We start from the raw sequence: 103,311 nt of genomic DNA on the forward strand, positions 1-103,311 counted from the left end.
GCACCTAGATGTTCTTTCTCTCTCCTCCTTCCTAAATTTTTAAAAATTTTGTTAAAGTACTCATTGCAAAGGTCTTATATCTATAGAGACTAAGTCATATGATAATTTATCATCTGAGATTTTATTTTTCATTTATTATATTCACCTTCCTGAAATATGGCAGTTTTTAAAAATTTTATAAAAAGATTTTAAAATTGATTTTTAGAGAGGAAGGGTAAGGTGGAAACAGAGAGAGAAAAACATTGGCTTGAGAGGAAACATCAGGGGAAAATCAATTGGCTGCCTCCTACACACCCCGTACCGGGGACCCAGCCGGAAACCCTGGGCATGTGCCCTGATTGGGAATTGAATGACAACCTTTCAGTGCATGGGAAGGTGTCCAACCAACGTAGCCATACTGGCCAGGGCTGGCAGCTTTTTGAACAATCTGATTTAACTGGACTAACTGTAGTTAAAACATAAGGGTCATTGATGCTAAAGGTGTAAAGATCTAAATAAGCTGGAAAGTAGATTTTGTAGAATGGGTTCTAATTCATATAAATCAAATATACACACTTTGGGTGTCTGCTAATAACTAATCCTAATTAAATGTGATAAAATTTTTCTTTGACTAAGAGTGTTTAATGCTTGAGGTCCTTGATTTGGTACTGTAAGGAAAACATATTTTACCCACTTGATGAAGATAGATTCTAGGACTTGAACCAACGAAAAACCAAGCTATACAATTAAAAGTCTTATTAGCAGTTTATTAATCAACTTACTTGTGGATATAAACTAGTTTTTTTTTAGGCTTCTTTTGAGACCTATTCATAATATCTATACTAAGAATTACTTTCTTGATTTATATATCTAGTTTCACATCGAAAAGGAAAATAAGGGCCTCTTGCCTTCATGCGTTTCATTGGGACCTTTCAAATAACAGATTTACAATTTGCCATGTATAATCTTAATGAGCTTCATTAAAATATTTTTGCAACTTGATTTCTACAAATAACTTACAGGTAGTGTCCTATTGAGCATAGTCAATACAGTACCTTGGATCGTGATTGCCTATGAGTCTTCCTGTATTCATTGATTTTGATAAGGTTGTACATTTGGCTGCTGCCATAAATTATGGTTAATGTACTTCAGCAAATTCAAGATTAGCTACCTTTCAATTTTTAAGTGAGGTACTTAGTGTTACAGAAATAGCTATTCCCATTGCAATCAATACTACTTGACTTCTATGACCGTGACTTAAATGAGAACCAATTCAATGACTTAAGCGATATCACTTATTTAAATGTTTAATGGATTTCTTTTTTCTTTGTATTTCATGTCAAAAATATTTAATTAAATTTAATAATCTTCCATCTCTAGCCACAAGGTGCTCTCTTAATATTAATATTGACCCTGTGTTTTAGAGTAGGGAAATCAGGAACCTAGGAAAGGAAAAAAATACTGATCTTTAATGCACGTTTATGCTTTATGTAGTAATTTGTTGGGATTTAGCTTTCTCTGTCAGGTCTGAAATGGCACATCATCTGTAATTGGTGACAAAGTTGTAACTGCACTCATTAAGTCACAGGTGGGTGCTGTAGCTTAGAGGCCATTATTAATGGTGAAAGAAGTGGTTTCACTCCAATTATAATCCCTTTGGTGGTTAAATAAGGCATGTACACAATTTTGAGAGTTAACCTTTTTTTTTTTTTTAATTGTCCTTGACCGGAATCAACCCAGGACCCTTCAGTCCGCAGGCCCACGCTCTATCCACTGAGCCAAACCGGGTAGAGCGAGAGTTAACTTTGATGTAAATAAAGCGCCCAGAAGGAAGTCAGAATAAAATGGTTTCCTTCCGATTATGTAACTCCTTTGGTGGTTAAATAAAAGCATGTACAACTTGTTGCAGATTAAGCTCAATATAAATAAAAAGCGTCCAGAAGGAAGTCTACCCGCTGCTGGGAGAGGGTAAATTTTCCTCACGCACTCTTCTCCAGTACCTGAGAAGTTCCCTCTTAAATACCAAACTCGATGTAGAAAAATGCACTTCAATTTCTTTTAGAAGGTCATTGGAAGGTGTGAATGGGAGGGCGTATTGAGACTGTGCTGTCTCAGGTGCACGTTCATGTTCTTTCGGGGCGGCATTGCAGACCCACCTGGTGCAGGTGAAAGTCCGCACGCAGCGGCTCCGGCTCCGTGGGACTCCCAGGCAGCGGTCGGGGTCCCGCAGGGTCCAGTACAGGTGTTGCCGCGCAGGCGCCCTGCTGCGCGGGCTACGGTCCACCTCCCCCGATGCTAGGGAGCCTGCGGGCCGCAGCCTGCAACAAGGCGGTAGATACACCTCCTTTGCCTCTAGCCGAGATCGCAGCATCATTTCCCCCGACCGAGCTCACAAACTTGTCCACATGCAAAAATAACGTGAATACCCTATCTAGAGTCTATTTTTCATCGCCGTCGTCGCCATTTCCTGAAATTGGCAGTCCTATCCATTGCCCTTGTCGCCACAAAAAGCTACTGCAGATCCCGCTGGCCCAGCAGCGTCAGCGGCGCCTGCGCCTCTTCTGCTCACCCTTTGATTCCTCCTCCCAGGGACGGCTTAGGGGAAGCAGTGACAGCCGGGTGGGGTGGGGAGGCGGACGAGTGCGCCGGGAGGAGTTCCGGACCGCACCTCCCCACCTCCACCCCCCACTTGGTACGCTCCCACTGCCTCGCCCCGCCGCTGACACTGAGCTGAAAGAGAGGCGGGCCGCGGGGAGGGGCCGGCGGAAAGGGCGGGGCGGTCACGCCGCCTGTCCCGTGCCCGCGGAGTCACGTGCCCGCGCCGCAGCCAATCGCCGGGCGGAGCTGCCCTGAGAGCGAGGAGGCTGTGGTGAGAGACAGACCGAGACCGGAGATGTTTTTAAGCCCGGCGCTGGCGGCGTTAGTGGCGGTTGCAGCGGCGACGAAGACAACGACAGCGACGGCGACACCTAGGCACTCGCTCAGGGGCTAAAGCCGCCTGTGTCGACGGTGCCTGGGGTCCGTGAGTGTGAGGGGGGCGTGGCGACAGGCGAGGAGGAAGGAGGGGCGCGGTTTCGACCCCGTCCCCGGCGCCCGGGAGGAGACCCGTCAGTTCAGCGCTGCTCCCGTCCCCCTCCCCGGAGCAAGGTAGGGGACGTGCCATGCCCACCTCGTTGCTTTCCGCGCCGCCGGGCTGGCCCGGGGAGCCGCCGGGCTGGCGGTGACAGGCCGTTAGTGGCCGGGCGCGGGGCCGCCCCGCCCGCCGCCGCCCCTCCAGCCGTGTCGGGGAGCCGCGGCGCAGCTGGCAGCTGCCGGCCGGGCGAGGGGCGCCACGCGGGGCGGGGGCCTGGGCGGGGTGCCCCCCGCTACCACTCCCCGTTCCCGGGGCTGGGCTGCCGCTGCCGCCACTCGGAACATGGCGGGGTCGGGAGGAGCGTGTGCGTGCGAGTGCGCGCGACCGAGAGGGCGCCGCCGGCTTGCCGCGGCCGGACCTGCGGGGCGGGGCGGGGGCGCGCCCAGCCCGCGGCCCTCCCGCTGCCCGCTGGAGCCCGCCGCGGCCCCTCCGGGGGCAGCTTCGGGGGTGCCGGGGGTCGGAGGAGAGGGCGGTGAGAGAAGAATTGCCACTTGAACGGCCTCCGGGGAGGGAGAGCGGCCGCGCTGCAGTCCTGTCTGAAATGCCAGTGTAATCCGTGCCGCATCGGGCAGTCGGTTCTCTTCATCGCTTCGTGAGTGTCCCTTCGAAGGATGTTCTTAGACCTTCAGGGCGCGTCAGGTTCTCAGATCTTATTTTGGGGTGTAATGTGGTGTGACGTATCCTGGAAGATCTCAAAGCGTTGAATAAACGGTTGTACAAAGAGGTTACCGAAGCCCAGCTGACAGCTGTTTTAATAATAACAGGAACAGATTAGGATGGGAAGTTAGCACTGTTGCACCAGTTGAAATCGTAGGACACATTTTAAGCAGGGTAGTCATCGAGGCTGTCATGTCCACTGCACACCCGCGGCCAAAGGCGAACGTGGGTGACATGGGTTGCAGATCCAGGGGTCTGGAACGTTTTGGAATTACTCTCTGTAATCCTGAAGTTGAAATGAATCGGTGTTTTCAATCACGTTTCCTTTTTTATTTTAAAAACGGTTTATGTAAATTAATAAAGACTAATAAAGTAGCTATTTTTAATGGACTATTAAAAACATATGTTAAAGTAGGCTGTTAAAAATCTTGGGCACTGATCTGTTTCAGTTTCTTCAATCATACAAAGGCCTTCCTGGAGATTAGCTCAGAACTGGCAGAACATATGTTCTATTGGTGCCAAGTGGCTTAAAAACAAATGAGATAGTGTCGGACTGTATAAGATCAAGTCGCTATATTAACTAATCATGTTGGGAAAAGTCTTTAATTTGGGCTAAACACAAAAACATTTAGTGACTCGAAATGTTTCCCCAGGAGATTATAGACATAGGAGAAGTGTTTTACTGCTTAAAGATCTTCTATATTTGACACAAGCACTAACTAAATATCTAAAGATCTGCATATGGTTTGACTAAGGTTAAGTTTAACTAGTCAGAGTATGTGTTCTTTTTAGGAACAGGCACAGTGTTAAAATGAAGTAAAATCCAAGTTAAGTGGTTTTCATGGAAGGAAAAGTAAAACAAACAAACAAAAAACCAGGATGCCCTTAATATCTTAATTTCTATAGTTTCCATGGTTGTTGTTAGAATGGTTTATGAGCAAGTGGAGCTGGGAAAGTGGGAATCTCTAGTGTGTACTCCAAGAAGAATAATTGAGGAGAGTAGAGAGAACAAAAATATTCAGATAAGGAAATAACTTAGGTGGATATATGTTGTGCGATCTCTGCTTTTCGTTCTTTAATATCAAGAAGGGAGGGCTCTCTCTCCTCCCCCCCCTCCCCTCCTTTTATGTTACTTTTTTTTTTTAATATTACTTTTTTTTCTATAGAATTGTTTGAAAATGTGACATTCTTCTGAGGTAGATTGGAGAAATGGCAGTCAGTAGGGATATTTGGAAAACATTAGAAAAGAGGCTTTTCTAAATAATAATAATAAATTTAAATTTCTTAGTTGACAAGCAGTTACATTTTCTTTAAACTGTTCTTATGTTTTAAGAACATCATTTCAGTCTAAAAAGAGAATGATTAGTGAGATGACTTTTCTTTTTTTTGTTGTTGTTTTGTTAATCCTCACTCGAGGATATTTTTTCCATTGATTTTTTTAAAGAGAGTGGAAGAGAGAGGGAAAGACAGAGAAACATCGATGTGAGAGAAACACATCTACTGTAGGCCCTGGGGAGGAGCCTACAACCAAGGTACATGCCTTTGATCAGAATCGAACCTGGGACCCTTTGGTCCTCAGGCAGATGCTCTACCCATTGAGCCAAGCCAGCTAGGGCTAGACTGTTTTCTTTATATAAACTTGGTGATACTGAAGCAACATCTATCAGATAGGCATGAAGAATTTATACAGTAATTGTAATAGGTTGCCTAAGAGCTAGTGACACTACTTTCTGACTTGAAACTTGTTAAAACTAATATCAACATGTATTTGTAAAATACCTTACTGTGTAAAGAGTACTATCTTGGAGATTTATCCTTAAAACTGGAAGAGACCTCAAATTTTCTAATCTGTTTTCCACATTTTACAGATAAGAAAATAAAGGCCTAGAAAGTTGAAATGACTTAACATCAGTACAACTAGTTAAAACAGTCTGGTTTGGGGCTAGAGCTTTCTTTCTGTGAAGATGCTAATTTGCCTCTTTCTTTAAGAAGTAGCTTTATGGAGTAGTGAAAAGAACATCTTATGTCTATACATATAAAAGCCTAAGCCAGTGGTCGGCAAACTCATTAGTCAACAGAGCCAAATATCAACAGTACAACGATTGAAATTTCTTTTGAGAGCCAAATTTTTTAAACTTAAACTTCTTCTAATGCTACTTCTTCAAAATAGACTCGCCCAGGCCATGGTATTTTGTGGAAGAGCCACACTCAAGGGGCCAAAGAGTCGCATGTGGCTGGCGAGCACAGTTTGCCGACCACAGGCCTAAGTGATCGGTAGACCGGCCAGTAGCTATGACGTGCACTGACCACCAGGGGGCAGACACCCAACACAGGAGCTGCCGAGCTGCAGTCACTTGGCAGCTGCGGTTCTCAGTTGACGCACCCAGAACCAGAGAGGAGGGAGACAGATTCCAGGGTGCGTCACCTGAGAACCACCCTCTTGCAATCCAGGACCCCTCGGGATGTCGGGAGAGCTGGTTTCAGCCCTATCATCACAGGCCAGGCTGAGGGACCCCGATGGTGCATGAATTCGTGCACCGGGCCTCTAGTTGAAATATAAGTGAGCAGGCCTGAGTTTAAATTCTTGATTTGTCACTTCCTAACTGTGGTTTTTGACAAATCACATTAACTTTCAGAACCTTGCCTTCTTAATCTATAAAAAAGAATTTTTCTACATAATTTACAGAGCTGCTGGAAGGAACAAATGTGATTACATATGGAAAGCTCATTGTATATTATAAACTTTTTATATATAAGAATTGGTGATACTATTTTTAAAACAAATACAGATCTTACTATGTAAGAAGGTGTCAAGATCCCTTGGTTTTTGCTTAGCCTTAGCTTTGTTTTCAGCACCTGCTGTTTTATAGATTATAACTCCCTGCAGATACTTTTTCTGATCCCCACTTAGTTCTAATCTTAGTAAAGCCACTTATGGAACATTTAAAAAATTTTAGTTGACTTCCTCTGGAGAGAATATAAAATTTCTTCATATAGCATTTGAAAACATTCTCCTATACACTCATGCATGCATAATCAGTTTAACAGTGGTTTTTTAAAAAAGTAATAGTGAAAGTATCTTAGTTGCAATGCTGTCTGTTACTAGTTTCCAGATATAGCAATAACAGGAGATAATTTTCCTTTGTAAACTTAGCTTTGAATAGTTCATGTTAAGGTTATCTTGTAGAACTAAAATACATCAAAATGTTAAGACAGAGGTTTTGTTTACTGGCTTATGCTGTTACGTTTAAAGACCTTTTTTTCTAGTGCTTTAAATTGATAATAGAAACAAATATAGCTTATTTTAGTATTGCACAGATTATTTGTAAATTTGAAGTTAAAGTTTACAATAAACAGTTGTTGAGTATCTATATATATAAAAGCCTAATTGACAGTTTGACTGGTAGCTATGATGCACACTGACCACCAGGGGGCAGATGCTCAACGCACAGGCATGGAAACATGGAACAGACTGATTAATTTCAGGTCCCTCGGCCTTGCCTGTAGAGATCGGGCTGAAACCAGCAATCCGACATTCTCTGAGGAGTCCCGGATTGCAAGAGAGCGCAGGCCAGGCCGAGGGACCACACCAGTGCATGAATCCATGCACCGGGCCTCTAGTTTAGAATATCTGTGTTCAAAGTTTTAAGTGAAACATTCAGACAATTTTTATAACAACCTTGTAAAACAGAAACTATTATTCTAATATATAGCTGAGGAAAATGAGGCTTTGAACATTTATGTGAGGTGTAGATATTCACAGGCCTAAAAAAGTGACATTTCTGTTCTCCCCATCTTAATCACTTCTCTGTGTTCTGCCACTAAGAGTCTTAGCTGATTTTGAGAAAGAGGCATTTTCTTAAATTTCAGACTTCATGAAAAATGTTTAGGGATCAGCTATTCTACCTTCTACTTTTGGGTCAAAAAATAAAATAGAAAAGAAAAATAAATACCTTATTAGAATCATGGAAGATTGGACAGCAAGCCTATGAGATCCTGATATAGTTGTTGGTTGATGTTTTTTTAACTATATATTTTTATTGATTTCAGAGAGGACAGGAGAAGGAGAGAGCGATAGAAACATCAATGATGAGAGAGAATCATTGACCGGCTGCCTCTTGCATACTCCCCCCACTGGAGATCGAGCCCACAACCCAGGCATGTGCCCTTGACCGGAATCGAACCCGGGACCCTTCAGTCCTCAGGCTGATATTCTATCCACTGAGCCAAACTGGCTAGGGCAGTTGTTGGTTCTTTTTATATGAGTTGGCAGAAGCAAATTATTCTCAATAGCTACAGAAGGACTACAGTTAACATTTCAAGAGGCTATTCTAATAAACATCACCTTGATATTGATATCATTGTCCTAAAGAAACATTTTAATCAAAGTGACTAAAGAAAACGATAACTCACTAAACTCCTAAATTGTATTGGGGCCATAATTGGGGAAAATATCACAAGTATTAGTGATAAATACCTTATTTTTAAGCTACCTTATTGCTTGAAAGAGTGGTGAAAGTTCTATAGCGTTTCAAATTTCAGATTGTTCTTCCTCATACATAGGAGTTTTGTTGACATTCTGACTTTTTAAAATATTTTATTTTTATTGATTTCAGAGAGGAATGGAGAGGGAGAGGGAAATAGAAATATCAATAATGAGAGAGAATCATTGATCGGCTGCCTCCTGCAAGCCTCACACTGGGGATCCCGGGCATGTGCCCTGACCAGGAATCGAATCGTGACTTCCTAGTTCATAGGTTGATGCCCAACCACTGAGCCACGGTTGCACCTCCAAGTCCATCACACTGTAAAAGGTCAATGTATATTTATTGATTGACTAAGGATGTCAGGAGAATGGTCTGACTGGCGTTAAGAGGATGAACTGGGAGTAAGGGAGAAAAGATGGGTAGCAGATGAAAAAGGCAATGATTACTAGAATAAGGGGCTTAATAGAAATGAATTTCCAAAATGGGGAATGATGTAATACCATTTTTAAAAAGAAAATAATTCTAGAAGTATGGAATTCAGTTAGAAGGCCAGGCGATTATTGAAAAGGTTTTTAGGCTTTAAGGTATTAGGTTCCCATGCTAAGTACAAGCAGAAGACACTGCTTGTATGGAATTTAAAATTTAGCAGAAAAAGATAATTATTTAAAACAAGGATCCATAATTAGGGAGAGGTTCTATAAACATTGTCAAGTTATATTGCAAATTCTTTACTAAATATGTGTTCAAGAGAAAGGACCTAATGGCTTTCAGGCTCTGAAACAGGTCTGTTCATAAAAGATTAAGAATCACTAACTTGGAAATTTAAGTTCAATTTTTTTTGGTTGTCCATGGTTTATTGATAATATTACAGCATAGCAAAAGATTCAAATGGCTCCACGTGGTGTTTTGAAATTCATCTCAGCTGTAAGGCTGAGTGACCTGCAAGTGGACAGACTGCCAAAGTCCAAGAGCTTCAGCATTTCCTTAGTGTCAGAATCAACTTCAATGATCTCTTGATCCAAAGCTGAGACCTCAGGCACATAGTTGTCTCTCCTCTCCCTCTCCTCCTCCTGCAGCTTGATGGAGATGCCTCTCACAGGCCCCCATAGCCTGAGATCTTGTTTTGGAGCTTCTTGCTGGGGATAATGGTGATCTCCTCGAACATGCGCTTGTTGGTGTGAAAGCCGTTGCCCAGGAGCGTGTAGTACTTCTCGATGATGACCAGGGCACCTTCCTCACAGCCTTGGTGCGAATGCAGCCCATATTGGCGAATCCCTGGTGAAAGAGCCTAAGTTCAGTTTTTTGATGTAGAACTATACCATTCTTAAATAGTCCTAAACTTATGTTTTAGGCATTATTTTTACAGTATATTTCCTTTAATAAAGTTTTTTAATATTGGTACCATCAGTGGGGCTTGTCTGTTTTTTCCTCCAATTCATAACATTTGTGTGATTATATATTAGGACATGTTTTATTTTAAAAGTAAAACCAAATAATGCACGCATTCTTTCCCAGTAGGGTTGGAGTTTTCACAGTACCACCTTTTTCTTGTTACTTTCTTAACCGCTATTAGAATACAGTGAATTTACTCTGCACTGGTCCCTCATTACCATATTTTCTTTATTCTCAGCATACTTTGGCAGGGAAACAGTTTATAATTCTAAACTGGTCTGGTCAGAAGAGCTACCGATAATACATACTGCTACCCTCAGCCAGTTTAGAGCATGTTTTCTTTTAAATTCCTTCAAATATGCAGTTATCGTGAATTCGTGTGTGTACTATAGTAGATAGGTTTATGTTGGAAAGTGAGCAGGATACAGAAAAAGTGAAATAGCAGGTCAGGGCTTAAACAGTTCAATCCTGGTGTGAAGTCTTATGGAAGCTTTAATTTTGTCTATAATTTAAGCAGTGTTGTTTATAACCTACACTATTGTTGGGTTTGGGTGGGATAGTATGGTATGCAGATTATAAATAACTTAATACTGATATTAGCATTGCTCTGTCATATAGGGGACTGATTTCAGCTACCTATAACTGCGAAAAGAGTTTGGGCATCGATAAAGCTGATTTTCAGGATCACAGACTTATATTTCAAAAGCAGTGATAATGCTTGGCCAGTATGGCTGAGTGGTTGAGCACACACCCAATTATGTAAGCAATTAAAAGTCCTTTCCTTTCATTTAAGCCTAAAGTATGTGCCGATCATTTTTTTTTTTAAACAAAAACAGTGAAAGTGAGTTAGGGCATTATTTGGGATTAAATTTTGAGTAGTACTTAGAATGGCACCTGAGGTATATGTTGCAAAGATCGGCTGCTTTGTCTTTTGAGGGCAGGAGAGGGGGCAAACTTACAATATCAAAAGCTTTATTTTGAAATATTTCAGATAATTTAAAAGGCACAGAAAATAGCAAAATGAGCACCTGGGTGCCTATCACCAGTTAAGAATTAAACATTATAAATTCAATTGAAGGCCTCTATATACCTTTGGTCCAGTTCCTAACTCCCTCAGGGGAATTCCTATCTCCCTCTCTTTGCATAAACTTTTTTCCAACAGTGACTTTTCCCTTTCTCTGTAGAACTGTGTATATTTTTCTTTCTTCAAATTTCACCTCAATGACCTTTTCATTTTAACTCTATATTTTATATAGCAGTAAGAGTGGTCTGACTAGGGGAGTTAAAAATAAGTTGTATACATGAAGTAGAAATCTGCCTTAAAATCTAGGCAAAGGAAAGTTAGACTTCAGTGCTGCATAGTGCAGAACAGAATTGATAAAGTAGATGTGAAAGTAACCTAATGAAATAATTATTTTAGGATTATTAGTCTGCTAGTAGCAGCATGTGGAACAGTGGGTCTGAAAGGAAGTAGAGAATTGCTAACTCATTTTGACTGACCTTTTCTCCTAATTACTCTGTTAGTGAGATTTTATTTGGCCTCCAAACACTTTACCATTTTGAAAGGAGAAAGGAGCTGGTGGCAAAGTGCTGAATTACTGGTGTTTCTAATTTTCAGGGTTGGGGAGATTATTCCTGTCCTCTTTTAGAATCTGTTGACAGCAAAGTGGAAATTGAATGGCTCTTAGACTTTTTTCAGCTCTAAATGCCAGAGATACAAGTAAAACTGCCTAACCATTTCTCTGAGTTGTTGCAGCCCTCTACTGGTCTGTCGAAGTTGCACAGTGTAGAACCCAATAGAGCTAGAAGGAGGTCAGTAAACTCAGCAACTTTTTTAGAACTTTAGACAACATTTATGTCAACTGTCCCAATTGGAAATGAGTATTTTATATATTCACCTTAATTCTGGAAGTAAATATCGATACAGATATAGATATTAAATACCCAGGACAAATAGATAATTATAAATACAACTGCCTGTATTACTTTCTTTTTAAAACTCTAAATTGTTAGAGTATTGTTAGAATGAGGTCCTTTGTGGTCCAGTGTTTGACAGTATAAAAAAATATTTTTCCCACTAATCTTTTTTGTTACCATTATCTAATGAAGTAGTGAGAATTAATTTATTAATTTATTTGTTACTTTTTAGTCCTCACCTGAGGATATTTTTCCCATTGACTTTTAGAGAGAGTGGAGGGGGAAGAAAGAGAGGAAAAAACACAAATGGAGAGACACATCGATTGGTTTCCTCCTGTACATGCCCCAACCAGGGATGGAATCTGCAACCTAAGTATGTGCCCTGACTGGGAATCCACCCCACAACCTTTTTGGTGCAGGGTATGACTCTCCAACCAACCAAGCCCACCCAGCCAGGGCGAGAATTTTATTTTAAAATAATTTGAGCCCTGGCCAATTTTACTCAGTTGTTCATCGGACTGAAGGGTCACAGGTTCGATTTCCAGTCAAGGGCACATACCTCGATTGCAGGTTCAATCCCCGGCCCTCGGTTAGGGCGCCAGCGGAAGGCAACCAATTGATGTGTCTATCTCACGTTGATCTTTCTCTTCCCACTCTCCCTTCCACTCTCTCTAAAAATAAATGGAAAAAATATCCTCACTCCTCAGGTAAGAATTTAAAAAAATTTTATGAGGTATTGTTTAGTTATTACTATTGGAAGATAAATTACTATTTGTTATAAATTAAATATAACAAATAAATGCAAATTCTTTTAAATTATTTTCAAAGCATTTTTACTTCTTGTTGCTGGAGTCAGAAATGTGGGAGTTATTCTAGCCTACTTGCTTATTTACTGTTTCTTTCTAACACACAATATAGTCATTGTACTTTAAGTGGTCTCCTTCTCTCATCTAATTCCTCTTTAGTCTACCTTCAAAGTTTCAGCAAGAGCATATTTCTTCTCAAAATGTTACTACTTTTTTGAAAGCCTTAATTTGCTGCTTTTTCAAAAAATGTTTGTGTTTTAGAGAGAAAGGAAGAGAGAGGGATAGAGAAGGAGAGAAACATTAATGAGAGAAACATCATCAACTGGCTGCCTTCTGCACACCCACTACTGGGGATCAAGCCCACAACCCTGGCATGTGTCCTGACCTGGAATTGAACTGGCAACTTCTTGGTTCATGGGTTGACACTCAGTCACTGAGCCACATTGGCCAGGCTTAATTTGCTTTTTGTCATAATGTTGAAACAATACAAGATGCTTCATGATGTGACCCTTTGCTACTTTTTTTAGCCTCATTTTCTACTGCACTGTTTTTCAGTTTTCACTATCCCTGGCCTGCTTTCTTGTGGGTTGTGTGTGTTCACACCTGTGCTTCTCTTTCCTCTACAGCCCCGTCTATGTCTGTTCCATCTGTGTCTATCTCCTCATAGTCATCATTAAGACTCTATTTCAGTATTAACCTCTTCTCTAAATTCCCCACCTATACCCTATATACAGCACCCAAGTTGGGTGATCCCTTTGTGCTAGTACTATCATTTCTGCAGCATTTATTATTTCATGTGGTAATTAACTTATCTTTTGTTCCTTAAAAACTGTAAATTTCCTTTAGGCTAGAATTGTGACTTATTCATCTTTAGTTCTATTGCTTGGCATATAGATGTTTAGTAAATGTTAAATGATTGAATAATTACATGAAGAAATGGGTATGATAGCTAAAGGAAATAACCATAATTGAATAATTTTAACACTAATTCGTTTTTTGCTTATTTCATAATATATATTTAAGAAAAAGAGGAGGGGATAACGAATTGTAGAATTTTAGGACTGGAATGGACCTCATTTTAAAATGTAGAAACTGAAACCTAAAGCGTTTACTAGAAAAAGTTAGAAGAACCCAGGTGTTCTAGTACATTTTTATATTGCTCAATTCCTCCTAATATATTTTGCCTTAGACTTGGCTAAGATTAGTTGGTATTGGTTGTTTATATTTCAAGCATTTGGGCTATCTAAATATTACTCTTTTATTTTTTTTTATTTTTTTTTAATATAAATATATATATATATTTTTAATATTTTATTGATTTTTTTACAGAGAGGAAGGGAGAGGGATAGAGTTAGAAACATCGATCAGCTGCCTCCTGCACACCCCGTACTGGGGTTGTGCCCGCAACCAAGCTACATGCCCTTGACCGGAATCGAACCTGGGACCCTTCAGTCCAAAGGCTGACGCTCTATCCACTGAGCCAAACCGGTCAGGGCAATATTACTCTTTTATATCATAGGTTTACCTTTGTGGAATTTTGAAGGTGATATACTCATTTAGCCAAACCAAGTTGACCATTTATAATGTATTTACTTTGTATAGTAAGTCTTGAATTATCTGCCATGCTCAGATTCCTAAAAGATATAATATTTAGCAGCACCAACCCAAAGTGCAGCCTATCTTGACTGGATTGAGCTTCTATCCTAAATATTTGTGTCCTTTATATTCTGGTGGCTGGGTTAAAAAACATAAAACACCTTTTTCTCTCTTTTGCTCTACCTTTGTCTGAAGCAGTCTCTCACTTGCCATCTTATTATTATTCTTTCCCCTTGTGTTCTACCCAGAGAATTGTAGTCATCCAGAGGAAATCAAGTGTAAGTCAACCTATTATGTATATATTTTTAATTTTTATTTGAAGATTATACCATACATGTTCATTATAAAAGCTAATATAGAACTGTATAAAATAAACATTCGTTAAGGACTTGTAAGGACATTGTTGAGAACAGTTTATTTTAAAGGATGTGGATGTTTTGTCTTCATCTTTGGCATGCTGTTGGTTAAATTTGTGATTTTATTATACTAATTTCTTGGTCTGAAATTACAACCATCATATTCTTATGGGAAAATGGTATGGAATAGCTGCCAGAAAACATTGTGGTGAAAATCAACCTGGGAAGATGTGATAAAGAAAGCACTCTTCCTTTTCAAGGTCTAAATTCTCCCTTGCATGGTTTAAGTAGTTACTGGAATGGGGAAGGGATGGGGAGGGAGAGAGAGGGAAATCTAGTAATATTCCAGAAGCACACCATTTATTTTGAGGCCTTTTCCATTATTTTTTTTAAAACCACTTTTTAAAGTATGATGACGGAATTAAGCTCTTTGGTGTTTGTTTAATAGGAGATACTTAGTTTTTATTTTGGTTTATTCTTTATTCTAAACATTTATTCTTTTCTGTCTGGGGGAGATAATAATTATTTAATAATTTAAGCTATCATTTTTGCATTCATAGAAATATAGAATTTGGAGTGAAATTTTTCTAAACCTCTTATTCTGGAATTAGAATTTTGGAAGGATAGAAGATCTTCAGTGTCATCTAACGTAACTTTACCTTTAAGAAGAAACAGAATCTATAATACTATCAATGATAAAAATATATTTAAAAAAAGAAGAAACAGGAATATTGAGTATTGATGAAAGTCAACTAGAAAGCCAGTGGTAGATCTCAGAATAGAATAGTGGACTTCAAGTTCCCTGCTCAAATCACAGAGAAAGCAATGGTCACTTTCCTAACTGAATGACTGTTAAGGATCATTGAATTCTGTTGCTGTGATTTGATCCTTTACCAGTTGCCTTTATTCTCAATAATTTTGGAGGAAGCATTTTTACCCCCACAGCAACTTCAGCTCAGTGAAAGCTGGAATAGCAAAAATGTTAGGAATTTCCATTCCATCCTTATGGTTCTGCCTTTACTTTCTTTAAGTAAGAATGTAAAATTGATAAATTTATAGAGCAGCATTTGAATATTTTTATGTACACCAAGTACTGTGCTAAGACATCATTTTAGTTCTCATAGCCTTAACAGTTGAGCTTTATCATTTCATGACAGATGAAGAAATTAAATAGCTTGGACTTTGTTTTCAGTTGTATTTAATCTAAGTGCATGTTTTGAGGATTTCAGGACAAGGAGGCGGACTGAGTGAGCTCCTTTTTTCGAATATATGGAAATGCTAGATAAAAATAAAACATTTAAAAAATACACAGCTGAGCTTCAAAGCAAGAAATATGAATCTGCAGGTGCCTAAATAGGAAAGAGGAATTCAAAGTCATAATAGAAAACAGATATTTAAGCCCTGTCCTAAAAGGAAAATAGACAGATAACTTCTTAGTGGTGTGAGTTTTAATGCAGTACTGGAATCTACAGGCCCAGGAATGGCAGGGAGCTGAGCCCAGATCAGGAAGAATCTGAATTATTCATGAATGGGGCTTTTAAAAAAAGTTAATCTTCCAACCTGGGTTTATATTTCCTGATAAAATTTCTTCCAATTATTTTATTTTTAACCTTTGAGTACTCTTTTACAAAGTATATTGCTAAATCTTATTTTTATACAGCCTTACAGACTTATATTTTTATTAACGACCTTAATCCATTTTCATTTATTGTAATAACATATATTGAAAATTATTTATATTTTATTTACTATACTTCTACTTATTTCCCACAATTAGTTTCTCAATCTCAAATATATGTGTGTGTATGCATATATACAGAATGTCTCAAAAAATGTATACACAGAATGTCTATAGTTTCTATAGCATTTTTACAACGAAATGTATTTTAATGAATACCACCTTTATAATTATTCAGAGTGTGCATACATTTTTTGGGACACCCAGCATGTATATGTGTGTGTGTGTGTGTGTGTGTGTGTGTGTGTGTGTGTGTGTGTGTATGTGTGTGTATTACTCCAAGGAAGACAAGTACTTTAATCCCTTTCTCACTCATCTCTAGTCTCTTCCACTCTACCCTTTACCCCCAAGTTTCCCAACAGGCATGTTAATGTTTTGTAGAATTTTAGTTCTGGATTGTTAGGGGTGTTTTCCTCGATAATTTCCAGTAAGTCCAGCCTATATTCTTTTTCATGAAATAGCATTGACAGCTTTGCTGTTCTGTTTCTGACCTTTTCCGAAGTAAGCAGGTAAGGTTTGTGGAACAGTGTTTATAAAGTCTACAGTAGTATGTAGCAATGGGCTAAGCCTTCACATTCATTATCCAATCATTTACCAAGAGCACCTTTCAGTCCTACAGGCTCCAGTCATATACCTGTACAAGTGTACCATTATTTATCATATATACCATATTTTTACTGTACCTTTTCTAAGTTTATCAAATAAAGTTACCTACAGTATTCAGTACAGTAATGTGCTATATAGGTTCATAGCCTAGGAGCAATAGGCTGCCATACCATATAGCCTAGATGTGTAGTACGCTATACAATTTAGGTTTGTGTAAGTGCACTGTATGATCTTTTTTCTTTTTCATGGCAAGAATTTCAAATTTTATTGTATTTTTTACATGACCATTAAATATTGCTAGGCTCTCTATGTCCAGAGTTTTGGATGGCAGCCCCTGTAAGGGTCAGGTTATACAGTAAGGAATTCACATTTAGGGGCTGCCCAAGGAAACCAGAGACTGATAATCTAGTTGCAATTATTGGACTGAACCCGAGGTCCTTGGTTGCTGTCAGCAGTTGGTCCTTGACCAGCCTGTACCAGGAGAAATAGCAAGACCGGTTAAATCTCTGGCTCCTGACAATCGGTGGTGGATCATAGGCAGGAAACCTGGCTGGTGGCTGCAGCTCATGTTCACAATCTAGGGAGAAACTGTATTGCAAAAGTCTAGAGGCAGAATGGTTATTTCACGTCATACATCCTTTCTCCACACTGCCTCCTGGACGCTTTCCTCAAACAGGGCACTCTATACTCTTGACACAATGTCAAAATTGCAATTAGGTTAGAAAATAAATAAGAGACATATAAATCAGAAAAGAGGAAGTTATATTGTTTGCAGATGACATGACCTTATATATAAAAAAATTCTGAAGACCACAAAAACAAACAAAAAACTGTTTAGAACTAATAAATGAATTCAGTAGTTGCCACATACAAATTCAGCATACAAAAAGGAGTTGCATTTCTTTCTTTTTAAAAAATCCTCACCCAAGGATATGTTTATTGATTTTAGGGGTTGGGGGAGAGATATCTATCTGAGATAGAAACATCAATCAGTTGCCTCCCTCCCATATGCACCCTGACTGGGGATCGAACCCGCAACCTTTTGGACAACGTTCCAACCAACTGAGCCACTTGGCCAGGGCGCCGTTGTATTTCTGTACACTAACAACTATCTGATAAAGAAATTAAGAAAAATTTCATTTAAAATAGCATCAAAAAGAAATACTTAAGAAATAAATTTAACCAAGGAAGTGAAAAATCTTTACACTGAAAAGTATAATACATTGATGACAGAAGTTGAAGATACAAATAAGTGGAGAGATATTCTGTGTTCGTGGATAGGGAATAATCAGTAATATAAAAATGCCCATACTACCCTAAGTGATCTACAGATTCAGTGCAATCTCTTATCAATATTATAATGGCATTTTTCACAGAATTAGAAAAGCCAATCCTAAAATTCACGTTGAACCACAAAGATCTTGAATAGTTAAAGCAACCTTGAGAAAAAGGGAACAAAGCTGGAGGCATCACACTTCCAGATAAAATATTAGAAAGCTGTGGTAATCAAATCAGTATGGTACCGACATAAAAACAGACACAATGATCAGTAGAGCAGAATAGAGAGCTCAGAAATGAACCCATGCATATGTGGTCAACAACCCTCTGACAAGAATGCCAAAAACACAAAATGGGTCAAGAATAGTCTTTTCTGTATATGGTATTGAGAAAACTGCATATGCTTGTGCAAAAGAATGAAATTGGACCCTTATACAAAAATTAACTCGAAATGGATTAAAGGCTTCAATGTAAAACCTGAAACCATAAAATTCCTTCATGAAAACATAGGGAAAAAGCTTATTGACATTGGTCTTAGGAGTGATTTCATGGATATACACCAAAAGCAAAAATAAGTGGGACTACACCAAATTAAACATCTTCTGTGCAGCAAAGGAAGCATGAAATGAAAAGGCAACCTATAGGGAAAAGTATCTGACAATGGGCTAACATCCAAAATAATTAAGGAAATTATACAACTCAATAGTAAAAAAATAACCTGATTTTAAAAATGCGCAAAGAACCTGAGCAGATATTTTCCAGAGAAGATATGCAAATTGCCAAGTATATGAAAGGTACTCAACATCACTAATCATCAGGGAAATTAAAATCAAAACCACAAGAAAATATCACTTCTCACCTGTTAGGGTGGCTAGTATACAAAAGCCAAAAGATAGCAAGTGTTGGTGAGGATGTGGCAAACAAAAATGGTTCCATGTACACTATTGGTGGGAATGTAAATTGGTGTAGCCAATATGGAAAACAGTGTAGAGGTTCCTCAAAAAATTAAAAATAGAACTTCAGTATGACCTAGCAAGCCCACTTGTAGTTGTCTGTTGATGGATGAGTAGATAAAGAAAATGTTATATATAGATACACTAGGTGCCCAGTGCACGAAATTCATGCACTGGGGGGGGGGGTGGGTCCCTCAGCCCAGCCTGCCCCTCTCACAGACTGGGACCCCTCAGGGGATGTCCTACTGACAACTTAGGCCCGCTCCCCGTAGTGAGCTGGCCTAAGCCGCAGTCTGGCCTACTTCTGCGGGAGGCAACCAGGCTGATCAGGGGAAGGTGCCAGCCCCATCACCCCCCTGCTGCAGCCACTGCCAGCCACCACAGCCGCCAAGGTGTTTTCATCAACACAGACTCCAGTCCCTTCACCGTGAATAAATGACAACTTTCTTTAGGCATTTTCAAGATGTGTCTTTCATAGGTTATGACATTACTTTTTTTTTTTTTTTATCCTCACCTGAGTATATGTTTCCATTGATTTTTAGAGAGTGTGGAAGAGAGGGAGAGACAGAGAAACATCAGTGTGAGTGAGACACTTTGATTGGTTGCCTCCTGCATGAGCCCTGACCTGGGCCCCAGCCAGGGAGGAGCCTGTAGCCTAGGTACATGCCCTTGATTAGAATAGAACCCGGACCCTGCGGTCGGCAGGCCAAGGCTCTATCCACTGAGCCAAACCGGCTAGGGCAGGATATGAGATTTCTTAGCCCCTCCAGCAGCAGTCCTTCGTTTTTTTCTCCAGGAGTGTGGTGGAAAAACCCTAGATCACCTCCTTGGGTTCTTATTACCCAAGTTACCAAGAATACTGCAAGTGGTAGCATACAGGGAGCTTAGCCAATGAGCAGTCAGAAAAGGTGTTTACGCTTGAACTGGTTTGGCTCAGTGGGTAGAGCATTGGCCTGCAGACTGAAGGGTCCCAGGTTTGATTCCTGTTAAGGGCATGTACCTTGGTTGGGGGCACATCCCCAGTGGGAAGTGTACAGGAGGCAGCTGATCGATGTTTCTCTCTCATCGATGTTTCTGACAGTCTATCCCTCTCCCCTCTTCTCTGTAAAAAATCAATAAAATATATTTTTTTTTAAAAGAAAAGAAAAGGTGCTTCCTCTGCAGCCCATGCGCAGAGGATCCCCTGCATTGTGTCCACTGGGCTAGGGGCAGTACCCCTGCCGCCGATGGCATGCCACCAAGCCTGGCGGCCCCGGGTTCGCTGTGTCCGCCAGGCTGGGAGCATTGGCGCAGGTGCACACACAAGCGGCCGTAGGGTGGGAACTTGCACGTGGCGCCCCCGGCCGCTTGTCCCGGAACCCAGCCGACTTGGCGCCCCTGGCCACTTGTCCCCGTACCCAGCCCGCTTGGTGCCCCGGGCCGCTTGGCACCGGCGCCCGTAGGCCATTCCTGGCCGGGGGCGTTCTGGTACTCCAGCCGCTTAGGGCCTACGCGTGGGCCTACAGGCTCGGAGCAGTCTGGGTACCGAGGATGTTCCCGGGACCCAGGCTGCTCGGCGCCTGCATATGCAAATTAACCCGCCATCTTTGTCGGTTAATTTGCATACTCATTCCTGACTGGCTGGTGGGCGTCACGGAGGTACAGTCAATTTGCATCTTTCTCTTTTTATTAGTGTAGATATACATATATATGTGTGTGTGTGTCCTATCTAATAAAGAAGGAATATACTAGTTGACCCTCACACTGTTGCAAAGATGGCGGCACCCACAGCTAATAAGGAGGGAATGTGCTAATTGACTGTCACGCCCTCAAAGAGGGTGTGCCCACAGCCACAAGATGGCAGCGCCCAGTCCCCTCAGCCCTGCTGGGGCAGCAGGTGTGTGGCACGCCTGTCTTCAGAGTCCCTCAGCGCCCCCTCCACCCACCGTCGGCCCGAGGCGCAGGCAAGCCTCATATGGCGGCTGCCCAGCCACCTAGGGCCGCCCGAGGCTCAGGTAACCAGGGCTGGCCGAGGCTTGCACTGCCGGCAGTGGAAGCAGCAGAGGTGTGATAGGGCATCACCTTCCCCTGATCGCCGGGTCGCCTCCCACACCTGAGGGCTCCCGGACTGTGAGAGGGGGCAGGCTGGGCTAAGGGAAACCCCCTCCAGTGCATGAATTTTCATGCACCAAGGCCTCTAGTGTATATATATATATATATATATATATATATATATATATATATATGTATATATATGTATATGTATATGTATGTGTATATGTATATGTATATGTATATACATACACAAATTTATTATTCAGCCATTAAATTAAAAGGAAATCCTGCCATTTGTGACAACATGGATGAACCTGGAGGATATTTATGCTAAATAATCCAGACACAGAAAAACAAATACTATAGATCTCACTTATATGTGGAATCTAAAAACATTGAACTCACAAAAGCAGAGAGTAGAATGGTCGTTGCCTGGGACTGGGGATGTGGGAAATGGGGAGATGTTGGTCAAAGGTACAAACTTTCAGTTATAAGGTGAATAAGTTTTGGAAACCTAATGTACAGTATGGTGACTATAGTTAATACTGTATTGTATACTTGATATTTGTTAAGAGAGTAGATCTTATGTGTTCTCACCACACACAGAAAATTCTAACTGTGAGGTGATGGATGTGTTAATTAGCTTGATTGTGGTAATCATTTCGCAGTGTATATGCATATCAAATCATCACATTGTACACCTTCAACATATACAATTTTTGTTTGTCAATAATACCTCAATAAAGTTGGGGGTGGGGTGAGAAAAGATATCCTTGCCTCATTGTTGATCTCAATAGAGAAACAAGGTATTCAAGTTCTGTTCTATTATTAACTAGAGGCCCAGCACACGAAATTCCTGCACGGGTAGGGTCCCTAGGCCTGGCCTGCAATCAGGGCCGATCTTCCCCAGCTGCCGGCAGCTGGCCCTGCCCCTTGCTGCCACCACCGCCCGCCCTCTGTGTGTGGGGCGACCAGCAGGGTGATCGGGGCCCCGCTCGCTTGCACTGGCCTTGGCCTGGTGCCGCCCGTGTCCACTGCCACCCACCCCTGGTTCCCCGTTCCTCATCGGGCAATCACAGCCTGCCAGCCGGAGGGGAAGGACCAAGAGATTGGCTGTTCCTGCCCACTCGCTTGCCCCGCCCCCTGCTGCTGGTCACCTTCTGTGTGTGGGGTGACTGGTGGGGCAATTGGGGCCCTGCTTGCTCACACCCGCCTTGGCCTGATGCCGCCCGCATCCACCGCCACTCACCCCTGGTTCCCCATTCCCCATCGGGCGATCAGGGCCTGCGGGCTGGGGGCAGCTCCTGCGTTGAGCATTTGCCCCCTGGTGGTCAGTGCTCATCATAGCGACCGGCCTTTCCGCTGTCCAGTCGATTTGCATATTACACTTGTATATATAGACTAGAGGCCCGGTGCACAAAAATTCATGCACTGGGAAGCGGGGGGTCCCTCAGCCCAGCCTGCGCCCTCTCGCAGTCCGGGCATCCTCAGAGATTGTCCTACTGATGGATAAGCCACAGTCTGGCCTCCTTCTACAGGAGGTGACTGGGCTGGCTGATCAGGGGATGGTGCTGCCCCCATCACCCCACTGCCGCCGCCGCCCAACCTCCCTCTGCAGGAGGTGACTGGATATGCAATCAGGGGACAGCGCCGCCCCCATCACCCTACCGTTGTCACCCGGCCTCCCTCTGTGGGAGGCAACCGGATGGGCCGATAAGGGGACGATGCTGGCCCTCCCCATCTCCCCTCTGCCACCGCTGGTTGCCGCCCCCCCCATCACCGTTCCCTCCCTCTGCCCGCTGGCATGCGCCTTGGCTGGCCTGGCACTGCCTGCTCACCGGCCCCACCCCCTGCTGACGGGTCGTTCCACTGTTCGGTTGATTTGCATATTATGCTTTTATTATATAGGATGTTCTTAGAGTTGTTTGTCATTAGTAGGTATTAAATCTTATCAAATGCTTTTTCTGTATCTTTTTAAGATGATCATTTGTTCTTTTGTTTGTTTTTAGTCTGTTAATTTGATGAATTACTTAGATTGATTTTCAAACATTAACCTTGAGTTCCTGGGATAAGTCCCAGTTTGTTATGATGTATTATCCTTTTTATGTGTAGTTAAATTTTATTTGGTAATATTTTGTGGAGGATTTTTTTGTGTATGATCATGAGGTAGATTAGTTTGTAGTTTTTTAATAAAAGACTTATTCTGGTTTTGGTATCAGGATATTGATGGCCTCATAAAATATTTCTGCCTCTTTTCTATAAGTGTTTATGTAGAATTGGCATTATTTCTTCCTTACATGTAGAATTCACCATTGAAGTCATTTGGCCCTGGAGTTTTTTGTTTTTAAATATGAAATCAAAATCTTTTTGAGCTATTGAGATTGTGTGTGTGTATTTTTAGTAAGATTTTGATAGTGTGTGCCTTTCAAGGAATTTTATTTAGTTTGTTGGATTTATTAGCATCAACTTGTTCATAATATTCTCTTGTTATCCTTTATGTGTTTATAGGCTCTGTAATGATATTTTCTCTTTCATTATTGAGTTTGGTTATGTAGGTCTTCTCTCTTTTGTTTCTAACTAGTAGCCCAGTGCATGAATTTGTGCACATTGAAAGGAAATTAATTAGAAGAAATATTTTAATATCGCTATTCGCCCTTTCTCTATAATAGAAGTGTCAACCAAATTCACAATCGACAATGACAGACGGAAACACACGCCTGCGATTGGCGCCAGTGAGAGGTTTATATGTGTCGTGCATGCACGAGTCAACTTAGCCTTTTATAGATATAGAACAAACTTGCTTAATTAGACCTCTTTCTGATTTAGCTAAACTTTTTCCAGCCCAGTGAAGCACCCCAACTTCTCTTTCAGATAATTGTCAGTAACACAGCAGTAAATATCAACATGAAGCAGATTATTATTGTAGATCACGCAGGGAGAACAAAGGGTAAAATATTTAACTGCAGCAGTGTTTGACTATATTCTGCACAGTGAGAAAACCTGAAGTCATTTTCAAGGTCCACCATTTTTTCTTTTCAGTCGGGTCAAGTTTCTAAGCTTTCTAAATCTACATTTTCCAGCTAATGAAAAGAAAATAGGATTCCACCTACCTACCTACTCCAGGACTTCTGTGAGGATCAAATGAGATGAGGCACGGAAAATGCTTTACAGACATTTGGTTACAGTGTAAAGTGTTTGTACCTGGGTATAAAGCAAGCCTTGTTCCTGGGCTGAAGAAACTTCAAGGAGGCTAGTTGTTGCTAGGGAGAGGAAGCCAGGTGTTGCTACTTGACGTCATTCCCCAGATGGAGGGAAGGACACTTAGCCTTTTATATAGGTAGACAAGAGGCTCAGTGCACGAAATTCGTGCACTGTGGGGGTGGGGTGCTCTCAGCCCATCCTGCATCCTTTCGCAGTCCGGGAGCCCTTGGGGGATGTCCAACTGACGGCCTAGGCCTGCTCCCAGCCGTCAGTCGGACATCCTTAGCACTGCCATGGAGGCAGGAGAGGCTCCCGCCACCACCACTGCACTCACCAGCCTTGAGCCCGGCTTCTGACTGAGCAGCACTCGCCCTGTGGGAGCGCACTCACCACCAGGGAGCAGCTCCTGCATTGAGCGGGATTGGGCTGAAACTGGCTCTCCAACATCCCCTGAGGGGTCCCAGGTTGCGAGAGGGCACAGGCCAGGCAAAGGGACCCCACCGGTGCACTATCAGGGCCAGGAAGGGACACGGGAAGGCGTGTCCAGCCCATCACGCTCAGTCCCAATCAGCTGGACCCCAGCAGCAAGCTAACCTACCGGTCAGAGCGTCTACCCCCTGTGGTCAGTGCACGTCATTGCAACTGGTCAACCAGTCGACTGTCTGCCCCCTGATGATCAGTGCACATCATAGCGAGTGGTTGAGCAGCCTGAGCATATCATTAGCATATTACACTTTGATTGGTTGAACCAATGACTGGACACTTAGCATATTAGGCTTTTATTATATAGGATAGGTATGGCTAATGATATGTAAACTTAATTGATCTTTTAAGAACCAGTTTTCAGTTTCATTGATTTTTCATTATTTTTTAATTTGGCTATATCCCTGTTACCTTTCTATAATTGGTTCTGCTTTAACTTTTTATTGTGTGAGAACAAACTCTGTATGATTTTAATTTTAATTATTTTAAATTTATTGCATTTACTTAAGACCCATGATGCTCTATCTTATATATTCTGTGTGCCCTTGAGAAAAAAAAAGCATTCAACTGTTCTTGGACAGATTTTTCTATAAATGACAATTTGAATCAATGGCATTTTTTTTCCAGTTTTTTAATATCCTTGTTGATTTTCTGTTTCACTGAGAGAGTAGTTGAAGCCTCCAGCTGTAATTATGAATTTGTCTGTTTCTCCTGTCAGTTTTGCCATTTTTTGCTTCCTGTATTTTGAAGCTCTGTTGCTAGTTGCGTACACAGTGAACTGGCTCTTTTATCAGTGTGTAATATGTAATGTCCTCTTTGCTCTGAGATCTTATGTGTATAACAAAAAATATCAATAATTATAAGAACCGCTAGCAGGGTCGCCTAAGACCATCGGAAAACACAGATATTTACATTACGATTCATAACTAGCAAAATTACAGTTATGAAGTAGCAACAAAAATAATTTTATGGTTGGAGGTCACCACAACATGAGGAACTGTATGAAAGGGTCACGGCGCCGAAACCGGTTTGGCTCAGTGGATAGAGCGTCGGCCTTGCAGACTCAAGGGTCCCAGGTTCGATTCCGGTCAAGGGCATGTACCTTGGTTGCGGGCACATCCCCAGTAGGGAGTGTGCAAGAGGCAGCTGATCGATGTTTTTCTCTCATCGATGTTTCTAACTCTCTATCCCTCTCTCTTCCTCTCTGTAAAAAATCAATAAAATATATTTTTTAAAAAATAAAAAATAAAGGGTCGCGGCATTAGAAGGGTTGAGAACCACTGTCATACAGCAACCTCATGGCTTTCCCCCTTGGAACTTTTCTAAATCGCTCAAGCTTGGACATAAACATAAGCTTATTAAAGGGTCCTTGCCCTGTTAAGCCAGCTTGCAGAGTTGAAGGCTGAAAAAATTTGAAAGAAAATGATACATGTAGTGATAATTACAGTGCAGTATGATAAGGATTAAATCAGTGAATAGGTCGATAAAGTGACTAAATGCCTGATGATGTCTGGAAGTTAGGTGAAGGAAAATAAACTACTCCAGGATTTTAAGTAAGAAGGGTTAGCCCTGGCCAGTGTTGCTCAGTTGGTTGGGCATTGTCCCATGCATGGAAAGGTCGCATCGGTCAGGGCACATGACAGGTTGCAGGTTTGAGGGGGGGGGGGGGGCGCAACGATCAATGTATCTCTCTCACATTGATGTTTCTCTCTCTCTCTCTCTCTCTCTCCCTCTCTCCCCCCTCCCTTCCTGTCTCTCTAAAATCAATAAAAACATTTATTTTTAAAAAGAAGGGTTTAATTAATTTTATTTAATTTAAAATAGAGTTAAGTGTTGTAAAATTACCAATAAAACCTATAAGGTTCTTAGTTGGACCTTCAGAAATAACTGCCAGACCAATACAGAACTGCCAGAGAATATATTAGGAGTTCCTACTTCTGGAGCCATGCTCGAATGACAAAACCTTTGTCACTGCTTCCACTCAGTTGCTTCTGTTACCCAGAATATTGGAGATGTAATATTAGTCTAGAGAAGGTGGGAAGAATTATAAAAGTAGTTCCCTTTTTTTCTCTTCAGTGACAAGTCGAGTGGACTTGAACAAGAAAGCTTTAGAGTCACAGTTTGTTTGATGAAAACTTATTTTAGGTTATGATAGCCTCTCTGAGGAAATAAATTATCTTATGAAGACATAGAGAAAACCAAATTGCACTAAACTGCATAAACCTTAAATAGGTTTTATTGCGGAGGTATACACATAATCCTTATGTATCCATTCTTTACAGATCCAGAATGAGAAGACTGATAGAAGAAGAAGCTAGCTGAAGAGCTATAAAATGCCCAAATCTGGGTTCACAAAACCAGTTCAGAGTGAAAATTCTGACAGTGACAGCAATATGGTAGAAAAACCATATGGAAGAAAGGTATGATATACTAAAGATTTGTTTACTCTTGGAACTGGGGAAAAGAGTTGTGCAACCATCATCACAATCTAGTTTAGACCATTTCCATCATTGCTAAAAGATCCTCACATCCATTTACAATCAGTCTATTCCTACCCCAACCCTCAGATAAACCCTAAATCTGCTTTCAAAATCAGGAATTGTAAGTTTTCAAATTACTTTTCAAAAATTGTTTTGGCTATTCAAGGTCCTTTGCATTTTCATAGGATTATCTTGTCAGTTTCTTTTAGAAAAAAAGCCTGCTGGTGTTTTAATAAGGATATTATTGAATCTGTAGATTACTTGAATGGTATTATCATATTAACAATATGTCTTCCTATCCATCCACATAGAATATCTCTCCATTTATTTAGATCTTCAGCTTCTCGATGGTTTGTCGTTTTCAGTGTACAAATCATGTGCTTCAGTTGTTCAGTTATTTATTCTTTTGGATACTACTGTAGATAATTTCATTTTGGATTTTTCATGGCTAGGATATCCTCCTATCTAATAAAAGAGTAATATGCAGATTGACCATCATTCCAACACACAAGATGGCCGCCCCCATGTGGTCAAAGATGGCTGCCCCCATGTGGACACAAGATGGCCACCACAAGATGGCCGGCAGGGGATGGCAGTTGTAGGCGATCAGGCCAGCAGGGGAGGGCAGCTAAGGGCGATCAGGCCGACAGGGAAGGGAAGTTAGGACGACCAGGCCAGAAAAGGAGGGAAGTTAGAGGTGACCGGGCCAGCTGGGGAGGGCAGTTGGGGGCGACCGGGCCTGCTGGGGAGGGCAGTTGGGGGCGACCAGGCCTGCAGGGGAGGGCAGTTAGGGGTGACCAGGCCGGCAGGGGAGCAGTTAGGCGTCGATCAGGCTGGCAGGGGAGTGGTTAGGGGGTGATCAGGCTGGCAGGCAGAAGCGGTTAGGGGCAATCAAGCAGGCAGGCAGGCGAGCAGTTGGGAGCCAGCAGTCCTGGATTGTGAGAGGGATGTTCGACTGCCCGTTTAGGCCCAATCCCATCAGGCAGTCGAACATCCCTCGAGGGGTCCCAGATTGGAGAGGGTGCAGGCTGGGATGAGGGACACACACACACACACACACCCCATGCACGGATTTCGTGCACCAGGCCTCTAGTAGAAATATAATTGTTTTTTATATAGTGATCTATATCAACAGTGACTTTATTGAACTCATTTTTTTGGTTCTAAAATTTTGTGGATTCCTTAAGATTATCTACAAATGAGATGATGTAATTGGCATATGAAGATAATTTTACTTCTTTTAAAATATGGATACTTTCATTTCTTGCTGATTGCACTGGCACTATCTGCTTTTTGACAGTAGTGTTTAATCTCACATTTACTGTAATTGTTGATAAGGTGGTATTTATATCTGCTATTTTGCTCTTACATGTTTTATGTCTTTGTTTTTTATCTGTGCTGCCTTTTAAAAGATATTTTTCAGTGTGTTATTTAAATTTCTGTGTTTTTTGAAGAATGTTTCTTGAATTACAATCTTAAAATATTTATCTAGGGATTATAATGTGCATCCTAATTACTACAGGTTAATATTGACTTAATTCCAGTAAAAATAGCAACATTGCTCCATTATAGCTTCATTTGATCCCCTTCATGTTATCTGTAATATAGATTGTCTATATTTGTTAATTTATGCGACAACAGGATGTTATAATTATTTTATACGATCTTCTCTTTTAAAGAAATAAGAGAAGAAAAGAAAAATATGTTTTTCTACCGGTTTTTGTTTTCACCTACATACTTACCAATTTTGGCACTCTTTCTTTCTATGGATTAAAGTTACTGTCAGTATCATTTCCTTTCAGTCTCTGAGAATTTTCCTTAGTATTTATTGTAAAATCTTCATTATTTCTCTCAGTCTTCATTTATCTAGGACTATCTTGATTTTGTCATTAAGCAAACAAAGTTTTATTGAGCTATAATTCATATACCATACAATTTACTCATTCAAAGTGTACAGTGCAGGAATTTTTACTGTATTTACAGAGTTGCGCAATCATCACTACTATCAATTTTCGAATATTTTCACCTGAAAAACACTCTGCACCCATTAGCAGTCCTCGCTGTTCTGGCCTCAACTTTCATAGCTGTAGGCAGTCACCAGTCTACTTTTTATATAGATAGACTTGTCTATTCTGAATATTTCATATAAATGAAAGTAGGCAATAGGCGGACCCTGGCCGGGGAGGTAGTGGGTGGTTCCTCCACTTGTCTCCTCGGCGCCTCTCGAGCTCAGTCGCTGACCGAGTCCCCTTGGTCCTTGCTGACTTCCACGTGTGCACCGCTGCACCTTCTTCCCCGGCTCTCCCCGAGCGTGGAGCCTGCCAGCCCACGCGCACCGCCCTCTCCGTGCCGTCTTCCCCACGCTCCGTAGCTCCTGTCTTCCTCACGCAGGCATGGACTCCAGGTTTTGCTTCCCCTCTGCCTTCCTAGCCTGGGTTTTCCCTCCTCTCTCCCTTTCACCTTCCCCAGGGTCCAGGGTCTCCACCTCCTCCAGCAGCTACCAGACCACTCTTACGTTGTTTTCTTACTGTAACGCTAACAGGACAAACCGAAACCCGGGAAGGACGAAATGCTGCAGAAATGCTGCCTCACCTGTGCACGTCACTCCCCGTAATGTTGGTACTAAGCCTTACTGGAAACCCAATCAGAATTAGGTGTTAACTAGAGATGAGTATGCTTTCCCTCTGGGTCTTGTGTCCTCCTGGCAGTAACTCCGGGTTGCTTTACACGGAATATATAGCAAATGATGTAGTAAAGGGCTCTGAAAGGATTTCTAAACATTTAGATTGGAAGGACCAGTAAAATTAAAACACAGACATACACAGAAAATCTGAGGTCATACAAAGTTGTCAAGTAAATATATGCCATCTACTATCATTTCTTAAAACGCAGAACATTTCAACATTAAAAAGGTCGAACTGACATAATCTCAGAATAAAGAGCAGTCCTTTAAATGGAATGCATTTAGTTGTACAAAAAGCTCACTCTGTTGTTCTTTCTTTTGTTACCTTTTAGGGTAGTGAAACAGCAAATTAGCAGAGGTCCAGAAACCAAACATTATAGGTTATTGAAGTAGATGTCTTGCCCTAGCCAGTTTGGCTCAGTGGATAGAGCATCAGCTTGCGAACTGAAGAGTCCTGGGTTCAATTCTGGTCAAAGGCACATACATACCTTGGTTGCAGGCTTGATCCCCAACCCCATCTGGACAGGGGCAGGTGGTGGAGGCAACCAGTCCATGTGTCTCTATCACATCAATGTTTCTCTCTCTGTCTCTCCTTCCCCCTTCCACTCTTTCTAAAAAATCAGTGGAAAAATATCCTCAGGTGAGGATTAAAAAAAAAAAAGGAAAGAAAGTAGGCAATAGGTGGTCTTTCATGATTATGTGCCTTTATTTTCAAAGGATGGTTTTGTTGGATACTTGAATTTTTAGTTGACTTTTTTTTTTTTTATTATTAGACTGAATGTGTCATCCCACTTCTTTCCTGCTTTAACTGTTTCTGATGAGAAAACTGTTAAACAGTTTAACTGTATTGTGTTTACGGCTCCCTTATTTTATGTAGGATTTGTTCAGCTTCCTGGATGTATAGATTAATGGTTTTTCATGAAATTTGGGGTGTTTCATTTATCTTTTTCTTTTCTTTTTGGCCATCTCATATCCTGTTGAACATATCTAATACATTTTCAGTTACTATTTTTAAATCCAGTATTTCCATTTGGCTCTTTTTAAAATTGATATTCTCTATTTGATGCCATTGTTGTCATATTTTATTTCATTAAAAAAATTTTGTATTGCTTTCTAGTCTTGCCACATCTAATATCTGGGCTTACTCAGAGAAGATTCTATTGAATATGTATTCCTTGCCTTTTTATATATCTTAATTTTTATTAAAAACTGGACAATTTAGGTCATATGTTACAGCAGCCCTGGATTCATTCTCATTACTTCCCAAGGACGTTGTCATTGTTGATAGGTTATTGTTTTGATTTGTTTTTAGTAAAATGTCAGGAGCTTACCTCTGGTATTTGTCATGATACTGGTGTCCATTTTTCTCTTTCTTTTTTTTAGTCTTGTTCCTAGGGATTGCCCCTGTGTCTGCATAGATAAGTCAGCAGCCATTGATTGGTCAGAGATTGTACTCAGACATCATGAGCCAGTAAGACTTTCTTTCACCTTTGTTTTGTTTAAATTGAAATCATTTTTGAAAAGTTAAAGTTGACATACAAAATTATATTAGTTTCAGGTGTACACTCCAGTGATTAGACATATAACTTGCAAAGTGATCATCCCAATAAATCTCATACCCATCTAACACCATAGTTATTAGAATATTATTACTATATTCCCTGTGATATACTTTATATCCCCATGACTTTTGTAACAACCAATTTGTACTTCTTAATCCCTTTACTATTTTCACTTACCCTCAGTCCCCCCTCCTCTCTGGTAACCATCAAAACTTTTTATATCTATGATTCTGTTTCTTCTCTGCTTGTTTATTTTGTATTATAGATTCAGTCGTTGATAGATATGTATTTATTGCCATTTTACTGTTCATATATTTTATCTTTTTCTTCTTAAAGAAGACCCTTTAATATTTCATGTAATACTGGTTTGGTGGCAATGAACTCCTTTAGCTTTTTCTTGTCTGGGAAGCTCTTTATCTGTCCTTCAATTCTAAATGATAGCTTTGCTAGGTGGAGTAATCTTGGTTGTTTTTCCTCGCTTTGCATCACTTTGAATATTTCTTGCCAGTCCCTCTGGCCTTCAAAGTTTCTGTTGAGAAGTCAGCTGACAGTCTTATGGGAGCTCCCTTGTAGGTAACTAACTGCTTTTCTCTTTCTACTTTTAAGATTCTTTCTTTGTCTTTAACCTTTGGCATTTTAATTATGATGTATCTTGTGTGGACCTCTTTGGGTTCATTTTGTTTGGAACTGTTTGAACTTCATAGACTTGTATATTTATTTCCTTCAGGACAGGGAAGTTTTCCCTCATTATTTTTTCAAATAGGATTTCAATTTTTTGCTCTCTCTCTTCCCCTTCTGGCACCCTGATGGTGTGAATGCTGGTATACTTGAAGTTGTCCCAGAGGCTCCTTCCACCATTCTCTTTTTTTTTTTTTGGATTCTTTTTTCTTTTTGCTGTTCTGATTGGGTATTTTTTGCTTCCTTATATTCCAAACCGCTGATTTGATTCTCTATTTGAACTACTTAACTGTTAATTATTTGTAAGTTATTCTTCATGTCAGTTAGTATATCCTTTATTTCTATCTGGTTCTTTTTTATGGTTTCCATGTCCTTTTTTATGCTGTTGAAGTTCTCACTAAGTTCATCTACTCTTCCCTTAAGTTCATTGACCATCCATATAACCAACGTTTTGAACTTTGCATCTAGTAGATTGCTGTCTTTGTTGTGTTTAGTTTTTGGTTTTTTTCTGGAGTTCTTTCATTTGGGACATGATTCTTTGTATCCTCATTTTGGCAGCCTTCCTGTGTTTGTTTTTATGTATTGGGTAGAGCTGCTACATCTCCCATGCTTGGTAGAGTGGCCTAATGTAGTAGCTGTCCTATAGGGTATAGTGGTACAGCATTCCCATTCCTGAACTGAGCTTTTCAGGTATTCCCCATTCCTATGTGGGCAGTATACACTCTCCTGTTGTAGTTGAGCCTTGATTGCTGTTGGCACGTCAATGGAAGAGATTTATTTCCAGGCCTATAAGCTATAAGGACTGGCTGGGCCCACCAAGAAGGATTAGCTGTGCAGGGGCACACACCATAGAGCAGGATTTACTTCAGCAGGGCTCTGGTGCCACCTGAGTCCACCCCTTGAGTGTGCCTCTTGTGGAGGTGGTTGGGTGGTGCTTCAGTGTGGTCTGAAGCTGTCCACCAGGTGCACTGGCTCGGATCTCCCCAGAGGTGCAGGTCAAGGTCAGCTGCCACCTGTGTTTTGCCACCCAGGCTACTCAGCATGAGCTACAAAATGATTTGCAGAGGACTGCTACTTGTGCTGGGCTCAGGGGTGCCCAGGAGAGGCCAAGCTGCAAACCATGGCCAGCTATCACTAATGACAGGCCTGGGATCATTTAGCAGAGGCCAGATGCTGTTTGTTTTGAGAGATTTTAGGAAAGTCTGAAGCATGAGCCAAGACAGGCCACTGGTATGGAAAAACCACTGGAAATAGCTTGGGTGGGCACCCAGGTCGGGTGGGGCATGGTCTCAGGGAATCACCAGCATGAGGTGAACAGTGATAGCCATGTTGATGGACACTCAGATATGGCAACTGACTGCTGACTCTGTGGGAGGAGTCCCAGAAAAGGAACCATGGCTTTTTTTTCTGCCCAAAGCCACTGGGCATGTGCTACAAAGCTATATGTGGATGTCTACTACTTGTACTGGGCTTGGAGGTGCAAGGCAAGGGAAAGCTACAAACCAAGGCCAGCTGCTGCTAGTGCCAGGCCTGGGGCCAACTTAGCAAGAGGTATGGGGCACATGGAGGCCAGATGGAACTTGCTTGATGCTACTTGTTTGAGAGATTTTAGGAAAGCTTGAAGCATGAGCCATGACTATTTGTATGAAAAAGTCTCTGGAAACAATTTGGGTGGGCCCTCAAGTTGGGTGGGGTGGGGTCTCAGAGAATCATTAGGTCTAGGCAAACATTGTTAGCCATCATGATGGAGATATAGATATGGGGAGTGCTTGCTGGCTCTGTGGGGGGAGTTTCAGAAAAGGAGCAATGACCTCTGCCAGCACTTCTTTCTGGTAGAAAACTGCCCCTCCAGCTCTCACCCTGATGCTGGACAATTCAGTTTCTCCCTCTATGTCCCTAGTACCTTTTGAGCCACTGTCCCAGTACTAGAACTCAGGGAGTAAGTCTGTGGTGAGCTCTTTAAGAGGAATTCCTAGGACTCTGCAGCCCTCCATCTCACTGAACCACAATTCCTGCTTGTTTTTATAGCCAGAAGTTATGGGAACTTTTCTTCTTGGCTCTGAAACCCTAGGCTGGGGAGCCTGGTAAGGGGCTGGGACCCTTAGCTCCTCATGGGGGACCTGCGCAGTTGAAATATCCCTCCCAATTTTTATTCACCACGTGGGATCAGCTTGTTTTACATCTCTGCCCCTCCTACCAGTCTCAATTTGGCTGCCGCTTTAAGTCCTTAGCTGTAGGATTTCCATTCAGGTAGATTTCAGGTGGTTCTGAATGATGGTTGTTCTGTAATTGTTATTTTGATGTGGTTGTGGGAGGATGTGAGCACTGCATTTACCTACACCACCTTGACTGGACAACTTTCTTTCACCTTCTGCTGACAGACTTGTATGTGTGTTGAGAAGTACATTCAATTTTCAGGCATTTTTCAAATCTTCCCTAGCATTTTCTTTCTGCTGGGCTCACCCAGATCTTGCGTTTACTTCTGTAAAGCCTCCTAGTCAACCAAGGATGTGTAGATCTCCCCTGCACATGCATACAGTCTCCCAGTTAAGTGAGCTATATATGGAGAACTTAGCCCTTCTTAGGTCTTCCCTGCACATTTACATAGCTTCCCTGTCAGCAGGGCATATGTGGCAATCTTATTAGCGCCCCCTACATCTCTCATTTATGCTATCTCCCTGTTACATTTCTGGCTTATCCACAAACTGCTGCTCCTCTGCAGTGGGACCACAACATTAGGGTACTAGAGCTATGTTTTTACCCCCCTACTTTTATGTTCTGTTTGGTATTTTTATTAACAGTATGATATGGGGGTGTGGTTTTGGCTGTCTATATCAGTTCAAGTTGGCACTCTGGCAGAAAAGATGCTGGTTTTTGTTACCAGCCCCACCCTAGCCATAATTTCCATTCCAGATTTTCTGCATATAGACTATGTTACTTCTACTTCTTACAAAGTTAAGTTAGATGGGAGTTTAGGAGAGAAGAAGACATGACAATATTACTCACCTATACATTTATAAAGCATATTCTCACGATTGTCTTTTTGTAGTGAGTGATTAGCCTTAAAGCCAGCCTCTAGCTTCTGCTAAGTTTTTCTTCCAAAAACTTTTTAGAAATGAATATGCAATTGTTCTGTTATGTAAAAGAGACCTTATTTACAGTTTAATGTGGCACACACTATTGCTATTAGGAGATCCCAAATTAATAAAATAACCTGAACCAAAATTTAATTTCTTAAATGCATTTAAATAGAGCATAATTTTAAATAATACATTCTATAGTAATATACTTTTTATATAAAGTGCTGTCATTGCCTCATTAAATATTTCAGTAGTTAGAGCTTCATCAAAAATATCTACTCACACAAAAAGAAAAAATTCAATGAACCTTAAAAAAAATACCTACTCACAATTCTTCAAACATCTTATTAACCTGTGAGATTCCCCCCCCCCCCCAATTGGTTTTAGTTTAGAAATTTTTCCACTACAGTTTTTAGCAATAAATTAGTATTTACAGCCCTGGTGGTGTGGCTCACTGGTTGAGCGTCGACCTATGAACCAGGAGCTCACAATTTGATTCCTGGTCAGGGCACCTGCCTGAGTTGCTGGCTCGATCGCCAGTAGGGCGTGTGCAGGAGGCAGCCGATCAATGATTCTCTCTCATCATTGATGTTTCTATCTCTCTCTTCCTCTCCCTTCTTCTCTGAAATCAATAAAAATATATTTTTTTTAAAAGAAAGTTTTTTCCCCATATCTGAAAATAGTTTTTAAAATATTAAGAATTTCACAAAATGCTTAGTTTAAATAACACATCCAAAAGCAGTTTTGTTTTACAGAGAACAGGACAGGTTGGTGTCAATTATGAATAGTCATACCAATCACCATATTACACAGGAGAGCCTGATCAATATATTCATGTGAACATTTTCCATTTAACATGTCACCAAATTGGTTTCTTTCACTTGTTATATGGCACAGGTGCAAGGAAGAAGGGACATCTTCATGTTTTTCTGAGGTTCTTTTATTAATAACAAAGATTCATATTTTTAAGGGAAGTCTCTTGAATTTTGTTGGTGTTAATCATGCCCTTTTATTTATTAGTAGAGGCCCGATGCACGAAAGTTGTGCAAGAGTAAGCCTTTGCAGCCGCAGCAACTGCAGCCCCAGCTTCGTCTGGAAGGTCATCCAAAAGGTCATCCAGAAGGATGTCTGGACAGCCATTTGGTTGATTTGCATATTACGCTTTTATTATTATAGATGTTTTGACATCTGGGGCCTTGTTGAATCTGGGGAGACTGTCCTTCCCAATGCTAGTCAGTTTCTAGAGATAGTAAACAATTCCCTTGTGTCCACATCTTTCATAAGCAAACCAATCAATCCAGAGCCCATCCCCAACCACCAAATTTATTCAGCTCTTATACTCTGGGTCATACTATTCCTCTGCCCTAAGCACCCAGAGCCAGGTACCAGATAACTAGAGAAACAGTACCTATACCGTCATAGCCTGTTGAAACCACAACGTGGTTTTGCCCACATTCCCCTCCTCTCTCTTTGCCCTTTGACCTACCTTGGTGCTTCCTGATGTGGCCCTGCATAGTATGGCATGCCCCCTCTTGGGAACTATGAGGAGCAAACTGTCTTTCAATGGCAGTGGTCTCCTGATCTGTTGGCCTCATCATCTATTTATCTAAAAGCCTAAGTGACTGTTACAGCGGAACGATGGGTGGCTGTGACATGTACTGAGCAGTCAGGCAGGTGAGTGGTTAGGAGCGAGCAGGCAGGCAGGCAGGCGAGCGGTTAGGGGTGAGCTGTCAGGAAGGCGAGTGGTTAGGGGCAAGTGATCCTGGATTGTGAGGGATGTCCTAGTGCCAGTTTAGTGAGGCCCGATCTGGCAGTTGGACATCCCCCAAGGTGTCCCGGATTGTGAGAGGACACAGGTCGGACTGAGGGACCCCCCCCCCCACCTCCTTGTGCATGAATTTTGTGCACCAGGCCTCTGGTATATACTATATATAAAAGCCTAAGCGACCGTTCAACCATTCAACCGTTCCACTGTTTGACTGGTAGCTATGACGTGCACTGACCACCAGGGGGCAGACGCTCAACACACAGGCATGGAAACATGGAACAGACTGATGAATCTCAGAGGGGAGGGGGAAGAGGGAAGGGTGGGAAGACATTAAACAAAGATCTTATATGCATACTAGAGGCCCAGTGCACAGATCCATGCATCGGTGGGGTCCCTTGGTGTGGCCTGCGGGGATCAGGCTGAAATTGGCAGTCCGACATTTCCCAAGGGGTCCCATATTGCGAGAGGGTGAATCCATGCATGAATCTGTGCACTGGGCCTCTAGTACCTGAATAATAATTAAACCTACATTTTAAAGAATCATTATGAACAAAATGCATGCCTGTGAAGCTCTATTTCATTGGCAGAAATGAAAAAAAAAACAAGAGGATTTTACTTTATAACTGGGAAATAAATAAGAGGCTTTTATTTTTAAGCAATCTTTACCACTTAAGATATAAGGTAGTCACATTCTCTTCCTAATTTGCTAATTGATTTATTAAGAATTAATGTAGTCTATTCAGATGATATCACCTGGTTTTTCTTTGATATTTTAAAAATATTATTTTATTGATTTTTAGAGAGAGAGGATGGGGGGAGAGAGAGAGAAACATCGATGTGAGAGTGAAACATCAGTGGGCCGTCTTCTGCACGCCCTCTACCTAAGATCAAGCACCGCAACCTGGGCATGTGCCCTGACCCTGGAATCAAACCAGTGGCCTTTCAGTGCATGGGATGACATCCAACTAACTGAACCACACCTGCCAGGGCTTTCTTTAATATTTTGATACAATGAATTGCTGTAATAACGAACTATTCTTACATTCTTTGGATGAATCCTGCTTGACTATGATATACTAGTACAGTAAACCCTCAATTTTACAGACCTCAGATTTAACCGACCAAATATCCAGTGCATATGTCATATGTGAAAATTAACACCCTGTTCATTTTAAAATGACTTTAATCACAATTTGCTTATACTTAACAGATTATTTTTTTGTTATTAATTCATTATTATTTTTAAGAAATTTTAGCAAATAGGCCATATGTTGGGAAAAAAACTGTGGTAATTTCCCCTACATAAATAAATATTACATATCTACAACTATAGTCTACATATTTTAATCTAAGAGTCACCACTCCTAAACAATGTTTGGTGAATGATTAGCATGTGATCACAACACACTGTGCACAATGTAATTGGTTCTGTTTTCCCGTGGCGTGACTTTCTATAGAAGTTTTAACGCATGCACTAAGCCATTCCCCAACTGTGTGCATTTTTACTTGCAATGACTGGTGAATGCACACATATACTAGAACTATTCAATATAAATTTAAAATTATGATAATACATATAGAAAACTATGTGAAATTAAACTTTTCATACATACTTAATTTTAATTATACAAGTGTGTCTACGTAAGTAAAAAACAGGTAAACTAACTAATTTGTCAATTTTTTAACATATGCATTCTGAAAACATACTTTATTATATATCAGACCTTTGGCTTTAACAGATACCCCGACTCCCAAATTAGTCCAATATATCAAGGCTTTACTGTATTATCTTGCTAAGATACTAATTTGATTTCACAATTTATTTAGGATAGTTTATGTTTGCATTTATTTTATAAGCAATTTAGTCTATAATTTCTGTTTTGGACTCTTCTTCAGTATCAGTTTTATTTTAAACTTAAAAAATGAATTGGGTACCTTCTTATCTTTTATGTTATATGCCATTATTTATATGAAATGGAAAATATCTGTTCCTTGGATTTTTCTTTCATAAACTAATTTTCGAAATGCACGTTTAGAAAATAATCCATTTTTCAGGTCTTAAATTTTGAGTGGTAGAAAAATGAATACAGTATTTTTCTGTATCTTTTTAACAACTCCTCTGAAATTGTATTTAGGCCTCTCAAGTTTTATTTTCTTCTTCTATCTCATTTTTACTATTAGACTCACTAAAAGTTGTATTCTATTGCTCTTTTAGAACCATTTTTGATATTATTGATAAATTCTACATTTTTAAAAAAGTCAGTACTTTAATTTTATGTCCCTTTTTCCCCACCTTGTTCTTCCTTTAGTTTATTTTCTGTTTTGGGTTGAAAGCTAGTGTTTTCTGCAATCTGAGTCTACTTCTACTTTACTTCTGAGATTCTCTACAATTATGATGTCTATTTATTACTGTTTGAAGACTATTCTTTTAAACTCTCCTGCTAAGGTGATGTCACTTAGTTCTTAACATCTAGCATATTTTTCACAAAAGAGTCATCATCATAGCCCAGTTTAGCTGTGCTGCATCAGTTTGGATGTTAGCTTATAAGAGTGACCTTGGTAATAACTGTAGACCGTGAGGGTAGGACACGTCACCTAAGTGGGTGAGCACATGTTATTAATAAAACACACTGTTTAATTAAATACAGAATCAGTTTTTCAGATTTATATTTATTCATTGGTATTAATATATTAAGTAAAAGTATGGGAGTATGAAACAAATTAGAAAAAGTTGTAATTGTTGAAACTAGTCTTAAATGCATCGAGGACAATGATGGTTTATAATACCCTCTCTACTTTTGTGTGTTTGAAAAATTCCTTCATAAAGTGTTTTTTAATACTATATTGCTTAGCTAATATTGTTATAATTTATTCATATTTTATTTTTTAATAGAGTAAAGATAAGATTGCATCCTATAGCAGAACTCCAAAAATTGATCGAAGTGATGTGGGCAAGGAGGTGAAAGAGAAATCGTCCATGAAACGTAAACTTCCTTTTACCATTAGCCCATCAAGAAATGAAGAACGAGATTCAGACACAGGTAGAATAATTTGTTGTTTTCTGTAAAATGTTAATTATCTTTTATTCTGATTTTTCTCATATCATTTCTCTTTCACCCTAATAGAGAAATTTTTGTATTTCAGTTTTACCATTTGGGGGCAGAAATTCAAATAGTTCTCACCAAACATGATTTCTAATCCAAGTTAAAAAAAAAAATGCTTTTTTCCTTACTCTCTCAATGTTTATTACAAATCTCATCACTTTCAGACTTAATGTTTTGGGGAGCATTTAATAATGAAATATACTCAATGTTAGGGAGCATAGGATATGGTACATGTGAGAAAAAGTTGTTGAGTTTTTGTGGACATTGTTGAACCCACTAAGAAAAAAAAGTTTAGGCATTTTAGATTCAGAAATAAATCACCCTCCACTAAAAAAAGAAGGGGAAATTATTGAGGCTAACTTCCTAACTCATAATACTTTTTTTCTGAAAACTCTTATATATCAGAAATGATATGCCGAAACCGGTTTGGCTCAGTGGATAGAGCGTCGGCCTGCGGACTCAAGGGTCCCAGGTTCGATTCTGGTCAAGGGCCTGTACCTTGGTTGCGGGCACATCCCCAGTGTGTGGTGTGCAAGAGGCAGCTGATCGATGTTTCTCTATCATCGATGTTTCTAACTCTCTATTCCTCTCTCTTCCTCTCTGTAAAAAAATCAATAAAATATATTAAAAAAAAACAAGAAATGATACTTGACATCAATCAACTTCAGTTATTCATAATAGATTAGAACCTTATTACCACTGATAAATTACTAGATTTTGTTTTAGCCCTGAACTAACCATTTCTTGAAACTAATTTAAACTTGAATGTTTATATATTTATATAATCCTTTTATACCTTGCATTAAGTACTATATTAATGAACTATTCTTAAGACTGTTTTAGCTTCACTACAGAAAGTTAGTGTTCCATTCTGAGTTTATGTACATAAGTTATGTGCTATTTCTATCTTTGTAGCCATCTTAATCAGCAATATGGAAATGATCTTGATTCTGAAATCTACGAAAATACCCTAAAGACTTTGAAATGTCCTTTGTTAACACAGCATTAGAAAATATTTAATTTTTAGTATACACTTTTAGGAATAGGTAGGTAGTAGGTAGGTCTCTTAGCTTGAACTACAAATTGTTCTTAAACACTCATGATATTTTTAAATCTTGAAAATTACTCTTTTTTGAAGTAATTAAGAACTTGTGTGCTTTGTTCATTGTAAGTTACAGTGGCTTTTTCTAGAGATTTAAATCTTTTTTTTTTTTTTCTGAAATGTGATTCTCCTTATCCTTAAGCAGTGTTTCCAAGCTGTTACTAAGTCACTTAGCTCAGAAGAAGGTGCTTATGTACTTTTAGATTAATAAGATTTAACTTATCTATATTTTCTCCCTAGAGGTCCTTTTGCCACACACAGTCTCTCTCTCTCTCTCTCTCTCTCTCTCTCTCTCTCTCTCTCTCTCTCTCCCCTCTCTCTCTCTCTCTCCCCCCCCCGCCCCCCTCTCTTTCCCTGGCTCAAAGCAAAATATCTTCTTTACAATCCAGCTGTCTTATTTTTATTATTTAAAAAAATAAAATAGCCCTGGCTGGTGTGGCTCACTTGGTTGAGAGTCATCCCATGCACCAAAAGGTTGCTGGATTGATTCCCAGTCAGAATACATATCCAGGTTGGCTCGATCCCCAGTTGGGGGTATGCAGGAGGCAGCCAGCCAATTGATGTTGCATTTTCACATCAGTGGTGTTGTTATTTTTTCACATCAATGTTTTCTTATCTCTCTCAGTCTCCCTTCCTCTCTCTCTCTAAAAATCAATAAAAATATTTTTTAAAAATAGAATGCAAAGTACCATTCAGTGATACTTTTCATATAAAAAATAATTATAACATCAAATCTCACATTTGACATTGATCTTTTTTATACAGTGTACTATATTTTAAATTAGCTAAAATTATAAAGGAAGAAATACAGAAGGAAGATTTTTATTTTAAGATTTTTTTATTAATTTTTTTTCAGAGAGAGAGGAAGGGAGAGGGAGACAGAGAGACACATTGATTAGCTATCTTGTGCACACCCCCTATCAGGGATTGAGCCAGCAACCTAGGCATGAGCCCTGACTGGGAATCAAACAGGCAGCCTTTCTGTGCATTAGGTGATTCCCAACCCACTGAGCATACCAGCCAGGGCAAGATTTTTTTTTGTATATATAACAACCCTTATCCTAATATATTTAATATTTAAAATCTCTTAAATGTGAAAAGAAAAACACAAAAATGGAAAAATGGACAAAAGGTACAAGGAAGTAGTTTAGAACAACAAAATTACAATTGGCAAATAAATATATGAAAAAAATTTATAACGATTGATCTGTTGGCCTAAATCATATGAAGTGGTTCCTGGTTGGAAATAGGAACTTGCTTTATTTAGTAGGTTTAAATTATAGTAGTACATTGTTGGAGGTATATATGACAGCATATATAAAAAACTAAAAATTTTTTAACACTTGACTTATTCTTTGGCAGTTAGTCTATAAATAATTATTTATGAGAGCAAAAATTATCTTTACGTTTATCTCAGCATTGTTATAATAGCAAAAACAAAAATCAGGAAAATACTGTTAAGTAATACAGGATTTGTTAAATTACAGTAAATCCAAAAAAAGAAATATTATTTTATCCTTAAAAACAATATTGCAGAAGAATGTGCAGTGTGCAAAGATGTTCACATTATGTAAACTTAAAAATAGGTTATGAAATAATATGTACTGTTTGGTTACATTAAAGATCACATTCTGTGTATTTATATGTATGTGCATACAGGACAGATATTAACACACATATGGAAAGAAGATTGTTTAGAAGACTGTTTCATTGTAGAACTAAGCCTAAACTTAGTGGGTGTTTTGTGGGTCTCATATCAAACGATTCACTGATATTGTCAAAACTGAAATACATATATTTTTTTAAATGATTGCTTAAAATTTTAAATCTTTCCATATTCAGAAATTTTTATGAGTGTGTTTATATTTAGTATATGATATAGAGAAGTAATTTCTTTAGTTTTTTTCTTTTTATATTGGATTAAAATAAAATTAATCTTACAGCTTTTTATTTTAAAATAGTGCATGTAGATGATATTTTCTAAATCTTACATAAATTTCTTTCTTTTTGTCTCTCTCCTACTTCCTTTGACTTTGTATATATTTAAAGGGATATTCAAATGTTAACATTTTATATCCAGGATTTGGGGTGATTTGTTACTTTCTTTGTATATTTTTTATGGCTTGAATTTTAAAATAATGAACATATTTGAATGAAACACAGTCATTATTGTTTTTTTAAAAAGATACTCATATTGTCCAAGGAAGGCTCAGTGGTCCTAAAATCAGCAATAATGCCATCAGCGGAATGAGTCATTCTCAGTTTTCATTTGGAGATACCCTAGTATGAACTGCTATGCCTATGCTATAGCAGTTCAGTAATGCCATCGGGGACTGGGCTCTTTTTCTCTTTCTGTTCTGCCACCGTTAGCTCATATATGGGCTTTGTCTTTAGCATTTTGCCTTAAAGTCACAAAAAATTGCCTGCTTCTTCCTGGGCAGAAAATAGAGAGGAATGACCAAAGGCAAAGATATCTTTCTACCAGTGACACTTTGCCTTTTTTACTAATGAAACAACTTTCCTAGGAACTTCTGCCTGCACCTCATTGGTTAGGCTACCCTAGTTGCTGGGGAGTCTGGAAAAGTATAATACTTTTAGCTGGGCAGATTGTCACCCTAATCAAAATTGGAGTATTTCTGGTAAGAAGGAGAAAATGAATATTGGGTAGGTGCCTTACAATACTGCCACTGTATAATATAAAGTTTTTAGCACAGTAATTAGTAACTGGTGTTTCTCCCTAAGCAAGTTTTATTCCTACACAATCAGTCATAAAATCAGTTATTTTCTTTCCTAGTGTAATGGCATCCAAGAGAAAGCCATAATCCCTTGACATCAAGTACTGAACAGCTATCTTGAGTCTACACATGAGAGAATTTCTTCTTGACCTCCAAACTAAATTTTCAATTATTTTATTATGAGTAATGCCATAAAAAGCATTTTCCACATTGTATTTTTATTATACTGTGAATTCTTCCTTTTTTTTTTTAAATCCTCACCCGAGGATATGTATGTGTGTTTTAAATTTTTATTTTAGAGATAGAGGAAAGGAGAGAGAGAAACATCAGTAGGCTGCCTCCCACATGTACTCCCCCCCCCCCATCAAGGATCGAACCCAAAACCTAAGTATATGCCCTGACAGGAATCAAACCCACCCTGACAGGAATCAAACCCACAGCCTTTTTGGTATATGGATGATGCTCCAAACAATTGAGCCACCAACCAGGGCTATTTTCTTTCTTTTCATTCCTAGGAGAAGGGTTACAGGCTTAAAGTATTAACCATTTCTATAATGTTTCTCCAAAATAATTATATTTAGTTACTAAGCCTCCAACAGCATATGAATATTCTTTAATCTCAAATAACATTGGGACACATGTTTTTCTTTAGGTTTGATAGATCTATGTTCTATAGAGGTAAATGAGTAGTAATTCATTATTTTATTTTGTATGTTTGTATAAGTGGAAAGTTATAACATTCTTCACTTTTAAAATATTTGTTTTCTCTTAGAAGGCATTATTTGCTTACTAATTTTTTCTTTTGGCATATATAGATAATGTGGTATGAGAAAATCCCAAAAGGTGCACAGTATTCTCTCTTCCCAAAGTCCATGGTGACAGTTGTAGAGCATGTTCAAATGTCTTGCACTAAATCTTCTCTGCCAGCTAGCCTTAGAAGTTTTACTTTCCTTAAGCTTTAGATGCCATCAAAGGATTTACTCTATTTAATATGACTTAAGCAAATTTGGAAAGAGGAATTGTTTAACCATTTGTACGCCATAAGTGTCTGTAGACGCAAGCAGCAGACCTTTTTAAATTAAATTCAAAATATTGTGGCAGTTAACTGGTTAAAATAAGAAAACAAAGCCTGCCCTGGCCAGTGTTGTTCAGTTGTTAGAGCATCAGCCCATGCACCGAAGGGTTCCTGATTCAATTCTCAGTCCAGGCACCTTCCTGGGTTGCAGGTTTGATCCCAAGCCTTATTGGGTGTGTGTGAGAGGCAGCCAATTGATGTTTGTCATACTGATGTTTCTCCCTCTCTCCTTCCCTCATGTTCACTCTCTAAAAATCAATGGGAAAATATCCTCAGGTGAGGATTTTAAAAAAAGAAGCAGGCAGAAAGAAAGAGAAAGAGAAAGAGAAAGAAAGAGAAAGAGAAAGAGAAAGAGAAAGAGAAAGAGAAAGAGAAAGAGAAAGAGAAAGAGAAAGAAAGAGAGAAAGAAAGCAAGCAAGGCCCTGGCCAGATAGCTCAGTTGGTTGGAGCATTGTCCTGATACACAAAGGTTGCTTGTTCAATTCCTGGTCAGGGCACTGAATGCATAAATAAGTGCAACAACAAATTGAAGTTTCTCTCCCTCCCATTCTCCCTCTTCTCCCTTTCTCTCTCTAAAACAATCACACACAAAAACCAATAAAAATGTTTTTTAAAAATAAAACAATTTTTCTGCTGTTAAAATAGCAAAATCAATGCTTACCACCTTTTGATGATTTTCATGGAGGTTATTTACTACAGACTTACTCCCATCCCTTTATTATAAAATTTTCAAACATACAGTGCAAACCTTTTAAATCATTCTTGGTATTTTTTTCTTATTCTCCTACAACCCAAAACAGCATATTAGCTTTAAAGATAGCTTTTAAGATATAAGTATTGCTTGTCTTGCCTTGCTATGCATAACATATAAGGGAGAGATAGTAGCTCTGCTTAACACTTAGGAGATTTACAAAAACCTCAGTAGGTAGCAATAGTCTCATTACTGTCTAGATGCAGTAGATCATAGAAGGAAGAAGTGGCTTGAGTAAAGGAACAGGATATGGAAGCTTATAATTTTCCATTCCTCAATTAAATCTTCAAAGAATACACATTGAGATGCCCCGAATATGAACATACTTTTTTTGAGTAAAATCCAAGGGGTGTGTGGAGTGCGGGTGTGTTGATTACTTCCAAAGGAAGATTTGGATAAACTGTTACACTACTACATTAAATTAATGAATGTAATTGAAAGTTCAGTTTATCCACTATGCTTGAATCTATCACAATAATATGATCTGCTTTGATAATCCCTTTAATTCTATTTTTTGGCACAACTTATTGTTTGTCACTTTTCTTTTGCTGTATAATCTATGGAGACCATTTTGAATTTTTCCTTGTCCTTAAATGAAATTTTAAATATTCTTCATGGAATTCTTTTAGTTGTTCACTTAATGTGTTCTGTTTTGAAATATACGTGTCTATCGAAAGGCTTGTCATTTAGTCCATTTTACCCACTTGCTTTAGAATTGGTCTAGATGTTATTTTATTAGATTTCACTTTCAGTTGAGTGAGCCTTCTCATTACTAAACTTTCAGACTTATCCTTAAATTTTTCCAATGCTATATTTTGGAGTTGCTTGGTCTCTAAATGGTTTTTTAAATACTTTTGTTTTCTTGTACCTGACTGAGCTCATAATGATATAATGTCCATAATAATGATACTGGAAAGAAAAGTGTGTCTCAATAAGTTGAGAATATGAGTATCAGAATAATATTATTGTGAGTTAAAATGGCATATCTGCTCTAGCCATATTATCAAAAGTCAATTCTTCATATTGTATATGTCTTGAATTGTTAGGCAGAATTCCATATTCTTAGCTGATAAACATACTTTGATTGAGGTTACTCGTTCTAAGAGGTCTTTAGTAGTGGTTTAGTGTAGTATTGCAAACCATTGGGAATGTGTATAATTTATAGAAAGTTCTCTGGTCTATAATGATACTATAGTCCAAAGTATTCCATTGTTTTCTGAATATGTTTGGCCCTTTTAAAACAAAAATGCTGATTAAAATCCATTTTTCAAGCTTTCTAAAAACAAATTCTAAACAGAAAAACAGTGATAGAGTACTGCATCTTTTATCATTATTCACAAATTTAAAAATATATATAACTTTAAAGGCCATGATATGTTTTAATAAACAGCATCAGTAATATCTACTGAAAACTGCATGGTTGATTTTCCTAACTTTAATATTCTAATTGAAGAAACTGAAATCTTAGGTATGGGCCAAACCTGTGTTTTACTTATGTGTAATTTTGGCTTTACCTAAAAATGAACTTTTGGAAAAGCAATGCATTATCATTGACTAACTAGTGGTCTTTTGAAAAATGTTGGCTTGTTGAATTCTGCATTTCCCTTCGTGTGCTTTTTTTCTTTTCTCCTGTCTCTTCTCATTCTGTAGATTCAGATCCAGGACATACAAGTGAAAATTGGGGGGAGAGACTTATATCTTCTTACAGGACATACTCAGGTAATTAGATTATTTAGGGGCTCCTGTTTAGCCAGTGGTTTCTGTCACATTTAAAATTAATTATTGTACTATAAATAACTTATTTTCAAACCACTATATAAATATCTTCGGTTGAATAAGTGAACTACATCATGACACCAGATTTCCCACCTTTTGTTTGAGATATCAGTACATCACATCCAATACATGCTATGTATGAACATTATAAACAGGATTACTGTTTAACTGCCACTTGGGTGTTGTACAGTACAGCATGGGGCACCATTCACGTAGAAAATAATGTGAAAGGCAACCCCTTGTAACAGCCTCCCTATGGGAAGATACCCAAGGTGCTTAGTCTCTTTTGCTATATACCCTTCATAAGGTATACCAAGTATTTTTTGGTAGACAATGTCATGTGACCCTTCAGTTAAGCAGTATTTTTTAAAAAAAACAGATGTTTTAGAAAATTTTCAAGTTGAACTCTTGAATCTATAGACTTTGCTGCCTATGTTGAAATTAAAAAATGGGTTAAAACACCAGGTTTCCTGGAAAAACGTCATTACTATTAGCTGTGTTGGAACCTCTCTATTTAGTTTTGACACCCGGTGTTATGCTTCATAATTGCTCCAGATAGAAGAATACAAGAGAATAGTATTATTTTAAAATAAAAAATAAATGTATTTTTTTAGAATGTGACAACACAATTAGTTAAGTGTGTTGTCTTTTTTTAATGGACTCGCATTCTTATGTTTGAATGTTCTTTAATATAAAATGTTACTTAGTCCCTAGGTCTCTAAGTGTCTACTTTCCAGCATTTGACATTTAGCTATAAAATATGAAATAAACCTTCTGTTTCTGATATACTTTATTTAATAAATTTATAGGGGTGGTATAGAACCAACTAATTATTTTTTAAATTATTCTGAAAACTGTTAATTGAGCTGATAAGTCAGTTTTATTTGATTATCCAAATTTGGGGGTGAGGTCATGTTTATAATCGGCATTAAATTTAAAAGACCTACACTTACTGTGGAATTAGATGTACTTTTCTAAAATGAGACTCCTAAGTGCCAGGGTGCTTCTGAGAGAGCTGTATGGGATGAAGCCATTCATGACCTGAGTACCTTTGATGGAAATCCAAATACTAGTATATTGGCACCCAGCTGTTAGAGATTTGTATAGATAGGTTAGAACCAAAGAGTAATGGCAACATTTTTTTTCTCAGCCTTTAAATATACACATTCCAGACATGATTCATGTAGTTATGTTTATCTGTATTTGAATTGTTGCCTTACACAGTGGCTGCTTAGTGGAAAAATGCCATATTCTCTAGTTTTTGAGACACTGGTAAATTTATCAACCAATTTCCAAAGAAAAACACTTTTTTAAAAATCCTTACCAGAGAATATGTGTTAAGAGAGAGAGGAAGGAGGAGGAGAGAGAAAGAGAGAAACATTGATGTGAGGGAGAAACATCAATCAGTTGCCTCCTGTATGCACCCCCACCAAGAATCAAACTTGCAACCTTTTTGATGTATGGACAACACTTCACCTAACTAAGCCACCCAGCCAAGGCCCAAGGAAAACAATTTTGTCTCTTTTCCTTAATATACTCTATACTTAATTTGGATGTGACAGTGTTGAACTTTCTGTTAATTCTGACAAGACCTGAAAAAAAAGCATTATTTTTGAGATTATAAGACTGAAACATCTCCATATTTCTAAAGATCATCTCTTAACATTGAAATAAAGAATGTTGGTTTTGCTGAAAAGTCCATTTCTCTGTTTTTCTTTAGTCATAAGTGAATCACTTGAATTAAAATATATAAATATAGGGTGGCTGACTGCAATTTCAAGTCTATAGTAAACTGTACCTTAAATGAGTATATGTGTCAGTATTTCTGTGTTTAAATTTTAAAATTGCCGACTGGTTATTCAGACATATAAACACATACTTTAGTTACTGAAACTTGAGAAGACAGGTCAAAGGAACAAGTTCTTCACAAGATAAATCCAAAATAGCCAAAGTTTTGTTCAATGCTTTAAACTTGAAAAAGCATACTTAGGGACATGTTAATGTAACACTTTTATAATTTTGAAGAATGGTATATAGTTATCTCTAACCTAACTGTTTACACCTGCTACTGTTTACTTACCTTCTTCTAGCTCCTGTTAAACATGAACTCAGACAAATGACTAAAGACTGTCAAAGAAAAAAACAGAATTCAGATTAGATGCTAGTATCTTAATTCAAATATTTGCTTGAATATTTGGAGTATATCCAATTTGTGTATTCTTTTTCAAAATGTAATGATTATATTTTTGATCATTTCGCAGCATGGGATTCTAATTTGTAAGTGTCTCACGTTTTCTCTAAACGGAGTGTATATCACTTAAGAGCTTTTTATTTTTAAGAGCATTTTCTTTTTAAAACATTGTATTAAAATGCAATAAAAAACAAAAATAATCAATTGTTTTGCAAATGAGAAAATAAAAGATAGTTTCCCCCAAAATTTTAGAAATTATTTTAAGACCAGATATTATGTATTCTTTCTTTATTTTGTTTCCTCCAATTACTAGATTTTATTTCCCTTAATATATCTTTTCTACTTTCTATAAAATTTTCACACTGTAAAATATTTTATTTTTAGGTGAAAATAAAATATTTTAAAAATAAAATATTTTACAGTGTGAAAATTTTATGGAAAGTAGGGAAGATATATTAAGAGAAATAATAAAAGAGAACCAAAATGAGCAGAACATTATTAGGAGAAAGTATATCTTTCAGAAACATATAGGCTTCTCTAAAAAACCTGTTTAGTACTTTATAAGATATTTAGTAATTTCATTTTAGATGAAGCCTTGCTGAAACTGGATTTATACTAAATTAGATCATTAATGATAATGAAATGAGGAAAATTAAGATAATATATTAAGAACTCAATAAAGACTTAAATCTTGAAAAAAAATTAAATATATGGTTTCTTTTATTGATTTTAGAGAGAGGAAGGGAAAGAGAGAGAGAGAAAGAAATATCAATGATGAGAGACAGTCATTGATCAGTTGCCTCCCACACTAACAGGGCTCAAGCCCACAACCTGGGCCTGGGCCCTGACCAGGAATCAAACTGTGACCTCCTGGTTCATAGGTTGATGCTCACCCACTGAACCACACCGGCAGAGGCTTGAAATTTTTTATTATAGAAAATCAAATATCAACAAAAGGGCCAACTTAGGAGCTATTGAATTTTGAGTGATTTGTGGGCAGAGGAGTTTAAATATTAGGAACTCGAATTTTTCTAGATCATTACGATGCCAGTATATTTTAATTAAGTGGTACACTGCAAGAAGTATTACTTTAAGTTCTATGCTATAAATAATATTTAATGTTTAATATCAAACTTTTATTGGTTTCTTGAAACTTGCTAGATTAATAAATGCTATCTCCTAGAGTAGTTTAGCTGCTGGCCACAATAGTTATGAATAAGCCTTTTCTTCTTCCACTCATTTTTGCTGCTTTTAAGTTTTTTTTTTAAATTTTATTTATTTTTGTAGCACCTCTGCAAGATCCTCAAATCTGGATCAGTAAATCCCAGATATTTGTATAGGTTTTCCCAAGAAACAGATGCCTCGATAGTTAATAGGCTGACCATCTGCATTATTTCTCATATATATATATATTTTTTTTTTAATTGATTTCAGAGAGGAAGGGAGTGGGAGAGAGAGGCAGAAACATCAATGATAAGAGAGGATCATTGATTGGCTGCCTCCTGCATGCCCCACACTGGGGATCGAGCCCACAATCCAGGCATGTGCCCTGACCTGGAATCAAACTGTGACCTCCTGGTTCACAGGTCAGTGCTCAACCACTGAGCCACACTGGCTGGGCTGCATTAGCTCTTATAGGACCTCCTGAATTAACTCTCAGAGAAGTCCAACAAAAAAGAAAAGACATCTGTATCTCTTTGACCTGTAGAATCCAGTTCCATCTTAATTTTCTCACATCTTAATTATTGGGGAATACTGTCTGTATTGCCAAAGAATTTCCCAAATAGCTATGTTTAGAACTAACTTAAGACAGATCAAATCGCTTTGAAAAATCTTTAGACATTTTTGAATTTTTGCCAGATCTCTGTTACCCCCCCACACACACACACACACAGAATCTTTAATTTGTTCATTTTTAACTTTAATATTTCTTGTTCAACTTTCCTATGACTGGAATAAAGTGATTCAGTAGTGTTTTTTAAATCAATAATAGCTCTGTGTGATGAGACTTGTCTCATATACTTATCTTTTTAGAAGATTGTATAAATCATTAGTGAAATTAGGGAAGTAATTTGAAGGAGCATTGCTATGTTGACTTACCAATAATTAAAAAGTATAAAATTATAGTGAAAGAGAAGTTTCAAAGATGTAACACTAAGGAATGTTTGAAATGTTATTGAAGTTAACTTTTAATAGAACAAATCATTAAAATACAAATTTTACTTAGAGTAAATTTCCAAATGTTATTAGTTCTCTGAAAACAATAGAATTAATAACATTTTTTAAAAAGCATTCAGGAAGAAAATTGATTGTATAATGTAATAAAAGTGTGGTACTCTTTCATCTGCCTATTGTTGGTTCATACACACGTTTCCATATACATGTATAACATCTATTTTTAAAAAGTCATCTTATGTTTTGCTTTTCTTTTAATCTTTATTGTTGAAAGTATTACAGATGTCCCCCAATTTCCCCCTAGAGTTTTGCTTTTGAGTGCTTACATTTGTTTCAAATTCTTATATACTTATTAATAATTCCAGAGAAAGAAGGTCCAGAAAAGAAGAAAACAAAAAAGGAAGCTGGAAATAAGAAGTCCACACCAGTTAGCATTCTTTTTGGTTATCCACTCTCAGAGCGAAAGCAGATGGCACTTCTTATGCAGATGACAGCAAGAGACAACAGTCCAGGTGAAATTTACCATCACTGAGTTCATGTTTACTCTTAGTTTTCCTCCAACTCCAGCCTTGTCGTAACTGTTATTTTTAACTACCTTAAATTTTTATTATTCCTAGATTTAGTCAGAATTTCTTGTAACATAAGTTTGTAACTACATTTATTTGTGTGACAATTGTTTATTGTCTGTATCCTCCACTAGATGAGAAACTGCACAGGAGAAGGGATCTTTGCATTAGTGGACATTCAGTAAATACTTGTCAATTAAAATGAGCAGTTTAGAAATTGGTCAGTCAACTTGAGAAATCTGTTGCTGAACTGTGTACTTTTATCTCACTGAAGAATTTTTTACCCCCGTTTCTATAAAGCTGCTTCTAGGTTTATAATTTACTTTTCAGTTCACTAGCATCCTGGTGACAAACTGATGATCTTATCATATTATTACTTTTAGAAGTAAGAGTTTAATACATGTTTTATTGTTATTTTATTGTTTAAGATCTAGGTTATTATAAAAGAAAAAATATCTGCAGTATGTTGTGTAAATTTATCTCATTATTTCATTTCACACTTCCAATTAAGGAAGTGTCTTTTTTATTCACGTACTGTGCCCCCCCAGAAATAATTGAAAATGCCTTACCAGCAGGACCAAAACAAAATGGAACAAACAAACCAACCTGCTAATTTATTAAAAGGAACTCGGATAGGTGGACTGATATAGTTATTACTTTGAGCATTGAATTTTGCTGTGCATTCTGGCAGCTAACAACACAAAAGAAAAGTTTTGAGTTATATAATTCTCATTGAGTGATACAAGAAAGTACATCACTTTTGTGTATAGAAAAAAATTATTTTAGCTCTAAATTCAAGGCATCTTTGCATAAGACTTTGGGTAACAACAGACCCTGTTGAAGTACATTGAAAAAGACACAATTTTTCCAGTGAACTTTTTCTGTGTTGGCTCTTTTTAAAAAAACTGAGACAGCATGCCAAAATTTCTAGAGTTTGTGTATCAAAGCATGAGTGTACCTAATATCTTTCACTAATAAAAATGTTAGGGCTTTCTGCGGTTTTAAAGTAGAATAGGTTTTGGTTATTGTCCCACCTTTCAACCCCTACCTTGGTAAAGAATGTAGCCAAGTTAAAGATTTTTTACAGTGTTAAAACTTGAAATGTTTCTGTAAAATATTGACTTTGAATCAGATATAATAGTTAGATGGAAAGACTTTTAATTTTTAAAACTGATTTTTTTATATCATGAACTTCTATCCTTAGAATAAATTAAAGAGTTAATACAATAAGGCATTTAAGTTAAAGTTCTTCCTTATCTTAACCTTCTATCTTGAGAGACAATGACTATTAAACAGTTTCTTCTAGAAATGTACTAGCCATAAGCATGTAAATATATTACATCTTTTGTTATAGATTGTTTTTAACTATAAATAAGATCATTTTTTAATACTGTTCTGCAATAGGTTCTTTTTATTCAAGGAAATATCTTAGTCAACATTACTAATATACTAGAGGCCCAGTGCATGAATTCATGCTCGGGTGGGGTCCCTCGGCCTGGCCAGCAATCGAGGCCTATTGGGGGGGCCAGCCAGCCAGGGGGAGGGGCCGGGGGAGGAGCCGTAGGAGGTTGGCCGGTGGGGGAGGGTTGGGGGGAAAGGGCCATGGGGGGTTGGCCAGCCGGCTGGGGGGGAGGGACCGCGGGAGATTGGCTGTAGGAGCATACTGACCACCAGGGAGCAGCTCCTGCATTGAGCATCTGCCCCCTGGTGGTCACTGAGCATCATAGCGACTGGTCAATCGGTCGTTCCGATCATTTGATCGTAATGGTTGCTTTGGCTTTTATATTTAGAGAATATAGAATTAGAGTGGAAAGCTTTAGAAATATCAAACTGTTTGCCAGCAGCATTTTGATATACTTGGAGTTTGGGGTTCATTGTTTTATCTGTTTCATAATTAATTTTTCCATGTTTTTGTTATGTTTTATCTGCTTGCCTTTATGGATAGTACTACTTGTATGTGTGATTACTGTTTTGGTATGGCTAACAATATTTTATATAAATTCCTTGCAAGTTGTGTCAATTAAAAAGTATGTTCAACAATTAGTTTTCTTAATAAACAACTTGACTATAAAAATTGCAATAAAATTCATTTATTCATTCAACAAATATTGTGTGAGTACCATGTACCAAGGAGTCTAAGACGTCAAGGTGTAGTGATAAATAAGATAGACAAGGTCCTTCCTCTTATGGAGAGTATGTTATAGATATAGATAGAAAACTTATAATGACAAAATATACCTTAAAAGTCAAAAGGTAAACTTTAATCTTTTTTCTTATTGAGGAAAGGATGATGTTACGTTAGTGCTCTAACTACACTAGAAAATTATTTTCCATAGACTTTTCTCTTAGAACAGTTGTTTCTTTTAAATAGTTGTAAATTTTAGAATTAATTTTTAATGTTATACATATGTCTTAAATCCTTAACTGATTAAGAAACTAGTTTTTGTTTTGTTTTGTTTTTCCCCCCAGTAGTTATGAAATGTGGAGGAGAGGACATTGGACATCATCTAGTTTACCATTCTTGTTTTTGATAGAGAAACTGAAACAAATCAAAAGATGGGAATCATAGCAAAGCACTTTTTTTTTTCTCTTTAAAGGCCTTTCCCCGACCTTTCCTTATTTCTTATAGTTGTTAAATTTCATTTTCATAGTAAAATCATTCATGACCTTAGTTTACACTTAATATCAGAGTACAACTCCAATACTTAGTCTGAGTCAGAGGTGTGTCTCTAGTCTTAATGTCATTTCATCTAGGTCTTAGAATAATAGCAGTTTTATCAAAGTATTCATTGAGCAAACACTTTTAGTATGCATACCTGATTCTTTTATTATTCATTTTAGATCAATTTTATGAATAGATAGAATAAAATATTTTTTCTAAATTGGCTCATGCAATATTTGATAATCCTAAAGGAAAATCTACTCCATGTATTTGGGTAAAATCCAAGTCAAGTTTTAGATTGTGAGGGTGAGAAGATATTCTTCCTGTTTCAGAAATTAGCACATTACCTATAAAAGCCTTTAAATGAATATACAAAATATTTAGCCTAGAACTTTTAACTTTCTCCTTTCTTACAGATTCCACACCAAATCATCCATCACAAACAACACCAGCCCAAAAGAAAACTCCCAGTTCCTCATCTCGACAAAAAGATAAAGTTAATAAACGAAATGAGCGTGGTGAAACTCCTTTACACATGGCAGCTATTCGAGGAGATGTGAAACAAGTCAAAGAATTAATAAGTTTAGGGGCAAATGTTAATGTGAAAGATTTTGCAGGTAAGACCTGTAATTAAATACTAATTATCAGGAACTAAAATTTAAAATTTATCTAAACAGGTTCTGGATACAATTTAATCTACATTTTTTATTCTTCTTGTTTAAAAAAAACACACCTCTAAAACCATACTTTATTAAAGAACTGTTTTGGGATGTGTACATAAAACCCTGATCTTCGCTGTAATTCCATGTCAATAATTACTCAGATTTTTAAATATTAAATTTATTTTTTAGTTGACAGATTATAAAATTTTAAAAATCTTATTTAGGTTTTATTCTAGGTGAATTAGAGTTATATAATGTTTTCATAGTAGTTAATTTATAAGTCTTTCAAGATATTAACTTGAACATAAAGGACTGTAAAGAGGTGTGATGTTTTTTACTTTTTAATCTTCAGGGTTAGATTTTTCTTGAGAGAGAGAGAGATAGAACGAGAGAACGAGAGAACCCTGACCAGGAATCGAACTTGCAACCTGGATATGTGCCTTGACTGGGAATCAAACCCAAGACCTTTCGTTGTTTGGGTTGATGCTCCAACCAACTGAGCCACACTGACTAGGGCAGTGGTGTTTTATTTTAATTACTCAAATATATCTATCAGCCTTTAGTTCTACAACCTGCCATTTTTTACTTACTGTGTTACAGATATTTCTGTCAGTACATACAGATAGTTCTACTTCAATCATTTCAACAACTGTATGGCATTGTTTAGTATAGATTCTATGGACAATACTTTAGTGAACACTTGTAGAAATATCTTTGTGTATAGTTATGGTGGAAGGATTGTCAGTATTCCAGTTAGAAGGAAAACTGCTGAATCAAAGGGAATGCATATTTTAAAATATTTGAAATACAGGCACATGACCCTCCAGAAAAATCTTTTGCCAGTTTACCCTACCATCAAGAGTACTATAGAAAGAGCTCTTTTTTTCATATCTTCACTAAAAGTAGATATTATAGATTTAATTATTAGCACTCTGGCAATTGAAAAAAAATCTTTAATTTGGACTTTCTTAATCAGTAATGACTGAATATTTCTTGTATTCTGTGAATTGTGAGATCCAGTTCTTTGCCCATTTTTCTTATGTTTGGTAGTATTAATATGTAAGAGCCCTTCATGTTAGTGTAGATTTTAATTATTGAATATGTAAAGGTTTTTACTTTCTGTGGCCACGTTTGGATTTTCATTACAGAGTTATTGTACTAAAGTTTTTAATATAATCATATAAGTTATTGTTTTCATTTTTGGGTTCTTTGGTATTTTATTTAAGGTGGACTTTTCTGCCCCTAAATCATAAAACCATACCCCTATGTTTTCTTTTTTCCAAAATTTTGTTTGTGTTTTGCTTTTACACATATCCCTACTAAAATACAACTGGAATTTATTTCTCTTTTGGGTGTGAATTAGGGAAAGGGTGATATACAATATCAACTTTAAAGAATGAACTTAAAAAAAAAAAAAGAATGAACTTAAACTTGATATTATCTATCGGAAACCAAAAATTTGTACTTTTCCTTTGGTCTAACAATTCACTTCCTAGCATTTATCTCAATTGTATAATTATGAATGTACATAAAGATTTAGTTATATGGATATTTGTTGCAGCATTGTTTCTAATTTTTAAAAATTAGAAATAATTTAAATGTCCAGCAATAGGAGCTTGTTTAAACAACTTATGGCATGTTCAATCCGTGTAATACTATATTGTAGAAAAGTGACATGTGGGATTATTTTCATTGTAGTAAGTAAAAGAAGTGGGTTAAACAACCTTCCAAGTTTTGTTTTAAAATTATAGATATGAGAGGGATAGAAGTAGTAGGATTTATGTGAAATTATTTAAATTATTGTATCTAGGTGTTGGGATCATGGGTAATGCTTATTTTGTGCTTTGTACATTTTTGTTTCTTTTAAATCCTCACCCTAGGATATTTTTCCATTGATTTTTAGAGAGAGGGAAGAGAGAGGGAATGAGAGAGAGAAACATCGATGTGAGAGAAACACATCGATTGGTTACCTCCTGCATGAGCCCCAACCAGGCCTGGGCCAGGAAGGAGCCTGCAACCGAGGCATGTGCCCTTGACCAGAATCAAACCCAGGACCCTTTGTCTGCAGGCTGACTCTCTATCCGCTGAACCAAACCAGCTAGGGCCATGCTTTGTAGTTTTTATGTTTTCTAATTTTTCTTTCATGAACATATAACTTTCTTCTAATATAAAAGTAATTAAAATGATAAAGTTACTCCAGTTTAAATAAATATTAAATTCAGAAAAGATTGTATTGACTTAACAGATGAAAGCCCTTAAAACAAAGGGGTTTTTGTTTGCTGAATGAAAGACCCTTACAAGGTTGTTAACTTTTGCCTCTTTTTTCTATTTTTTTCTATAGTCAGATGATTATAAATTTTAGCAAGTTTATATTTATTGGATAAGTTTAAATGTTTAATATTTTGCCAAATAATTTAGCTTTAATGGAAATATTATCATGAATGAACCTTCTGTAAGATTAGTGGTGTTCCCAGGTATTTATTTCTTGTTTGTCACTCCTTTTTCCTTCTGTACTATGTGCATTGAGAACCAATATGTCATACATGCTTATGTATATGGAAATATATATACATATATATAATTATATTTATTACAAGGCCAATCTGTCAAATAGCTAGATGTAGTGGTTAAAGTGGATGTTACTTACAATGAAAATTGTAGTGTCATGCTCCCTAACTTTTTTTAGACTTGTTAATATTTAATGATCCCTCTATATATAACATTTATTCCTGCATTTTAGTGAACCATATGCTTAAATTAATATTCTAACTTTAGGTTGGACACCACTGCATGAAGCCTGCAATGTTGGATATTACGATGTTGCTAAGATACTTATAGCAGCTGGAGCAGATGTCAACACACAAGGATTAGATGATGACACTCCACTCCATGATTCTGCTAGTAGTGGGCATAGAGATGTAAGTATGATAGAAAAATCAATAATACTCATTTTCAAAATATAAATTCAACCCAAAGTAATTTCGTTTGCTTCTTAGTCATACAGTCTCCTGTCATATTTCACTCATTGCCTGATCAGCTCATCTGTATTTTATTTTTCCTTTTATCTGCCTTTGACCTGTTAATTCCTATCATAGTCAGGTTTAGTATTATATTTACATAAAATTTATTTAATTTGATAATTTATTATATAGGTTGGCAAAATTTTATTTCCAGGCCATTCGTCACACAACTAGATACAGTGGTTAAAGTGGATTTTACTTACAATAAAAATTGTACAGTGTCATACTGCCTATCTTTTTTTAGAGTTGTTAATATTTAATGATTCCTGAATATATAACATTTATGCCTGCGTTTTAGCTGACATTACTTATTTAATATATTCAGATGGTTTATTTGTATAATAATAAAAATACGGTATTATACTCAAACATGATTATATATGCTCACAAATTAATGGCATCTCTAAACATCATGTTTATTAGTTTTGCTGTAATATTATGAACCATACTGGGTTTTAAGTTTCATTTGCATTTTCAACCTTTGGCATGTTAATATCAAAGCTAAACCATTCTTGGTGTGGACCTCTTTGGGTTCATCTTGTTTGGGACTGTTTGTGCTTCCTGGACTTGTGTGTTTATTTTCCTCACCAGGTTAGGGAAGTTTTCCATCACTATCTTTCCAAATAGGTTTTCTTTTTTAAAAATACATTTTTATTGATTTTATAGAAGAAGGAAGAGGGAGAGAGAGAGAGAGAGAGATAGAAACATCAGTGATAAAAGAGAATCATTGATCGGCTGCCTCCTGCACACCCACACTGGGGATTGAGCCCACAACCTAGGTATGTGGCCTGACCACGAATCGAACCCTGACCTCCTGGTTCATGGGTTGACACTCAACCACATAGCCACACTGGCAGGGCAGTTCTTTCTCTTTTTTTTTTGCTCAGTCCCTTTACCCCCCAAGCCTACTCACCCCAGAGCTGTCAGCTCTTCTCTATTTATGAGTCTGTCTCTGTTTTGCTTGTCAGTTCAGTTTGTTCATTAGATCCCACATATGAGTGAAATTATATGGTAAAAGGTAAAATTTTCTTATTTTTTATGGCCGAGTAGTATTCCATTGTGTAAATGTACCATAGCTGTTTTATCCCATCACCTACTGATGGACACTTGGGCTGCTTCCAAATCTTACCTATAGTAAATAACTGCAATGAACATAGGGGTGCATATGTTCTTTCAAATTAGTGTGAGTTTGATTCGGGTTTCTTTAGATGGATTCTCAGAAGTGGAATTGCTGGGTCATAAAGCAGTTCCTTTTTAATTTTTTGCCGTAACTTCATACAGCTTTCTACAGTGGCTGCATCAATCTACATTCCCACCAGCAGTGCATGAGAGTTCCCTTTTCTGCACATCCTGGACAACACTTGTTGTTTGTTGATTTATTGATGATAGCCATTCTGACAGGTGTGAAGTGATATCTCATTGTGGTTTTATTTTGCATTTTGTAACATTGAGCATCTTTTCGTATGTTTATTGGTCATCCATATCTCCTCTTTGAAGAAGTGTGTATCGAGGTCCTCTGCCCATTTTTTAATTGGATTGTTTTGGGGGTATTTTCTTTTTTTTTTTTTTTTTTGGTGTTGAGTTGTATAATATTTTGGATATTAAGCCCTTATCAGATGTATCGGCAAATAATGTGGCTCCCATTTAGTGGGCTGTATTTTCATTTTGTTGATGGCTTTCTTTTTTTATGCGAAAACTTTTTAGTTTGATGTACTACTTCCGTTTGTTTTTTCTTTTGTTTCCCTTGCCAGAGGAGATATGTCAGAAAAAAAATATTGTCCGAGAAATATCTGAGATTTTACTGCCTGCCTATGTTTTGTTGGATTTTTATGATTTCAAGTCAAACATTTAAGTTTTAATCCATTTTGAGTTTATTCTTGTGTGTGGTGTAAGAAGGTGATCTAGTTTTATTTTTTGCACATATCTGTCCCATTTTCCAAGCACCATTTATTGAAATCTTTAGCCCATTGTATGTTTTTGCCTCCTTTGTGAAATATTAATTGACTATAAAGGTGTTAGTTTATATCTGGGCTCTCTGTTCTGTTATGGTGATCTATATGTCAGTTCTAGTACTTTTTTGGTGGAATCTTTATAATGCTCTATGTATAGTATCATGTCATCTGCAAATAATGACAGTTTTACTTCGTCCTTTCCAGTTTGCATGTCTTTGTTTCTCCTTCTTATCTGTTTACTGTAATTAGGACTTCCAGTGCTATGTTAAGAGTGATGAAAGCGGACACCCATCCCTGTCTTATTCCCGATTGAAAGGGGAACACTTGTAGTTCAGTAGTAATTTTGATAAGGTTGTGGAGGATATGAGTACCATGTTTTCCTTCGCTGCCAATCTTGACCAATCCTTATGATTTTCTTAATAAAATTTTCTTTTTTCTGGCTTACTCTATGATAAGAATACAGTATGTAATATACAAAATATGTGTTAATTGATCATTATAGTAAGGCTTCTGGTCAACAGTACACTATTAGTAGTCAGGATTTGGGGGAGTCAAAAGTTATACGTGGATTGTCAGCTGTGCAGGGGGTTGGCATCCCTAATCCCTGCATTGTTCAAGGGTCAACTGTATATATTCCATGAAGCCAGGGAACTTGTTATTCTTGTTTATTGATTTATCTTCAGAACTTGGAGCAGTGCTTGTTAATAGGTTCTCAATAAATAATTTGTTGAATGTATGATGAAAAGGGAAGAAACTGATGAGATTCACTGCTAAAATTGCCCAGTTTAAATTTTAAGGAAGAAATTTCTTTTTAGTATGTAAGATCATCTGATGGGGGAAGGCAATGAAAATGGAACTTGAAGAGAGTAATCATGATTTAGAAGAGACACACTGTAAGGAATGGAGGCAGAATGATGTTATGAATGTTATCAAGAGAATGGTTGAAATGATACAAGTATGAAGTGACTAAATCTTCCTACTGTTTAATTCAGATAGTGAAACTGTTACTTCGTCATGGTGGAAATCCATTTCAAGCTAATAAACACGGAGAGCGTCCAGTGGATGTCGCAGAAACAGAGGAGCTGGAACTGCTACTAAAAAGAGAGGTGCCTTTATCTGATGATGATGAAAGTTACACAGGTTTGTTTCAGATAATCTGTATTCAACCGCTGGTTTGTCATAATGTTTAGTAGAACATTTTACTTCTACTTTATAGTACATAAAATGTTTGAATACCTTAAAATAATGCTAGCTAGCTAGTAAGACGTGAATTTAGTAACCTATTATTTGCTACATGTCCTCTTTGTAAATGGAGTCATGATGCCATTGCTCTATTTTCATGATTTCCCCCCCATAAATTGCTGATATTACATTCAAGCCCACTGTAGAACCTTTCCCCAGCTGGCCCCCCGACAGCCCCTCCCCCGGCTGGCTGGCCACCCCATCAGCCCCAATAGGGGGAGAGCGGCCAGCCAACCTCCACGGCCCCTTCCCCCCACTGGCCAACCTCCCAGAGTTCCTCCCCGCTGCCGGCCAGCCCCCCTCCCCAATAGACCTCGATCACTGGCCAGGCCGAGGGACCCCAACTGTGCATGAATTCATGTACCAGGCCTCTAGTGATGTATAAATTTGACCTCATCTAGTTCAGGGGAAATATATATATATATTTTTTTTTTTTTGCATATATAGTGAAAGCAAATTATAAAGCAAGAGAATAAGAACATTAACAATGGGCAAATCTGGATAAAGGATATAAAATTTTTTGTAGTTTTTTTTTTAATTTCTGTGAGTTTGAAATTATTTCCAAATAAAATTTCAAATATATATACAAATACATAAAATTGCCTTGCTTTTGTCCATTGAAAAGATCTAAAAGCAATTTAGACCCCCACAATTCCAATAATCATTCCTAGTGCCCAGATTATAATCTTGATATGCTTTCTACTAAAAGAAAACCAAGGCTTTTTAGAAAAAAATGGGTGACTAAGTCTGGGATAGGAAATATATAGGATGAGCTGTCAATATCTTGTCATTGCTGATTTCAAGGAAGCTATGAAAGACTACTATAAGGTCTTATCTAAAGGCCTTAGGAGACAACTTAGATCAGTTTCCCATTGACCAAAGATGGGATAGTTTGAGCTTCAGTAAGGCTATTAATAACAAATATTAGAAATTCATTAAATATGTTTAAATCCATAGTCCATGGTCATAATTATTTTAATTAATTTATCATAAGAGAACCAATTTATCTTAAAAATTAGGCAGAAATTAGGTAACCTCATTATAGGTGAGAAGTTTTTGGTTTTGGTTTTGGTTGTTTTTTAATATGTTTTTATTGATTTCAGAGAGAGGAATGGAGAGGGAGAGAGATGTAGAAACATCAATGATGAGAGAGAATCACCAATTGGCTCTCCTTCATGCTCCCTACTGGGGATCAAGTCTGAAACCCTGGCATGTGCCCTGACCAGGAATTGCACCATGACCTCCTTGTTCATGGGTTGACCCTCAACCAATGAGCCACATTGGCTGGGTGAGAAGTGTTTTTTAAATAAGGTTAATGCAGGTAAAAAAAAAGTTCGACCATTTTGTAAACCCCAGTTAATATGTATAAGCATTGAGCATCAACAGTTGCTAACATTAGATTTTTTAAAAAGAGGGCGAAAGAACACACTACACTACTATTCTTCAATCCTCAGGATCCAGCTGCCTTTTTCAGAAAATACCAAAGTCAGAGGAATATGCTGCTGAACTGCACCAAGCAAAATCTAGACTGTGGGAAACCCTAATGGCTTTGATTTTTCAAGAGATAAATTATATGGGAATGAATCGCCGAAACCGGTTTGGCTCAGTGGATAGAGCGTCAGCCTGCGGACTGGAAGGTCCCGGGTTCGATTCCGGTCAAGGGCATGTATCTTGGTTGCGGGCACATCCCCAGTGGGATGTGTGCAGGAGGCAGCTGATCGATGTTTCTGTCTCTCTATCTCTCTCCCTTCCTCTCTGTAAAAAATCAATAAAAAAAATTATATGGGAATGAAAAAGGAAGAATCTGTGGGAAAAAATGTTAATGTTTAAAAGGCATATCAAAGTTGAAAATAGGCAAGTCTAAAAAAATAATGTATTTAAAAAAAATACTGGAAGAATAAACCAACAACTTATAAACTTGGTTAACTAATAGGAAAAAAGGGCAAAGGGAGGTATGTGTGAATTGTTACAGTCTTGAAAAACAGTCTGACAACAGCTGGTGAAATACAAGAGCTCTTATCTTTTGAAAATACATATTGAAATATTTCTAGATAAAATAACTTGAATTGGGGATATGCTTCACAATGATATAGCAGCAGGATGAATAGAGGGTATGGATTGGCCAAAGATTGATGGCTATTGGAGCTGAGTAATGGGTACATGGGGGTTCAGTATAACATAATATTCTGTCTACTATGTTAAGTTCAAAGTTTATTATAGAAAACATTTTTAAAGATACTTATGCACCTTGATCTATCAGTCACTTCTGGGAATATCCAGTGTTTATTATAGCACTGTTTTGACTAGAAAAAACAAATACATAGTCAGATAGAGCATTGGTTGTATAAATTGATGAATAAAGCCACACGATAGGCTATTGTACAACTATGAAAAAATATATCTTAATGCTATGCCAATTACTTGGAAGGATTTTCATAAGATACTGACTTAAAAAAATTAAGATGAATAATTATAATATCTAATTTTGTAAAATGAACAGTGTGTTAAAAAGCAATATGTATGTTCATTTGTGTTCATATATTTGTGCAAAATTTTATAAGCATGGAGAAAATCCAAAAGCGTGTATGTCAGGCTACTAATAAGGCATGTGTCAGGTGGGGGGTGGTGAATGGCAGAGAAGGGGGTGATTTGAGTGGAAGGAAGGGAGCTGAACGCAATCATGTGATAATATTTTTGTATACATAAATATACAACTCAGCAGAATCTTCCCTTACCCTGCATCCCTGTTTATTTAGCCCCTTATGCCCTTCCCTTCACAATGAACCTTCTTAAAGTGCATTGTAGTACACTCTATTGAATCTATGTTTACTAACATCATTATTACTAACATTAGAGGCCCAGTGCATGAAAATTCGTGCACTGCGGGGGGGGGCGGGTCGTTCAGCCCAGCCTGCCTCCTCTCACAGTCCAGGAGCCCTCAGGGGATGTCCTACTGACAGCTTGGGTCCATTCCTCCTCTGCGGGAGGCGACCGGGGTGATAAGGGGAAGGCACCACCCCCATCACCCCGCTGCTGCTGCCACTACTGGCCGCTGCGGCTGCCGGCCCTCCTCGGCCCTTGCAGCCGCTGCGACTTTGTCCGGAAGGATGTCCAGAAGACATCTGGTCTATCCGGTCTAATTAACATATTACCCTTTTATTAGTATAGATAGTATAGATCTAACTGCCAGATCCCTTAACTGTCTTCTCAGTCTCTATGGAATTTGACAGTGTTGACCATATTCTTCCTAAAATTCTTCTGTCTTGGTTTCTGAGACATAATTCTCTGGCTTTCAGGTAGCTTTCCAGACTGTTTCTTCTTAGTTTCCTTCTAGAATCTCATCTTCATTTTTCCCCTTATTCCCTTTACATACTCCCCTGTGTTGATTTTTCTAAAGATTTTACTTTCTGGACCCTCTTCTCTTACCACCCACACTTATTCTCCACCCACACTTATAGTTCTAACTGCCATCTATATGGTGAAGCCTTCCAGGTATCTCTTTATTCCATACATTTTTCTTAAGCTTTCATACCTATATATTTAGCTGCCCCTCTGGCTATTACCATTTAAGATTTCCACAGAAATAAGAGTACCTGAATGGAACTTGATTCTCTATTTACACCCCTCCTCTTGTGTTTTGTTTTTTTTTTCTCTCAATGGTAACATAAATCAGCTATACTTACGTCATACTAGAGGCCCGGTGCACGAGATTCGTGCACTCAGGGGGGTCCCTAAACTCAGCCTGCACCCTCTTGCAGTCCGGAGCCCTTGGGGATGTCTGACTGATGGCTTAGGCCCGCTTCCCAGCAGTTGGACATCCTTAGCGCTGCCTTGGAGGCAGGAGAGGCTCTGGCCACTGCCACTGCATTTGTCAGCCATGAGCCCAGCTTCTGGCTGAGCAGCTCTCCTCCCCCTGTGGAAGTGCACTGACCACCAGGGGGCAGCTCCTGCATTGAGCATCTGCCCCCTGGTGGTCAGTGCATGTCACAGCGACCAGTCCTTCCGCCGTTCAGTCAATTTGCATATTACCTTTCTATTATACAGGATACTTGATAGTCATCCTAACCTCCTCTTTTCCTTCAGCTCAATTATTTAGCGACTATTTTTGAGCACCCATTATGTGTTGGGCATTGTTTATGCACTGGGGATACAGCCTATTAAGAAAATGTAGATAATAACATAATCTACTAATGCCTGTCATTCCTACTTTCAAAGAATTTATAAGTCCATCTAGCAGTGACAAGCTGAAGGTCATTTGAACATCTTTGTGTTGTGTAAAATAAGGATTATGATAGCTGAAATTACATTGGCTTCCATAAAAAAGCAAGAAAATAAGATTTAAAAATAGAAATTTTATGTGGTATGTTAATTTTTACATGTTTTGTGGCTACAAACTCTAATTCTGATCTCTTTAGAAAGCAGTAGCTGTGGGAAGCAGCCTTGTTATAAAACTTTCTTTTAAAAAGAAGGACTGCAACAGATTTTTCCCATGGAAGAAGAAAGGTGTTTTATTTGAACTTACATATTTAATTAGAGTGGAACACGATCTTCTAGAACCTTTTTTTTTTCTTCATTTATTTTGATTGTTTCAAGTGCTCATTAGCTATGTGTTGATTTTTCAGAATATTTATTTTCTACATGGTGAAAGTGCCCGAATTATTGCTTGATCAAAGTCCTTCAAGGAATGATGCAAAAATCATCAGTAAGTATCTTACAAAGATTTTGGAGTTACTAAAAAAGACTGATGAAAATACCCAAATTTATTGCTTAATTTACATGAGGTCCTTGTTAGACTTAACTTTATCAAACACCATCCAATCTAAATTCAGAATATGTTAATATTTAATAGAGAATTAACTGCCCACAGATGTTTGTGTATAAAGTCTGATAGCATTGTTACCCATCTGGTATATCATGTCATCCATGTGACAGATACACTTTAAGTGTTGCAAAGTTAGAAAATAAGGTCAAGACTATAAATTTCAAAGAAGTTAATACATTTGGAGTAAATAAAAGGGTGTTATATATGTAGCATTTAAGTGTGGTTTATTCCATTAGGCATTGCACTATGCTTTTATGACAGTGCTACTCAGTAGCTATTCCACAAACTGTTGCTGGTTCTCATGATAAAGAACTTTTGCCAGAATGTAAATGTACTGCTTTCACCAAAAAGAATGCTAAAAAACATGTCAGCTGAACTCAGTGTGCTAGTGACATAATTAATTCCCATTTCTGGTACAAGATCCTTATTTCATCATTAATTTGTAGTAAACAATTTGCAGACTGGCCTCAGTTCATGAACCACACTGCATAGCAGTTTTATGTCGTGCATATCAGACATTTATGCTGTTGTTGCAAGAATACATGTCCTGGTTAATACAGCTTATTTGTGTACAAATATGTGACACTTAAATTTGCATAATTCTTTAGTCTTTTTCCCCCTTAACTTCTGCCCTTTTCCCAAGGTTTCATTTAATATTACATTCCTATACAGGAATTCCATGTAATAATAGTATTTGCTACAAACAATTGCTTCTTCCTATTCTGCTGAGAATTCAGTTATTCAGAGATCGTGTCATAGGAATTATGAAATGGTAGTAGAGATGAGGGTAACTCTGTGTCACGTAGTGTCCTTGCCCATACTTTCAGACATTGATTAATTGCCAGAGTAGAGATTCTGTTAACAAGTTTGCAGACACTGATTTTATTACTTAAACAGAGTTCTCGGTGGACAATGTTGAAAATGCCAATCATTGTCAGAATTATTATCCTTTTTCTTATCTTACTTTGACTGCTAATAGTCTGGCCTTGTTTATTAAGCAGCTGCTATAAACTTTCCTTACTTGCATACTTAAACTTAACCTAGAAAATGCTCAAATGCTCCATCATAATAAACAGACAAGCTACTTTTAGAGTCTACCATAAAATAGATTAGGAAACTGGTGCTTGCTGAGAGCATCTGTGTGTCAAAAAATACACAAAATGACCAGTATTTTGAAGCCTTATTTGCTTAATGTTAAAATAGTAAGTTGTAACTATTTAAATATATTGTCATAATTTATTAAATTCACTTCCTCAGTTTTATATTTCAGGAATTATGAAATACAAGTGTTGATGCATGCATATATGGAACTATGACAGTTAATAATTCAAGAGCTCCAAAAACCAATTATTTAAACCAAAATATACCATACATTTTTACTAAATCGATTATGTGATGTTAACAATTTAACCATAAGGAAAAAGAATCATCACCTTAAAAAGTTTTAGAGCAAACCATTTAACCTTAGAAGTATAAAAACTATAGGAAGAAGTTACATAGGGTGTTTTTAGAGCATTAAAATCTATATCATAATTGATCATTAGAAATTTAAACTTGATAGAGCATTTTATAGGAAAAGGAGTTTGGGTACTAGTGTATACCTAAAATTCAAGATTACTCATTTAACATGTAAAAAATATTTTATCTTCTTGCTTTCCAAATGGCATTTTAAAATCAATTCCAGTGACTATGTTAGATAACAGGTTAGGCCTCGTATGAAAAATTATAATCCATTTATAACCCAAGAACCTTATTTGATTTAACCAGTACTGTATACAACATATTTGATTAAATCTATTTCTCAACTTGTTGAGTAGCAACAAGCGCCATGTTTGGTACTTATCACTTTTATTTTTCACATTTCCCTGTGGTATCAGTACTTAGAAGAAAGAAAAAGGGAGTTAGGTGTCTATTATGTGCAGAGAGGTGGCATACAGCATGGATAGACAATGAGATATTCTTTTATTTAATGGCCAATTAAAAGAAATTCCATTATAGTGTTTTGCATGCTCTACTTTTTATCCTCTGCTTTGTGATATATGATGCACTTTTTTCTAAATATCTTAAACCTGAACCTTAAACAAAACCTCTACATTTAACTTTTTTGAAAGTCAATACTTTTAAATCAGATTGTATCATGTGTTTTATGTGTATTAATTATATCAACCTAGTTCCAAAGCTTAAGAATTTTTAATTCTAGGTGGAGTGTTTTTTAAAGAAAAATGTCTATGTCAGATTTTGCTAAGTGGAGAAAAAGGGAAAGAAGTTAATGAATACCTAAATTACCATATATTGTAAACATTCACCCTTTATCATTATCTATAAAAATTACATAGTTCTATATTTTTTACTTGCTTATATATTAGAAAAATAAATGGGAAATTGTGGTTGCATCTAAGATGTTCTTTGAATGTCTGCAAATTAATAAATGTCTTTACATTTTGTATGTTACATAAAATAGTAGTCTGGCAAATATCTTTCTTTGAAATTAATGTAAATATAGTAGTCAAGAAATTTCAAGTGTATTTGCCCAAAATATGTAAAACTGTTTATTGCAGATACCAAAACTAATGGGTTTTTTGTTTAAGTATGTTAGCTTGATGGTTTTCCTTAAAAATTGAATTTCTACTGGTGCCTAGCAACTTAAAGTGAGTCTGTCACATAATTATAATAGTTGAGATATTGCTGAATATTTAAAACTAAAACTCTATAAAGGGTACATTTGGGCAGAACCCTTAAATATAAAGAGCTTTGAATTAAAAATATTAATTATATGTGCATACATTTAAATGAGTTCGGCCTTAGCTATATCATCCTGCCTGCAGAAAAAAATGTTTTATCTAGTCATGGTTAAAAGGACCTCCATGTAATATCTATATTTATGATGGAATAGCTAAGACTGGGTGATTTTGTCAGTTTCCTTTAGTGACATCAAAATTTTTGTAGTGATACCACTATTTTCAGAGGGGGATTGAATATCTTGATTAATTTATATTTTATGGAATCAGTTTCTATGTTACTGGTATTTTAGTAGAAAGATAGTGTAATAACTAATTGAGGGAATATACAGAGTGCTGTGGTACTTTATTTTAATTCTTATGTAGATTTTCTTTTAGACTTAGTATTTTCAACTTATTATATTCTCTTCTCTCCCCAGCTTACCCCTAAATTAATGAACTACCTATATCTAGTATTATAGAAATAAAGTGAAAATACGTTCTTATATGGCATACTTATTTCCAACTAATGTATAACTTCTCTCCTCTTACAAAATAGAATTAAAATACCTAATCTTTACTTAGGAAAATTGAGGTAAAGAAATGAAAATTTAGATGAGACAGTATAAAATTATCTAATATTATATTTCCCTATCTGTGAGCTACATCTTTCAATCAGTTTAGGAATATGAAACCTGTAAAATTTTGTTTCTGAAAATGCAAGTCTTTTTCTAATGTTACTTCTTTGCCTAAGTAACATAAATAAGTTATATTTGTATAATTCTTAAATATATTAGTTGTGTTAGTGAATTATTGCAGAGCAAAGGAACAACCCAAAATAGACATGACAGGCCTGCAACCATTGTGAAATATTCATCCCAATGAAACCCCAGAGATTCTCTGAAAGTAAGATTCAGCCTGTGCAGGGAACGAACGGTCTTAGCAAAAGGCTGAGATTAGAGAGAACCACAGATCACTAGAAACAGGCCTCTAACTCAAGAGTGAAACCTGTTGTAAAGATTTTCCACAAAATGCTGAAGAAAATAGATTCTCTATATTAATATGAAAAGAAATCCAGATATTTTAGGAAAACCAACTGAATGAAAGACAAGAAGGGCCAAGATGAACAAACAGAACCATTGATCCTGGAGAATGTAAATAATATAGAAAGCAGAAGGGTAAGTTATTCTCAGTATTTCTGGAGATTCTTGGTGGGAATTGATCCACTAACCATGATAACAAAAGGCTACTGTGAAAAATTAGACCAGGAAAATCCTTAGAATTAATAATAATTATCACTGCTGAAAGTAAATATTCTATATAGGACTAAAGAATACACTGGGCATTGCTGAAGATCTGAGAGGTCTAAGAGAAGGGCAAAATATAAAACACTTTTTAAAAGACATTGGAAATAGTAAGAAAAATGATTTTTAAAAACCATAAAACCATACCCAGGATATATAGTATTCATCTTACAAATATTAGTAAATAGAAAATATTTTTAAATTAAAGAAAGTGTCCTTTAACTGAAGAAAGACTTGTGTTTATAGATCAAAGGGGAATAGTAAAAAAACAAAAAAGGGGGGGACAGGGGTAGGAAACCTCACATCTTGATAAATCACAACTTCAAGGATAAAAAACTTTTTAAATCCTACAAGCTTCTAGAATAAGAAGGAAACATGTTACCTACAAAGGAAAGAGATTGACATCAGATTTCTCATCTATAATAATAAAAACGTAATATGCTAATTAGACTGGACGTCCTTCCGGACGAAGCCAGAGCTGCGAGGGAAGCCCGGATCCCGGGTACCTGCCGGCGGCTGGAGGGAAGACCGGATCCTGGGTGCTGGAGGGAAGCCTGGGTCCCAGGTGCCAGAGGGAAACTGGTGCCAGCATCCAGGGGAAGGAAGGCCTACTCTTGCACGAATTTCGTGCATCAGGCCTCTAGTCTATCCTATATAATAAGAGAGGAATATGCTAATTATCTGTTATACTTTGAGGCGTAACAGCCAACCGTGTAACGACCAGATCACAGATTTGCAGGAGACTGGGGCAGCGAACTACAAGTGGGCGGCGAAAAGCTACAGGAGGACGGCAGAGAGCTACTGGCACACGGATTTGTGCGCAGGGCTACTAGTATATATATATAAAAGCCTAAGCAACTGAATGATGGGTTGACCAGCTGCTATGATGCGTACTGACCACCAGGGGGCAGTTGCTCAATGCAGGAGCTGCCCCCTGGTGGTCAGTGCGCTCCCCGGGGGGACCGCCGCTCAGCCAGAAGCTAGGCTCATGGCTGGCGAGCGCAGAAGCGGTGGTGGGAGCTTCTCCAGCTTCCGTGGCAGCGCTAAGTATGTCCAACTGATGACTTAGGCCCACTCCCCCAAATTTTGTGCCCTGGGCCTCTAGTATTTAAAATAAAAACTATTAGTGCCCTGACTGGGTGGTTTGGTTGGCTGGAGTATCATCCCATACACCAAAAAGTTTGCAGGTTCAATTCCTAGCCAGGGCACATACTTTGGTTTGAGGTTCCATCTCCTATTGGGGCACATATGGGAGGCAACTGACCGATATTTCTCACATTGATGTTTCCCTTTCTCTCTAAAAATCAATGAACATATCCTTGGGTGAGGATTTTTTTTTTACATGAAATATTTTTAATGCATACATATATAACAAGGATTTGTATACAGAACACATAAATAATTATTAAACATCAACCTATCAAGGGCAAACAATTGATAGACAAATGAACATAAATATGAACAGGTCAATTAAAAGAAGAGGGTTTATTAAATGACTAAAAAGCAAATGAAAAGACATTTGCTGGAAAGCTGAGATATGCAAAGGAAATTTAAAAAGATATGCAATTGCATAGTCACCTGGTTGGGATGGGGGAAACTTGGATACTTAACAGTCTTACCTAATAATAGACAAACATGTAAATTGACTGTGCCTCCGCTACGCCCACAGCCAATCAGGAGTGAGTATGTAAATTAACCCAACAAAGATGGTGGGTTAATTTGCATATGCGGAGCGGGAGGGAGCTACAGGAGCAGTGCTCTGGGTGGGAGCGAGGACTTGCAGGTTCCTGGGTGGCCGGGAGCGAAGCCAGGGGAAGGAAGGCCTATTCTTGCACGTGCAACAGGCCTCTAGTGGAGGAAATAGAATAAGCATTGCTAAAGGAGTTACTTAAATGTAATTCTTTCCTACAAATGAAAGATTGATGACTAGGTTTACAGGGATTGGTTAGTTCCAAGTATGCAAATGAGGGCGGTTAAAACTATAAGGAAGGAAGTAAAGTTCTTATTTGTCCATGTAACATTTGTTCCATGGCTCAGCCTTAGCAACAGCTTAGCAACATAATAGCAGCTCTGAGAACTGAGGCACAGGATGTGCACAGGCCCCCCTTTTCTCAGTAACTTCAAGTTAAAATCTGTTGCAACTTTCAAATAGACAATATAGTATTATTAATTACTAGAGGCCCGGTGCACGAAATTCGTGCATGGGGGTGTGTGTCCCTCAGCCCCGCCTGCACCCTCTCCAATCTGGGACCCCTCAAGGGATATCCGAATGCCCGTTTAACGGACAGTCGGACATCCCTCTCACAATCCAGGACTGCTGGCTCCCAACTGTTCGCCTGCTTGCCTTCTTGATTGCCCCTAACTGCTTCTGCCTGCCAACCTAATCACCCCCTAACCACTCCCCTGCCAGCCTGATTGATGCCTAACTGCTCCCCGGCCAGCCTGATTGCCCCTAACTGCCCTCCCCTGCAGGCCTGGTCACCCCTAACTGCCCTCCCCTGCAGGCCTAGGTTCCCCCCAACTGCCCTTCCCTGCAGGCCTGGATCCCCCCCCAACTGCCCTTCCCTGCAGGCCCAGTCACCCCCAACTTTCCTCCTCTGCCAGCCTGGTCACCCACAACTGCCCTCCCTTGCAGGCCTGGTCCCTTCCAACTGCCCTCCCCTACTGGCCACCTTGTGGCGGCCATCTTGTGTCCACATGGGGGCAGTCATCTGTGTGTTGGAGTGACAGTCAATTTGCATATTACTCTTTTATTAGATAGGATAGTCACCATGCTGTACATTACCTCTTCAGAGCTTTTTCATCTTATCACTGGAAATTTGTACCCTTTGACCACTACCTATTTTCCCCTTCCTGGACTTTTTTATTTTCTATAAATTGCATTGCTTTATAGTCATGAATGAGGTGTTTTTAACCTATGTTATTTTATGTACATATGGAATATATAAATCAATGTATTGTGTATCTAAGATGTGAATATTTCAAGATCAAGCTAAGAATAGACAAATAGCACGTTTGTATTTGAAATTCAACTATAACCTCAGGTGGGTATGTTTAAAGCATTATGTTACTGGTTTTTCTTTTTTGTTCAAAGCCTTTTATATGTAAACTAACAGGAAACCTCATTTAATACCATACTTTATTTTAGATCCTAGATTTTGTTTAAGAAAACAGAGTTGCTTTCTTAATCATAAAATAAACATAGAAGTGAAAGGTATTTATTGAGGGCTTATGAATGATCACAAATTATGGCTTCATTTTCCTGGGTGTTTATATAGTTCATCTTGACTATATTCGGTGTCTTTTATGTACTCAGAAGTAATATGGTATAATGGTTGTGAGTACTAATTTTGGAGTAAAAAAAAAAAATTGGATTTAAAGACCTTGCTCTGCCACTTACTGGTCAGGGAAAATTTTTTTAACATTATTACATAGTCATATTCTGAGCCTATAAGGTAGATACAAAGATGAATAAAACCACTTATAGACTTGCATAAATATGGTGTTCATTTTAAGCTTTACCAAGGATAATTTTCTTCCACATAAGTTGTAGAAACTCTTTAAATCATTACATAATGGCATTATATTGCACTTAGCACATGAAATAGAGTTTATGTAATTGTGTCCCCTCTTCACTATCTCCACTCCCATTTTCCTTCTCCTTTCTTTGAGGAATACTAAAAAAATAATTTATGCAAGTGGTCATCGATTATGACTAGTGCTTTTATTTATAAGAATATAAATTCCACCAGACATTAACATAAGAAAACTAATGGCCCGGTGCATGAAATCATGCACATTAAAGGGGAATTAGAGGAAATATTTTAATATTGCTGTTTGCCCTTTCTCTATAATAGAAGTGTCAGAGATTAAAGAAAATTAGTAAATTGTATATGAAAATCTCCCTCCTGTCAGAGTCTGGGGCGCGCCACGGGACCCAGAGTCAAGTCCCCACTTGCACCTTGAAATCGTGCGAGACTCAGACCCAGCCGGCCCCACCCCTGTCAAGCCCTGCAGGGTGGGGGGCACAGCCTCAGGTTCCCTGGCCTGGTGCCAGGTGGGGGGGCGCAGCCTCAGGTCCCCCATCAAGCCCTGCTGGGCGGGGGGGGAGGGGAGGCCGGCGCAGCCTCAGGTCCCTCGGCTCGGCCTCAGGTCCCCCAGCGCCAGGGCGGGGGGCTCAGCCTCAGGTCCCACGGCCTGGCCTCAGGTTCACCGTCAAGCCCTGCCGGACAGGAGGCACAGTCTCAGGTTCCCCGGTCCTGGTGCTGGGGCAGGGGGGTACAGCCTCAGGGCCCCTGGCCCAGCCTCAGGGGGTACCCCAGCCCTGGTGCCAGGGCAGGGGGTGTGGCCTCAGGTCCCCTGGCCCTGGCATGAGGGCATGAGGGCATGATGACCATTTACATATTAGCTCTTTATTATATAGGATTATTTCTTAGTTCATTCTATTTCTTCTCTCCCCTCATTACCCTAACTCTTCCCGTCCATGAAAAGTCCATATTTGTATATATGCTTTTTGTTTACTTCAAAGACTGATGTTTTCCACTGCCCTCAGTCTAAGGACCACCGACTTCCATTGTAACCCTATAATAAGTGACGTGCCTGGAGTTAGCTTGAATATTTATGTCTTTAATCTTCTGGTACAAAGTTAAGCAAATATGAAAAATTCTGGAATTTAGCTTTGGCCTTTTTAAATTAATGTGTGCTTTATTGGAATAAGGCAATATTTGATGTTAAACATTTTATTTAAATATTTTAATTTAATGATAACATTTTTCTCTTTTTTTCTAGACAGTGAGTTAATATTTATCACATTCATGGTATGTGTCAGGATATGCTAGGCACATTACATTAGTAAGTTCATTTAATCCTCACAATAGCCCTATAAGTTAATCCCTCATAACAGGTTACTGATCTATTAAGTGACAGAGCAAAGATTTGAACCTAGAGTTAATGGCAGAACTTGTATACATTCAGAGTCAGATGACCCTAATGTCAGCATATAACTGCAGTATGAATTTAGTGTATGTTTATTTGACTTAATGATACTTGTTATGATGTATTCTGAGACTACAGTCTTCATTATATTTTAGTGTAGCACCTTCTGTTGGGCAAAAAGGTTCTGAAAATCAAAGAAACTATCTGGTGGGGGGTTTTTTGGGGTTTTTTTTTGCTATGGAGCCTACCATTAACTGATTTAAAATCTTTGATGAAATGATACATGCTCATATATAATGTATTCCTGAAAATATTTTGCATCTTACCTGATTTTGTTCAGAAAATTAGGAAAAATATATTTAAAACTATAGTATATGTATTTAAGGGTTTTTGTTTTATTCTGTACAAATGTTTTTACTTTAATTATAGAAACCTTCTAATATATGCAAAAGTAGAAATAGTAGTATTACAAGCCCATATATAGTTATTACTCAGTTTTAATAATTATCACTGTATGTTCAATCTTGTTTTGCTCATAAGTCTACATACATTTTTCTATATTATTAAATATCTATGATATTAAATAATTTGAGGCAAACTGAATGTCCCATCAGTAGAAAAATCAGTTTAAATGATTACATATTAACTCAAGGTAATACACAGCCCTTAAAAATAGTAATGAAGAAATGTAACTTCAAAAGAAAATTTCTGATATGTTAAATGAAAAGAAAAATATATGAAATGGTATACATGCTGTGATTTGACATGCTTATTTATACCCTTAAATTGTACCTGAAATTTTTATATATCCTTTATACCTTAGTTTCAATGCTGTGTTTTTGAGAAAAGCCTGCTTTCCTTCTCCAGTTCTCCCAAGCAGACTTTCCCAAGTACACCCTTTGGACCTAGTATCCACTGCCATTTTAGCAATTGGCAGATTATATAACTGTTAAGGGGCAGGACTGGTTTTTTTTTCATCTTTTCACCCCTATCTCCTAGCACTGTGTGCCTGGCAGAGCATAATTAATATTTAGACTCATGCTCAGTGTAGAACTGATATTTTATGGGATATACAAAGGAAAAAAATTATTCCCAATTTCCAGTAAAACTATTCATTTGATGAGAAACAGAATATAAATAGAATAGTTATATATAAACATAAGAATTAAATCCTTGAAGACTGCAAGTAGGGAAGTCCTTAAGAACAAATTACAAATAAGATGTTAACAGAAAAAAATAACACCTGCTGTATAAGTACATATTTTTGTATTCATTTAATCAAGGACCAAAATAAATACTCCCGAAATAGTTGTTCCTTTTTTGCAACATAAAGTTTTGGAGTTTGGTATTATGTATTGCAATATGGGTAATTGGGAATGAAGAATTTTTTTACATATGTACGAGCAGTTATAAATCCAAAAATGTTCTTTTTTTATATCATGTGTCAGTATAACTATATCACTCATTGGCATTTAATAATGATATTGTCTTAGAATATTACCACATCTTCTCCAAAAACAAGGTTGTGATCTCTGTAGAGCTCCTCTATAGTAACTTTATAGACACTCCGAAATACTTCTGGAATTTGAATTTCCATGTGAAGTGAATATTTGAGAGCTAGATCACTTTAGAGGAACCTTACTATATTAAAATAAATTTATAACATATTTGGGATGATGTTTTGTATTCCCTTTCCTTGGTCAGAGGCCTCAGTTTTTTGTTTTGTTTTTTTTTTTTAGTTAGAAGCCTGGGTTTTGTTTTCAGAGGCCCATGTATGCAAAATACATTTCAGCTAAGGAAAGGTGCCTGCCTCGGCTGATGTGATTCAGTGATTAGAGTGTCACCCCACACAAGGAAGGGTTGAGGATTTGATTCCCAGTCAAGGTCATGTACCTGGGTTGCAGGTTCAATTCCTGGCCCCAGTCAGGGCGTGTGCTGGAGGCTACCAATTCACCTGTCTGTCTCACATCAATGTTTCTCTCTCCTCCCCCCCCCCTCTCTCTCTCTCTCTCTCTCTCTCTCTCCCCCCCCCCTCCCTCCCTCCCTCCCTCCCTCTCTCTCTCCCTCTCTCTCTCTCTCTCTCTCTCTCTCTCTCTCTCTCTCTCTCTCTCTCTCTCTCAGTTTTTCCCTTCTTTCTCCCTCCTTCCCTCCTTTCTTTCCTTCCTCTCTTTCTTTCCCCTTCCTCCTCCCCCTCTTTCCCTTCTACTTTCTCTAAAAATTAATGGGAAAAATACCCTTGGGTGAGGATTAACAAAAAATATGCTATGAAGTAGAATCTAGCAGTGCTTTGGCTCTATCAATGCAAAAGTTTGGATGCAATTAAATTTTCATGCGCTTCATATAAATTTTTATGTACTTAAAAACAGGAGTTGAGCCTGTTATTTCCTTTATTGTACTTACATATATATTATTATCAAGATTACTATAGATAAGAAAATTAAGAAATAGAGTAGCCTTCTTCAGATATATCTATTTGTTGTTATACACTTGATTATGTAATTAGGGGATATAGTTCTTTTGATTTTTCTAATTTTTTTAAAACTAGGTAGTCATTTCTTGTATAGTCAAAACTATTCACTTTTACTTAAGTTACTGTTCTCTATGGGAACCACTTGATACACCTTATGGTTTTATTAATAAAAATTCTAAAACATAAAACAATCTGTGATATTTACATAATTAAACCCTTTAAATCAGTGGTTCTTAATCTTTTTTTGCATTGAAGAATATTAACTTAAATATCCTTTCCAGAAAAACAATAAATATATGTAAAAATTTTATAGTAGTCAATATTTCCCCTGAAATCCAGTCCCCTGCTTTATATTATATATTTCTGATATATGTGTTGTAAATTCAGTATATCATGTACTTTTAGATGTATCAAGGAATCCTCTTCTGAAGTAGATTCTCTATAAAGCTTTTCCATGACACTGTAGCAGAATTCTTACATGTTTTTATTGCATTATTCACATATTAATTCTGAAATTTTTTTCTGAATTGTTTGAAATATTTATTGTATATGCTATATTTTTCTCTCAGTCTTATTTTTTTGACATTTGTCTTTCAACCAACAATAGATTTTTTTTTTTTATTCTAGATTCTGAAGAGGCTCAGTCTGTAAATCCTTCCAGTGTTGATGAAAATATTGACTCTGAGACAGAGAAAGACTCTATCATCTGTGAAAGTAAACAAATAATTCCCAAAGCACCTCTTTCAACTGCCCTTGATGAGTATGAGTTCAAAGATGATGATGATGAAGAAATAAATAAAATGATTGATGACAGGCATATTCTTAGGAAAGAGCTCAGAAAAGAGAATGAATCTGAAGTAGAAAAGAATAATTTATTTGCAAAACAGGATAAAGCTTTCTACCCTAAATCATTTAAAAGTAAAAAACAAAAGCCATCTAGGGTTTTGTATTCAAGTTCTGAAAGTTCAGATGAAGAAATTCTTCAGAACAAAAAGGTTTCTACTTCATGCTCTATACCTGAAACATCAAATTCCGACACACAAACCAAAAAGGAATATGGAGCTTCAAGTGAGCACAAACAGAAAGGTAAAGTTAAAAGAAAATTAAAGAACCAGAACAAAAATAAAGAGAACCAAGAGCTGAAGCAAGAAAAAGAGGGGAAAGAAAATACCAGAGTAACAAACCTGACAATTACTACAGTAGATTGTTCAGAAAAGGCAAGAGAGGAGGGGAATTTTAGGAAATCTTTTAGCCCTAAAGATGATACTTCATTACATTTATTTCATATTTCCAGTGGTAAATCTCCCAAACATTCTTGTGGACTAAGTGAAAAGCAGTCAACACCACTAAAACAAGAACACACCAAAACATGTTTATCACCAGGAAGTTCTGAAATGTCATTACAGCCTGATCTTGTTCGATATGATAATACAGAATCGGAATTCTTGCCAGAAAGTTCAAGTGTAAAATCTTGTAAGCATAAGGAAAAAAACAAACATCAGAAAGATTTCCACTTAGAATTTAGTGAAAAGTCAAATGCTAAAATAAAGGATGAAGACCATAGTTCAACATTTGAAAACTCAGATTGTACACTGAAAAAAATGGATAAAGAAGGTAAAACATTAAAAAAGCATAAATTGAAACATAAAGAGAGGGAAAAAGAAAAGCATAAAAAGGAAATTGAAGGTGAAAAGGAAAAATACAAAAATAGGGATGGGGTTAAAGAGCTACAGCGGAGTGTTGAATTTGATAGAGAATTTTGGAAAGAGAATTTTTTTAAAAGTGATGAAACTGAAGATATATTTTTGAGTATGGAACATGACCACCTAACAGAAAAAAAATCAAAGTTGGAAAAAAACATAAAAGATGATAAATCAGCCAAGGAAAAGCATGTCTCAAAAGAGAGGAACTTTAAAGAAGAGCGAGAAAAGATTAAAAAGGAAAGTGAGAAATCATTTAGGGAGGAAAAAATAAAAGATTTAAAAGAAGAAAGAGAGAATATACCTATCGGTAAAGAAACAGAATTTAGTTCTTTAGGTATAAGTGCCAGTGAAGAATCTATAGGGTTACATTCAATGGAAAAGGAAATAGAAATTGAAAAACAAGAAAAGCACATAAAAGAAAGTAAGGAAAAATCCGACAAACGATTTCAAAGTAAAGAAAAGGACATTGAGAAAGCTGAAAGAAGAAATTCTGAAAAAGAGAAGAAAATAAAACATGAGCATAAGTCAGAGAAAGACAAATTAGATCTTAGTGAATGTGTTGACAGAATAAAAGAAAGAGACAAACTATATTCACATCATACAGAGAAATGTCATAAAGAAGGTGAGAAGGTAAAAAGTATTACTATTAAAAAACCTGATGACAGAGAGAAAAGTAGAGAAAAGACAGACAGAAGACATGACAAAGACAAACCTGAAAAAGAGAGGCATCTAGCAGAAAGCAAAGAAAAGTACATGATGGAGAAAAAAAGCAAACAGTCAGATAATAGTGACTACACTAAATCAGAAAAAAGCAAAAATAAAGACAGGGAGATAGATAAAAAGGAAAAATCTAGAGATAAAGAAAGTGTAAATATAAGTAACTCCAAACACTTTCAGGAAGAGAAGAGGTCAAATATAGCAGACAGCAGTAAAGCACAACAGGAAAAAACTTTATCCCTTAAAGAAAAAACAAAAGATGAACCTTTGAAAACTGATGGAAAAGAAAAAGATAAAAAGGATAAAGACATAGACAGATACAAAGAACGAGACAAACATAAGGATAAAATTCAACTGAATAGTTTATTCAGACTAAAATCTGAATCAGATAAACCCAAACCTAAGTTATCACCAGCATCAAAAGATACTCGACCTAAGGAAAAGAGGTTGGTGAATGATGATTTAATGCAGACAAGTTTTGAACGAATGCTAAGCCTTAAAGACCTAGAAATAGAGCAGTGGCACAAAAAACATAAGGAAAAAATAAAGCAAAAAGAAAAGGAACGGTTGAGAAATCGTAACTGTTTAGAACTTAAAGTAAAAGATAAAGAAAAAACAAAGCATACACTAGCTGAGTCCAAAAATAAAGCACTTACTAGGTCAAAGAGTTCAGAGTTGACTGATCCTTATACCAAGGAGAAACAATCTAAAGATGCTGTAAGTAACAGATCACAATCTGTTGACACCAAAAATATAATGAATTTGGGGAAGTCATCTTTTGTCTCAGATAATAGCTTAAACAGATCTCCTAGATCAGAGAATGAAAAGCCAGGTCTCAGCTCCAGATCTGTATCCATGATTTCTGTTGCTAGTTCAGAAGATTCCTGTCATACTACAGTAACCACCCCAAGACCTCCAGTTGAGTATGACTCTGACTTTTTGTTAGAGGGCTCAGATTCCCAAATGTCCTTTTCCCAGTCACCTTTTCTGCCAATTGCCAAATCTCCTGCACTTCATGAAAAGGACTTCGATAGTCTGGCTGAACTGCCAGAGCGGATTAAACCACCATATACAAGCAGACTTCCAACATCCCATGTCCGATCATCTTCTGTAGAAGATGTTAAACTTGTTATAAATGAGGGGAGAGCAACTGTAGAAGTTCGAAGATGTAGCATGCCATCTGTCATTTGTGAACATACAAAACAATTCCAAACAACATCAGAAGAAAGCAATCAAGTTGGCTTAGCTGTGCCAAGAGATAGTTGCCCTTCTCCCAAATCTGAGGTATCCTCAAATGTGCCTGAAAGAGAACTTTCAAATGTATCGAACATACATTCCAGTTTTGCCACCTCTCCAACTAGATCTATAAACAGCAAATATATTTCAGCTGATATAAACGTTATCAAGAGTTCTGCTCCAGTGGGCACTTTAATGGACAGTCCTGTTCATTTAGAGCCATCTAATCAGGTTGGTGTGATCCAAAATAAATCATGGGAGATACATGTAGATAGACTGGAATCATTAAGCACCAGTGACGTCATTGGCCCAAATTCTAGTACATCTGATCAAGATCCTTCTGTTCAGGTTTTTTGTAATTCCGAAAACAAAATATTGAAAGAACAGAATACTGACTTTTTATGCCTGCACCAGACTGAACTGCCAGCAAACTCTTGTGCTCAGGATGCAGCATCCTTTCTACCTTCACCGCAACCAGGCTCTTTCCAAAGCCAATCACTTTCAGATACTGAATCTATTTCTAAACATATGTCTTCATCATATGTTGCCAATCAAGATCCAGGTATTTTACAACATAAAAATGCAGTTCAGATTATCAGTACTGTTTTAGATACTGATAATGAATCTACAAAAGATATGGAAAAGACTTTGGCCCTAACAGATGTTCAAAGGACAGATACCTTTGTTCCATTGTACTCTGAAAACTCTGTTCAAGAAGCATCACCAAATTTTGAGAAGACTAATACTTTGCCTGTATTACCATTAGAGAAGGATTTTAATGGAAGTGATTCCTCTTCCCAGCAAAATATACATTATGCATTTAGCAAACATATATATAAGTCTTCCAATAGCCATGAAGTTGAAAATAGCACTTCTGATATTCAGGTTATTTCACACGAAAAAGAAAGCAATCTGGAAAGTTTGGTTTTAACTCATTTGAATGATAAGTGTGATTCTGATTTATGTGAAATGAATGCAGGAATGCCAAAAGGAAACCTAAATGAACAAGATAATCCAAAGCTTTGTCCTGAAAGTGAAAAGTGTTTGCCTTCCATCGAAGAGGAAGAATCACAACAAAGCACTTTATCATGTCTGGAAAGCCATTCACAACAACCAGCTCAACCAGAAATGCATAAATACGGGCAATTAATTAAAGTAGAATTAGAAGAAAATGCGGAAGATGATAAAACTGAAAACCAAATTCCTCAGAGGATGACTAGAAACAGAGCAAATGCAGTGGCAAATCAAAGCAAACAGATTCTTGCTAGTTGTACACTATTGCCAGAAAAAGACAGTGAATCTTCGTCTCCTAGAGGAAGAATAAGATTAACTGAAGAAGATGATCCTCAAATTCACCACCCACGGAAAAGGAAAGTGTCACGTGTACCTCAGCCTGTGCAAGTGAGTCCCTCTTTACTACAAGCAAAAGAGAAAACTCAGCAGTCTCTGGCAGCCATTGTAGATTCTCTGAAACTAGATGAGATTCAGCCATACAGTTCAGAGAGAGCAAATCCATATTTTGAGTATTTGCACATAAGAAAAAAAATTGAAGAAAAGCGCAAATTGTTATGTAGTGTTATTCCTCAAGCACCTCAGTATTATGACGAATACGTGACATTTAATGGATCATATCTCTTGGATGGAAATCCCTTAAGCAAGATTTGCATTCCCACAGTAAGTAAGATTACTTGATATACATTTGAAATGCTGTTCAATAGAAATAATCAAGTCACATGGAGTTTTAAATTTTCTGGTAGCCTCATTTTAAAAAGTAAAAAGGAACTGGTAAATTAATTTTAATATTTTATTTAACCAGATATATCCATATTTCAAAATATAATCAATATAGAAAAGTTATCATTGAGACCATCTATATTCCTTTTTTGTTATACTAAGTATTTGAAATCTGGTTTGTTGGTATGTCTACAGAACATCTCAATTTAAACTAGCTACATTTTAGTAAGTGGTCAGTAGCCATATGTGGTTAGTGGCTGCCTTATTGAACAACACTGAGCTATACAGTATTTTGTTTTTCATTACCTGCTTCTGTCCCAAAGAAGGTATGTTTTTATTTCTTTAAAGGGTAATTCCTTTATATGTGTTTTTGATCCCATTCAGTCCAGTCTTCTCTGGAACCTTCCTCTATTAACAATACTTCTCACTAGTATATTTTTAAATTTTCCTTCTACATTGACCTATATCCCCCCATTTCAAACATATTTGGGTCTCCTCCATTCAGTGGAGAAAAAGTTACCCTTTGACTATGCCAGTTTGTCAAGCTCACCCTCTCTTTCCTTCATTGCTGTACTCTTGGAGAGTAGTCTGTGCCTCATGTGTCCTCTGTATCACTTCCTATTCATCCCTTGACTGTTATGCATTGGCAGAGGTCACCAGTGAGCTTGTAACTGCCAGATTCATTGGCCTCTTTTTCTTTCTACTTGACCTCAGTTATTGACATTGTGACCATCTTGGTCTAAATCAAATTTTCCCTCTCCCACTCCCACCCTGGTCTTTTGGTGGCACTCTTTTCTAATTCCCTTGCCTCACTGATGAATCCTCTCTCTCTTCTAATGACTCCTTTACCCACCCTTTAAACATCAGAGTTCTCTAGGAATCAATTATTTTTGCCAGTGTGGTCTTAACTATTGCTATGGTTTCAGTAATTGTTCATGTGCCATTTAGTCCCCAAAAATTCTTATCTAGTTATATATCTTTTTTGTTGACCACCAGAATCAAATATAGGTGCCTCCAGGCATCCTTACCTAAATGACTTTCCAATACCTGTCATGGGAAGCTAACTTGCATATAAGAAGCTAACTATGGAATTGTGTGCAAGAGACTTATTAGTAAGTGCTATCAGGAACAATACCTATAAGTGTGTGAGGGAAGCAGAATTGGGCAAAGCACGAAGTTGAACTGACATGCAGTTGCAACAGTGACCTCAGCTGAACCCGTAAGAGCTCTACAGGGATGGCCTTTCTGATAAGTAGCCTGCACTCAGAGAAGAAACATAACCTTGGCCAGGCCAACTCACTTCCCTGAAAGGTAATTCTTATAGAGGTACTCCAATGAGCTGTCAGCCAACGCTCCTAGATGCTGGGGGATGAGTGTCTCATTGCTGAAGCAGGCAGAAGGGGAGGATTTAACCATGCACCATGGCATTCACTCTGACCTCAGACTTCACACAGACTATGAGAAATGATTTCTCTTTCCCTCAAAAACACATCTTTATCCATTAGTGATGATACCAAAGTAGAAATCTACCAGTCACCCAATTCTAACCATTCTACCTTAGAACTTTCTCCAGAATTTGTACCTTATTCTACCACTGCCTAGGCTTAGGGCCCTCATCATTATCTGTCATTTAGAACATTACAAGAATTTTTTCACCTTTTTTTTTTGAGAGAGAGAAACATTGATGTGAGAAAGAAACATCCATCGATTGGTTGCCTCCTGCATTCTCCCTGACCGGGGATTGAACCCACAATCTGGGTATATGCCCTGACTGGGAATTGAACCCACTACCTTCTGGTGTAGGGGACAGCTCTCCAACCAACTGAGCCACACCGGCCAAAACTTTTTACTTCTTTTTTCTCTTCATGTCTTTCTGCTGGAACATTTTCTTTTGTTAAATTTATATTTCTTTAGAAACAATAGAAAGCTATTTCCTTATTTAAAGATCTCAGCTGTGATTAGCTGGCTTCCCATCCTCTACAGCTTAAAATCCATATCTAAGTATAGCATAACCATTCATTTCATATTCTGACCCCAATCTACCCATCTGGCTTCATTTTCTTACTGCTACTTCCAAACTCACCCACTACATCAGAGAACATCAGCCAAACTGAACTCTTCTGTGGAAATCTCTTGTTCGTACTTTTGGTAGTTTGGCAGTGCTGTTCTCCCTGCCTGCAATGTTGTTCTCCTCAGGCCCCTTTTTAATCCTCTTCCATGCCTTTGTTCTAAGCTGTGATGTCACCCCTGTACGAAATCTAGTCAAGGCAGAATTGCTTGTGTCTTCCTTATTCTTCCCCTATAATATTGTCGTTAACTGTTCAGGCGTCCTCAAACTACGGCCCGATGTGGGTGTTTTTGCCGTTTTGTTTTTTTACTTCAAAATAAGATATGTGCAGTGTGCATAGGAATTTGTTCATAGTTTTTTTTTTTTAACCATAGTCCGGCCCTCCAACGGTCTGAGGGACAGTGAACTGGCCCCCTGTTTAAAAAGTTTGAGGACCCCTGGTTTAAGATGTCTGCCTCTGTCTCTGAGTGGTAATCTAATTAAGGGCTAGGGCACTATCTCTTGTAGAATAGTTCCAAGTTTATCTTTAGCCATGAATACACTACTGATTTCTATAACCATGTTTCTAGCTGCTTCTAAACAGCTGAATGCCCCACACTATCCTTAAAAATCAGTATGTCTAGCCCTGGCCAGTGTTTCTCAGTGGTTAGAGCATCAGCCCACACACCAAAGGATCATGGGTTCGATTCCCAGTCAATGGTACATACCTGAGTTGCAGATTGGATCCCTAGCCCTGTTCAGGGGGTGTGCAGAAGGCAACCAATTGATGTGTTTCTCTCTCTTTCTCTCCCCACACTCCTTTCTTCCTTTCTCTCTAAAACAAAAATATCAATGGAAAAAATATCCTTGAAATGATTAACAAAAAAATAAATCATATCTAGTACCAAACTTACTTGTCTTATCTCAAAAGTGCTCAGTGGAACATATTTTAAGAAAAGCTGGTTTAGCCGAAACCGGTTTGGCTCAGTGGATAGAGCGTCAGCCTGCGGACTGAAGGGTCCCAGGTTCGATTCCGGTCAAGGGCATGTACCTTGGTTGCGGGCACATCCCCGGTGGGGGGTGTGCGGGAGACAGCTGATCAATGTTTCTCTCTCATCAATATTTCTAACTCTCTATCCCTCTCCCTTCCTCTCTGTAAAAAATCAATAAAATATATAGAAAAAAAAAGAAAGAAAGAAAAGCTGGTTTACAGACTAGACTACAACCTTTATTACTTTGCCCCTGCTGATCTCTCTGTCCTCATATCCCATCATTCTTTCCCTCCTGTTATGTTCCAGGGACTCAAGCCTGCTTATAATTGCCTCCAAGCTCTATACTGTTTGTTTCATGCATTTGATTATACCATCCTCTCTTCTAGAAATTATCTTCCTCTTTCTTTCTCTTTCCTTTTCCCCATAACTCATTTCTCTTAACTCTTACTTTAGGTTAAGGCTCTGAAAGAAGCTTTCTCTGACACTCCAGCCTCAAAGGAAGAGATACTCTTCCTCTGTGTTGCTTGAAAGAGGCCTGCATGATTGCAAAACTACAACAATAGCACCAAACTCTCCACTTAACTCTTTTTGGTAATAAATTTAAAGTTTACAGGACACAGAAATCAAGCAAATGTATCATTGCAATTAAAGGCCAGCTCATTGAAAAATGATCAGCCCCAAAAAGTTATGTCTTGTATTTTCCACATTGATTCGACTAATTGAATCCTTATGATATTTAACATGTTTTTCAGTCTTCATAATTCCTGCAAATTGTTTACTGATTATAGAGTCTTGATTAGATCCAGGTTTGATACTTTGGCAAGCACTTTTCATATATTGTGTTGTATAATTCCTGTTGTACATCATGAAACACACTGTATCTGTTTCTCTTACCTTCAGAAAAATCAAAAGAGTCAACTAAGTTACTATACTGTGCCAAATATACTGAGCTATCTTACTTCGTCCTAATAATGCTGACAAGAATTATAAGCTGGGATGAGAGAGGGGGAAATATAGATACTCTAAGGCAGTGGTCGCCAACCTGAGGTCCAAAAGATTGGCGACCGCTGCTCTAAGGTATCTAGTGGAAGAATATTTAGGGTTTCAAACAGTTGAAATTGAAAAGTAATTGTATAATTCTTACTATATTATTTAATTCAGAGAACATCTGAATTTATATCTTCATTTTAAGTTATCTACTAAAACGTTTTAATTTTATAAGTGTAGCCCATTATTATAAATAAAACCTAATACTTTTAACTATTACATTTTTTTAATTAGATTACGCCACCCCCTTCACTGTCAGATCCACTCAAAGAGCTGTTTCGGCAACAGGAAGTTGTAAGGATGAAACTACGTTTGCAACACAGCATTGAAAGGGTAAGAGATGTTTACATTTACATTTATGCTAAAAAATAACTTTTAACAATATATTACAATGACCTACAGTTTTTTATTAGTGAATTTTTCTTATTTAGATCCATTTTGAGATATGGTTTGTTACCATATGCCTATCTGATTAGATGGAAAATTTGTAAGCCTGTTTTAGGGTAGTTGCTCCCATGTTACAATTTATGTTCAGTATATTTTCAATTTATAAAAATCTGTAATTTCTCTTTTTAAAAAAATATTTTTACTGATTTTGGAGAGGGAGAGAGAGATAGAAACATCAATGATGAGAATCATTGATTGGCTGCCTCCTGCAAGCCCCACACTGAGGATTGAGCCCACAACCCGGGCATGTGCCCTGATTGGGAATTGAACCATGACCTCCTGGTTCATAGGTTGATGCTCAACCACTGAGCCATGCCAGCCAGGCTAATTTTCTTATTGAATTTGCAGAACTATAACAGTGAATTCTAGTTGGACATTTGGATTTCCACATTTTAGAACTGTTGCTTGGTACCAGTTACTTTAGTGCAAAATACTTACAGAGGCTGTGCTTACTGATCCTTACTTTAGTATTTCAGTTTCTAGTGGTTAGTCTTGGCATGAAATGACAGGGGGAAAAAATCTATCTAATTATTTATCCTATCTAATAAAACAGTAATATGCAAATTGACCGTACCTTCGCTATGCCGACAGCCGATCAGAGCGAACAAGATGGCGGTTAATTTGCATATGCTGAGGGAGGGAGGAGTGAAGAAAGCAGAAAACATGGCGGCTGTGCGGGTGGGCGGCAGCGCAGCTGTGGAGCACGCGGCCGTGGTTGCCTCTGAGGCGATGGCAGGCAGTGTGAGCAGCGGCGACGCGGCCACAGTGGTGGCGGTGGCGGTGGCGGTGGGTGGGGCGCGCAGTGGAGGCCGCGGGCGGCGCGTGGCGGGGGGTGTGCGAGGCCGCGGTGGCCTTGGAGGCAGTGGTGGCTGCGGGCAGGGCGGGGCGTGGCGAGGCGGGTGGTGTGTGGCGGGGTGCGCAGCAGCAGCAGCGGGAGGGGCCGAGAAGGCGGCGGCAGTGTGCGCGGCAGGTCGGGGTGATCAGAGGCAGCAGTGCACGGCCACAGAGGCAGCTGCATCAGCGGGCGCAGAGGGTCGGGAGTGTGGGGCAAGGCAGGCTGGGTTGGGTGGGTGGGACGGGCGGGAGGCGCCCCGCCCGTTCGGCCCAGCCCACCCCGCCCACCAAAGTGGGAGAGGTTGGGGGGCAGGAGGGAAGCCCGCCAGAAGTCTTGCAGGAAATATTCCTGCAACGGGTCCGTAGTAAAAATCATAAAAGGCCCTGGTCGGTATGGTTCAATTGGTTGGAGCATCATCCCATGCACCGGAAGGTCACAGGTTCAATTCCCCGTCAAGGGGAGAGTGCTGGGCTGGGGTTGCGAAGGTGCAGCCAATTGATGTGTCTGTTTCACATCGCTGTTTCTCTCTTTCACTCTCTCACAGCCTCCCTTTCTAAAATCAAAAAACACTTTCTTAATCTTTTGGGATGGTCAGGGAATTCTGCAAATGTGATATAACATAGTTATATACAAACAAAACCTTGTCTACAATTTCTTTGATTCAGACATGACTAATTCCTTAGGGCAGAGCTTAATCTTTTTTGTGCCATGGACCCCTATAACAATCTGATAAATATAAGACCTTTTCTCAGAATAATGTTTTGGTGGGGTATTTTTTTCAGAATAATGTTTTTAAATTGATAGCGTTATAGTGAGAACGAATAAAAGAAGGAAGCACTGATACAGAACTTACAATGCATGACCCATGTCATTGAGCAATAATTTAGATCATATAACATATATATCAATAGTTGTTTTAACTATCAAGCACCTACAGAAGCCATGCTTTTTACAGACAGTTAAGAATTGTCATTTGAACTTTGCAACTTGCAGAACCTTAATAGATAGCAAAAATGACTCATCCTCCTTCATATTGACCATCACACAATTTAGAATTGCATAATACTACAAAGCAATTTAAATGTCTGACCAATATGAAGACAAACAGCTTTATCACTTGTTGGTTGAATAAACTACTGGCTACAGAATTGCTTGATAGGTGGCCAGCTGTGTTGCACAATTTACACAGAAAGCTGCTGTCATGAAGTAGCAGGTCTAATAACTATTAGAATTTCAAAGAAGAAGTGAGTATAAAAATATGGGGGCAATATCTGCAACAACTGTAATATGAATTGAAAATATTTGTGGCCAAAACCGGTTTGGCTCAGTGGATAGAGCGTCAGCCTGCGGACTGAAAGGTCCCAGGTTCGATTCCGGTCAAGGGCATGTACCTTGGTTGCGGGCACATTCCCAGTGGGGGGTGTGCAGGAGGCAGCTGATCGATGTTTCTCTCTCATCGATGTTTCTAACTCTCTATCCCTCTCTCTTCCTCTCTGTAAAAAAATCAATAAAATATATTTTTAAAAATAAAAATAAAATAAAAAATAAAATATTTGTGATTTTTATTTTGGGTTTTGTTTTTGTTTTTAGTTAATCCTCACCCAGGGATATTTTTTCCTTTGATTTTTTTAGAAAGTGGAGGGGAGAGGGAGAGAGAGAGAAAGAAAGAGAGAGAGAAACATCAATTGGTTGCCTCTGTCATACACCCTAACCAGGGATCAAACCTGCAACCCAGGTATATGCCCTTGACTGGGAATTGGACCCACAACCCTTTGGTATGCAGGCTGATGCTCTAACCACCACGCAGGGCTAGAATGGCTGTAATCTAAAAAGACAGTGAGTATCGGCAAGGATGTGAAAAAATTGGAACCTTTATACATTGCTGGTGGGAATATAAAATGGTACAACTGCTATTTAAGACAGTGTGGTAGTTCCTCAACAAGTTAAGCATAGAATTACCATATGACCTAGCAGTTCTCTTATTTACCCAAGAGAAATAAAAACACATTGAAACAAAAGCTTAAGCATGAAATATTCACAGTAGCATTATTCATGGATAGCCCAACATTGGAAACTACCCAAAAGATCGACAACTGATGAATGGATGAATAAAATGTGGTATATTCATACAATGGAATATTATTCAGTCATAAAAAGGAACAATGTACTAATACATGGTACAACATAGATGAACCTTGAAAACATGTGACATGAAGCCAGTTAAAAAGATCACATATTATATGATTCCATTTATATAAAGTGTTCAGAATAGATAAAATTCATAAAAACAAAAAATAGAGTTAGTTTCCAGGGAAAGAGGATAAATGGGGAGTAGCTTTGCTGATGGGTATGGGGCTTCTTTTTGAAGTGATGAAAATGGTCTGGAATAAGTGATGATTAAACATCTTGTGAATATACTAAAAGTCACCATTGTACACTGTACAAGATCATTTTTTAAAAGAGAGTTTACTTACACTTTTTGAACACTAGTTCTCAAATTTCTCAAGCTTACTATGAAGAAAAAATGACTCTGAGATTAAAGTTCTTTAGCATATTTTATTAAAAAGTGTTTTATATTTTATTTAAAAACAAGTAGTTAAAGAATTATTATTTTTTTTAATTCTTTGTTCAACTAGGAAAAACTCATTGTATCCAATGAACAGGAAGTTCTACGAGTTCATTACAGAGCTGCAAGAACACTGGCAAATCAAACACTGCCATTTAGTGCATGCACTGTTTTACTGGACGCAGAAGTCTACAGTGTGCCACTGGATGCTCAGGTACAGTGCTCGCTGATACAGTTAGAATGTTTTTATTACAACTTGAGGTTTTTTGTAATGCATTTCCATTGAAGAAACTTGAATTCAACAATTAGTAAAGCTCAAATGAGAAAAACAAGTCTTTCAGACCAAAGTATTCCCAAGTCACCTGATCCTCCATTTTCTAAAGTCCTCTAGTACAGCAGTCACCAATCTTTCAGACCTCACAGACAACCGGTTGGCAACCACTGCTCCAAAGGTTTCCTTAAAACAGCAGTCACCAACCTTTCGGACCTCATGGACCACCAGTGGTCCATGGACTACCAGTTGGCCAACCACTGCTTAATATAATACCATGTCTAATGTGTATACCATAAAAGTTTATCCTATATAATAAAAGGCTAATATGGAAATTGTCCCCTCGGGAGTTCGATGGAGAGACCAGGAGTTCTATCGCTTGCTATGATTTGCCCTGACCCCCAGGGGGTGGTGCGGAACATGGTGGGCAACCAACGGCGGCGGCAGGGCACTGAGGGAGCAAGGGAAAGAGGAGGTGGGGAACCTGATCGGCCCTGATTGCCGGTCAGGCCTAGGGACCCTACCCGTATACGAATTTCGTGCACCAGGCCTCTAGTCCTATCTAATAAAAGAGTAATGCAAATTAACCATCACTCTGCTACACCCACCAGCCACGCCCACCAGCCAATCAGGAGCAAGTATGCAAATTAACCCAACCAAGATGGCTGCGGCCATGGAGAGACCAGGAGGGAGGCTTGGGTTTCCCCAGCGATGGAGGAAGCCAAGCTTTCTGCACACCCTGGCCGGCCCAAGCCTCCACTTAAGGCTACAAAGTTTCAATTATAGAAGATAAATCCCAACAAAAATAGCGAGCTGGAGAGAGCAGGCTAGGGTTGCCCCCAGCGATGGAGGAAGCCAAGCTTTCCACCTGCCCTGGTCAGCCTAGGCCTCCACTCCAGGCTACAAAGTTTCAATTATAGAAGGTGAATAAACCCCAACAGAAATGGCTGCTGCCACAGAGCGAGCAGGAGGCTTGGCTCTGCTCCAGGCTACAAAGTTTCAATTGTAGAAGATAAATATATCCCAGATACCAGGGCCTCCGCTTGGGTTGCCAGGGGGCGTGGCTGGCCTGAAAACCACCACAGGCCCCTCACCCAGGCCGCCCACACCCCAAGGGAACCCCCACCCTGATCCGGGACACCCTTCAGGGCAAACCAGCTGCCCCCACCCATGCACCAGGCCTCTATCCTAGCTAATAAAAGAGTAATAATGCAAATTGACCATCACTCCAACACACAAAATGGCTTCCCCCATGTGGTCAAAGATGGCTGCCCCCATGTGGACACAAGATGGCCAGCAGGGGAGGGCAGTTGGGAGGGACCAGGCCTGCAAGGGAGTGCAGTTGTGTGCGATCAGGTCAGCAGGGGAGGGCAGTTGGGAGGGACCAGGCCTGCAAGGGAGGGCAGTTGGGGGCGATCAAGCCTGCAGGGGAGCGCAGTTAGGGATGACCAGGCTGGCAGAGGAGGGAAGTTGGGGGCAAACAGGCTGGCAGGGAAGCAGTTAGACATCAATCAGGCTGACAGGGGAGTGGTTAGGGGGTGATCAGGCTGGCAGGCAGAAGTGGTTAGGGGCAATCAGGAAGGCAAGCAGGTGAGCAGTTGGGAGCCAGCAGTCCTGGATTGTGAGATCGGGCCTAAACGGGCAGTCGGACATCTCTCAAGGGGTCCCAGATTGGAGATGGTGCAGGCTGGGCTGAGGGACAACACCCGCCCCCGTGCACAAATTTTGTGCACCAGGCCTCTCTAGTCTAATATAATAATAGACAAATATGCAAATTGACCATACCTCCGACACACCCACAAGCCACGCCCACCATCCAATCAGAGCGAGTATGCAAATTAACCCAAACCAAGATGGCTACAGCCACAGAGAGCAAGGTTTCCTAGGTAACAGAGGAAGCCAAGCTTTCTGCCAGCCGTTGCAGGCCTAAGCCTCCACTCAAGCTACAAAGTTTCGATTATACAAGGTAAACAAATTCAAACAAATGGCGGCAGAATGGAGCTTGAGAGAGCAGGCCAGGGTTGTTGCCGGCAACAGGGGAAGCAAAGCTTTCCACACACCCTGGCCAGGCCCACCCGCTTAAGGCAACAAAGTTTCAATTATAACCCCAACACAAATGGCTACCGGCAGGCCTCTGAGGGAGCCCCAGGCTTGGCTCTGCTCCAGGCTACAAAGTTTCAATTGTAGAAGGAAAATAAATTCCAGATACCAGGGCCTCTGCTTGCGTTGCCAGGGGGCGTGGCTGACCTGCAAACCACCACAGGCCCCTCGCTCAGGCCGCCCCACGCCCCCAGGGTACCCCACCCTGATCAGGGACACCCTTCAGGGCAAACCAGCTGGCCCCAACCCCTGTACCAAGCCTCTATCCTATCTAATAAAAGAATAATATGTAGATTGATCATCACTGCAACACACAATATAGCTGCCCCCATGTGGTCAAAGATCCTGCCCCCATGTGGACACAGGATGGCCATCACAAGATGGCCAGCAGGAGAGGGCGGTTGGGAGGCACCTGGCCTGCAAGGGAGGGCAGTTGAGAGGGACCAAGCCTGCAAGGGAGGGCAGTTGGAGGTGATCAACCCTGCAGGAGAGGGCAGTTAGGGGTGACCAGGCCGGCAGAAGAGGGAAGTTGGGGGCAAACAGGCTGCCATGGGAGTGGTTAGGGGGTGATAAGGCTGGCAGGCAGAAGCAGTTAGGGGCAATCAGGAAGACAGGCAGGCAAGCAGTTGGGAGCCAGCAGTCCTGGATTGTGAGAGGGATGTCCGACTGCCCGTTTAGGCCCGATCCCAGGGATCGGGCCTAAACGGGCAGTCGGACATCCCTTGAGGGGTCCCAGATTGGAGAGGGTACAGGCTGGGCTGAGGGATAACCCCCCTCCATGCACGAATTTCGTGCACCGGGCCTCTAGTAATTATATAATATACTAGAGGTCCGGTGCACGGAATTTGTGCTCTCGGTGGGCGGGGGGGGTGGTCCCTTAGCCCAGCCTGCACCCTATCACAGTCCGGGAGCCCTCGGGGGATGTCCCCATGGGGAGCAGGCACAATTCGAGATGGCTGGGTCCTAACCGCTCACCTGCCTGCCTGCCTGATCGCCCCTAACCATTCTGTATGTTGGCCTGCTCACCCTCAGCTGCCCCCCCAAAGGCCTTCTTGCCCCCAACTTCCCCCCTTGCCAGCTTGATCGCCCCCAACTGCCCCCCCACCGGCGTGCTGGCCCCCAACTGGCCCTCCCGGCTGGCCTGCTTGCCCCCAACTGCCCCCCCACCAGCCTGATCACCCCAACTGCCCTCCCCTCCTGGCCTGATCGCCCCTAACTGCCTCTCCCTCGGCCCCCCCACCATGGCTTTGTCCAGAAGGATGTCCGGAAGGTCTCCTGGAAGGTCTCCCGGTCTAATTAGCATATTACCCTTTTATTGGTATAGATATAGGGGTGAGCAAAAGTAGGTTTACAGTTCATATGGCAAAATGTAATACAATAATAAACCTTTATATCATAAAAATAGATAATTACAAAACAAATATGTGTTTAGGATAGTGTCCCTATAGGTAATTTATAATTTGGTTCTAAAGTGGATACTTACACATTCAGTCTGGCCTTCAAGCAGCTGGAAAGCTACTGTAAGCTGGAAAATAGTACAAGCAGACCGAACCTCTAAGTTGCGACATTGCTACAATAGGGCCAGGTTTTGTTTTGATCTTGGATATTTTTTGAATAAATTAATATTCAGTAAGTCCTCACTTAACATAGTCAACAGGTTCTGCAACTTTAAGCAAAGCAACATATAATGAAACTAGTATTACCATAGGCTCATTGATACAAACAAGGGTTAAGTTTCTATAGCATCTCATCAGTGTTATAATGAAACACAGCACAGAACAAAATATTATTCAAGGGCCTACTGCAATTGAAAAACTGTAGTTGTATCTTGAACAAAATTTACTGCTGCATATAAATTACCTGAATTAGACATATCAGTTGTCAGAATTTTTTTGTTTCATAAATCAGAATGAAATTCATTGGTCATAAGAGAATATAATGATTAAGATAAAAAGTGTAAACGTGGACAATAAAATATCATTAAAAGAAGACTAGGAAATACTGTTTTAAATTGGACAAGCTAGAAATACAAGGGATATAAAGTATATTACAGAAAAAGTTACTGTCTTCTCTCTGGTTGTATTTTATTTTTAATTTTTTTCATATGCTAAAAAGGAGATTAAACAAGATAAGTAGATTTCAAACTTTCTTAAGCCACCAACTGTTTTATTCAAATGAGAGCATTCAGAGGTAACAGAAACTGTTATTAAAATGAATAATTGGATCTATCTTAGGAAAGAACTATTTGACCCTTAGGAAAATAGACACTTCTAGCAAGGACTTTACATAATTTCCAACTTTAAAGATTTTAAAGGAAAGAATTAATGGTTTTTAATAAAGTTAAATGAGCAGGTTAGCCCTCTTGCTAAAGGCTGGGCTCTAGACCATGTGGTATCTTGATGACTTTTTAAGTTTCATGCAATTACAGTCATGAATCAATTTTAGAACTTTATAAATCAAGCTATAAGGAAAGTCTCTTGAGGATTTCTAGTTCAGAATGGTTGAGTAAACACATCTGTTTATTTTTTTCTTCCTCCCAAAACTCATTGAAATGACAAAGACATGTAAAAGTAGAAAGAAATTCATAGGCAAACTGGAAATAGAGATGGAAAGCCACTGGACCAGAACATTCAGATTTTTCTGCTGAAAGACAGATGAAAACATATTGATACTGAACAAATACAGCTTTATTGAGAAATTTATAGCCCCAAATGGGTTATAAAGAGAATTTCAAAAATAAGTGAATTTTCCCAGTAAACCTTCAGAATGATTCTAAAAATCATTGAAAAGAAGGACCAATCTTAATAATTAAATTAAATCTGCCTAATAATTAAAAGACAAAATAAATTCTTATTCTTGAGGAAAACTATGGAACCTGTTACCCATCATTTTACAGCTGACTTTAGAGGAGCAGGTCTGAGTAACAGGTTTGTTTCATATGAGAATAGCCTCTGAGGAGCTAAGAAAAAAAATAAATCTACCCTTCCCTGAATAAGGGCTTGGATCATTCATTAGCCTACTCTCTTATTATACTTCTTTCTTTTCAAAATAAACTTGTAATATTAAAAAGAGATTCAGCAATAAAATGTAAACTAGTCAAAACATCTTACTTGAGGACTAAGGAGGAAGTGATAATGGCTAAATATGTAAGTGTGAAGCTACCTGATGCATGGATGTCATTTTGAAAGCACTGGTAGTAATAGTAATAATTATAGCAAGCTAGAGGGCCCAGTGCATGACATTCATGCACTGGGGGGTGAGGGGGGGTCCCTCAGCCTGGTCTGCACCCTCTCTCAGTCCGGGACCCCTCGGGGGATGTCTGCCTGCCAGGGATCGGACCTAAGCCGACAGTCAGACATCCCTTTCGCAGTCCAGGACCCCTCGCTCCTTACCGCCCGCTTGCAGCAGAGGCAGGAGAGGCTCCTGCCACCGCAGCTGTGCTTGCCAGCCATGAGCCTGGCTTCTGGCTGCACAATGTACCCCCTTTGGGAGTACATTGACCACCAGGTGGCAGCTCCTGCATGGAGCGTCTGCCCCCTGGTGGTCAGTGCGTGTCATAGCGACTAGTCATTCCACCATTCGGTTGATTTTCATATTAGGTTTTTATTATATAGGATGTTTATTAGATTGAGTGCTTCCTGTATGTACAAGTGTTAAGAGACTCTTAAATTCTCAAAAAAAGATTAAAAGAGCTATTTTTATCCTATTTTACAGAATTGAAAATTGAGAGAGTACATAATGAGTTCAAGATTACACAGTATGATACAAAGCTGACAGTTGAATATAGCCTACCTTAATTTCAAAACTGGTATATAAAATTGCTTTATGAGCACTCCAAAATATTGGTCCTGGAAAAAAATATCTGCCTCAAAGGATTGTCTCCCACCTTAACACTTTTTCTCCCTACATTAATGTTGATGGTAAACTTTAACATTAAATTAAATATGAAATAAATTTTACTTTAAAAAGAATGTCACATGTATAATACTTGATATGGCATGCCTTTTAGAGAAACAACTTTGACTCACAGAGCAATAGGATTCTATTTATTTAATAACTAAACCCAGCATCCTAAGAATTCTAATAACTACTCTGTCTACTCAATATGGAAATAAATGCTTTACCAAATTTTTAAAATATTCAGATAATATTTTATCCTTTTTCAAGGATAAAATATTCCATCATTCCTTAAAAAATGGAATATAACATGAAAACATATAATGACCTATAGATTTTAAAGTGGATTTTACTGTATTTTATTATATTCAACTACATTTAATGTTCTCTTTCAGTCTGATGACAGTAAAACTTCTGTGAGGGATCGCTTTAATGCAAGACAGTTCATGTCTTGGTTACAAGATGTGGATGATAAATTTGACAAATTAAAGGTATGTATATTGAGAAGTTCAGTTTAAATGGATGCTTTCCCCTTCTCTTTTTTTTTCCATTATAAATTTTTTAAAAATTGATTGATTTTTAGAAAGAGAGAGGAGGTGGGTAGAGAGAGAGAAACATCAATTTGTTGTTCCACTTATTTATGCATTTATTGGTTGATTCTTGTATGTGCTCTGAGCAGGGATCAAACCCACAACCTTGACGTATTGGGTCGACATGCTAACCAACTGAGGTACCTGGCCAGGGCTGCTTCCCCCTTCACAAACAGATACTGCAGCTGTATTAGAGAGAAATGATTACGAAAGGAAATACTGGTCACGAATCCTCACACTAGGTCACACTTGGAAAATAAAGGAAAATAAAAGCCATGTTATTCTTCAGGACCAATGTAGAAAAATGAGTTTCTAATGGGGATCTTTATGTTTATTGTCCAATATACAAGTCTGGTTATAGTTCTAACATATGAAAGAATGGGAAAATAATAAGAGAAGAAATATATTTTGCAACTCTGTAAAGAAAAGTATTTGGTTTTAGATCTTCAGTACAAATCACTTCTCCTTAGATTTTCTTGATTCTTTTGTTAATTTGAAACAACAGTTTTAAATATTAAGATGTGCGTGAAGTTGAAGACCCAGAAATAGTTGGCATATGGATACAGACAGGGTAAAACACCTACCCTGTATAACTCAAAAACTTTTTATACCTCTACTATATCCCTAAAGTAAACAAAGCATATTTAATAGAATAATTCATTAACTTTTCTCTTCTTTTTAATAGACCTGTCTTTTAATGAGGCAACAACATGAAGCTGCAGCTTTAAATGCCGTTCAGAGATTAGAATGGCAGCTCAAACTCCAGGAACTTGATCCTGCCACCTATAAATCTATCAGCATTTATGAAATCCAGGAGTTTTATGTTCCCCTTGTTGAGGTTAATGATGACTTTGAATTGACTCCTATATAGCAGCCATTACTTCCTTGTGTGTCATCTTAAACTGATGGAGACTCCAGAGTTTTATACTGTGGAAAATTGCTTTTTGACAAAAATACTAATATTATGCCTTTACAGTTGTTGGTAAAGTTCAACTATAATTGGTTATGTAGCAAACACTGTCATTTTATAAAAAATGAAAAGAAATATTTTGGATCTTGGGCCCAAACAGTTTCTAATTGAAAACTATTATTTATATCGGTCAAAGGTCATGATTACATTTGGCAGGCTGTGGTAGATATTTAAAAAGTTGAGAATCTGCTAATGGCGCTGGAAGTTGTTAGCACTCTAAGTAATAAGATAACCACTAGTATGCAAATCTTTTTCAAGTTTTATTAAAATATATCAGTAAACTAAAAGGTTCAATTCCTACCAAATAGTTTCTAATGTGGAAGCAAAACTTGGCACAAATTTTCTTCAGTTTATTATATTTGTAAATTGTACAGTTTTCTTTTCAAAAGTTTGATATTGTCTTTCTTTTTAATAACTTATTTTATACATACTGTGCAGATGTAAATCTTGTAATTAATGCTCAAAATGTATACAAAGGGATTGGTAGTCAAAACATGTACAAAGAAATAATTGTAAACCTGTTTTGTCTGATGTTTTATTGGACCAAAGTTGTAGTTCGTATGGAGTGTAGCATAGTGTGGTCAGGTAGCAAAACTTTTAAATAAGGCATGCATGTGTTTGAGTTAGCTTGTTTTTATCACCATAACTGTAAAGTTGTGACTTAGTTGTATTGCATGCTTCTTCCTATAATTTAACTCCGTAAGTGATGCCTAAAGTAGTGTAAGGTGTTTCATACTAATCTCCTGGCATAGTACCTATGACTTACTATGTTGGATATATTATTTAGAATTAGTCATAAAAAGAAACAGCTCTTTTTCCACCTCATAGTAGAGCTTATTCTCTCCTCCCACCCCCAAATGCCTTTGAATGAAAATTCTGAAATTGTAAATGTCTATTTTAATACTCAAGTATGATGAATCTGTGAATATATGTAAAATATGTTTAATAAATTTTATTGGTCATGTTAAATCATTGTAAAACTTTTTTACATTGCTAAAGCATAATGTTTTAAGCTTAATAACCTTTGCACTTTTAAAATAAAAACAGTACTCCAATGAAAAAAGAGATATTTGGTAGTCAAAATAAGTAAAAGCAACAGGCATATTCCAATTGATCTCTACAATGTTTGTGAAAAATTCATTAATATGCTGTATTTTTTTTCCTTGTATCAAGATATAAAGCATAATTTTCAGAATTTTATAATTAATATTTGGTATGCTGTTTTTAATAAAATAATTAGCAATATACTTAGAAAAAGTCCAGTTCCTCCTATACCATGATACAGATTAAATATTCAGGAATATTTCTGATCTGAAACCTGCTGCTAAATTTAATAAACATTTTTGAAGGGAAAGTTAGGTTATATGTAAAATTGATTGTAAGTGTATGAGATTAAAATTTATAGAACTTTCCACAATACTTTCTTGAATTATAAAATAATACTGGATGTTTTTTATTCTGATAGAACAAAGTAAAAAGAATATATGAGAAATAAAGTGTTTAAAATTCAGCTTGCAAGTTGGAAATTCCAGCTGATGGAAGAGAAAGGAAAAATTGAAGTTGTTGAGTGCAAAGGTACATATTAAGCTTAGGGATTTTTTAATTTTTACATCAATTTATATTTAAATTCATATTGTACTTGGCATGCGCAATAAAGAAGCACGTGTAAAAAATACACAGTGCAAGGACTTTAATATAGAGGTTGGATGTAGTAGTGTTTAGAAATTTAGATGAGAGATTTTGGCCTTTTTTATTGGATAAATGGGGCCAAGAAAGGCAGGGTAGATTTTGAAGCACTGGTTTTGTTGAAGTTAAGTTTATTAAGGCTGGGAACATTAAAAGCTAATTTATAAAAGCAATACTTTTTAATATGGAAAAACTTAATGCAAATTTTGTGTATACTTTTGCCTAAACAAAAAAACAGATTTTTGAGCATTGAAGTCATAGAAAATATGAGAGGGATAAGTTTGTAAGCGTTTTGTGCTGATGGTCCAACCTGAGAAGGGGGTGTGGGAGAACAGTTTGGCCAAACAGAACACGCTGCAGAAGAGAAAAAGCAAGCACGCAGGAATCTGGCATGTTTTAGTCATCCCAACTTTTTAGCATTAACCACAGTTCTCACCCTCTACAATGGTACCTCAAGTTGCTGGAGCATCTCTGCCATGATTCTGCTTGTGCAGATTTCCTTTGTAAAATGACTCAAAGCTAATCAGGATAGCTTAAAGGAAAAGTAATGCCTTTCCTGGAAATTTATACTTAAGTAAGTAGCTACGGACTTTTGATATTAAAAATATTCTGAAGCTCTGAAATGCTAGAAAAAACTTGGAATGGAGTATATGCCTAAAAAGATTTAGGATCTGAAAGAGGAACAAAGGATGGTTAATTTAATCAGTGATTTTTTTCTTAACTATTCAAATATCATGAACAAGATACTAAACTGTACCTGAGGATTTGTATTTCTTTAAATCTTGTTCTACATCATATCTGTTTAATAAATAACTAGTTGATATTTGTGCATGTTATTTAATAAAGAGTTATATTTTTATAGAAAAAAAGAAATGTGTGCTATTTTTTTTTTTTTTAATTTTCCACTCCCATATGACTCTACGCCAAACACTAATATTTACTTGGGCAGCTAGCAAAATGGCAGAAATACTCACTTTGGGGAAACAAATAGCATCTGAAGAATTGGTCTTTCAAGTCTATTCAGTAATGAGGTTTCAAAAATGAATTTTAGCCCTAGCCGGTTTGGCTCAGTGGATAGAGTGTCGGCCTGTGGACTGAAAGGTCCCAGGTTCGATTCTGGTCAAGGTTCGATTCTGGTCAAAAACACATAGCAAGGTGACTAATCATTAGTCATTAGGGAAATCAAGTTAAAACCACAATGTTATACCAGTATATACCAACTAGAATGGCTAAAATTAATACTTAAAATACCAAGAATTGGAGAAACTGTTGAGCAACTAGAACTCTTCAATTGCTGGTAAAAATGCAAAATGTTACCACCATTTTGGATATCCATTTAGTAGTTTACAATGTAAAAAATACACTTACTATAAAAAGAATACTATCAATTTCACTCCTAAATATTTACCCAAAAGAAAGGATAACTTCGTACTAACATAAGAATTTTTTGTTAAATTTACTATTACCAAGTACTTTTTTAAAACTTTATTGTTGATAATATTACAGGTGTCCCCATTTTCTCCCCATTTCCCCACTTCAACCCAGCCCCTGCCTCACCTTCCCTCTGGCCATCACCACACTGTTCTCTGTGTCTGGGTGTCATGCATATACGTTCTTTGGCTAATCCCTCCACCTTACTTCACCCAGTAACCCCTCTCCCACCCCTCTGACAGCTGCCAGTCTGTCCCATGTATCCATGCCTCTTTTTCTCTTTTGTTCGCCAATTAATTTTGATAACAGGATTCCATATATAAGGCATTTAAGACTGCTTCTAGCTTAAGACTTTAGCACTAGGTCAGTATTTCCAAGGAGAAATACCTTGTGGATCATAGCCCAATGGGCTCCAACTTAATATTTCTGGAATCTTTTTTTAAAATATATTTTTTTATTGATTTCAGAGTGGAAGGGAGAGAGAAACATCAATGATGAGAATCATTGATAGGCTTGCCTCCTGTACCCCGCTACTGGGGATCGAGCCTGCAACTGGGCATGTGCCCTGACTGGGAATCCAACCACGACCTTCTGGTTCATAGGTCCACCCTCAACCCCTGAGCCACACCTGCAAATTCCCAGGGTTGTGGGAAGGAACTGAGTGCAATTCTCCATTGCCTTTACATGCTAGCTGTTGCTGAAATGAATTCGCTTTCTTGAAATAGGGGCTGAAATGAGTGCTGGCGTCCTGCTTACTAGGTCTGCCCTCTCCCACTGAGGCTTGGAGTGGTGCGCTTGCAGCCATTTGTGGAGCTGTCCGTCCATTTTCTGCGCAGGCCAGTAAGCTTTTTCTTGGCCAGCTCCCAAGGCTTGTCCTCACTTCCACTTACAATGCTAAGCACAGCGCCAGGCAC

At 38.2% G+C, this 103,311-nt stretch overlaps 1 protein-coding gene and 1 pseudogene across 6 annotated transcripts; one reads left to right on the top strand and one right to left on the bottom strand.

Moving 5' to 3' along the window:
* Nucleotides 1–2,790: 2,790 nt before the first annotated feature.
* Nucleotides 2,791–101,829, top strand: ANKRD12 (ankyrin repeat domain 12). 6 transcript variants are annotated; one of them, XM_028139093.2, is made up of 13 exons: nt 2,791–3,126; nt 26,899–27,036; nt 39,761–39,908; nt 47,285–47,353; nt 52,142–52,288; nt 55,421–55,621; nt 58,442–58,584; nt 61,631–61,778; nt 78,756–83,458; nt 87,839–87,937; nt 91,523–91,666; nt 98,116–98,211; nt 98,996–101,829. In XM_028139093.2, the coding sequence occupies exons 2-13, from the start codon at nt 26,950–26,952 to the stop codon at nt 99,179–99,181; spliced, it is 6,171 nt and encodes a 2,056-aa protein (XP_027994894.2). In that variant the 5' UTR covers nt 2,791–3,126; nt 26,899–26,949; the 3' UTR covers nt 99,182–101,829. The 6 variants fall into 6 exon arrangements, with proteins under 6 accessions (XP_027994894.2, XP_027994897.2, XP_027994893.2 ...); XM_028139092.2 differs by lacking the exon at nt 2,791–3,126 and adding an exon at nt 31,163–31,250 and having other exon boundaries at nt 26,990–27,036; XM_028139096.2 differs by lacking the exon at nt 47,285–47,353.
* Nucleotides 9,106–9,572, bottom strand: LOC103302776 (40S ribosomal protein S17-like; annotated as a pseudogene).
* Nucleotides 101,830–103,311: the final 1,482 nt, after the last annotated feature.

This window comes from Eptesicus fuscus, chromosome 12 (assembly GCF_027574615.1).
Source record: "Eptesicus fuscus isolate TK198812 chromosome 12, DD_ASM_mEF_20220401, whole genome shotgun sequence".
Taxonomy (NCBI): domain Eukaryota; kingdom Metazoa; phylum Chordata; class Mammalia; order Chiroptera; family Vespertilionidae; genus Eptesicus; species Eptesicus fuscus.

Excerpts from the sequence above, each read along its gene's own strand:
- ANKRD12 (XM_028139092.2), top strand. Across the intron at positions 52,289-55,420 it reads AGCAAGAGACAACAGTCCAG|ATTCCACACCAAATCATCCA; the intron begins GTGAAATTTACC and ends CCTTTCTTACAG. Across the intron at positions 98,212-98,995 it reads ATAAATTTGACAAATTAAAG|ACCTGTCTTTTAATGAGGCA; the intron begins GTATGTATATTG and ends TCTTTTTAATAG.